Source organism: Tetrao urogallus (assembly GCF_951394365.1).
Source record: "Tetrao urogallus genome assembly, chromosome: 1".
Lineage (NCBI taxonomy): Eukaryota > Metazoa > Chordata > Aves > Galliformes > Phasianidae > Tetrao > Tetrao urogallus.
In genome coordinates, this window is record NC_136813.1 from 89,722,685 (window position 1) to 89,832,767 (window position 110,083).

Genomic DNA, 110,083 nt, shown 5'->3' on the forward strand with positions numbered 1-110,083 from the left:
GAGGAACTATAGGACACTAGTGTATATTCATTTGGTTGAATTCAGTAGCTATATAATATACTTCTGTGTTTTCTTGTACACCTGATGCTTCAATTACTGAAATCTTAACTCTGAAATATGATGGTTGCAAAATTATCTTAAATAAGGGTCTTTTAAATGTTTACACTTTAAAAAAAGAAAAAAATGTATATATTAGGGTAAGAAGTTTTTGCTAATGGAGTTTCTGTTAAACCTTTCTTCTAGACTGATCCCTCCATCCTTGGTGGAATGATCGTCAATATTGGGGAGAAATACGTGGATATGTCGACAAGGTCAAAGATCCAGAAACTGACCAAAATAATGAAAGAGACTGTCTAGTAAGCTGTTCTCTTTGTTCACAGTGAAACCTGTCACATGGAAACAATAAAATCATTCTTCTTGAATAGCTGTTTTAGAGTATTGATTCTAATGTACAGCTGTGGGAGAAAGATGATGAGGCCTCCAAAAGCTTGCTAGTGAGAGGTTAAGGTGTTTGTATCTTAAAACTACTTATAAAAACGTTCAGCACAGAACACTGATTCACAGCTACCTCGTGTTACATTGGTGTTCTGATGACAAGGCTGTGTGTGCCTACTTCTGTTTAATGGGATATTGAGGATATTGACCTCAGGGCAGCTGGCCAGATGCAGTAATTATTAGCCAAAAGGAGGGGGCAGATCAGAGAGGGACCTTCTAGTCCTATTATCAAAAATACCAATCTGAACATTCATCTAATGTTTTTGAGACCATATCGCTCTTCTTCAGTGCTTCTCAAGAACATCACAATAGGCTGTTAAAATAAAAAAAGAAAAACAACAGTGTTTATTCTTGCATAATTTCACTTGCACAAATACAGTCTCGTCTGTCTAACAATTTGCACAGACTGAAGTCTGATCTGCACCTTCCACCTCAGTGAATGCAGTCTGGGACGCGGCGTAATTCCTCAAACAGGTGAATGCATCATTTTGAAGACTTTTGTTTCATTTGACACTGTCCATAAACAGAATTATTTAATCAAGTGCAGCAGAGGAAGTAACACATTCAGAGCAACCAAAGTACAGTTGAAATTGTCTTACGAGAAACAGTGGCATCCAATTTGTTGTTAGTTATTTGTTATATCAATTAGAAATGTTATATCTGTTAGAAATGCTTTCAAATAAGCCCATTTCACAGTATGGATGTGTTCCTGTAGGATAGTTAGATGCAATGTAAATGAACAATACAAGTGAATTACATCTTCTCCGAAAAAAGGAACCGTTTCTCCTACCTGTCCAGCTCTTAAGACCTACATATAATAGTTATTTTCTAATGCCTTTGTAATTTTTAAGATCTTACAAATACTACATATAGTACAACACTTCCTTTCTTAAGAAGAAAAGGAAACTAATTGATACCATTCGTTTGGCAACAACAAGTGCACTAAAAAGTCACACCACCATCATGGGGTGGGGATTCCCCAGTTCTAAGTATTAACACTGAAGAAATACTACGGCTATCTTTTCTGAATGATGTATCAACACTGAATAAAAAGTACTCCATGAATAAGTCTGTAAAGGCTGTTGGAATCTAAACTATTTTGGCAAAGTGAGGACTGGAATAAGGTATTCTGCAAAAGCTGGGGGTTAGCCTGGTGAAAAGCTTTAAGCCTTTACGAATCGTCACCCAAATAGGAATTGCTTCAACCCAACTCGGGCACTTCGCACTGCCAAAAGCAGTGCACTCTCACTCGTCTTTCCATATGCTCCTCACAGAGTGACTTGCTCTTGAGATACGGTGTGATCAGCATTCTGACTGGTGCCAGGAGAGCTCCATGATCCTGTGCCCAACCTTCTCCCTTACTCCTGACAAGTACAGGTTCCACCACCAGTCCCATCCCTGTGGAGTAGGCACCAAAACAGGGAGGGATTTCACTTCTAGTCCATCACACGATGGACAATCCATCCCACGCTTCCTAAGGGGAGAGGAGCCTGCTGCTCACCAAGCTCTGGTTTCGTCTCTGCCAGTTTTTCCCCTATTTTCCTGCAGCCCAGCCTTCCCCTGTCAGCTGTGCTCACCACGACAGGCGGGAGAGCCTGACAGAAGGGCTCTGAGGAAGCAAAACGCCTTGACTGACACGTCAGGTTGGGATCACAGATCCAGTGCTAAATCTGGGGTTAGCAACACTTTGCAGCTTTATAAGAAGTGCAAGGATTCACTTACAGTCGCAGCAAAACCTTTTTCTGACAGCTATGTCATGCAACTAGGCTAGTTTAACATGTTCTTTATTCATTTAAGTTCGGTCCTAAATATATCTGCCTATGTACAGAAAAATAATTTCCCAAGAATGACCTTTATTTTAAAATACGTAAGACAACAAACAGAACCGTGTGCCTATAAACGTTTTCGTTAGATTGACTCCGTATTTGACAACAACAAAGTAGCTATGCTCTTATATATACAAATAATCACATGTATATATATATATATATCTATCTATAGATACATCGATATGGATGTAGGACAGGAGTGTTTGGTCTGAACAAATGTGGGGTACGTGTGGAATGTACGTACAGAGCAAACGGCTCGAAGTGAAGGTGAGTTCACCTGTTTCCCCACTGTTCTGCTTTTCAAGGGTTTTGATGCTCCATTGGAATAGTGAAGCACCACAGTGCAAAAGGAGCAGTATGAAAGCAGACCCCGCTGTTGCGGTGAAAGTCTGGACTTGTCACATCTTCATCTGGAAAATGTATTTAATAATATTACAAAAACGTTGTTATCCACAATGTTCTTCCCCCCCAAACCCAACTCACGTGTAACAAAAAGTGTTTTTTTCTGAAGGGTAAAAATATTCTAGAATGAACATTTAAAAATTTCTGTCATAAAAACTCATGTTGAGAAGATATATAATAATTAGGTGCATCTAGAAAAAGTTCTGCAATGTATGGGTCATATTCCTTAGGGTCAGCCCAGTGACGTGCTCTGTCCCTTGAGGTGCCCACGTCAGACCATCAACTGCACACAGCCTCTCAGGACCTTACAGACCACCTCCCTACAGCACTGATCTTGGGGAAATAGCATTTCCAAAGCTAAGATCAGCTTTATGGTTTTTATTTTACAGTGCTTCCAAATCATTATAACCTGCAGGTATATGAATTATGATTAGCCTGGTAAATACCATAGTGGAGAATCTGGTGGCTATAACCCAATCACCATGCACTTTCAGAAAGACAGGGAAGAAAACAGATCTGCAAAGAACATGAACTCCTTTATCTTAGCCTTGACTTGTTGTTTGACAATCTCTTCAGCTACTGCAATCTACCAGTCCTTATACAATTTGAATCAACTTTGTCATGTAGGCTCCTTGAACTCATCCCTGCATCTCCAGCATACCACATGAGCATCCAGCCAGCTTCTAGTATCCTTTGTTCTAGCTGAGACACAAAGGTAATTAACAGCAGTGGATCAGAACCTATGGGTCAGAAAGTGGAGTTCACAGTGCAACCCTGCTGGGAAAGTGTGAGGTGCAGCCCTGGCAGAGGAGAGCTTAACATACCCCAGGCTTAGAACCACAATATCATTAAGGTTGGAAAAGGCTTCCCAAATCCCCCAGTCCAACCACCAGCCCACCCCCCCCACGCCCACTGCCCACGTCCCTCAGTGCCACATCCACACGGCTCCTGAACACCTCCAGGGACGGTGACTGCACCACCTCCCTGGGCAGCCTGTGCCACTGCAGCACTGCTCTTGCTCAGAAGACATTTCTCCTAATACCCAACCTGAACCTCCCCTGGCACAACTTATCATTTCACTGTTACCTGGAAGAAGAGGCCTTGCCACTCCCACAACTCCACAACACATGAAGTCCTGGATGGACAAGGGAATTTACAAGGACTGATTGCAAGTTAGAAATCCAAGAGCTGAACCCCAGCCCTTCATCATCATCTCACACATGCATGACGTTCATTGGCATTAACAGGAACTAAACTTTCCCATGCATTGAGGGCAAGTTGGAAATGACAAGCGATGGTGGTTGGGAAGGTGCTCAGTTGTGTTACCACATAAAAAGATGCAATCTAACGTATCGATGATGGGGTCACAGTCCAAGAGGAGCCCCCACAGCTACCTGGCAACCACTTCCAACAGCAATTGAATCTCAGAGGAAAACGCAGCAACTTGAGGCTTCTTCTGGAAACCCGGACTGGATCTCTGCATCACGTCCATGGTATTTTTTTCCTATTTGTCTCCTTATTTTTTGCTGAAATTCATGCTGTGGAAATGATGCCATAAAAAGATGATCCGACTTTCTAAACACTGAAAGGAATTCACTGTATGTCCAGCTAGTGAGTAAAATTAGGACAGCAATAAAAGGTTAGACATGACATTAAATGACATTTAATGTTACCCATTAATAGATTTTATCACTTTTTTTTAATTCTACCACAACAACGTGTATTTTCATATACGTTATATTTAATAAAATGTATTGATATGGAATTAGGAAAACATGGGTTTAGTACTATTTACATATTTTAATCGAAACAATTTTCTTAACAACATTGAAAAATAGAAACTTAAAGTTCTCTTAATCATGTTTTCTGCCAGTTAGTGGTAACCAAATGCATGCCCAGGAAGTTGCACTCCCTCTAAAATGTGATCAGTTGAAAGTTTCTAACTAAAGTGTGTATCTCTGCTTTTCTGTTTCAAAAAATACATAAGTATGTCTGTCATTTCTGATACAAAATTCTACACTATCTTCAATAAATAAATAATAAAGCGATTCTGAAAAGTATGAAATGTAAACTTTGTCGTCCCTCCAACATACACTTTTTCCCATTGCTTGAAACATTACAGTGGTCTCGCAGGAAATTATAATACACAGACACTTCCCAGCACAGTTTACACTTATTACCATACTGTTTCTACCTATCCGTTATGAATATATCCTAATTTCCTAATGGAAATCAATAAGAATTGTAGTGCTAGAGAACACCATCTATACAGGGAAGGTGGAAACCAGTACTGAAAGGACATGCAAAGAACATCAAAACCTAACAACAGGCTCCACGAGAACATTCACATGCTAATGGAACAGGCTGACACCTCCCATTCAGAATTAAAGTCATTACAAAAATACCAGTGTATGCATGATAGGTAATGAACGAAATGATTCCAGGCAGAACAAAGATGAATTTTACTCTTAGGGGTCTGTCACATCCGGTCTTAGCAAAGCACTCAGTCGTGTACTTAAGGGAAATGCAACCTATGTGTGCACTTAGGGACAGATGGCTTGCCAAACGTGGGAAGTTTGCTGGACGTTGGCCTGTATGTGTGCTATGTGTTGAGTTAAACACATACATAACGTTTTGTGTTCCCCAAGATGAAAAAGACATTACCCTCGGGTTACCCACTCCATACAATCACAAACACTTCATTCTGTTCACGTCTACCATCTTTGCCACCAACTTTGTGACCAGCCCGGTTTGCAGCAAACACTGCTGTGAGTGACAATGTGCTACTGCCCTGAATTCAGCAACACGATGTCGAATGCAGTCAGGCACAGTACAGTTTAATAACTGGTCACCACTGATTGCTTTGCAAACTAGACTCTGCGGGGTAGAAATGAGCTTCCTGAGCTAGAGCCATCACTGTTTTCCTTCCTCACTGCAGGTGACGGAACATCCATCTGCATTCACACAACTGAGCAGCAGTAGTAAAACAGTATCGAAGTGGTACAGCACAACATTCAGCAGGGCTCTATATTCCGTCCTTCACTCACTGTTCAAACACTTCTTCCAAAGGTACTGAGTGGGTGGACTCTTCTAGAGTGTAACTCATCTCTGTGCACAAGGTCTGCACGTAATTTATTCTGGGGGCAATGTGAGTCATGAAGTGGTATGTTAATAGAATCTTCTCTGTTTATAGATATAGACTATTTATTTTCTAAATATTTTCAGTATAGCCATGAAGATCTCCAGAGATCTTCTTACTGCATAACTGCTTGTTCCATTCACAAAACATTTACACGCCACTTTGCTGAGCAATAGGCACAGAATTCCTTATGGGGGAAAACCCTGCAGAAAGCCACCAAACATACCAACATTGCCTTCTTCATGTAAATTAACGAGTAGAGTAACTGGAGCAAGCACGGGGACCTATGTGGTGTGCCAGCCTTTCAGGCTGCAGCACAACGAACAGCCAGGTTACTTCATAAACCCAGGAAACTAACATCAGGTTCCACATAGAGAAATTGAGGGAGACTTCCTCACTAAACTGGGACTCGTTTTTCAGTGAGAATTATCAAGGCACAAAGATGCTCCTGTTTGCTTTGATAACCCTCTTGTGTGTGAAGGGCAAGCAGTAGTTTCGTATCAAACCAGTAAGGGTTTTGTGACAGCTTCTGCAGATACCTATATTGCAGTGAACTCAGACCAAAAAAAAAACCAAAACGTTGGTCCCTTTCCTTCTAAGGCTCATCAAACAATTGCAGGTCCAGTCGGACGACTATCTCTCCTGTTGGGACTTCATGGAGAAGGAGACACTTTGTAACTGGTCCCTTTGAACCCTGATCCTTCTTAATGTCTGCCACACGGATCTCTGTTCTGCCCAAAAAGTCTGAAATGCAAAAAGACAGCACGCTTAGAAATGAACCGTTTTCTGTTGCAATAAAATGCTAAATTGCAGTAGGAGCTAAGTTTCCATTTACACACAATAAAAGGAGAAAAAAAACCCTTGGTCCAATTTTATTTTTGCAGTTGAAGGACAAATGCTGCCTGTCTGCACAGAAGAGACTTTCTTCTGGACCAGTGGCAGCATTTAAAAATAAATGATGCCAAAGGCAGGAAAAAAATCCACAATGCACTTCACAGATGCTCTGCTTAAGTAGCTTACTTATTTTATGATGTGTTAGAAAAAAAGCCAAAGGCCAGTGCCCAGCCTGAACTGGACGAGTAGCTCTCAGGAGATGATAGAGCAAGGGATGGATCACAACAGCGACAAGGTCACTGGGGCAAATGGTACTGGCCACACGAATGACAGTCCTGCCCAAATATTCCTGGGAGACTATTACTCTAAAAGACATAATTCAGTGCTCAGTATGTCTACTGCAAGTTATGAAATTAAAATGGCTTGGGAATCTTGAGTTCATTTCTGCTACTGCCTGTTACAGGAACCTGACGACATTTCTTTTCTTCCTCCATTAATTTGTCCATTTGCAAAACGCATCCAGAGTTTCATGTAAAGACTTAGCAGAATTACAAACTGCACTTCGGTTACTGTCAAACCACACAAGAAAGGAAACCCAAAAACTCAGAGAGAGCGCAATTCTTTTTGAGCCAACACAAGCATGGGAGTGAGTGCGTCGGGTCTCAAACACGCACAGGGGTTCAGTATTTACCTCAGCGGGAGTGCACCTCTTCAAAACGGCAGGTCTGAAACTACCCTTGGAAGGGTGGCTGCCCCTTACTTACCATCTGGGGAGAACTGGTCCCTCTCAAACACCGTGATGCAGAGTACGTCCTGCTCAAGGTCTTTGATAAAGAACTGGCAGTTGGAGTTCCACTTCGGATTGAGGGTGTCCTGCATGGTCTTGGTGATGTGGCACTGAGAGCCCATCGTCACCTCACAGTATGGATTACTCTTTCCTGGGAATTAGGAAACAAACAGAAAAATGTAATCATGCTTTCAAGTGTGTGTCTGAATACCCTCTTCAACTGGCAGCCAACAGACCAGGTAAAGACAGTGGCCTTGCTGTCCTTTCAATAAGTATGGACACTATTCTGCAAGGTGCTGAGCACTTTCCACTCTTCATTAAGGAATTTGTGGCTTATGATCTCTTATGAAATAGTTTGTGTGGTAAAAGCCATTTGTATGAGCCAAATGATAAAAGTGCAAGACAACTGCATGACTGCTACTGAAAAGCACAGAACCACCTTTGTGCTTTTTAAGTTCATTGAAACAGCTTTGTTAAACAAAAATATACTGACAGAACATCTAAGATGGTCAAATAGGAATGTCTCCTTCATACAGCATATCAAGAAATCACAAGGCACTTACCATGGGATCTGCAAGGTTTTAGTTCAATGCCTTCAACAATATTCACCATCAACCTCCCAATACCCGTTGCTCTTTGTGAGCGAACTGTGGTGAAACAGAAGAGGAGAGACAGAAGTCTTTAATATATTTCCTGGCCCAGGGACTTCCCCACGAAGGATGAGAACCCCTGCACCCCATGCTGTACCTAAGTAGGCCTTTTCCCTCTTCTTCTTTTCAGTCTCTATGTAAAGTTCCGAAGCAGCTTTAATTTTCTGAACCCATGCAGTCCTTCAGAGGGAAAGGAGAAAAAGGTTGCAAAATATAATTTCCATTTTTACTCCCTGCTGTACTGCAAATAACAGTAAAGCTGGCCCTCCTTCCCAACCTCTTCCAGCCTAAGGCCCTCACCCCACCACAGGCTCTGCTACACTGAAGCTGTCTGCTTGGAAGAGATCTTGCTGGAATTCATAGTGCCTGTAGAAACGTAATCATTCCAGCCTAGCAGGTCCCATCACACAACGGAAGCTCAAGAGAACTATGAGCAGGCAGGGAGCAAAGATGTTTTATAACTTTTTATGCATTGGAATTTTTCCAGATAACGCATTCTCAAGCTGGCATAATAGTATCTATGCAATGTGTTTGGGGGATTTTTTGCTGATTTTTCAGCTTCCATTTTTTAATAAAAGTTATTTTTCAAGAACTTACAAATCTGCAGACCAATCTTTTCAATATAAGTTCGTGCAATCCCATCTTTGTAAGCTTGCCAGAGACACAAATCACTAGCTGAAGTTGTCACTCTTCTGACTTACTCATTATAAATGGAACCAGATTAAAACTGAGTTTTGTTGGCAGGTTTTTGCTTCAGGTTTTAATCTGACTTGTTCCTGAATCCCATTCAACATACAGACATGCAGATGCTTGCACTGGCATAGAAAACTGATGGACATTAACAGAACAAGATGGGCCTGAATCTTTTAGCTTCTTCACGCTACCACAAAATGGAATCATCAGCCCTCCTAGTGATCTCACCATTGGTATTACTGAAATTCAGGAAGCATTATTCTTTCTCCATTCTTTACAAGTACTGATTATCACCTTATTCTCAAGCACAAGGATATGTAATATTAACTGCTTGGACGCTGCTATGCATGTGTACATCAAATACATTTGCACCAGACCTTTAAAACTCAGTACTAACATGGCCTGTGCAGGTACTTACCTTTCATTAATGCTTTCAGCCCGGAGTGTATAGACTCTGTCAATGTGGGAGATATGGAAAATGGGCTCATCTCCAGAAGGGTCTGTGGGTAATTTTACTAGTACTTCATTTAGAAAAATGGGCTGGAAAACATTAGGCAAAGCAAGCGTTCTATTGCACAGTATCTAAACAGAGGCATGCAAGATAGAGCAATTCAGAACAGATTTCATTTGTGCCCACTATTGCTTCTCCCCTTCAGCTGGCCTCCCATCTGTCCTAAAATATGTCATTTTTGAAAATGTTCTTATTATTAAGGTGTGTTCACAGTCTGGAACATTTCTCCTCAACTGAGAAAACAGCTTTATGAAGTTTAGCAATCTCTCCTTTCTCACAGGGAACAGCAAATACTGCTCTCTGCATCGCTCCTTGTTACGTGACCTCTGTTGAAGAGGTTGTTTTGGCCAAATTTCAAAAGCATCTTCCCTTACCTAGCAGACTACCAGCTTGCTCAACATTGGTCCCTGGAATCCCCAACATATGCCAAAGCTTTCAACATTCTTGTATATAAAATCCCACACGTACAGTATGTGGGTGCTGCCTCCTGAACTTCTGTTAGTATGTAACTATCCAAGCCACCATTTAAGAGTGGTACTTACAGTTTTGTACATTTTGTACTGCAGGTTAGACTTGGGGCTGAAGACCTTGTCTGTGCCAGAAGAGCCAAGAGGTTTTATGATCTGAGTCAAGAGGAGGAAATCGTTGAACAGAAAGCCATACAGTTCCTTGTTACTCTTGGCTTTATAGAGCTTCCCACTGTGCAGAAACTTGCGTGGTCCCAAGCAGTTTGTAACAGAATTAAATACGAGTTGCTGCGAAAAGTAGAAGAAGAAGAACAACGCACTGTATAAAGTAAAACAATCGAGGTTCCCCTGAAAGAGATCAAATACAGTTTTGAGTCCTGACATTACTTTTACTTTGTGTCACAGGGATGATGAGCAATGTCTCTGCCTTGCGCATGACAAGCAGTGCAAGTCATAAAAATGCTTTGTGAAATTTAAGGCAACCTATCAGTTGCACAAGGCATGATCTGGGCAGTCAGAGAAAAGCCAGAAGCGTTTTTGCCTCCTTTTGAGTTTCTCTACCACACACATGCACCTCTGTGAGCAGAGCCGAGTTGACGATGACTTGTCCTGGATTAGCAGTAGTTACACAAATGACCTCTCCAAATCATGAGCTTCCTTAATAAGAACAGCATTCATGAATTGTGCCTGAATTTCACTCACTAAAACATAACAAAAGACTTCCAGATAACCTGTCTTTGTGTCCCTGTAATAGCTGGGCTTAGAGGACAGCTGCTGACCAGTGGCTGGAACCAGAAAGATGCAAGACTCATCTGGAGGTTACAAGATCTGTAGAGGCTTACTAGCCCTTTCATTTTTAAGTTCATTTCCATTGGTCAGGATGGTGTGGGCTCTGCCATCCTTGCTAGCCAGGCAGGTAGATCTGGAGTAGCTCCTTCTACAGGTTAGAAACATCTCAGCCAGAAAACTACTGGGGGAAGGCCTGGTCACTGCTTGCCACAGATTTTAAGGTGTTACTGGCATTAACTTGTCCGCAAGCAGTCAGTTGGCCATTCAGGTAATATTACCGATGTTCCAAGGTTAGACATCATGTACAAAAGACAAAAGCAGCCATCTCCATTCAAGCACTAGTTTTAAGATAGCCAAACGCAACTCTGGCCCTTCTGAACTTGTCAGAATTGTCTTTCCCCCAAAATAGATTTTTAAGATGAAATGCAACATTGTCCAGTTTATAAACCAAACAGTGCTTATTATTTGTTTATCTTGAACTGAAAACTCAGTACACATTTTAAAAACCCAGTTGTGATCTGTCTGCCACTAGTATCTTCACCATTATAGAGAGGTCATCAATGTATTCTCTGCCCACCACAAATATTCTATTTTCAGCAGAGAGGCTTAACATGTTATCTTGAAATATAACATGCATTAGTAGGCAGTGATTCTCTCTGTCAAGTCTTGAGAGGGACTTGATCTGTATTCTCACATTTTCAGAATGTAAACAAAGTTTTGTTACAAAAAAACAGATACTGTGATGACTTTTAAAGCACTCCAAGATGGTCAGATATTGCTTCAGGATGAGATACAGTACAGTAATTCTTGCAAAGAGCCACGAAACTGAAGAGTTGTGGTTGAAAACTGCAGCACTTAATCTGGCACTAGTCCAGAGGCAGGAAACAAAAGCAACATTTATCATGTAGAAGACAATAATACAAGCAGCAAAAAGGATTACGTGCATAAATGAAAGGGAGCCAAAGAAAGATAAAAACGAATGATTTAAGATTATATGACATGATTACAACATCTTCCCTTGATGCAGAGCCAAAAGTGAGCCATGGTTTCTTCCCAAACAGTGAAGTGTGCCCATTACTCTAGACAGCATGTTGTTTACCTCAGAGAGGCCTTCGCACTGAACATGAGCCTGGATCCACTCCAGCCTATCTGAATTTTCTTTCTCTCGCACTCCTTCATTTACTTGAGAACATAATTCTTCCGCTTTTTCAAGAGCATGCTTCAAGTGACTGTGGTCAGGATGGTTTTCAGGAGTGTTTTCTATTATCTACAGGCAAATAAAATACGTTAGCTTTTTCTATTATGTGCATTTAAAATATATTCATCTTGAGAATCCTTAATTTCTGTTTTATTTCTTTATTTTCATCAGAGCTGGTCAGAAGCTTCCACATTTCTCTTCCTGCTTGACAAATGTGAAAAATAAGAGACAAACTCACAGTCGGTATGTGAACAGCTGTCTGCAGAGCCATTACATCAGAGCACTACTCACTCTTCTGACATAAGCATGCACATTCCAGCCATAAACAGAAACATAGCTGATTATGGATTCTCGTAAATGACAATATCCAATTTGTAACTGGATTCATTCCTACGAAAGTCTGGGGTCAATTTCAACAGTACTATTCAAGATGGTAAGTGTTAGGCAACAAATGAAAGTTAGGAAAGTGTTGTAAGTTATCCAGTAATGTAAGCTGCAATGATTTGGCATTCAGGATTGTATACTGAATGCCATTTTTGAGACCATAAGGAAGGAATGATACCAAGGCAAAAAGGCAAAGATGAGCATAAGATGAACCCAATACTTCCATTTTCTGAATTTCAAACTTTTCATTCAGCTTTTATTGCCTTCTGGTTCTCTGTGCAAGTAAGTTTCACCCCTATTTCTAGTGGAAATCCAAAGACATTTTGTTGAAGGCAAATGAATTACTGCATTTGCTCTAGTGTGGTAAAATGTAAAAAGGCAGCCCATTTTCCCTAGCTTATCAGACATCTAATAGTGACAGTGTAGGGAAACTATCCTTTAATTAAGCTACAAGCAAAGCAGCATCAAAAACATCATCTTTGCAAAAGAACATACATTTTTAATTATTAGTGGGTATCTTGTTACCCGTTGCATAGGCTTTAGTAGAAAACTTGATAGTGGCATTCCTTTACAGCGAGGATCCATTGCTAACCTCTGAAACATTAGAGAGGTAAAATGGTGTTAGTCAATTTGCTTAAAATCCAGCAAAATAAGGAAAAGGTAAGGCAACAAATGAACATAAGGCCTCAACTAAATTCATTAGGTCACAAACAAGATCAATGCATTAGAATTTCTTGTACAATGCATTCTTCACCTAACTTGTCAGCACAAACAAAAAGCATCTTCTCACCATTATTTGTCCAGCTCTCAGCATGTTACTGCATAACCAATGCTAAAGTAATTATTTTACAGCCATACAGCTCACTGAAAAAAGGTATGCCTTTAACAAAAAAAGTATTTCTTCAGTGAGTGCTTAAGTCTCTTCATTCTTAAGACCCTTCATTCTAATTCGTCACACAGCACTATTTCAGACAGTGTTTTGGAAATTTGCAATGCAATTTATGGTGTACAAAATACATAGTGAATGCTCTTCTCTTACTTTCACAAACTCCTTGAATTCGGGAACTTCATCTGTTTTCTGCTGAATGAGTGCTGCCCCATTGAGCTGGCAGCTACAGAACCGAATGTATGGCTGCATGTGTGGCAGCTGAGCTGTCAGGATGTCACCAATCATTTTCACTGGCATCTTCTCTCCAGACATCTTCTTACGCACACGCAAGGCCCTAAACACAAACAGGTCATGAGTGTTGGATAAGTCAGCAGACCTCTAAATAATGATTCGTGATCTATGAAATAAGTAGGTTGATTGTTATTCATTACTGAAATGAACAGACCTCTGAATAATAAACAGATCAGCCACAGGACTTATTGCACGTTATTAGAACATAATACTCAAGACTGCACCCTCAGCCAACTGAAGTTTTCCCTCTTGTGATCACCAATTTATTATTTGACATTAACTTAATGCAATGCCAGATCAGATACAACGTAGGAAGGAATATCATTACTCTTACTATTAGAAAATATATAGATATGCTCTTGAACAAGGGATAAAAACCCTACCACCACCTTGGGCCCAAAGCTATTTCTAGCTTTTACCCTGGTTTCCTAAGGAAGGGCATTTTATTGTCATCTGCTGTTTTATTACCAATATGTGTCATGTTATCAATATATATGTCTCTGCCCTATCACTGTCATAACTTGTTATTTTGTGAGCCATTTTCAAGCACATTGCAAAAGCAAAGATATCTCAAAAAATTCCTACACTTTCAATGAGAATTAGCAAATCAGTAGAGAAAAATAAAGGAGTTTTATTAGTACTCTTGCTTTTTAAGATGCAGGTGTAAATTGTTACTCATTTTGTTGGGCAATGGCCAAAAGAAGCAATCTGTTCGTACATGCCTTCAAGGAAGTTCTGATTTATCTTATAGTTCTCAGGATTGCATAGCTTGACCTCTTTTTCAAAAAAAAGTGGCTTTCCCTCCTGCTGAAATAACAAGGATGGGTGAGAAAAATGAGAGAAGGAGTGGAGGTTCATGGTGGAGTTTCATGGTAAAGATTTGGGGTTGCAGTAGTTGGAGACTTTGATAGGAAGGGTGCAGGGTACACTGGGCACAAATCCATAGCAAACCAGACTTTCTTGGGCCCCGCTTCTCACAAAACAGCTCATTCAGGTGTTAAAAAGTTTACAATAACTAAAGGAATATGCTGGGCAACTCAGAAAAACGGTGGCAGTGAATGTTGGTTGCAGTTTGCTTCCCATTCACAGATAATGGGACTGGAAGTCGGTAAGGGGCTGTGACAGAGAAAGAGGAAGCAGAAGTATGGAGTGTAGGCAGCCCTGAGAGGCACTATTCTTCAGGAGAAGCTGACCTTGCCTTCTGCTGTGCAGGTACCCTAAGAGCAAATTAAGTGCAAATCCTCACTCAGCAAAGAACTGATGCATTTTTCTCAACAGCAATAAAAAATTATAGCAAACAATAATATCTTGTTTTTTCCAACGTGGAAAAATGCCTGGCTCCTTTGGCGACTATTTTCATAAGTGGCAAATATTTGCATGCAGCTGAAAGAAGAGGCCCATGATTTCCATGATTTTGTAATTGATAAGTACAGAGAAAAAAAAAAAAAAAAAAAAAAAAAAAAGCAAAAAGAACTTACTTCAGTAGTTTTATATTGCACATAATCAGCTCCTTCCAATTAACAAAAATCATAGCAACTTCCTTTTCTGTTAGCAGCTCAGATTCCATTAGTGGTTTCTGGAAGATCTACAGATTTAGAAAATTAAGCAATTTAGAAAGTATATGTTAAGTATAATCAAAGTTGCTAAGACTGATGATGCTTACTTCCTTAGTCTGGAAGTGAGACAACTTTACATCAGAGTAGCTCAGCAGAACAGACCTCAAGCACGCCCTGTGCCCATTATCAGATCTACCTGATTATACCTTTCTGAGTAGCTTATCTCTTTGAAACATAATAACCTGAGTTGGTCTTGGTGGTTGTTCACTATGGCCTGGATAGTCTGTTTTAACCTTGGGAATTTTAGTGACAGGTCTCCTGTGAAATATCCCAGGGTTACTTTGATAAACAACTGAAAATACGTTTTACTTTGGACTCCTTTATGGAAGCTCTGACTTATCTCATATTGTCTCAGGCTTGCGTAACTTGACCTCCTTTTCAAAACAAAGGCTTTCCCTCGCTGTCAAAAGAATTGCCCACATCACTTGCCCGTATGAATCTCCCCAGATAAAAGATGCTATATACACTGTAACATTTAAAGAGAAACAGGCTAAGTGATAACTGAGTGCCGCTGTGCATATGGAAATTGGTACATGATGCGCTTCAGGCTTTACGAACCTACATATGAGAAGTAAACATTCAAAATTAGGAATGAAAAGAGTTGACTGAAATGACAATTGAAACATTGAAGCATTTCAGTAAGGGTAACACAAGGGCTCGCCATCAGTTAATTACACCCACACCCAGACATTCATATATGTTCACATATGAAAATTTAACACTGATCATTCCTAGGAAATGCAACACAGCAGTGATACCAAATGAGTTTGTAGGGTGAAATTATTGATCCAATTCACTTCAGAAAACATGAGTGAATAAAACCTGCTCCTAAAAGTGCCGTGCCTCCTTACCTCTGTGACCAACTGCAAATCATTTACATAGTTCTCTTCTGTGACAATGAGCTCATGGATGTATCCCTGCCTTTTTCTTTCAGTAGGTGTCAACATATCCAGAAGATGCAAGTCTGCACACCCTGGAAAACACAACAGAATCCTGGATTTTACTTACAGTGGCTTTTAAATTGATCCAGATCTGTAGTAGTTTGAATAATGCCCAATGAACAGTAACTACTGCCTGTTCATTTAATCATAATTCACACTTAATGACACAGTGCTTACAATCTTTCGTCTTTTAGTGAATAAAAACATTGTCATTAACTTTTTTTTTAAAGATTCAAGGTCATTTTTAAGAGATAGCCAGTTAACAAGGCAAGTGAATGGAGGTCTCATTAAAATGAAAGCATGCAGTCCAGAAACAACTAAAGAAGACCTCCCTGTGGCATGAACAGGATTTCCAAATGTTTATTCTCTGGTGGCAAAACTTAAAAGTTCTCCTCACCACTACCTGCCCATTTCCAACCTCACTCCGAAGTTCAGTTTCCCTTAGTTGTGTCATTCATCTGGAACCACACTGTAAAATAAATCCCCAAATGGATCACTGTTAATAAAAAGGGGACAAAGACTTCACCTGGAATTAATGCCAAAGAACACATATATTTATCCTAAAAGGGAGCAGAATTAAGGAAGAGAACGATAGTGACATTAATGCTCTGATGAGCTCTTTAGATTTCCAGCTCTCAGCTCTGCATTCAAGTTTGATCTTAATCACTGAAGTCAAAGTAGGCATCCTCATCAAAGCAGGGTTTATTTACTTCTTCATGCTTCAGTTAAAAATTGCTGGAGAACTTTTGAAGGACTTGAGCCAAAACTCATGAAGGTCAGTGGAGTTACCTCACAGACCTTACTAGTTTACAGACTGAGCCAAAGGGTTGATTGATTGTCGTTTTGTACCTTAACAAGCAGGAGGAAATCTTATAACTAAGAACATACGTTCCATCAAGTTTGTCCTTCTGTTTTTCCAAACCACCTTCTGTGTAAATTCTAGAATTTTTATACTATAGGCACAATTCAATTTTCATGTTCTATTTTCTATTCTGCATTACAACAGAATACTTAATTACTTTTTTTTTTCCCATAGATCTTGGTAAGTTTCAGCACAGCTCAATTAAATTCTTCTGAAATTGCCAAGGAAAACATTTTCTCCCTGTTTCACTTCTAATAGCTTTTATAACTGTTCTGCATAAAATACAATGTATTTCAGAAGTTGTTTTGAAATAGGTTTAAAATATTTTGCTTTAAATAAATACTATGCTTTGACACAATCAAAATTCTTCATTTTAATTCTTTCTCCCACCTCTCAACAAAGCATTGGCAAATTCAGTACATTCCTCATTGAAACAGATTTTCCACATGGAGAAAAATCTGAATGAAAAACATTCAATGAGACCTTTACTTCATGGGATTTTAAATGGCCAAAGCTTTTTTTTTTTAACTGTTCACCAGCATCAGTCGTGACTCCAACACAACGTGATCCAACAGGTGTGGTTTTAGATCAGATGTTCTCAAATGTTCTCGCACAGTGAACCACTGCTGCTTCTAATCATATCACACCCCAGCCAACCCCTTCAGTTCTTTGATATAAAATTAATACTTAGATAGTATCTACTGCATCTTCAGCTTCCCAAATGTAATTCAGGACCTGATTCTACACTACACAACTAGCAAGGTCCACCACGTATCACCATTAGTTTTTTCATGAATGCCTTGGGACAGGTTGCTTGAACTAATCTGTGCTCCACAAAAGATAAAAGATAGATTTGTTTAAAAAAAATAAACGTTGATGGAGATATTCTCTATAAATAAGAAGCTGAATACATATCAGACTGTAAGCATAGCACACTGACAATGCTTCTTCGAAATGCTGTGTATTGCAGTCCCTTCAAAGATACAATTCAAACTTTGCCTGAAATTAAAAAGTTGGCTTGGAGAAGTGTCAATTAACAACTTCAAGTCGAAATAATCAAAATTCTCACTATTTTTCCAAAGTCAAAAGTTTCAATTCTGTTTAATAAGTGATTGCTTTCAAAGCATTTTCTCAGTTATCATGTAAATCACAGTTCTAATTAACAGAATCAGTTCTCCCCATGCACTGTCAGCTTCATTAAAAGTGAACAAAACGTTTAATGATTTTTCTCCAGAGGCTGAGGAATTTTAGTGTTCAACGATGCCAATGACCTTGGCTTGAAGTGCTGTTTCCAACCACCACCAGCCTTTAGAAGAAAGTATTTAACATTTTGAACTGTTACATTTCAGTGGCCAGCTTGACAGATAGCCAGCTGGGACTTAAATGGGTTACTCTGAATGTCAGTGAAGGGTTCAACCTTGAATGCTAAATATTTGGGGAAACTGCCTACTGCATTATTGCAGAAAATGCAGGAGAGACTTTTCTCATAAAGGATTTTCTTCATTAGGTGCACAAGTATTAAGAATTGTCTCATCTTTGTATCATAACTATCAAGCAAGAACTCTGTTCTTTTCCAAGCTGGAATGTCAAGGTCATACGGCTCTGGCTGGTTATTCATGGAAGCCAAAGTACAGTGTAGAGTACTTTTATGTACATCCAAATTCCATGTGCAGCTGAAATAACACCACCATTCATGAATTCATCCCACTAAAAGGGCCAAGTGCCAAAGTGCCCCTGATATTAGGCATTTCCCCTGACAAATGGGAAAGTTCTGCTATTGGTGAAGTCCCGGACCTTACCTCAGTGTAGAACCAGTTAATTTTTCTAGCTTAAAGCTCACAAGTAGTCACCATTCGAGTACTTAAAACTAGGCACTGTATTCTACCTTTTAGGATATCAGATACCATTCTTTTCTATTTTCCCACCCACTCTGGCGTTTGATATCATCTGAAAGATTGCAGAAGCTGAATTTGAATCTTTAACTACCAAAAAAATCTAGTAAATGCAGAAAATAATGGAGAAATTAGGGTAGTTAATCCAGCATGTTCACAGTGCAGTGAATACGTAACCTTCTATCCTTTAGCTGTGTAACAGAAGTGAAGCCCAGCAGTGTCAGAAATCTGGTATCCTATCACCTCATGACCTGTGGAACTGAGAGTTCTAGAAATTTAATGAAAATAATTTAAAATAACAGTCTAAAAAGTAAATGTGCTTTTTCTTTTCCTTGCAAGGGCAAAGCTCTGAAAATATGAGTTTTCTAAGCTAATTGCTAAGCTTGAAAGCAGTTTGTCATGGATTGCGTCTTTTCAGGAAGAAGAATCCATTGTGGAACTCACTGCTCTAAGCACATAGGCATAACTTCTAATTTCTTCAAATTCAGGGAGATTTTCTGAACTCTGTGACTGCCAGTTTTCACCATAACTTCATACTGGCCCAATGTGCAACAGCAAGGTCAGAGTAGACAGGAGTCCACTCTGTTGTCACAGAACGGTGAAGTTGGACTAGAAGGGAACTTAAAGATCATCCAGTTCCAACTCCCCTGCAGTGGGCAAGGTTGCTATTACAGTGAACCAGAAGCACTACAAAATTACACCACAGTTTTCCTCCAGAACCTTAAATGAGGAGAAACAGTACTCCTGACACCACAATAGCATTCCTTCCATCAAAAGACAGCATTTGAACATTCATTCTTCTTATCAACTGGCTTCAGATGCAAACACCAAAACTGCACAACCCAGCTTCACATTGTCTTCAGCAAAAATAAACATAATATATAGGTACTGCACTTGGGGTCAGAATTGGGGTATCTTGTATTCTCAGAGTTCAAATATTTTATTAGTTTTCCACGTTCTCGTGCTGACCTCCACCCATTACCTTTCCTTGCTCCAGGTCTTCGCCTCCAAAAAAAAAAAAAAAAGTAACGTAAGGGAATCGAACCAGATGGACTTTAACAGAATTAATCCAACACACAAAAAAAAAAGCAGCTGAGAAATGCACTTGGCAGAGATTAATATGACGGGGGAAAAAAATCCACGAAATCAGATTTCAGCAAGCCAGCCCAGGGAGCAGAAAACTGCTATCTGTCATACTGATGTGAGCCCAGTGCAGAGCAGTGTTTCAGTAGCGATGGCACCAGCTCACAGCTCTATGGGCATCAGTGGAGCTGGCAACATGAGCTCAGCACTCAGTGGGTACAAATGGGCACCATGATGGGCCAAATGCAAGTCAAGATCAGAGGAGAGCAGAAGCACTGAGCTTTCTTCTTGCTGTTGGGTAAAGCTGCTGCTGAGGGGGCACTCAAAGAGGTGGGCTACACACCAAGTAAAAGGAGAGGCTTATGCTGGAACGTGGAGCCAAGTTCTGTGATCATGGAGCAATGTAATGCTATGGGGACTCCAGCCCCTTCTAAAAGTTGTATATTCACTTGCTGTAAAATTACCTCAGGTATAAGAATCTTTCCATTTAAACACACTAGCAGATACATTGTCCATGAAATACTTAATTGAAATAAAAAGAACACAGAATAACTCTTCTGTGAATACGGATTTCTTTTTTTCTCAAGATAAACAGAACAACTCTGAAGGAAAAGAACCACCAGAAGTTAAAGCACTGTCTAAATGCAATCTCATCTACATCCCTCAAATGATGGCTCCTTATTCCTGATTTCCTGCTGAAATGGGAAAAGGTACTTCACAAATGAAAGCTGATTTAAAAAATGCATTCAACTGATTAGACAGCCACAAGGCTGCTCTTTATGCTGACTTAAAATGTAAATCAAAATGAAAATCATCTGAATGATTTCTTATCTTAGTCTATGTAGATCGTGGAAATCTTATTTCAGCCTTGACCAAGATTAGTGTTTGTCGGCTTTCCAGCCACAAATTCCAAAACTGAAGAGACAAGAGCATGGACACATCTCCATCACAGGAGACAAGTGTATTTTGGGAGGTAATTGTGTGGTTGTTGTAGGAGACTAAAGAGCTTCTCAGATGTATCACTAAGGACAGGAGAGTCAAAACTGGATTGAGACACAACCCTGAAAAAGTATTATTTTTGATGGATTAGTTCAATTTTCTTTATTAAGGAATTACTTTCAGACTCCCTTTCTCATAAATATTAATAAAAACCCAGACAGGTAAGAGAATAAGTGCAACATCATTTTTATAGAATCATATCATTGAATCGTCATAGAATGGCCTGGGTTGACAAGGACCACAATGATCATCCAGTTTCAACCCCCCTGCTGTGTGCAGGGTCACCAACCAGCAGACCAGGCTGCCCAGAGCCACATCCAGCCTGGCCTTGAATGCCTCCAGGGATGGGGCATCCACAGCCTCCTTGGGCAACCTGTTCCAGTGCCTCACCACCCTCTGTGTGAAAAACTTCCTCCTAATATCTAACCTGAATCTCCCTTGTCTCAGTTTAAAACCTTTCCCCCTTGTCCTATCACGATCCACCCTTGTAAACAGCCATTCCCCCTCCTGTTTATACGCTCCCTTCAAGTATTGGAAGGCCACAACGAGGACTCCCTGGAGCCTTCTCTTATCCAAGCTAAACAAGCCCAGTTCCCTCAACCTTTCTTCATAGAAGAGGTGCTCCAGCCCTGTGATCATCTTAGTGGCTCTCCTCTGGACTCCAAGAGTTCCGCGTCTTTCTTGTACTGGGGACCCCAGTTTTCCCTGCTACCTAGTGGAAATAACTGATTATGGGTAAGTTCCATGCTGATCTGTGGTAGTATGCACAATGATTTTTAATAATTTTCAACAATTGAGTAAATAGACATCATAGATCTTTCAACGATGAATTTCATTACAGTCTGAATATCTTTGTCCAAGACATTTTAAATGTGTTTTGAGGTTTTTGTGAGTTAACTGTTCTCAAGAATAGACTGATTTATAAGATGTTGCTCAGTTGAGTAATACACAGTGCTCTTCTGTATGAGAAATCCTGGCACAACATACATCAGTGTGTGTATCTACAGAGGGACAACTTCAGTCTGTTCTATTCAATTCAGTGGAAAATTGTCCCCAGGAACTTTTAGGGTACTGTGATTCTGAGTATCTTTCATGAGACATCACTCTGTGTTTTTAGAAGCATGTTAGAAAACATAGAACCTGCAGATATTGTAATAGTTTTATTTTTTTTCTCCCTTAATGTAATAATAATAATTAAAAAAAGCAGCATATGAATCTCCTATATTCAAAGTATTGCCAATATTTCAATATGTAGAGAAAGTGTGTTTCTGACCTGAAGTCATAAAAACCATAGCATACCTTAGGACAAAAGATTTTAGTCAAGTTATGAATCTTTCAACACAACAGCTCATTATGGGAACACAGAGATACCCTTTCATTAAAATAACATTTTAATGCATGAAATATTGAAATAATGGAGAAGAATCTGCTACATAGTTCTCAGCAAGCAAAACAATAGTAACTGAAAAATACAAGTATTAAGTTATGTTCAATTTCTGTCAGATAGGAGGCAGCACTGTGTTCAGCAAATGGCTATGTTGAAGAAGAAAACCATTTTTTTATGGCAGAGTGATAAAGGAAAAAACGTGCATGTTAGAAACTATCCTAAAAACAGAGAAAATCTGTGCAATTGTGCATGTTTTAAGACTAGAGCTTCTGGCATACAACGCAGAGCCTAGGTCAATGTAAACCCATTGTAAAATAAAAAAGTATACTTAATATATCTACTAGCATAGTGTCAAAAAGTACCTACTGTTCTGTAACACATAGAAGGCAGTGAATAGAGAAAGAAAGGTGCAGAAGTTTGCAGCTGATCACAATGAGTAGTTATCATCAAATAATATTCAAAGTAACAACACAGGTGTCATTCAGAAATTAAACAGGGCTTCAGGCTACTCTGGTGGCAAATTCATTACATGCACTAATGCCACTTGGTGAATTCTGCGTGTACACAGCAACAAGACAACAAACACATTTTAGTCTAGCTTTTATATGAAGAATTTAATTATCTATACATGTGACTAATTTTAAAGGCTGTATTACAGTTGTTAAAGCTGCAGGTTTTTATATATTTATATATTTTACATTCATATTGATGAAATACTGAAGTGCAATTGTATACGGAGCTTCACTTGTTCTTTGCACCGCATGGTGGGTCAGAAGGAGGGAGATGGGATAGGATCAGAAATTCTACAACACTGCCAGCATGAAATATAGAAATAAATGAAGTACATAAAACAGAAGATAACTAAATGGTAAAGTAGTTAGTACAAATGCTATATTGTGCTTGAGGCATTGGGTAGAGGGGGTTTCTGCACTGACAGCACCAAGCATTTCATCAAGAGCTTGTTACTAATGCTGGAAAGGCAAACATGGCTTAGCTACAGCACATCTACTACATATATTTGACTGTAAGCTCCATTTAATATTAATTTGTATAAATTCCACAGTCTAGTTTAAAAAAAATGTAAACATTGGAAATTAATTGCAGGGAGATATTTCTATACATTCTTTCTTGTCAGGAAAATTACTTGTTCAAAAAGTGTTGTTCCATAGTCACGAGAAAGTAAAAATGAAAAATAAAACTCCATGAACTTCATGTAACCAAGATGGAAAAAAACCAAAGAAGTTAATGCTCAAACATCACATGAATGTAGCGTTCTGTTGATTTTTGACACGAAAATGCAAAAACTGAAACATCTGAGACAAACACAAACCAGGATGTTTTCTAATTGTATGCAGCTACAAATAGTGTGCAAAATAAAATTAACATAACTGGGATAACAACATTATGCAAGGTTAATATCTCTTGCATTGGAAGGAAGTTAATCTCTTCTCTCCACAATGTATTACACTCAACAAGGAACACCTGATACACACAGTACAAGAACTACAACAAAATACCTTATCTGCAATTGGGCATACTTAAAGTTCCTTAAACTGATTTAACTCCTTCTGGTTTTTTTGCAATAATTAAAAAAAAAAAAAGACATTGACAACACTGGACAAGCAAACAATAAAAAAGAAAGATACATAAAATCTCAAATTTATGGACATTTGGAACAAATTTAACAGCACATGCAGCATTCCTTGATAGTGGGTCTTTTTGCACAAACAAGATTAAAATGAAGAAATTTAATTTATACTTTTCCTTTAAAAGGCTAAAATATATATTTAAAAATAATTTTAAAACTGCAAAAGCACCTGTGCAAAGGTGGAAAAATTAGTTTGGTAACTATGAAAGCCACAAAAGGACCCACTATCCTCTGATTTTTTTGTGTTTTTTTTTTTTGTTTGTTTCATTTAATTTTGCGTCTATATCTGCAGGTAATTAACTCAAACATTGTGATTACATGCAACTAATGTAAAATGAGGTAAACTGCTCTGCAGTGTGTTCTTCTACTCAGAAGGCAGTAGATGATCATGCTGGAAGTCACATGATCAAGGCTGCATCTCCCATCATCCCTCTGGGCAGTGATATGGGATAGTGGGTCTCTTTGAGGACTTTCAAGCCTGAGTGGGGGATGGACAACATATGATTCCTAGAAAAAGGAGGAAAACAACACATAAGCAAAACAAAACAATGAGCAAATTCAAGCTAGGAAAATGAGTCAGGCATGTAAACAGCATGGTGCAAAAATGATAAAGGGTAACATGCTACAAAGGGGATGGGAACTAAAAATAAAACAAACATAAAATAAGGTTTGCATTACAGAAGGTCTTCAAAGAGACTTTGCCAAGTGCAGCAGTGGTGAAGCATTGAGTTCTGCAAACCGCAGCAGAATCACAGCAATGCTGCATGTTTCGTCTTAAAGTACTACATAAATAATTACAGCATGGCAGCAGAGAGGGTCACTTACATTGCTGGCTTGGGTCCGTATCTGTTGTCAGCTTCACATAGTTGGATGGGAAGAGACCCACTTGTCCATTCACCTCCCCTTTCCACCAGTCTGGGTCTTCCTTGTTAAGGACGTTTATAATCTGGCCTTTATTGAATGCTAGCTCATCATCATTCTGTGCAGTGTAGTCATACATGCCAATTACTTGGCACACTGTAAGATAAAGGAAGAGTTCTGTAGCACTGGTAATGTTTCAACGAAGCATAAGCTACGTGTAAACACTGCAGGTATCACAATATAGTTCCATGATAGTGCACTGATCTATACAGGCACTGCTGTGCTCCTGCCCCTGTCTCCTCTGCCCCTGTATCAGAATTTATCCAAGCTCTCAACAATTTGGCTCAAGGTTAGTTAAAAAAAAAACAACAAAGACCTTCTACACAGCTTTACCCTCTTCGTCAGCTTACTGAGGATTTAGGATCACAATACGGAGGGCAGGACACAACAGTGCAAGCTGAGAACAGTGTAACCCACTGGAACTGCACTTAAGATATTTTCGATAGAAAGTGCTCAACAGTGAGAGACCGGAAAGATTTAGAATTTTAAGAAAAGGTCAAAATGTTAGCTTTCTGTTGACACTACTCTTCAGCTATATATATAGATATTTCTGCTCATAAAAGCACCAAACTTATAACGTATTTATAAAATTAGCATTCTGCATCCTCACCCTGTTCTAAATAAGTATCCTTTCCGGTAGAACCACTCAATGGACAGAAAAGTTTAGGAAACACTTTAAGTTCAATTATTTGAGAAAGGCACTCGTTTCTAATTAGCACTGACCATGCTAAACAGATCTGTAATTCAACAGAAAGGCAATGGTGACTGTACTTGTACTCTTGTACTGCCCCACAGGCATTAGGAACATAAAAACCTTGGAAAGATGAAAAAAGTAAGAAGGGTCATTTAGGGTGGCCTTTTGGCCCCACAGGACTGTTGCAAGAAGCATTTTTCCTATTTTCTTACCATAAAACTCATCAAACCTGGATGGTTCTCAGGATACAATGGTTTCTGTTCAGTTATAATAGAGCAATTTTCTTAATTCTCTAAAGCAGGAGGACTGTTTATTTAAGTTATATAATTTCCTCTATTTCTCTGCTGATTTCTCCTTGCCAAGACACAGGGCTTCTGGTATTTTGCCTGACGACACAACACTGCTGGCTAAATGAGCCTTCCTGTCATGTTGTCTCTATTCTCAATCTACAGTTTTCTTGTATTTTTGTTCTTGTACACAGCCAGCAATTTAATTAAATTTGTCAAACAGTTCCTTCCTCTTTCAGGAATTTATATTCCAGAAATTATTCAACTCCTTTTAGTTAATATTTTATGCCTGTTTGCGAACCTCATAATCAAATATATTTATCATATCAGCACATATCTCAAGATTTTGTTTAGTTACTCGCAAGAGAGAAAAAAATGATTCTAATTAAAATGTAAAAATAAATAAAAAATAAAAAGTCAAGGGACATTCACTGTTACTCATCACATCTAATACAACAACTCTCCAAAGTGCACATTTCCCTAGCATACTGGATATAAAATGCATATTATGGCATACTACCTACTACTAGGTAGGTACTTTTGGGCTAATATAAGTTAAAATGTATGAACAGCACTGATGTTCATATTTCATTTTAAGGACCTGTGAATCTGTTTTATAACATTCTTGTTAGATATTTACAGGCTATTACTAAAATTAGGAAAAATAAAAAGCTTAAACTAGATCATACTTGAGATGAATCCCATACAGATTTGTTTCCCATTCAAGAGTTTGTTTCTTCCAGGAAGTTTTCATTCTCCTGACTATTCTCCTGTACTTCAAAGAATTTCTTGGTATTTGGTGCTGGCCAGTAGTGTCATCAGAATATTTAAACAGTATCTCAAGAACTACCTATAACTTGGGGAGGTAATTTAAGAGGGTTCTGAAGATGGGACTCCTCCATTGAGCTTGAAGCATTGACCTCATCTTGATCTTGTTTACACCTGGTTACACAGCTTAGAAAGCACTTCAGTCTTATATATAAAGCTCTTTGAGTAGTCCCAAAAAGAAAGTTCTTCAATTATGTTAAGCAACTAACAGCAACAGCTCCAAAAGCCACTGCTAACTACAGAAGTAGGCTAGAGCTTTCTCTGAGCTCCAGTGCTTTTTAGCTCTTTGTTTCTTTTCTAAAAAGATTTTGCCTTTGATTAACTAGTCAATGGCAGAAGGAATCCAGGTTCTCACGGTACACTCATGACCATTACAATCTATAATGTTCTTTCTTTAAACATGCAGTATGGTTGAAATGTGTTTCTAACTATTCCTGTACTTTGAACCTCCTTGTGCCTGGCTAGATCAAGGAGCTTTAACAGCTCTTCTCATTTCTCAGAAGCAGGAAGATGTTCTGGATGCAAGTTTCGAACAGGGTAAGTATGAAGCAGTTGGAAATGAAGAAAACATCCAAAGTATAAAGCAAAAGAGTCCATGCAAAAGAATTTTTTAAAAGGTTGTTTAAAGCCATGCAGTTTGCATCACAGTATGATACACAGAGAGCCTATGCATCAAAACAAACAAAATGGCAAAAGAAAAGGAGGCTTCTGGTGGATCCACTGTCTTTAGAACCCAGACAGACTTGGCACACTCTTACACTCTTCACATTGCACCGCCTTGAGCACTATTTTATCCTTGTGGACAGTTTACTTCAAGCTTTCCATGTCTTTTGCTATAATAAGACTTCTCACTAACACACTTCCTCCATAAAGGTGCTTCTCAAACGTTAACCTCTTAACATCTTACATAACCACACACTAAGTTAGACCACATCATAATAGAAAGGCAAGATAGTCCTATTTCTTCTTCTCACTCTCCAAAATAACAGGCCTATAACAAAGCTGAATTTGATTAGAATGAATGGCATTAAGATTTCCATGTTCTATAGACAGTGAGAAATGCACTAGAAAATTTATTCTGTAAGTTTTATTAGCATGTGTCAAAAGTCCCAAACTGTCAAACTTGAAATAACAAGCAAAAAAAAACATCCCTTCACATTCAGATATTATGTCTCAGTGCTAACAGACCAGTCTGACTACAGAACACAAAATCATTTACAACTGCCTCAAATCTTTGGGTATTATGGAAGAAAATGAACTATTCTACACATTTTTGATTGTCAAGGATCTCCTTTACCTGGTACTACAAAACTACCGAACACAAAATGGTGAAGGACTAAAACAACCACAAGCACTAAACTTTCCATTCTCAGTCTTCTGCCTGGCTTTGTGTTTTGCAGTAGATTGACAGAGCTGATACAGAGCTGCCCATGTTGGAGCTATAGCAAACAGATTCTGTAAGTAAAAAGGTCTATCACTGCTGTATCCTTTCACAAACTTTAACAATAGGACAAAAAGCTCCATACTTGTGTAGTTTTCTCACACTTCATCTTAGCAAAAAAAGTCCTGAATGACAAAAGCCTCCACTGATAAGCCTATGGAACATTCTGAACCTTTAAAAACTCCCTCAATATATTTACTGTTAACAAACAGGACTTGTAACTTGAATATTTTACTCTTTAAGGTGTAATGTCACGCTACAGCTACACCTCAGGGATCACCACAATAAATGTAGAAACCAACTGTCTACCCTCCCTGTAAAAAAAATCAAAATAAATTGTTTTACCGTAGTGACTACTGTGGCATATATTTAATGCTTGTGATGAATTTTAGAAGTCTTATTGTAAATGATATGCATTACAACATCAACTCCATTAACACACTGCTTACCTGAAGGTAATGCTGTTGATTTAGGTAGCTCGGTTGGCGTAGTTTTACTGGTACCAGGGCTCAAGAGTTTTACATAATTAGCAGGAAACCATCCTATTTGTCGTTTTTTCCCTCGTGCCTAGTAAAAAAAGAAAGAAAGAAAGAAAGAAAGAAAAAGAAACAATTCTTTTAAGAGGAGTAAGCATATCAATAGAACCTTAGGCAAAGCAATTCAGCCAATACCTTAACTACTTGCAGTCCAAGCATTTCAAGTACAATTCATTTTATAAGGAAACTGTCAGCTATTTTCATCGTGATAGTTCAATGTTAGGATGCTTCCTATTATGAAGCAAGCTTTTATTACAGCTAAACACTTATTTACTACTTATTTAAGTCTACTATTAAATGTGGAGGTTGGCAGCTCAGGGTTGGAGCTTGATGGTCCTTGAGGTCCCTTCTAATCCGATCCATTCTATGACTCTGTGATTCTATGAATTTAAGTGAGTTTTCACTTAAGTTTTCCTACTTCGTGTGCTTTATGAATAAAACTACAATAACCGCTCCTTCTAAAAGATTTAATTTTTTTTTTTAAACCTTAACTCTAGAATGCCAGGCTAGCTATCACAATATTGAATAACAACATTCAAAACAACAAGCTTTTTCATTATGCCAATAACTGTTTTTAAATCGTTATCTAGACTGTAATAGTTTAAATAGAGATTAAGAATTTCAATTACCTCTTTTCTTCCAAGAAGCAGTTTCTAAACTTTGTATTAACCTCTCCTGCTCAACCAATAGGTGGAGGAGTGCAAACATATGTCACATTAACCAAGTGCTAGAAATACAGCAAAACATGACCTGAAAAAGTTCATCAAGTTTGGACTCAAACACGAAATCCCAAAGCTAGAATCCAATCAAACTATCCAAATGATCCTAATTAACAGATGTTAAGGTTTGGGAAAGCATGTTAGATGCTCTCATATTGTCAGAGAACATCAGTACAAAATGTGGTAAACACACATACTACAATGTATGTTCATGAACAGAAACAGATGACCACATACATGACCTAGAGTGGAGCTGTAAGGTTTGTAACACAGCGGCAATCAGTCTCTGTCAGAAACAGGATGTTGGGACAGAAAAGCACAGGCCTGATCAAGTGTGTCAAAGCTTATATCACTGAAGCAGGATAGCAATTTGACAGAACCTGCATCCTGTTATTTCATCAACTACATTGCGCTTTGCAAATCAAATCAGAAAAAATAATCTTTAATTTTTCTCAGCTAAGAAAGGTTATTATAAAACTTCAAATCTCAGCTTTTACATTATTAAATCTATATTAAGAATTATTTTAACTACTATTTTTTTAGTTAGATTAAGGTTGGAATTTTGAGTACAAAGAATATTACCTATGAAAGAAAATAGACACTAATTGACTTCAAAAAGTCACCAAACAAAAACTATTTTTTCACTATTTTCTTCCCTTCTTACTGAAAATGAAAGCTTTTGATCTACAGTGTTTCTAGACCATTAGTTTTAACATATTCTGCATTAAATCTAGCAATGCAATGCTTAACACATTTACCCTACTTTATTTTACCTTCAGCTAAGACAAGAACAATCAAAATACACGTCAGGTTGATAATTAACAGTAGCATATACTTATTAAAAAATCTGCATTAAGAAGAAATAAATGCATTAAGAAGTTAATACCAATGTTCTTTTCCAAATCTAGTGGTCATTTTACAATAGCTTTTTGTTGTTACTGCTTTTATTTTTTTATCAATTCTTCAAACCATTTCACCATGTTGTTCCATTAGCCTTTGGGCACATGTAATAGAGGAGGCAAGGACTAGTATTAGTATTAAAACAGGAGAACGAAAAGAACAGGAACAGGACATCGAATGAAAAAAACACTTGTAAAACTAAATGTAAGATAGTACGGTATCCAAAACTACAGATAAGAACTTACACAATAAGAAATTGAACTTAAAAAACAAAACAAAAACAAAAACAACCGAACAAAAAAAAATCCACCAAACAACTCATTCTGCTCATTAGCTGTTAAGTGATCAATTGTGACAGCTCTTGCCAAGTGAAGCTTATTTTGTGTCTTAAGATAAACTTTGAGTCTCAAGTTACAAGTGAACAACATAAAGATGAGCATGAGTGAAAACAAAAACAATCTTGGAAAATTATTTATGGACAAAGAAATGAAAAAATACCACCAGGAAAGCAAAGAAGGGAAGTAGAAACGAGGAAAAAAAAATATTTAAGTTTGAACTAGGTCAAACACTGAGCCTCCAGGAAAATGAACAGGAGAGCAGATTGCAGGCCAGGTCTGATTTGTGAGATGGGTATCTCCGCCTCACAGTGAAGAAATATGTTTTTTTCCTGCCATTCTCCAAAGTTATTTCAATTTCAACAAATTAGAATGAAAAGGCATTTTACTTGTAAAAGATTAGTTGCAGAACATTTTCAAAATAACGTATTTAGCATTGACACATTTATCATTTTGAACTATTAAAAATAAAACCACAGATTCTTTTACATGTAATTTTATTTCACAAACCAGTAACTCACTTGGAGCTCTCCTTCCCACCAGCCACCTGGGTTCTTCTTTCTGATAAGAATCAACTGACCAGGAGCAAGGGTGAGCTGTTCTGGACCCGTTGCTGTGTAAGAGGCAATAACTTGGGCAATTTCTGTTAAAGCAGGAAGAAAAAAAAGTTAATCTGGAAAAAAAAAAAGAACACATTCTATTCAAGATTGACTCTGCTATTATCATTGGTACAGTATATATTCATTTTGAATTTTTTTCCATTAAAATGTAATGCATTTACATAATTTCTTGAATACAAACTATAATTACAAAACAGATTAGAAGTTCCTCCTTAAAAAGTTCACAGCAGTACAGGAATAAGAGAACAGAGGTGCAAGAGCTGTATGGGTAGGATGCAAAAAATATCTGAAATGGAGAAGAATAATGACCATAATTAAAGCCATATGGCTCTTAAAATCAAGTTCCATAAATACTGTTTTCCAATAAACATGTTTTTGTAGCATCATTTTGGACAATGTTCCCTACAAAGAGATAGACGGTGACAACAGTTTTATGAAGATGTAGTAACAGAGGTGTAAACTAATGAAGGTCTGCAAAAAAATTCTCACCACCACACTAGACAAAAAATGGAAGTTTCTGAAATGCAACAGGCAGGGTTTATTTTGAAACCTTTCTTTTGTAGACATTAATAGAAAACTGGTGCCTTCTCTAACTTACCTCGCAGCAAAAATGTGACAGGAGAGTAATGGTAAGCACACAATTCTCTCTCAGTTACATTAGCCAAAGTGAATAGAGCAGTTCATGCCATTTTACAGTTGTGGAAATATAGATGAAAACTTAATCACCACAAAGTCTGACAGGGTTAACCCATTTCTGAACAGATGTGAACTGACAGGAACTTGTAAGTGGCTGCAGTTAGGGCTGAAATGTCTGACTGATAGCATTGAAGTCAGGTTTATCATGTCATCAAAACATGGTTAGGATGATAGAGAGAGTATATTTAATGCAATGATTATTGGAAACCTTCGGTAAAAGCGTGGACCAAACAGGTGATGAAAAAGGTCCTGGCTGAGAGTTAGAAAGATGCTTTACACACGGATCTGGAACATAAAAAATAGCATTTCAACTCTGAAAGCAGAAGATGGAAGAAAGAAATGCTAAGTAAATATGATATTTGTAGGTAGAATAGAAAGGTCTATACTGATAAAAGCCAGCAGCAGCACAGACTGTTCTGCACAAAGACAAAGCAAGCTTTTTGACAGGATACATGGCTGTAGTGCTAAAAGATCTACAAGATCTCAGGGGAATGGTAGGCTTTTCACAATTGCATCAATTCACCCACCTCAGAGCAATTCAGAAAGTAAAACGAACACTAGCAAAGAAACTAAATATGGGAATTGGTCTTTTTTTTTTTTTATTATGCAAAATCCTCTCTCTACCATAAAAAAACCATCATCTTCAATATATCATACTATGCATTCTATTGAGAGAACAAAAATCTTATAGCTTGTAACTCAGAAAAAAAAATCACTATTTTATCTACATAATGACAATCCACACAGCTCCAGATATCAGAGATCCTCTTTCACCAACTGGTAGCATATAGAATTTTTACTGTGAACTGATCTGAATTACAAATTAATATCTAGCTCTCATGTCAAAGAAAAGCAGAAAGTTGGAGGAAAACATGCAGCAAAATAAGTTTGGGGGATTTTTTTTGTGTGGTTTTTTTTGTTTTTTTTTTTTTCCTTTTCTGTTTTTTCAAGTAAAAAAGGAAAAAAGAAAAAAGAAAAAAAAAAAAAAAAAAGCTTTTATTCCAGGAAGGACTTTTAATTTTATTATATTTAAATATTGAATTACTAAGAAGAGATCCAATTCATTTACAGCTCAGGCCAGGAGAACCTGTCCTCTACCAAAAGAGATTCATTTAGAAAGAGAAAGAAATGTCTTCTCACAGATACAGTTGTCCCCATAATGCCACTTAAATTCCAAAAGACAGCATTTTCTTTTCCTTGTCAAACACAGACTATTATCAACACTCACTTGTTCATCCTGCTGCTTCTAGAATAAACTGGAATATTTCACCTCATTTATTAGCCTTTCACTTCTGTGGCAAAAACATCCATGAACCTCCTTGCTGAAAAATAGGCAGGACTGCTCTTAAACTGTTCTTAAATTCCAAAAAGTTCTAAATACACCTTTTGTCAACACAAACCCATCTCTCCTCTGCTTAATATTCAGATTTAGCACATTAGTGATTATAAGGCTGCTACTCAAGTCCTCTCATGCTTCATTCTCCCATGCATAGAAACAGGAGCTATACCTATCAGCATCTTGTCATTATTCCTACCAGGTCTCACTTTTACAGGTTTTCCAGAGTTCTTTTCTGCCTCTCTCAAACTTTTAATCTATTAACACAACTGTGTTTGGTTATTCAAAGCAAAGTTTAAAAGGGCAGAAGTAGTTTATTTCCAAACCCTTCTTTCCATAGAAAGTGGATGGATCAGTCAGATTTGCCGAGAGCAGAGGTAAAATAAGACAAATTAAGCTGGGGCTACTGCAATCTATTCTGCATCCTCTCTCTTTTCTCTTACACACTTGAGTAGTGAGCCAGTTCAGGCAGACAAAAAGCAACTTTCTCCCCACAAAACAAAATAAAACATGAATATGAGTATGTATATGGGTATGGAAATAGGCAGGACTTGGTAATCCACATCCTTGAACTACCTCACTAAGCAACTAAATAAGTTTCAGAGAAAGGGACAGAAGCATTGAACATCTCCTAATTTAGTTCAACTGGATGCAAAATCATATCTTTCATACAGAAGCAAATAAATACACTGAAGAGAAAAACAGAGATGCCTTCTGGAATGTTTACAAACGCCTGCCAGTGACAATGCGCTCTTTAAATGATCTTTGGAAAAACAGCTGTTTAAAAGGACAGCCCTTCCCCTGACCTCTAACCCAAGAACAAGAGGACTTCTTTCAAGCCAAAAAATAATCTGCAACATGATGATCTGCAACATGACCAGGCTTTTCAGGCAATAAACTACATGGCATACATACAAGGTATATGCTCTTGAAAATAGGAAGCAGACACAAGAGCTCAGAGTCAATGTATACCAGATTAGGGCAAAGCTGTGAAACCACAATGTGAAATGTGTACTTCCATTTCAGGGACACTGGAAAACTTGAGAAACTTGCGGGCTTCCACTGTTCTATTTGGTTTAGTTTACACTTGTTTTTGAGCAAGCAGATTTTTATTCCTTACCTATATATGCTACTTCAATACGGTGATGAATAGGTTATAAATTAATTTAATATAAACAGTATTCATTAATGTAAATTACTAAAGCATAACAGTGTATTTCAGAAGATATTAATGACCAAGAGCAAATGATTTATTATTATGGAAAAGATTTTGTTCCCACTGACATTTTTTCACTGACTAGATATACACAGTACTTAAGAGGAGGTGCTGTCCACTATATATGACTTACCAGGTTTCTTCCCTAAGCTTCCTGTTTTTCCAGCTGCTCCAGAAGCCTTGAAATGGAGAGGGAGATGTAAGTTTAGCAGTCATAATTATATCTTCAGTATATTAAAATGATTTACTGCACTTCACTTTAACACACCAAAAAAAGATGAGAGTAAAAAAACTCAAATGAAGTCTGTTCTTACAGGAACTCTTACTATTTGAGATGGCAATTAATATATAGAAATTAAAGAATGTGATGTACAGAAGTGGATAACTATATAAAGGTGCAGACATCTTTCCTAACTCTCCTGCCTTCCACTGACTGTAAATACCAATGTAATTACAATTTACATAGTATTTTCATTATTAACCTGCATATCTGCAAAATGTTAATGTTGCCAAGTTAAGCTAGTATGACAATAGTATTTTTCAATTCTCAAATATTTGGATTGCAAATATGCCTAAAAAGATAATCAGACATAATTATTTAAATACTGTACATATTGTGGTTCCAAATTTTCTTTTATGGAAAATTAGTTAATGTAGAAATCCTTCACTGCATCCCTAAGATGAGCTATATGAACTTTTTAGATGGTATGTGTTACATTAATAAAAGCTCCACTATCATTTCTTGTGCCTAGCTGAGAGCATAGGACACTCAATAGCGCTATCTGTCTTGACAAAGACAGCTAATTCCTTGGATCGTAGGAGGGTTCAGATGAGGTGTGAATATCCTGTTGCCCAAGCCAAGAGATTTACAAGAAAAGCTTTTGTGAACACTCATGAAAAAACTAGCAAAGCCATAGAAGTAGTTCAGTTCAGTTATGTTTAAGAAAACAGCTCTTCTGAAAAAACAAATTTAGCATAAAAATGCTTCTTAATTTACAAACTCACAGCTCTCCTGTTCAAAAATATATCTTTCCTAAAAAACACCAGTCACTTGGAAAAAGTTATCTTTACTTATTTTTTTTCAGTGCACTTTCAGACTAGTCACATACCTGCAATTAGAATATTCAAATCCAGGCGTGGTTTGGACTCTACCCTTGCATATCCCTTTCCTCAGTCATTTTGCCAATCTTTTTAATAGATACTCTTTGCAGGACAGAATCCCGTAATGCCCTAAATAATTATCTCACTTTCTTCCTAGTACATTGCCGCCTTAGCTATTAGAGTACAAATGTCTGATACAGATGACAGCAACATAGCAAATCTAAACTGTCTTTTGGTCAGAAATACTGAACATACATCATATCCTATTGCCTTCAAGTGATGCTCACAATGCTTCACCCTCTTCTCAATTTTTCCCTTAGCATCTTCCTCACATATCTGGAGCCTACATAAATGACTGGAGGGTTTTCAGAATACCAGATCCTCTAAGGAAAAGAACAACTTAATCCTCAATATTCTCCTTAACTTGATGTTTTTAGAAGCTGGGAATTTTTAATAATGAAACTAATAAAGGCAATAACTAAGAATCTAGTTGAATGACTGAGAGAACAGTGCCATTTTAAAAATGTGTATTAGTTTTGAATACCTCAATAGAATAGATTATTAGGAGAAATAACTGTCTTGAAGAGTATGTGACTGCTCTAGGACTTCAATGTTGGGGACATTTTCCAAGAAAGCTACTATGGAAGCCTGATCTTTCAGACTGAGCTAAAATACTTCATAGTGCTGTATTAGCAGAAAACTCAGTGGGGTTGGTGTGCATGTCCTATTACCTGAAACTGCCACTGGAAGGTGACAGTGAGGATAGGGAGAGGGTCGTTTTTGTTTTTGTTTTTTTTTTTTTAAATCCAAACATCTGGCACAAAAGCACGTTTCATACACCTAGCATACCACAACAGCCTTTGACATTTTGTGAATTCTAGGAAGGGTTGTGGAAAATGGATGAGGCAAGTTAAAAATAATTTGGTGTCAGTGCAACTTTCTTGTAAAAGACTGATTACAGTTACTTTCTGGAAAGCCAGCAAGTCTTCCTTTCTTTCCCTGGTTCTCTTTCTCTCCTGCCCTCCCCTTCCCCCCTTCTTCTATGACTACTGTGACCTATATTAACTTTTAAAAGTGAAATATGAAAGCATCATACAGTGATTAGATGCAAAGACTAAAGTTAGGTCTGTGAACAAGATGTTCCATGCAAAATGATGATGGGTCCATCCACAGACACGAGGAGAAAAGATTAAAAGATCTGGAACCAAATGAGAGGACTGGCACTAATACAGTAATATCAGAAATTGATACTACTTTGGTAAGTATTTTTCAGCAGAGAAATACCACTTTGCCCTCTTAACAAAGAACAAGTATTTGGACTTCCAAATAAAATTTTTTTTCAAACATCAATTAACAAGTGTCCAGGTTGTCAGATTAGGCATGTAGGGACTGATAAAGTAGGATGTGACACTATATCTTTGCTGGTAAACATAGATTATCCTGAGAGGGGAGTTTCAAAATCACCTTAACTAAACTGAGCCTGAGTTCTGTTTGAAGATTCTCTGAATCCTTGTTAAAGAAAAATAAGAAATAAACAGAAAACCCTGTTTCAAAAATTATCTAAATTAATAAACAGTGCACCTAAAGATAGACCCAACTTCTGGTCTCCCCTGGAGAAATATCTTGTACCCTTTTGTTAAGAAAAAAAAAACAGTGGAGAACAAATAACTCATTTTATCTCTTTTTTGTACATCTAAGACACTAACTGCATTTGAAGACATATTGTGCCAAATGATAACATCTTCTGAAACAAGAAGAACTTGCTCTGATAGTGTAATAAAACAAGGCAGTAGAATTACCAATTGTGTTGTACAGTAATGCCCTAAGAATTCAGACTGAATAGGTTTTGATTGCTAGATGTTTTACACAAGGTTTTATAAGTTGAGGGATCTACATTTTTGGTTTTCCAAATCCACCGTATCGATTCCATATTCCAATGCAGAGATAATTATCACACCAGTCTCAAGGAAAGGGTAAAATAAAAAAGCCGTACATACCTACCTCAATTTAACGAAAACTTTGAGAATAGACCATCAAGTTGCTTACTTGGAGAACATAAAGACATTCACTTTATTAATATGTTCAAACTTTAAGGAAGAGAAAATTCCTTAGTATGGTTGCTTGAGGTAAATGAATAGAACTACTGAATGATTAGCACTGCCTTGTTTTTCAGGCCTAAGTCAACAGAGCAGAACACAGTAAACTAATTTGTTTTTTTAGCAAAATTCTTCATGATCAGCCAGCAGCTGTCCAAGCACAGCAGCACATCCGAAAGTTAAGACAGCCACTATTGTGAAATCCTTTGCAAAAACTGGCTCTGTGACCAAGCTGAATAGCAAAACCTTGTACGTGTAATGGCAATTATCCACTTAGAACAACTACTATCTCTTGGGGGGCATGTGAATCACTTCAGGAAAATAACCATCCTGAATATAAATCTCCTTGAGCTCTGTACTCTTTCCTCTTTTTTTTTCTCATCAAGATTTTATCTGAAGATGTGGTTTTCACCAGCATAAAGAGCAGTCGGACCATTTTTAATAAACTGCACTTTGTGGTTTCAGGACCAGACAAGCTGAGATCAGACAAACATGAAACTGAGTTCTCTAATAAGCACAGTTCTCAGTATTAAATATCTGTTTCTGAGCTCTCTACAAAGACTTGCCAATATGTGCCTCTTCTCCATCAGACAGGACAAACATTTGATATGCCCAATACTTGAAAACACACAAAAGGCAACTTAACATATACATATACATTCAATATACATTCCCAGATTTTGAGACAAAAGTGTGTTAGAAATATCTCACTTGTCTTCAGGACAAACCTCTACCCCATCTTAATGAGGTGGCATCACAACTTGCTACTGTAAAACATGTTCTCTCTGAAAGAAAGTACTCCTAATCTAGTCGGGGACTTGACCCAACTTTTTGCTGCTCCACAGTCACTAGATAGATTTAAGGTCTGACCTGATGATCTTTCAAGGTCTCTACTGACCTGGGCTGTTTCATAACTCTACAGTTGATGCAATTGAAATGGCAGGAAAGAGCACAGGCATATCCAAAACTGAATGCTAAACATAAAGCACAACATTTCAATTCTAAAATGAAGATTGAACGTCTTGAACTGAGGTGCAGAGAATGGGACACAATACTTCAGAAGTGGCCTTGCCAGGGCAGAGGAGAGGGGGAGGATCACCTCCCTCGACCTGCTGGCCACACTTTTTTTAATGAACCCCAGTACACCATTGAGCTACTGGCTCATGGTCGACCTGTTGTTCATCATGACACCTACATAAATTTGTATTTATTTACTTAAAAAAAAACTATAGTTCTCAAAGACACAAACAAAAAGTCCTTCCCAAGAGATCAATACCATATACAGCTGACAATAAGCTAATTCCTACTGGTAGGTGAGAATTACCCTTCCCAAATAGACAAGGAACATAAATGAGAACACATCTTTCTTAAGAATGTCTAAAAAAAGTTTAACATAGACATGCTCTATCAGATTATTCCAGGATAAAATCAGATGAGACAGGACCTCTATTATTCAATAGAGTAGTTAGCTAATTTTTATTGCTAAATTTGTTTCCCTAAGTTGCAAGAACACTGAAACAGGGAAAGAAAAAAATATAATAAACTGAAATATTTCCCTTAATTTCTTTTTTAAAGAAAATGACAGAAGGATACAACTCAGCCATCAAAAACTTACCTGGAAAAAAAGTAATTGTAGCTATTTTTATTTGTCTCCACAAAACTGCTAAGTTAACTATCAATTTATCTAAGAGTTATTGTCATAAATGGCTCAGAATGGAACTTAATAAATTATGTTGTGAAATGTAACTATTATTTCCTTTTCCAAATTCATGTTCAGCAAATACTTCTTCTTCCCTTGCAAACCACTCACTTGCAAACATCCCTACAACACCAAAGAAAACATAACTCCCCCAGCCCAACTGTGAAACAATTTAATGTCTCTACCTCAGAATCTTTGAGTCTCACATAATTAGATGGGAAAACTCCTGTTTTATCACCCAGCGTTCCTGTCCACCAGTCACCATCTTTCTTTGTCACAAGAATCATATCACCTTGCTGAAAGGTTAGGTCTCCTTGCTCAGAACTCTCGTAAGTATACATAGCAACATATTCTGCAAGAAGGAAATAGATACACAACATGGGGAAACACTTGGTAACCTGCTCGATTATCATTTGCAAAGCCGAATAGAATATGATCTAACTAGAGGCTAGACAGAAGATAAATTGATTAATTACTTTATTCATAAAGCTTCAGTATTAATTATTATATAAAATGAAATAGATAGCAGAACTAAATACAGTCTATCAGAAGTCTGCCCTGGGGAATCTTTTTGGTAAAATAGTTTCCTAGTATAATTATTATTACATTATTATATTATACATTATTACTTTACATCAGAAAGTATTCTGAACATATTTCCCAGTGGTTTCTGATTTGTGCTGTTGACTAGCATTTTCAGATTTGAGGGCAGAAAAAAATCTCAGTACCCAAACATCTGTCTTAATCTTACATACTCTGTTTGGCTCTCATGTACAGTGAATTCTTTCATTACTTGAAGGTTTGCACAGGGAGCACACATCTCACTGCATCTTTTGAAACGGCTGGGAAATGTCAAGACAAAGCCTGAATGTTTTATTTTGTTAAAACACAGTCACCCACTTAGTATTCAAGTGCAAAAACACTAGACTGATGTTAAGTACTGCAGTGCATAACTGTACCACAGAACTACACAAAAAAAAACCCAAACACCTTTACAAAAAGGATTACAAAGAATTTTGAACAATCAATTAACATTGTAGACACAACTTGATACATTCTTACTTAACTAAGCATTAACAAACTTCACATGGGCAATAGATCACTGAAGATTATATCCTATGTTTCTGTGATCAGCTCTGGAATTAAGAACAGCTCACAGTATTTCAGGAAGATTATCATGCTTACTTGACAGAAATGTTCAAGTATTCCATTGCAACTGGCGATTGTTCCATTTGCTTGAACACTACATCTGACCAAAACCCTCAACTTGACTACTGAACTTCAGCAAGAATTCAAACCACAATAAATTTTCTTAATGAAAGCTAAGAGATAGTTTACCTAACAACTGCAGTTGAAGGAGACATACATGTGTTTGTACACAAGTACACAAAAACATTAAAATTCACAATGTATGCCATATACATGTATATTCTCCTATGTTCTCTACATCTAATAAAATATGGGTCTATCATCTTCTATTACTTCTTAAAAATGCAGCTTTTTTGAAATGTTTTTATATAAATTGTGTCCCTTTTTAATACTAATATATAACCTAAGATATCCTATAATTTACCAAAAAAGACAGCATTTCCAAATTGCTTTTAATGAAATACACACTGAGCAAGACTAGTTAGGTTTCAAAATAACTGATCATCCCTTTTTCCATTTTGGACAGATTTCTAACATTCTCTTCTTTCAATTTCTGTAGTGTTCATGTCAGTAACTTATCAAATACAACAATAACCAAAGAAACTCTTCCACTTGAAATCATATGTAGAATTGTAGCTGAAAAATGCAAGGCATTCTGAAGAGATTATGTAGATATTAATTTGTAAACTAAATTTAGATCCATTAATTTACTCTGACTGTGATTTAAGTTAACCTTACAGACATTGCACTGAAGTGGAGTAGAGTGCCCACAGTCTGTTAGCACAGCTCATATGGAGACATTAACAACTAAGAATACAAGTCTTTTAAAACCCTTCAGAGGCCTGACAATTATCTGTCTGTGCCCCATATGCTCCATTCTTAAAAATGAGGGGTAGCTTTGACCATAAGTATCACAACTTTCAAATAAAGAAACTACAATCAGTTACAGGGAGCTTTAATGGAACAGTGGAAATGAGTACCGAGTGAAATTGAGACATTCATTAATAATTGCTGCCATCATTAATTACTTATGAATTACAAATAAAAACAACATGGAAGTGTTTTACTGGCCCTCTGCAAAAACCCATTCTGAACAGTTCCATGGGGAACTGAACTGATACCAAAATATTTACATACATACTAGTATGTATAGTATGGAACACTATAAACTGTAGAAGAAATGTTCAATTATTGTTTCTACATATACAACATACCCACATTTTTACAGGCCTGATCTTAAAACAAACCTGTTTTGTTGATTCTGGGCTCATTTTTGGTAATACGCAGACTACTTACATTTAATCACATAGTAAAATAGTGTCAATGCCATCCAGTCTGGAATGCTTACCTTCACCTGACATAGTTGCTTTAGCTGCTGGTGATGCTACTCTTTTCAGACTAGCAGGACTTTCTGAAGAACCAGAATCCATGCTTTACAAGAGAATAACAGTTATTTAAGAAATTAAATCTCTTCAGAAGATGCTTAATGTATGACAAAAATAAAATATGCACATGTACCTCTAAGCAATTCCCTAAATTTTCTAATAGACAGTAAACTTGCAAATTACATATTTCAAGTACGATGGCTACTTGTAGTTATAATTAAGTAAATGCATGGAATACACAGTTTGCTGCCCCTCCTTCTCCCTCAGAAGAAAAAAAATCTAAAAACATTGTAATTAGTATTAGTGATGTTAATGCTGACTTCACCTTTCACAGAACTAGATTCTGATTGTTTCATCTTCTGAGAATAATGATAAGTGATTAAGCTTTGATGTACTGTATTTTATTCTGGGAAAAAATAAGCTGAGACTTATATAGCTATAATTCATGTCAAAATAGTAACTTCTTAGTTGCAAGTCACATATAATTAAGACTGTAGATTAAACTTTAGGTCTATTGGTGGTGGCGCATAGTGCAAGGAGAACTGAGGTCAGCTTACATATTCCTCACCTGAATTTTCAGCAATGGGAGTAAAAACCTAACAGAGAAGAGTTGCATAAAAATATTTATACAGAGTTGAGTCTAAACTTTAAAACTCAAGTGAGCAACTCTTCATATATATTTAATCAATATAGTATGGAAGTAAAGTATGGTATAAGCAAATACAATACCTTGTTGACTTCCTAATGGGGCCTGAAATAAGCTTCACATATGACTTAGGAAACCACCCCTTTTGTCCTTGAACTTCTCCAAACCACCACATATCTTGCTGCTCTAAAACTGTGATGACATCATTTTTGTTGAAATTAAGGTGGTTATCTTTTTTTGCTCTCCAAGGATACAAAGCCTGTGCTTGAAGTCCCTCCACTTTTTCACCCTAATGCAATTTAGAGAAAAAGAGAGAGAATTCAGTCTTGCAATACTTTCCACAAAGAAAACTCCTTATGGAGTTACATTCTTATACTATTTATATAGCCACAATATACTGTGACTTCTCCTCATCTGTATAAAGCAAAACATGTCAGTCAAAATTACAAAGTAATACAAGAAACGCCCACAGACCTCCTACATTTCTATCTGTTAATGTGTAATCACTGTAATGCAGGACTATTTGGAAGTTTGCTTCTTTGCAATTTCTACAATTAAGATATAGATACAATAAACCCTTGACAAAGTTATTTTGAAAGGTTTAAAGCAAACTTTACAGAAAATTATGTTCTGCTGCTAGTAATATATTGTATATACTACCTTTAAGTTTTGTTCAAAGACACTAAGGTATTTTGCATTTATCAGAACAACACATTAGCTTACAAGAACAATGTGTCCAGTTGAGGAAAGTGCAGTCTCTTACAGATGGACTGAATTCATCTACTGTGAAGCTTAGTCTCATCTACACCACTTAACCATATAACCCACTCTGGAATGAAGATTGTTGTCATGTGATTTAATAAAGCCCAAAGGAAGTGATTCAAAAATAGCACCCAGCCAAAACTTTAAGAAGACTGGACCACTGTAGCTTAAAAAAGCCAGCAAAGAACAGCAGAACAGCAGCTTGTTTGTGTTAGATTCTGCTACTGACTTTGTTAATGGGTGTACACTAATGCTTTAGCACTCCAAACTGTCCTAGTTCATGCATCTCAGGAAGGGGTTTCAATTGTAAACGTTGGCTCTTTGCTATCCAGAAGTTCATGCTGGCTCAGAACAGTTCCAGTGAACACAGCTGCTCACCTGACCCAAAACAGGAGAGGGAGATGATCCTGTAACAGTGGCAGGGGTGAAGGCTGATCGCTGCCGCAGCTGCCCTGCACTGGGAACTGTCAACGATGGCTGAGCTGCCCAGGCATCCCAGTTGTCTGTCTCTGGTTTCTCATTAGTGTTTGCCGGCCATCTGAAAATAAGTGAATTACATTATTCCTACTGTATTCTAAGGAATAAAAATGCTCACATGCAAAGAAAAAAATTCTACATTCTAGGTCTATTTCTTGTAATTCAATACTCCATGAGCTATTAGCAGTGAAATTAACTCTGCAGTGAAAGTTAGGCAATCAAAGAGAGGGTTACAATAAATACATTTCCAGAAGGCAGCCTCTAAGAACAGTTAATTGCTCATCGTTGCTCATTTATGGCCAACCATTTCTGTAATTTAGTTTCACTGTTCAGGTGTGCCCCCATACAATGAAAATGTTAAGTACTGCAGTCTGTATTATGCACAGTCACTGACCTCTCACATGCCTCTGTGTTATGTCTCATACTACTTCAAATCCTTACTTTTTTTCTTTTGCTTAAAATTATTTCCTACTGACTTTTCAACTCTTTAAAAGAGTTTCGCACTATCTCTTATCCTTTAAAATGTCCAACAAATCTCATGATCCCTACCTTTGCCTCAAAGTACCTACTTAAATGATCAAAATTTAGTGAACTCGAGGAGCATGATAAAATAACCCAACTTAAATCTTCTCTGCCTGTTTTCTTTGCCTGCTTCATGTGCTCTTAGCTGAGTAATCAGTTGTACGTCTGGACTGTAATCGTGCCAAGCGCACAACCAACAAAACTTTTCTCATGTCAGGGACAGCATTACTAATTTTTATGAAAAGCATGAAAGTGTGTATTATCTACCTAGATATGATAGGAGAATAATTCCAGTTTTACAAGGCTGCAATTGTAACTATTTACTACAGAAAAATATTTTACTTCAAACAAAATCTTTATCTTTTGCAATCTGTGTACTTTGTGTCAACTTCTTGTCATAGTCTAATCAATTAGAAAGTACTCCAATGGTACTTTGAGGCGATAATCACTACCCAAACATACGTTGAACTGAAGTCTGCCCAGTTGTTGGCAGTTGTCGTGCACTCTGTAGATGCAGCAGTTCCTAGTGATGTAGTTGTTTCATGCACAGAAACTTTAGGTGCAGGAGCTGCCTCAACTGGTTTTATAGACGCTGGAACTTCACTTTCAGGTATTTTTTCTGCGTAGTTTGCCGGGAACCATCCAGTTTTTCCCTTCAATTCTCCACCAAGCCACCCTGGTTCTCCAGTCTGACTTTCATCCACCTGCGGATACATTACATTAGAAAGCTAAGAAACATAATATACAAATGGTATACTAAAAAAAAAAAAAAAGAATTCATCTCATCCACAGTAATTAACTTTATCTACTTACAGAGAAATGAAAACTTTATTACAAGTACAAGCTCCACCTAGGTAGAACTTTGTTATTATTATTTAATTTACCACTGGGAGAATTATGCCGCCAGCTATTCTTTCAATAACCTTTAATAGCTAAGAGAAGATTTTGCAATGTAATGTGCTTTGCAATGTTTTTTTTTTTTTTCCAAACCAGAATCAAAAGGTTTTCTGGGTGATAAGGTAAAAAAAATTAAATAAATAAATAAATAAAAATTTTCATTTCAGCCCTAATGCATAAGCCAAGCATAGTTTTTGAAACAGATGCTTGAAAGTCTGTCACAGCACACCAGTTTTGGAGATATTAGTTCTGGAGAACTAATGAGTTTGGGGGGTTGGACTCGATGATCTCTGGAGGTTCCTTCCAATCACTACAATTCTGTGATTCTGAGAAGACCATTTTGTGTTGCTATTTCTGTTTTAAAACATTTTAAAGTTTTTTCTAAATTTCCTTTTGCAGAAAATACAACAGAAACACAGCATATTAAAATCAACATCCACCAAACAAATTCAAAACAACAGTGACATATTTTCTAACATACTTATATGAAATAATTCCATGGTGATAAAGAATCAAGAATTGCAGAAGAAAAATAATCCACCATTACTATCCCTCCTCATAACTCATTAATTGATGTGGTAGCTAAACACTGACACAATATCTGGAGGCTGCAGACACTTTTTTTTTTTTTAAAAAAGGGCAGTAATTGCATTAGGTAATAATTACAGCAAATCTGGTGATCTAGCTATCCAACCTGCCTTTGATACTACAACAGAATTTCAGTTTCAAGGGGCTTAAGCAAATGTTTAAGTTTCAAGGGGTTTAAGCAAACATACAAACAAGGTTTGCTCCTGTAGCATGTCAATAACATACATCTATCTGCTGCAGATTCCCAAGCAATGATCAAGTTGGCAGTAAAACCAGGCCAGTAATGAAAAGTCACATGATCAGCTCTACACAGGAGCTGGTTTTTTGCAAGAATTTAATCTGCTTAGGCCAGTAGCATACAGTATTTTAAAATACATAAAAGTTTCTAATGAGAGCGTAAGTCATGCGTTTACTGTTGCAGTTATTAATATAGCAACTAGTGAAAGATGCTTAAATCCCTAATTCAAAATCACCTCACCCTCCTTCCTAAGCATTCATTATCAACACGAGGCATTTGTTGTTAACAGTATGCTACATGAGCTACAGAATTAGAAATTCTTTTCAGTCAAAGGAGACTTCAAAATATGGTGACAAAGGATGACATCCTACAACGGCATGTGGTAGTATCTCAGAACTGGCTGCTTCAACAATTGGAAATGCACCAATCTATACATTCTGTTTGTGTGGAGAAAAAACAACAACAACAAAAATCCACAGTGGTAAAAAATTATTTGTGGCAATGGTGTAAATGAGTCACTCGAGACCAAGAGAGGGAACATTGTTTTGCATAGAAATGACTCCAACTGAAGCAGCAAAACCTCCGATTGTTCCTGGATCACTCCTTGGAGCTAGACAGATTGCTTTGCTTTATACCCTCTGCTGCCTCTTTCACTGCCTTATTACTGTAATTTGTAACCCACACTCCTCTTCTGGTGCAAAACAATCCATTATTTCTGCTTTTTGTTGCATGTATCTTCTGTCTCAGTCCCTATTAACTCAAAGTAAAACCAGAAATGAATGAAGTACATGCTTGACCAGTTCAATGTGGTTTTACTGCAGTGCAGGGCGAAATTTCCACTGCAGAGCTGAATAGGATTTGTTAGCGCAGCAATATGAGTGATGGAAGGTCACAGCAGAGGTGAATCTTGGGACAGCAAGGGAGAGATGGACTATCAGCACCCACTGCAGAGTTGAATAATCTAAGCAGTAATAACAAGGACACAGTTCCTACATTCAGTTCCTCAGGTTGTATCTAGAATCACTAATACACAAAAGAATCAGTACTGAAAGACCAAAAATGTGTCATCATGGTCTTCAGAAAGTAGCATCTTTGAGACAAATCACAGTAAACACAAAAAAACACTGTGATTTTTCAGCAGATGAAAAAAAATCACCAAAGCAATTTTTAAAGCAACTGATTTAATGTCTTCTTAGAAGGCAGCTTTATGTTATTATTAAGAAATTCTTAAAACAGCTTATTAGGATACTCAAAAGTATTATTCAATCAAATTAAGTTTTCAGTACATATTCATAGAAAGACACTTTGAAAAGCAATTTTTATTTTATAGTTCTTTGAAAATGATTTCTCAGTTATTCATATAAAATATAACTTGGATCTACTTTTGTTACACAATACTAGAACTTTAAATAAATTCCTTTGTATGTTTTTTTCAAATTAATTTGTTCTGATTACCTTCTGTTTTTATACTCACCATCCCAAATCCCTACAAGAAACTCTATTCCAGATTATTTTTTGCAAAATACAACTAGAATATAAATGTACATCTGAACAACAAATAGAAGTGTGTGCGTACTTTTAATTTACTCAATCATACTTCAGAGACACAGCTTACATGTTCCCATTCCCAATGGCTGAACACAAGTGACAGAAGTAAGAGCAATACAACAACAAGCGGCAGAAGCATTGGGAACAGCTAATTTCTTTCCTAACAAAAGGACTGGCTTGCAGTGGCCTAATCCACTTTGAACTGGCTTGTGTATCACTAGCAGTCCATGCACACAGAAAGAGAAGTTCTGTTTTACAACAGTGATTCACACTACATATGAAGTCAAACCCTTAGTCTCAAAAAGCTATTTAATGAAAGCTAAGCAAAGTACCACTGTTCATTTTGCTCAACAATCTACCCATTAAATCATCATTTTAACTTTACTTCATTTGTAAGCTTTTGATCTATATATTCTGAGAATACTGAAATTCTTATTATAAATCTGAATTTAAGCTCTGCCTGCCAGAGGCCATATGTTGACTACGCCTACACAAGATCTAACACAACAAGGCTGCCTATGTATCCATTACAAAGAACAGTCATTCTAAGTTTCACAATCAACAACTAAAAAAACCGACAACAAACTAGCATTATGAAATTGTTCTAGTCCTCCCATTTGAGCTTCTTCTTCTTTGAGCTTTCTATTTAACATACATTCTGCTATCCAAGTCACTGCAGTTCAGTTAGTCAATAATTCAACTGTATTTCACTGAATTAAGTTTATTTAAACAGGCCGAATTATATCAAAGAGAATCAGTAAGAACAGAATCCATTCATTTGCTCCAAGATGGAACCCAACAGAAGCAAATGCCAGCAGAATCTGTTTTTGTCAGAAAGCCCTCCAAAGGAGAATAATTCCATACATTGTATACATAATAGTAAGCACATAATAAGGTCTTGAACAGACAGAGCCCTGAACCAAGCATGGCTTTCTCAGCACAGGATATACTTGTTTCCAGAAAAAAAAAAAAAGCTTGTTTAAGTTATAATTAGGGTTATAAATCAATCTATATAGTGAAAGAAATAACAATGTTAAAGTGAAAGGAATTAAACATACATAAAAAGGTAAGAAGCTGAGAAAATAGAAATTCAAATTAAAATACAAATATCCTTTACTGAAAAAATAGATATAAAAAAAATACAGCCCAAGCCTCACAAATTCTCTAAATCATTTCACAAGATGTATCAGTCCTACAATTGACTAACACACATACTCAAAAGCAAAGCAGAAGAAAGCTCTTCTTGTCTTTACTTTTGCAAATACCTTCAGACTGAACTCTCCTCCTTCTCCTCATTTTCACCATGACAGACCCCAACATTCACACACAGTGTAAAAGTGTATTACGCTATTGTATGAAGCTATTTACAAGCTGTACACCTATTAAAGCCCCAAGTCATTCTGACATAATGAATTCTGCAGTCCCCTATAATCATTTTAATCTTTACTCATAGCAGTGACAGTTTGCATGATATCTCCTGTATATAATATATAGGCACAGCACATGGCTTCATAAGCTTGCACAGACAATGCCATTTATAGCACTAAAATGAGGAAATGCTAAATTTGCCTATGTTAGAACACGGTTACTCTACACTGTGTTTAGAGTAACTGTGTCTAAACTCTAAACTCATAATGTTTGTTTTGTTAAACACGGTAAACTCCTAACTGCACAGGTCAACATAACTACAGAGTTGCATTTATGTCATAAATGAGAAATCAGATGCACTTTCACATGTAAGCTTGTAAATTACTATTTTCCAATAAACATAACTGACTGGAACCTTGTGGAACCACATGACATGACAAACACTGAAGACAGAGTCTAGGAATCCAAATGCCCGTTATCAAAAGTAAGTTCCAGTTCACCGCACTTAAATTACTTTTGACAATGTGGGCTGATTTGTTATTTTACTCCTACATAAATTAAAAAAAAACAAATAAACTACATGATAACAGAATCTTGATTTATGAACATGAATAAATTGCGTAGACTTCCTAACAGCCATATAGCACACTTACCCATTCCCTTTTAACCTCCATCAGGAAAGCAATGATTTAAAGCAAGGCAGAATTATAACACATTTCACAAAAGTGTCTTACATTAATTTTCTAAGAGTAGCCCATTTAAGCAATTACTGCAGAGCAGGAGATAAATCCCACAGGAATCAATCATCAGGTTTAATTATTGTTAAATGGATGTTAAGTAAAGAAAACTGAGAGGTAGAGAATATTTTCTGGAGTAAGTTAAAGTCCAAAACAAGATACAAGAAGACTCAAATTACCCCTAAGTTCTTATTTTGGCAAAATGGTATTTCCCTGTGATTCTACCTTGTGGTGATTACTCTTCCTCAAGAAACAAACAAACAAACAACATTATATGCCTAGGCAATAATCTACTTTCCAATAAAGTAAGATAGAACATTTTCTAGAGCCTAAATACACGCATGTATCCACATCCTCTCTAATTTAACAACACACTCACCTATACTATTTATTGATAAAGAGCAATAAAAACTGCAGTATTATTCAGAATGGGATTGGTCCTCTTTACAAGTCATTCAGTACTGCTACTAATCTAGAATACACGTTTATTTTCCAAAAGCAGATTCCCATGTCACAAATATTTCACTGTGGCACAACAAAAGGCTGAGAGATGAGGGCTCATCTCTGTAGAATAGATGCATTTCCTTTAAAGTTACCATTACAATTTAGGACAGACTACAAGGTGTAATTTTTTTCCAAAATTCATTATTACTGTGCTAAAAACAATAGCTCCTAAAACAGTTTTTTTGGGGTGAAACACTATAATGAATATACCCTCCCACAGTGAGAAAGATACCATCTGATATCCACGCCAGGCATTTTTATTATGAGCAGACATATGCATGCAAAGGTCATACTAGCAATTTATTATTATTAATATAATTTCCATTACTGTAGTCATTAACATCAGAACTGAAATTTTAAAATATAATTATGCATACAAGCAGAAACCAGCTTCCAAGAATTTGAATATTAATATGACAGTTATAGGCTTATAGGTAGATTATATTCCAGTAACTCTACTACTCTTAAAAAATGAATGGAAATGCTTCTGTGTCAACATGCCTGCAAGTAAATTTTTACATTTTCAGGTTTCCATTTTTTTAAAAAGTGATATTTTATCTACTTCATATCCTCTTGAGAATAAATGTAAAACTGCCTCATGAAAAAAAGAGAGTAAATCATACAGTTTTAAAATTACAACTAAATTAGGTCATTAAGTCAGAAATAATGACCAAAAGAGCTGTAGAAAAATTCCAGTATTGTTAGAGAAGTATCGCTACAATACAAAGACTACATCAGCACTGCTGGGATCATGACAGAAGTGTAGTCATCTTGCAGCTAAGTGTAATTGTTTCACTTTGTGCTACCCTGGACATCACATTCTCTTAATAAAAAAAAATTATTCCTTTTTTTATTTATTTATTTTTTTTACCCCCGCTCTTGTATTACTCATCTAAGAAAATAAATTTCTTATTAGAAACATTCTTTATCTATCAAAATCAGTTTTTTATTTAACCCATAGCAACCATACTCTCATTTGAAAATAACAGGAATTGTATTTCCTGGGTACCCTGGAGAACAAGAAACTTTTCACCATGTACAGGAACCTTTTCAACACCTCTGCATCTCAGACACACACAGCTCAGCACACTAAAACTAGCACAATCTACACATAAATTATCTTTCAGTTTTACAATACAATGAACTTTAAGAAGCTATCCATAATTAAGAAATTATTGTGTCACATCCTGTTTATTTTGGTATTCACTAAAATATTGTTCTCAAATTAAAAAAAAATAAAAAAATAAAAAAATCTGGCCATATTAATTTCTCTCACACAAGTACAAAACCTGAACTATTTTTTCAAGCAATTATATCACAGTCTGTTGTCTGTTCTTACCATGACTATGTCGCCAGGTTGAATAGTGATTTCATCATGGCTTCTTGATTCAAAAGGATACAGTGCTCTATAATACACTATTTTTACATCCTCCTGAGCAGAAATTGTTAGTGGAGCTTTTCCTGAGCAAATAAAAAAACACAGATACAAACAAAAAAACACATCATTTTTCCATACTTGAAAAATATGATAAAATTGAATAAATAAAAAACCCAATACCTTATATATTGTACATTAACCTCTTCTTATACAAGAGGAAATAAGAAAATTAATGATTTCAAATGTAACTCATACTGTTCTCTCTTCTTAACATCATGTAAAAAATTACTATATTTTAACTTTTTTGATATGCAACTATTTTTACAGAAAGAACTGTGTACTTATTGTGCAACACACGTGACTTATCAAATGCTTCACTGATTATGTTTAAGTCTGATCACTAACCTATAGGTTCAATTCAAACAGTAATGTTCTTGCATGCAACAGTGGTATCCCAAATACTTCTAGAGCCTGCTTATGTAGCAGCCTCAATTGCAGCCTGAATATAGTCTCAAAAAAGATGTCTCAAAATGTTCTAATACACACGGATTAGCTGAAAAGAGGTCACTTACAGATTGGTGCTTTAAAAATCACATGCTGTATTACAGATGCATTATTAGTGAAAAGAAGACTAGAGAAAAAACAGATAAGCTACATTTCTCCTGTATAATGCAGTTCCTATTTTGCCCTGTACAAATAATACCTAGCAAATAGATATAATTGATAAAAGCTAGATTACAGCTAAAAGATAGAAAGCAATTTCCCTTTTATGCAGTCCTCTGATCAATTATTTAAACAAATATTACAATCCCAATTAATTCTCATGCATAATTATCAAAGCTACTCAAGAGTGTACCACAATTCCAAACATGGGCAAAAAATTAGGTTATAATACTGAAAAAAGCTCTCAGCTGAAAGTGGTCAAGTGCATAGTAGAAGAGATTCTATCATAGACTTCAGGCCATTTGTTCAGTAAGCAACATGCATAGTAAGGAGGAAAAAAAGTAACTGCATGACACTATAAAAAATTCACATCAATACAAGAGTTGTAATGAGAAGTGTTGTAGTAATTTTTGGTACCTTATAGCAGGATTTTACACAAACATACAGCTTAGATTCTCCCTTTGATTTGGACTGTGAGTCTCATCAACTACATTTTATTCTGTCTGCTTAACATCTTACTTTTAAAAATACTGAAGCCTAAAAGTGAACAAGTTTTTGGAATCTAAAGCTCAAATCGTACATTATTTACTTCAACAAAATGAGCAATCCAATCCTGAAACGTAGTACTTTCCTGTATTACATGAGAAGACAAACCAAAAATAATTTTTAAGTGAGGTATGTGCAACAGTATTTTTTGAATTTTTCGTCTACCTGCATTTGACCATGGAGCCTGGACAGCTGGCTTAACTGGTTCTTGATGTGGTTGGAAAAGCTTACTCGGTTTCTCTTGGATTTCCTGTTTCCCCTTATCCTCACTTTCCTTCTTCTTAATTATTTCTTCCCTTTTTTGCTTGTCATCTTCTTGATTTTTTTTTTGCCATTGAGGTTCTTCTTCTTGTTGCACTCGATCCAGCCGTTGTTTATCCCGATCCTGGATTCTCCTGTTGGATAAGTAAAAAATCTTTCTTGAGTTAGTCAAACAAAATATCAGAGATTTTCCTTATACATAATTGACAATAAAAAGTGTAATCCTTACGGCTTTTCTGTATCCTGTCAGATCTGGTAATTTTATTTTGGTAAATTAGCAAGCACCCCAACACATTTTCTAACAGTGACTCTTAAAAGGTAAAGAAGAATGTATGAATTCTTAAAGAAAGAGCTGTGACTCTCAGACAAGTGAGAGAATTTTCTTTTTAAACTACTAGTAGCTGCAGGGCTCTATTACTTCAAGTTGCTTTGTCTTTTTATTTAAAAACCAATTTCAATGACTTTTCATTTTAACTCACATGTAAAGTCTATTCCTCCAGAAGATAATTCCACAGAACTCTAACAGAGTTACAGAGCAACCTCAGCATTCAGTAAGAAATGAAAAACCTGTTGTGTTTTGGAGCTGGAAGAAGGTAAAGGGAGGAAGTGAAAAAAACATCTAACATATCTGCTTTTTCCTCAGAACTGTATATTATTCCCACAGTCATACAATTCTGCACGGAAGTAGACTTACTAAAGCAAATTACCTTTAGGAGTTCTTCAAAAAGGTCTCTATGGTCCCCAATAGCTTAAAAAAACACTAAACTGCTAAAAATGGAATCAAGCAGCTACAAATGAATGATGTCAGAATAAAAGTAGTCATTAAATTATATGACATTCACTTTACATAAATATTATACAAATACATTCGAAAACTTCTTCAAGTGTGTAGCAAGAAAATATTAGCTATGTCCTTACATGTAGAAGTACCTTTAAGCAATGCTGCTGAAATCTGTAAGTATGTGACAGTTAAAAGTACAGATTTAGATCACCTCCACAACATGCTTTTCATTTGAGGATAAATAAAAAGATTCTCCTGATTTCAAAACAAATCATCTGCACTGAACTGAAACCTGATCTACGTCTTGGATATTTTTGCCATTTAGTGATATATTATTTGAGATCAGACTACGCTCTGGGAAACATGAAGTTTGTTTGACTTTGTTGCAAAATGCTTTGCACTCCAACACCTCTGCAGTAAGGGCATAAACTTGAGCACTTTGCTACCTTTGAGCTTCTCTTTGCTTTTCCAGTTCTGTCTTCCTTTCTTGTTCTTTCTGTTTCAGCCTCTCAGCTTCCAAGTTCTTTTGTTTCTGAAGTTGCTGTTTGTTATGTATTTCTCTCAGCTCCTAGACAAAAAAAGCAAAGAACGTGTAAACATATGCTATATTAATCATAATTAATGGCCTCATATATTTTCATTGTGAGGTAACAAAAATCACAAATGTTGGATATCTCTTCAAACTTCTAGTAATGCCAAATGCATTGGTAGATATTTAAGGTACATTTCAAAGGACCATAAACCATTTAATATTTTCCTAGTTTTTACCCATACTAGATGAGATGAAGATTAAGAAACAAGTCAGACTTTACTAAAATGTGGCTTTAAGATTTTGACAAAAGTTTGACAACGTTTCATCTAGATACACTAACTATGTAGAAACAGGAAATTCTTTCTAAACTCGTATCTTAGTAATTTTCTGTTTCTATTGAAATATACGACTGACAGTAAGCAGGTTTGTTTAGTTCTTGTGTCCTACAAAGCTTTATCTTCACTTACTCAGGCATTAAAATAGTTTATCTTGAAAGTAGTGTGATTTTTTTTTTCAGAAATTCACAGATGAAGACTTCAAGTGATTCAAATAAAGGGCCAAGATGATAACTGAGTTAATCTCACAAAATGATTTATAACTTCCTAGTTATAAAAGTTGAAAGTTAATATTCATTAATTTTCAGACTGAATTTACGTTGTGTCTAAAAATTTGTGAAAAATAGTGAAATTAAACCATGCATTAGTGCTTAAAGACTGCACTATGCAACATCAAATTTTAAGATCAAGCCAAAAAACTACATTATTAAGAGAAGTAATACATGACCTTTGCAAGGTATTAAAACATTTCTGACATATGGATATAAGTTTTTAAAAAGTCAAGTTGAGCTTCGTGTTCTAGCTTTCAGTCCCATTTTCTTAATGATCCTCAATTTTAAATTCAATGAAAACTGAGTTCAGCATAATTAGAGAGATAATCAGTTCCTATACAAGTTTTAAATAAAACTCTGCTAGGGCCATGAAACTTACTGAAATACAGAGATAATTTGGGCAATACTATATTTTATGACCATCATTATTTTCCATAGTGACATGCAAGCTTAGCCAAAAGTTAGGATCTAGAATAGATATTGCAGAGTATAAAGTAAACTACTCTTGTGAAATCACCAGAATTATTCAGGCAGGATAATGCCTTTGGGAAAAATTTTAAACCCTGAATACCTACAGTTATAAACACTCACACATTGCCTTATTTTGGAAGGAGGAAAAGCAATTCTAAAACAGAAAAGTGTTAGCAATATTCAGCATAATGGGCTGAATGAGCATCATATTTGGCCCATATGGAACAATGAGAAAATAAAGCTATCAGCATATTGCAGCAAACGCACAATTGGACAACTGCTCCTGCAGCTAGATGTGGTCTGCACCAGACCTTTCTGCAGTGCTAACCACAGCAAGAGATCATTTCCAATAACTGATGTATTATATCAGCTTCCTTCATGCTGCTACACTTCCACTGAGGTACAAAGGATTTGACTCCTGTTTCCAGTTAACTTTTCTGAAGGAATCACAGACACTGTCTTCATTATATGATCACCTGAACCCATATTTGCATTTTAAAAGTATGTAGGTACAAGTGCAAAGGACAAAACATACAGCCAATAAAGCACTGGCGGTAAACAGCATCAATCTTTAAGGTCATAGATAAAAAATGGCACAGTTTCACAGAATCACAGAATGGTTCGGGCTGGAAGTGGCCACAAAGCCCACACAGCCCCAACCCCTGCCATGGGCAGGGCTGCCCCCACCAGCTCAGGCTGCCCAGGGCCCCATCCAACCTGGCCTTGAGCACCTCCACAGCTTCTCTGGGCAGCTGTGCCAGGACCTCCTGAGAAGAGGTTTTCTCAGGAGATTACTGGCAGGTCTTTCTTTCCATCTGGGACTGATATGCTGCCACCATCTGCTTGCTCTGCCTGCCCCTTGTAGGAGTTGCTGGCTGGAGATGATATGGGAAAGCACAGATTGGGCAGGGAGAAAGAGGCATCACTCATATGATTTTAGTCGGCCATGTGAAAAACTGCTTTCAACAGTATTCGGTAGATTACAAAAGTCTTCACATGTGCAAAATGAAGTATTTACAAAGCTCATGAAGTTAAAAATGCCATTGCTCAGAAGTATAGAGTATCTTGAGTAGTACTCATGATTTTCAACTAGCTGCCACTCTTTTCTGGGTAAAAATACTGCTATCCAAAGCACAGGTTTCTGTCTCCTAAGTTTAAATCTTTATTAAATTGTAGCATAATCTTTAGTTCAGAAATCCTTTGTTATTCTATTTGTTGTTGTTTTCCTTCACATTCATTTCCTCTGCTGTCCCTGAACTATGCATGCCAAGAAGCTCAAGTTTCTGAGTCCTAGTCAATGAGACAAAAAAAACCCTGCTATTGCTATTGAACAGAAAGAACTGAGGTAGCCACGTACAGTTCTAACATGGTAACACTGAAGATAACCTGTTCCTTGCAAAAACTATTTAGGTGATAGCATTTTCTAGTTTTTTCTTCCCTTTGCATCTTTTCCTCAATGTCTGTTGTTCTAGCAATTAAATAGGAATAATCACTAAGCAAGGAAAGAAGAACCAAAATTCTTGAAGAGTATTCTTGAGGACTATCATAGTTAAAACAAAACAAAAAAATCACAAAGACTTTAAATGTAACAATCCAGATGCAAATACATGAGCTTAGTTTACTTAACAAGAAATTTGTATATTAAAAAGAATAATTCAGTTCACCTACACTCACAGAATCAGGAGGAATCTATCTCTAATTCAGAAATAGGTATTTTGCTCCGTTCAGAAAAACATCCCTGATTCTCAATTACATAAAAGTCAGAGTTTACAATACATCTGTACACCAAACACTACTTACTTCTACTAGATGTCTAACTGCAAGGTTTGCCGAAACTGTATTTTAACTACAATTTAGACACATAAGTTTATCACACTACTGAACATACAATATATGCCACTCTTACTGCCAAACAGAAAACTTTGGAAGTTCCAGCTATGAGCCATCTCTCCATGTCTGTCCGAAGCAAGTCATTTATCATATGTAGTACAAAAAGCAGCATCATTAAGTCTTGTTCAAATAATTAAATTATTTTCTTTGCTTATTTTGTCATTTTATGTATGTGCTCAACTGAGGATCTCAAGATAAAGTTTATAAAGATATCCACAGAAATTTTATCATATTATTCCTTCCCAGCTAAAGCAATATGCTAGTTCAGTATTTTGTGAAGAGATTCTTCTGTGAGGCATATCTGTCTGTAACGGGTGAGAAAATCCAACCTAACTTTTACAGCTGGCACTGAATAGAATATTTTGAAGTAAAAAACATAGTAAATAACCCTCTTTGCACCAGCTAGGAAGAAATAAAGATTTTCTTGGTGTCTCATGCCACTGGTAGATGCTCTATTGCTTTGCCAAGTATTAGTGGGTGGCTGAGGGAAGAAATAATCAGCATCTACCACAGATAGATCTACCACATCTACTGCTATAGGACATCAACTGAACAGAATTATAGTAACACTTCAACAGTCAACAGAATGAAACATTTACTGAATATTCAGCACAGTCCTACACTCACCTTTTACAAACACAAGCAACTTAAAATCTGTACAAATTGTATATTGTAACTCTGAGGACATAACGATGCTCTCTTTGTTTCTGGTGTGCAGGACAACAAACATCGTAAAAGCAGAGAGAAAAATTACCTTTCACAAACAGACTAACAAGTATAAAAATAACTTTGAGACTCACGTCATACTGAATATGGATTAAAATATGAATTTCATACAGCAGAGTAATATTAACTATATACAGACAAGTCATATTGCTATGAAAACCTTAACTTTAAAAATGTAATTGTTTAAGCCCAAATTTTGCCTTTTTGACAGCTTAGAACACTCTTCAAGGATTACAATACAAGATTTCCATCTAATCTTCTGAGACAAACAGGAGCATTTGTTGAACCCTACAGTTCTGTACTCACTGAGGCTTCCCCACGGAAATGCTCCTCTACCCTATTCCCCAGCTCCCAAAGCGCCTTGACAGAGTTCTTCCTTTCACCCCATTTCAGAGCTATGGCGGATTTGAGAAAGTATTGTCATCTCTCTCGTACCTGGAATCCCAAATTACAGTGTTGTGTAGGAATAATTTACTTAATATAAAAGCTTTTTCTTTTTAAAAATTCTGAACACTGTGACCACAAGAGGCAACTAACTTCAAATCTTAAGGTATCAGATATGCAAAAGGCAAAAGTAACTAACTAGTACTTTGTGCAGGTTGCAAATCAAGGCACACTTCTCATTTAGGCACTAAGGATCAGACAGATAAAATTACAAACTCTTCTCTTCAGTTATGCTTTACTGTTAGCACTTATTATTAAATACTAACTTATTTAAACACTGCACACTCATCTGTTTATGGAAAAGTGAAGCACATAACTGGAGGAGGTTCATCACTCAGATTGAGAAAGTTGTGTACTGCCTGAGTATGGCATGGAGACCTTTAGAAAGGAGTCTAAGTAGTTGACGCAGCCCAGGAGAACTGCCAGGCACTGCAGCATTGCATCTTCCATTGCCATTGACTGGAAGAAAGAAATGCTCAAATGTAAACAGGCATTCGTATGCAAGACTTGTCCAGTGCACACTGACTAGACAGGGACTGACAACAACTGGAACATGACACAAAATGTAAAACATTCTTAAGAGCTTAAATCTAGTTGTTCACCACTTTTTGCAGGCACTGAGAATAGCTTCTCAGCAAGACTAACATATTTCAGAAACACCATTTTCTCTTGTGGAATGACTCAGATAAGCTCTAAAATATATGATTCTTCAGTGCTGTATGAAATAGCTACTTGGTCTTTGGAGACAAAAACCATATTAACAACTATTTTAATTGCTTTATTTGGCTGTGTAGTGACTGGTCATTGTGAGATTTAGAAGTGAATTTAGTTCATTTTACTAGTATCTGTATCAAATTTAATTATTACAGTTCTAGGCTAAGATTTTTCAAGAGGATCAGAGAGTTAGACTGTTACAATTTAATTAACGATACAAAGATGCGGCCTAATTTTCAACCTTGTTACAAACTCCGTCACTCATTTTTGTAGACAAGTACAATCAAGACTTCTGCAGCAAAATTTCACAAATCTCATTTCAAAAGATATTTCATCAATTTCAAACTAAAGTACTCATTTCTTTGCCAAACAAGTGCATTTGGTGGCTTTAGGCTAAAGCCACAGTGGCACAGTGGCAGTCAGGTAATTCTATCAGTTTGCTCAAACTGAGTAGGTGATGCTACAAATATCCAGTAAAGATCCATGGATCTATCTCCTTTGAAGCATTAATGATAATTTATACTCCAGAAAAATTTTGAGTAGAAACAAACCCTAAGGAAATTTCGAACAATTGAGATGTTAACTTGAAACAGAAGTAACTGAAGTACTCGAGCTCCAAGGCATTAATAAGAAATTTAAATAAATTGTTTTGGAGGATTGAATAGTTTCACTGGAAACAGAACTGGTCATTTATCATCAGAAGTCATTTATCTCCTTAGTTTGTCATTTATGCTATTAAGACATTAAGCAAATATAAGGTGATTTAACATCAATATTGAGTATTCACATAAAACTGAAACATGGAAGCAAATGCAGTGCAATCCACTGCATATGATAGGTGTTGAAATGTTGACCTGTAGCCAAAAATATTAGAGCATCAAGTAAACCTTATAGTCTCATCAAAGAAAAGGTACACTAGACACTAGTTAAATTGTTCACTTTATGTTGTGCTGTCTCAGCATATTTATCTATCAGCTCTCAGTAGATCAAGTGTAGCTTGTTTCAAGAGAATGAATTTGAAATGCATTGCAGAACGTAAATATATGTTCACATAGGAAATAATACAACAGTTATTCATAAACAAAACATGAGAAATAGATCTCAATAACGATGATAAAAGTTAATGATTTTATGTTGTTGTCAACTTACTGTCTCTTAAGCATTTAATCAGAACTAGTAAGTTAGTTTTGGCATACAGTTTGTACTCAGAGAGCAATAGCTTATATATTTCCAATGTTGGCTCTGTATTTTATTAACTTAAGCATTTTGACTAAGTACTCTCTCTCCTAGTAGGAAAGTGCAAAACACTTCAGGATAGTATATACTTGAAGAGTATCCCACGTATGCTTCTCTTTTAAGAGAATTCACAAAATGTATCATATCATTATGTTTCTAGCCCAGAATTTAGTTGTAGTATATAGTTAAGCACCAGTGCCTCTCCATCATTTGATAGAAAACAGATTTACGAGACAGTGTCAATTAGAGTGATGTTCCAACAGCTACCCATCAAACGTGCATCTCTCAGTACATTAGAGCACAACAGAAGAGTAGATCATCATAGAAAAAAAACTATTATTTTTAAACATACAAGATAATTTAGGAAAATCCTTGGTTAAAAACTGTGTTTTAAATTCATTTATTTCATAACAATACATTTCCAATAAATACATTCTATTTTTACATAGTTTTCTTTGGTTTTTAAGTTAAATAAACTTTTATTTAGAGCTCATATGGTTGAATTTTTTGATACATTATTTGAAAATGTTTTACATTTTAACATAAACACTATACAGCTGACTGATAATTATATAAATTGTATAATATTTTAGCACCAAATGAACATGTAATGTTTACGCACAATATCACTAAGTAAATAAGCAAGTCATTCCACTTTTAGTTGTGGAAATTACTACTAAAAATTGGAAAAAAAAGATTATCTTTCCAATGGTAGCATCTTAAGGTCGTCATCAGTTTCTGATTGTTTATGTTAAAAATATCAGATAATTATTCAGGTTCCTAGACTAATGTGCAGCATTTTTACTTAAGACATAGCTATGATCTGGTTTGATTAAAGAGCAGAACTTCTACTTCACATAAACTGTAACCAAACTAAGAGTTTCAGGAACTCTTTTCACTAGCTTTGTGTACAGACTCACATACAAAATATTCTGAGAGCTCCCTCAATAAGAGTAAATGGCCCTTAAAATAGTGCTGCATACACAGGGTCCTCTAAGCAGTTTCTCTGTCAATGGGATTCAGAAGGAGGAAAGGTTTTGATTGGATGTCTGGGGGAAGCTCTTTACAGAGTGGTGAGATGGTGGCACAGGCTGCCCAGAGAGGCTGTGGATGCTCCATCCCTGGAAGTGTTCAAGACCAGGTTGGATGGGGCCCTAGGCAGCCTGATCTAGTACCAGATCTGCAGGTTGGTGGCCCTGCCTGTCGCAGGGGGTTGGAGCTTGATGATCCTTGGGGTCCCTTCCAACCCAAGCCATTCTATGATTCTATGATCACCATCCTGCGCTGAGCCCAGGAAATGGCATGTATTTGCATGCAGATGTTTAAATCTAGTAATAAAGATATTCAGGTCTCCAAAAATGCATCTTACACATTCAACAGAACTACAAAAGGGAGAAGATACAACTCTCTCTGAACTAAGTTCCCACTTTTCAGTTTCATTAGTAAAACTGCCCCACAGCCACATTTTGACTTCTTAAATTCACCTCCAAGCAAGAGTAGGAATCTGCAGCAAGGCAAAAATAGTAAAATTCAGCATTGCAAAGTGGTCATCCTATTAAGCACTGTGTCTGCGCATAATGAAATCAAGAACACAATGTCCTCAGTAAAAGAAAGGCTGCTGAGGTTTTCCCAAAATCTTTCCACATCATTAATTTTCAGCATTTAAAGTTATAATGTTAAATACTACGATTTGAACACAGAAGTCAATTCTCCCAGTAAGCTGTGAAATAGCTTACAATTACACATTGTGCCAAGATAGATGGCAAACACTCTGATAAATCAATGTCTTCGTTAAATGTCAATTTTCATTTTCTAATTCTTAGCCTGTTAGTTATTGAGTCCTTTCGTATTTACCAAATTAAATGTAGATGCTTGGAGTTTTTTAGTGCCATGGAACTAAGATTATTCGCATATACCCCCTTTCCACCCATTTATTCACTCTTCGGGTCACCTATTATCAAACCAAGTGCTGATGCTAATTTTAGAATGAGTATCCTTTGGTCACATTTATCTTCTATGTGGTTCAAAATGTACCAATTAAAAAAAAAAAAATCAGCTAGAAAGCACAACATGATAAAATGTGTCCATAGAGTATACAAAGAAAATGCTAGTAAGGTAAACTGTTCTGTTTTCTTTTAAAGTGAACTGAATATTTAGTTCCGTTTTATGTATGTTATATCTTCTCAGAGATTCTTCACTTTCTACCTCCCTGCCTTGAAACAGGTAGTGTTATCATCTACAGCTTTTCATTTTTCCTACAGTGAGTAATTTTAAGATTTAAAAAAGCTCTCTGTTGCATAACTTCCAACTCACCTTCCTTCTTAAAATGTATTATAGTCATAATTGATCTAATTTCAAAAGAACTACAGAAATATTAATGTATTGATCATTGTGCTTTTCCTTCTAAATATTAGTAGCACAACTTGATTTTGTCTTGCAGGAAATTGAGAATTTTTCTTGTCAGCTTTCAGTGGAAGCCAACAGATAAAAAATAAAAATAAAGATAAAAAATAGCAAATAAAGTACTTATGCATTGGAATATTTTGCTAGGGAAAAAAAACAATAAACAGTATTTTTATTTAATTTAATAGTATATAGTAAAATAGTAAATAGTAAAATAGTTTTTATTTTATTTAAGTGATTCTAACTAGAGACTGATTTATAACTTCCCTCTGAATAACTCTTCCTCTACTGACTTTTGCAACTTCTGTAATTTTCTTGTGCAGAAATAAACAAAATCACACAGTTTCAACAAAAGACTAATCAATAAAGTATGAAACCACAAACAACAGACAACTACATTCATGAACAAGTATGCTCTGACAAACAGTAGATAAGTAACTCTATGTGTTAGTTGGAAAACAAGCAACTTCAACAAAGATTTGAAATTGAAGCACTGATTCCAGCAGATTTGATGACCCACTGCAGTCATGTAGTTCTTCCAATGCATAGGGGTAGAAAATAGTGATTTAATACTTATAGTTGCAGCTCTGGAATCAGACTTCAAGTTTATTCTTAGGTATATTATGCAGATTAAGTTTATTCAAATTCTTACTTTGAATGTTAAGTAGTATTTTCTTCAAAAACAAAAATGTTAGATTTCACAATGTTGCTGACACTGACATTCTAAATCAATCATTTTAGTTCAATATACTTCTCCATGATAAATTACTAAATTTATTGACTGAACATTTAGGAGAGAGATTAAAAGTTTCAGATTACCTTCAGCTGATTATTGAAAATATCAATTTCCTGAAGTTTAGATCTGGTTTCTTTTTCTACTTCATCTAGCTGGTCTCGAAGCTGTTGACGGGCTAGTTCCTTGGCTTCTAAGGCTCTTTTGATAGTAAGAAGAGAATCTCCTGTTTTTAAATATATTACGAAATAAATATTTTCATACATCGAGAATTTCATGGCACAGCACACAACATTTTTCAAATTGTATCTTGCAACATAGAAAATCTTACAGAGTATGCTGTGTAATGCAATGCAATGGCTTTTAAAAACAGATTTAGACTTACAAAAAAAATGCACTTACTATGCAAACTGTTCTGTTGAACCTGCTTCAGTTGGTCATTGAGCAATTGCTTTTCTGGAATCAACTTTCCAAGCATCTGCTGAGATTCCTGAAAAGACGACAAGGGAAGAGAATACAAGACGATAAAAATGCAGAGTGGTAAGTGATGGATGATGACACGGTCATAAGAGCTTTCATTTTAATTTCTTCTGAAATCACCTTTTACTTTCCCACACAGTTAATCATGTATTATTGCTATTACAGAAACGCCATCTGTATGGTACCTCCACTCAGAAATGGTTCTCTGTCTATTTGTCCTGGTTTTTTTTGAATATGAAAAAGTAAGAATATCAAATTTAAGTTTTTTACCTAAGGACTGATTTCTCATTGAATATGTAAGTTGGATTAGAAGTAATTGAAACTGAGGACAGAGAGATATAGTCATCTTTTCTTGTATCTAAATATGTTAGAAAAATGCTTCTTAACAGTTTACTTCTCATTTTAATAAAAAAACATTAACTACAATAATAAGTAGGACAAAATATTATCAGTTTATACAAAGAAAATAAAGGCTTTCACCTTACATTATGGACAAAGATATGCAACACAAACTGTTAGATGAGAATAGAGATCTCTAATGTTCTATATTTAGTACTCGTGAAAGAGGATTAAGGCCTCTAAATTTCAACATACATTTGTACGATTTTGTACCAAAATTATAGGAGACTGAGAAATTCATCCTTTTGTGGATTATATATAGTCTTTGCTCTTTTTGGAGGATCAAGCCTTGACCTCCAGCTTCAAGTTATCACAGCAAATTATAGAAGCATGATGTAAAACAGCTTATTGTACAAAGCTGTTCAATTGTCAGTGTCTCATCTCTCACACAAACTACGTAGTTCATTTCAGCAGCTACCTTGAATTGCAGGCATTTGAAGAACATCTGACAATTTCAATTTGTCACAAAGGACTGTGAATGAAATAATACAACCCTAACAACAAATGTCACATAGCAACTCATGAAAAGTTTCTACTTCTCACCACAAGAACACAAGCTTGAACACAGTGGCACGACTTTATAGTTGTCCCACCTAACTCATGGCAGTCTTGAAGACCCTAGTATTTGGCTCAGATCTTATGATTATGCAACAACCACAGACACCTGTAATCTCCTTACGTTCAGAAGACACACTCAGCACAGCAGTCGAGGTCTCCATAAATTCATAAGGTCTAAAAATTAAGATAAGCTACGCATTTGACTATCAGGAGTCACACGTCTCACAATTTAGCTCTATTGTCTGTAGCACTTTTCAGCTCTTCAAGGATATAATGAAGGCCAGATAGTTCTATCATGGGCCTGTCTTCTTTATTTAGAAACAAAAAAGGAACAGCAATATATAATGCAGCATTTTCCAACTCATCTGCCTGAGGAGGTCTGCCTTGTTCCCAATAAATCACCACTGACATGTTTTAAAACTACATGCAAAATACCGTTCTCTGCATTTATGCTTCACCCTTCCACCAAACTCCCTTCCCACTGAAATATCTGCAAGCTCCATGTCACAGTTTGAGATGAAAAATTTTAAAAGAAATATAGTCTTGCACACAGCTATACCAGAAATTGAGTTTTCAAATAGTATTACTGAAGAAAGATGGCCTCTAATCAACTATATGTACTGAGGGATTAACTTCAATAGAAAAAAGGAAAGGAAACTGGTCCTCTAGATACAAAGATATCAAAATTCTATCATTCCAATCAAGGAATCATTTAGTTAAGAAAAATAGCAGAACAAATCTCAAACCGATCCAGGATTTACAGAGAAATTACATTCTACAAGTGCAGAAAGTAATATAGGACAATATTTCAGAGCAGAATGTAAACTTAATGTGTTTGCTTTTAATGGGCAGACTACTACTGAAATCCAGGCCAGTAATTTGAATACCCAGAATAATTTTGAGTGTATCTAAGAAAAGAGAATGTCAAGGGACCACGAGGATCAAGTTGTTTCCTGCTATCACAGACAACAGTGCAACAGTGATCTAGTCCAAGAATGTCTTCTGTATCCATTAGTTCTACTGAGGAAACAGATGGAAGAAATTAATGGCATCACTAACACTGTAGTTTCATGCAACAAGAAATTTCTATATAGCAGCAGAAGTTAAAAAAAAAAAAAAAAAAAAAAAAGCTATCAAAAACAAGTCATTTTACATCCAATGAGGGAAAATTTTCTTTTCTGACTCTATGCTCTGAGTAAGAGGGTAAATGAGAAACTGAGATACCACAATACACTGTAAGTCTCTGTCACATACTCTGCACCCAATGGTTCAAAGAAAAGTCATATTACTTGGGAACCAAACTGTTCATCAAGGAGGCAAAAAAACTCTCTGCAAAAAACTAGCGGAAGCCCTGCAGACAGTATGCATCTGGTTTAAACACCCCTGCAAATATAACTCTACCAGATACCAGAGATTCACGTAACTAGTACAGATTTTCATCATGCTGTATTAACTGTTACAAAATTTCTTCCAAAAATTTTAATCAAATCCATCTTTAAACTAATTAATAGGTTAAAGAATAATTACTTCTTTTAATTATCTCACTTTTCATGCCAACTGTCACATGTATTAAATTATAATGCTTCCAAGTGAAGATATAATATTTTACAAAAAGAATTCACAATATTAACTTTTAATCTACTGGAGCCTTTATAAAAGTCACATACTGCTCTTCTCTTTCCTCTATAAATTAGACAGTAAAATGTAAAGGATATTGGAGAAACTCATCTATTTCAGGAAAAATCTTTCCATTCTTCTAGGTTCTCCCCAGATAGAATTGACCTTTTCTGCTAACTAGTAGCATTTCTTTCTGAAATCATAATCGTGATTAACCCCTCAAGCAAAACTAACTGAAATACTAGTGGTAGAAAACAATGAGCTGCTAAGAAAAGAGTTCCACAAAGCTGTAGCTATTGTTATCAACGTAAAACAAACAAACAAAGAAAAAAGCCCTCAAACTCAATCCCAAAAATCCAACAAAACAACCACCAAGAGAGTCAAATGTAATTTTCCTTACAGAAGTGCTGTCACAGTCACTGTGAATGAAGCAATTTAAAAAGTGCATAGTTAGAAGTGCCCTACCCCTTATTGAGTACAAACCATCTAACAGCAATGAGAGAAAGCTAAAAGCCGCTACAAAGATAGTGATTCTAAAACAACAGGTAAATTTCAGAGTGGTGTCAAAATGCTCAAAAAAAAAAAAGCAATCTGCTTTTTTATCATTGTGATCTGTTCATAAGAAGAATAAATTAAATATTAGGAAAGTGAAGAATCCTTCTGATGTCCTTCACTTTTTCTTTCATATAGATGAAGCTAAAATTGATGCATAAAAGCAGTAGAGAAGGAAAGCACACCTACAACCAGCCAAGAAAACTAAAAATAAACACCACTGAAGATTCTACAGAGAATACTGCCCTTTTATTAATCTAGTATTACTCAATAAGTTACTTACCTACATCTACTTGCAGATGGTCTATCCTCTCATTACTTGTTTCCTAACAGTGTTCAATTTCATATATTTTTTTCTTTCATTTGTACCTTCTATTAATTACACTCAGCTGTGGAAGCTCATTCCAAGTTCTCGATAACCAACGTTGTATTTTCTCATGATTTTTTTTAGGAAGCCTGTTACAATGGGACCCTATAACAACTGTAGCACATTGGTCTTTTCTATTAAACAAATGACAACTTTTTGTCATATTGTTTTCTCCTTGTTATATAATGACAAAAGCTAAGAGATCCCTTACCCTTTCTGAATACAGAGGCTAACTGTTGAAAAATAACCAACAAGTTAACAGAAACTACATATGAAAGTAGGAAGTCAAATATATTCAAACTGTTGAAGTAGCATTCACCTAGGTTCAGAAGACAACTGCTAGGTACTTGTTTACCTTCTTCTATGATGAGTTATTGTATCTCAGATCATTTCTGTAGAAATTTTTTTGGAATCTAAGTGGTAGGGAAATTCAAGTGGTGGTTTCTTTCACATAGAAATTGGCTGTGCACATAAGATCTTAAGTCTTTAACTTATCCAGGTAAGTGGGTGCTTTTTCATGAATTGATTTATCAAGCACAGCCAGCTTTTTGCTTCTCTGAGCCAGTACTGCTAAAAGTGATATAATTTCCTACACTTCATCAAACGCTGTTTGACTTCATTTTCGCTTGCAATACAGGAACATTTCGTTAAAGGGAGGCATGTGATTTCAAGCTAACTATGGTAGTTCTTAAATGTCACAAGCTTCCTGTTGTAGCATTTCTTGTTTGTATCAAGTGGACACAAATACTGTAAGAAAACGATCCCTCAACAACACTTTATAACAAGCTGCTGCCAAAAGAAAGACATCTTTCCGTTGGCAGGTGTAATGATGCACACAAAACCTAACAGAAATGAGAGATGTTTTAAAAAGTAAGAAGAAATTCCAAAAAATACTCATGCTCATAACAAAACAAAACAAAAAAACAGAAAGTCTTATCTTCATATCTGACAGAATTTTAAACAGAAAAGCAGGAAAGAAGAATGCAAGGACTTGACCAAGAAATGACTGGCTTAACTGGCAAATGAAGTTTTGATACTTTTTAAAAAAAATTTTATAATAACAAAAGTATCATCAAGTCACTTTAAAAGGTCATCCCTTTTGGCACAGAAGCAGAAGTCACTACAATAAGAGTACATCACAAGATTCGATTCGTCTCATCCCCAAATCCATTTATTTACTATTCCATACGAAAGGACTCCATGAGGACAAAGCAGTAATCACAGATATACCTTCAAGTGTAGGAAGCAATTCCTAAATGTCTAGAGAACAATACAGAAACTTTAAAAATAACCATCTATAATAATTGCTCATATACAAAAAACAATACATCATATTTTGTGCCAAGTTTTGTTTTGTTGATGTAGTTAATGAGGGCAAAGTGCAAGACTAAGAACAAAATTAGAAAAATTTCCTTACCTGTAGCTGCTGCTGCAGATGGGTGATTTCTGCAATTCTCAGTTCTCTAGATTTATTTGTACTTTCAATTTCTTGTCTTTGGGTAGACAGCCGACATCTTATATCCTGAAGCTTTCCTTCCAACTGATTTTTTTTATCATTCTTTAGATAAAAAGAAAAAGACCTCTTTGTTTTACCAGAATGCTTCTCATGGAAATCAGGATCTAAAAAGCACTTCTATTCCACACTTGATGTTGAAATTATAGAAAATAAATAGAACTATAACACAGACATTAACATGTTTGTGCATTTATTTTGCAACACCACTTACTAGAGCTTCCAGCTCAAATTCTAAAGTTTTCTTCTTGGCCTTCAGAACAACTATGTCCTCTTGTTCTCTGTTTCTTTGATTTAGCAGTTCTTGCCGACGATTACGTTCCCATTCAAGTTGCCTCTGCCTCTCAAGTTCCCGTTTTGCAGCCTTCAGCATTTAATCAAACCAAAAAGATACAAAAAATCTATTTTGAGAAAATATTCTAATCACTGATATTCATATTCTAATGAGTGATTAAGACGTTAATATAAACATACTGCTAAGTTATGGAATAACTATGTATCTCTATTTAAGCATATAAATTGCTCAATCATTTAAGCGCTCGCTTGAAACTACTGGTGCTTCACTTGTACAGATATATGATACAAGATACGTGAATTAACAGAATATCATTCAAGACCTGGTTTTCTGATTTAATAAGTTGTTTCACATTAAGATTTCAAAAACTCTTCAAAATAGCATCAAATCTCTCTCTAACATAAGGCATTCTCCGTCTTTCCAAAGAACAGACAAATGCTACTGCACCGCACTGATTGGCAATGTGAGAATGTAACAGATTTGTTAAATTAACCAGTATGTGCTTTTTTTAAAAAATAGCCTCAACACAGGAAAATCATGGATGTCACCAATGCCAATTCAAACATCTCTTTACATTAAAGAGGACTAGCATTATTTTTAAAGAAATCAGAAACTAGGCACACACTGTCCTAAATCTAAAGATCTCATCTTCACTTCATGTGAAAAATTAAGAAAGAAATCGCCAAACTCTTTTCTTCCCTTCAAAAACCCCAAAATATAAGTTAATTGTTTAAATGTTTGCTTACTAAAAATAAAGATGGTAAAATATTTAGTGTACACATTCTATTCTGTTCTAAACAAATACACATCTCAGTACATAGCCACCTTCCTTTTATCCAGTTACCTCTCTTCTTTCTATTTCTTTCCTCCTCTCCTCTTCTCTCTGCCGTTCCAATTCCCGTTGTTTTTCCAGCTGTTTCTCTAGCTCCAGTTGTCTTTTCCGCTCTTGCTCTTGTCGCTCACGTTCCTTCCGTTCTTGCTCTGCCCGCTCCAGCTGTGCTAGACGCTCTTGCTCTTTCCGTTGCTGTTCCAGGAGAGCCTGCCTCCGTTTTTCAAGTTCTAGATTGCCACGTTCAAAGTTCTCACGTTTTTTATCTTCAAATGTAACTTTAATTTGTGGAAACATGGGGTAAAGGAGAATTAAACTTTTTTTTTGGTCTTGAAAAAAAATCCAACGTATGCTGAATACGTTGCAAAAGCAAAAGCAAAATAATCTTCCAACAATACTAGAAACAGCATTCAACTACTGATAGTACAGCTCTATAGACAATCCTAGGTTTTATCATTACCTTTTATATCGTAGTTCCCTTTAAACCCACAACCTGAGGTAATTAGAGTGAATTTTAGCCCCCGTTATTCAGTGCAGACATATGATCTGAAGTTCTTCTATACACTGACAATAGTAACAGCACAAGAATGAACCAGCCCTTCTTTTACTACAAGAAAGGCAAAGAACTCAGACAAAGATGTTAATTAAAAGCTATTATGCAAATGATCAGAATGTATTTAAACTAGATATTCTCATAGGATAACTCATTACTGTCAGGAAAAGAAATGGCTTGTTTAATTAATTTATTGTGCAGAAATCTCACAAAGACTAGAACCCTGCTCATACTCATCCTCATCATTTACTGTCCTAAAACAATGCCATCAGTTCCAGCACAAGTTCCCTCACATTTTTCTGCAATATCAGGGGTTATCCTTTCTCTATTACATGCCCTGGACCCCCTTCTCATGGTTCCTCCAAATTATTCCCTCTACATCACCTCCTGTTTCTTTTCTTACCCTCTATGTCCCATTCCCATACTTTGTACTCTATATTTCTCTTCCCTTATGCTCAATTATTGACATGCAAGCCGAATCAAGAGATAGTTCATGTTCACTCCAAAGTGTGAACGTGCCAACTGCTTGACATGTTGGCCCAACATCTGCTCAACCAGTTGAATTCTTGTCTTTTCTTAAGTTTGAGCCTCTTTCCTATTACCTATAACCAATTTTCACAGAAGAAGAAATTCAAACATTTTAATGTTTTAACTGAGAAAATTTATTTATTTCAAATTAGCCACTAGATTCAAGGGAATATTAAGATACAGACTGATAAGATACAGAATGTGATTATAAACACCATTGCTTTAGAAGGAAAGGAAAAAGGGGGAAAAAAGAAACTGTCAAAGAAATCGTTTAAAAGAAATGGGTAGAAGAGCAAAATGCTTGTCATCAGCATAGGCACTGTTTAAGAAAAAAGCTCAAAGAAAACATATACCAACAGGATGAAACACCAAGCTCTAAGAGGACTGCCCTCTTACAGTCTACAGATTAGTATGGTTACTCAACAAAATCGAGACAACAAAGTATCAAAACAGAAGAACAAATAAAATGAAATCAATAGCTATTGGTTTATGTTACAGTGCTGAAGGGATAGCTTCTAAAAGTTTATAAAACTAGTAATAAAAACTCCTCCAGAAGTCTCAATAAAAAAAACAACCCCAACCAGTTAGACTTAGTAAAACCAATTAAGAAGCAAGAAATCATTCACTATGTGAGTGATCTTTGCAGCAGAAAATCTATACATCAAATATAGCGAAAGATTTATGCACTCTACGTAGTTCTCGAACTGCAAATAAATGGCTTTAGAACAAAAATAAACTCCAAAATATTAACAGGTCACCAAGCCCAGAGAATGTTAATTCATAGTTCAAAGACTAAACAAAATTCAGGAACTACTAAAGGTGGCCTTGCTTGAACAGGGTCTTGGACCAGATGACCTACAGAGGTCCCTTCCAACCTCACCCATTCTGTGACTGAGTGATACTAGATGTGCTATGCAAGCCTTCCTTTAATCAACATCAGTGCAGTAAGACTAGATGATGAAAAACAGAACACCAGTCTTCAAGAAAAGACAGTATAATGACCAGTCAGTTTAATCTCAAGCAGGGCAAAGTAGCAGAGGCTAAGTAAGCATGACTAAAAAAGATAACCACATGGAAGAATCAGTGCAGGGAAGAGCTACCTCTCAAGTCTAATAGAGAGCTGTGTTTAGAACAAAACAGAAAAGCATTATCTTGGCACTGTATAAATCCACCATGTTGCTACATATTCAACTGTTTGAGATTCTGGTCATCTTAGAATTGAATAGAGCAAAAAGTGTAAAAAGAACAAGAGGGGATGACCAGAAGTATAAAAAAGTCTCTTTCCATTTAGCATCATTGAGACTTTATGCTTCTCTCTTTTATTTTTTAAACAGAGCTGCTAAAGCTTATATAAAGGAAGCACTTTGTTACACAGACAGAAGTGAAAGCCTCTCTCTATATACATCAAATTATACTGCATATAAGACAGAAAACTGAGGTAGTAAAGTTTTAATCGCAGTCCTATAAAAGGGCTGCAAAAGTGCTTCCCCTATTGAAAGTACCTAAGGTAAACAGCCTGAAAGCTGTTCCTATCTCCACTGTTAGGAACAAATGATTCAGGAATTAGCTGGACCAAGAAATATTGTGTTGGTTATGCCTCTGACAAACTGATATGAAAAGAAAATATTTCTTAAAACATGATTATAAGTTCAGAGCTTATAACCTGATGTTCTCTAATAACAGCACACAACACATCTCTATTTATGCTTGCTCACCTGGTAATTTCTTTTCCAGTTGCTGCTGTTCTTCTTCTAATGCTGGTTCTTCTGGTAACCTTTGGTCTACAGATACAGAACTTACAGCAGATACGCCACTACCAGAGCGTACTCTTCTGTCAATAAAAGGATAATTCCAAGTTGCTTAAAAGAACCTACACCTATCAAATTTACTGATTATTTAATGATGGAATCATAAATTAAATGCAATGATGTAATGGTTAGTGACATTTAATTCTCATTGCCTGAAGTATTTTACTCTGCATTTGTCATTATGATAACAGTACTGTTCAGAGTACCAACAGCACACGCTGGTGATCTAAGCATCAAGTAGCCTACAGATGCATTTAACTCTCTCTAAGATCTTTTAATTATGACCAGTCTGAAGCTGGGGAAATAGTGAATTTAACTATAATGAAAGTTGCAAAGACAGAAAAAGCTTACTATAGTCAAACTGAAAGCAAGACACCACACAGAACAAACAAAAAATTATCATCTTCAAGACTATACTTTAAGAGCATGAAGCTGTGACTGCATGTAAACATTTCCTTCCATTTCTGCAACTTGTCTTCCCACCTGTTTCTCCACCAAAAAAAAATTGAAATAGAGAAAGAGAAGTACTGATTCAGCATTACAATTCACAAATAAAACTTTAAAAAATAATAATAATAAAAAAGAATTTGCTACAGTGAAAATTTAGGGCATATTTTAACTTCTAAAACATTCTAACACATACAGAAGTATAAGGTTTAACTAAAAACCTTTAAGTCCATGTTGCCAGGCTGAGTCAGCAAAACACTGACAAAAACTGTACTCTCACAAGGATATTTTTGTGACAGGGCTTTTTTCCACTATTCAGCACTTCCAATAAACACAAAATTAAAAAAAAAAAAAAAAAGGTAGACAAGCATTTCCCAATGAGAAGGCATTGTCTGCCATCTATGCAGCACAAAACCAAGAAGGGCTATTTTCCAATATCTTGCTTTTCACGCTCACAGGACAGCTTTCCCACATGAAACAAAAATTGGTGAACAAGATTCCAGAATTATAACTAGTTACCTAAATGAAGGTGGAATATACTCTGGAGGCAGTACAGGTGGCAGTGGCTGACCAGACATAGCTACATCAATTAAGTGCATAGCCAGAATAAACTCTTCAGCCGTAAGCTTTCCATCTTGATCAATATCTGAAAGATTCCTTTTTAAAGGAAAGATACAGTGTAAGTAAATTATTAAAGATACAAAATCACTGTTAAAAAGTACAACTTTGAATATTCAGTTCCAAATTAATTCATTTTTTTCCATTATTTTTTCACACTATTTTGTTGTGTTTTTTTTTTAAACAAATGAAAAGTGAAATCCAAATGCATCACAATTTTCCACGTTTCTCTTGTATATTTTCCCTGGAACTATCCATACAGTCATGACTTCCACTTTATTTGAATGCTGCCAGTACTATAAGCTAAGTAGGTAATGTTAATCAATGGGGTATTCGTGGACACCTTGTGAATATCCACTGTACAATATAATTAAAAAAATGAATGGTTCAGACGTTTGATAGAATTTTTGGTTTGTTTTTGGTCTGTTTTACATCTTCCATGAAGACTCTCACCTTGCATATCTGAGAGCATATCTGCATTAAAATCAAAACCATTAACACTGTAACCTCGAAAAGCACAAAAACATTTTATCATTACGCACACGCAAGAAAAAATGGATGGCCTAAATCCAGTGCTTCAACAGATTCATGAAATCTCCAACACCACCTTCATATGAAGATTTTTGACAAAATTTAAGAGTCTAAACATCAGCTTCTTTTTTATGCCTGTGACTCTAACCAGAACTGGAAAATCCCCCATGATGCTGTGAAAAATCTAAGGTGAGCAATTGATATATTTTTTTAATGTCTTAAGGTACAGGACTTTGGTCATGGAATTCAAATTTGGAAAGTTATCATAGCCTCCTCTGATCTATGCTTATTAGTGGTAATCAGACTAGGGCACAAGAGAACAGAATGAAAATTTAGCATGTAAGGATATAAATTTGACAGACTAATAGTTTGAGTCCACATCCTTGTCCCCCCCAAAACTGAAACAGCAGCTTCAGAACAGCTGCATTCTGCACATCAGTACTTTACCTTGTGTGCCTATGAGACAGCAAATCAACTCCCAAAACAAATTGAAGCCAACCTCAATACAGACTGAAAACTCTTGCCCCAGGGAGCAGTAACAGTGGTTTCGGTGACAGAATAAATTCAGGAAAGACAGCAATACATAGGCCAGAAAAAGCTGTAAAGTCTATTCCTTATCTCAATAGAGCAGGCAATTTTGAATGTCAAAAATTACTGCTACAATATGTTTAGAACTTCTGGATTCCCCATGCAACCAACTCAAGCACTGGCAACAAGTACAGAACCTCCTGGCTAACCAGGACGATTGGGTTGCTATTTTTTCCTCATAGTAGCCTTGTTAGGAAACAAAGAAGAGGGTGCTTTTTAAAGATATAACGAAAACATCAGTGCTTAGAAAATAAAGCTACAGTACTGTGACATTACATTACAGTTACAACAGAGTTGACATCCTCACACAACAGAAGTCAGATGGATTATTTTGTTGACGGTGTTTTTTGAGGAAAGACTGACAATTAAAGAGATCAACTAGAAACAACTTGTAGAGGGAAACTGGAAGTTAAAATCAGTATGAAAGTTATTTGAGAAATCACCACAGATAACCATAAATCAAGTGCTACTAATTAATAAAGTAGAAACATTACACATTACATAGAGCAGACTTCCAAAGTGCGAAGGCAAAAAGAGACTAATCCATGTGATAGTAAAACCACAACAAATTTGGCAAATGAGAACTTGAAAGGAAAAGAGAATCCAAAACAAACCCTCCTAAAATCCACAATGATAAGTAATCCCACATCTTTGCAAATAAGGCCCTAGAAACTCACATAAAAGGCAGAGAAGCCTCCAAAAAAGTATGGTTCTAGGTTAAGCTTTCTTTTGTACTAGCTGTGCAAACCTGTAACTTTCAGTGATGCTGTACCACATATGGCTGAGGATGTATAAGACAGGAATCTAAGCATTTGGTCTACCTGGAGTCCCCATAACTGAAATCCAACATACAAAGCATCTGTGTGAATAGTGCAAAATACACTCTTTTTTGGTTAGGAGGAATAATCTAACATAGGCAAAGCAGCGCAGGTTTTGTTTTATAAAGTTACAAACTAAAAAGAGAAGAATATAATGATAGAGAGAGTTTGAAAATGGGGGAAAACAATACAGGAGAGGACAGAGGTTTAAGTACAATTTGCAGTTTGGTAGAAATTGTTAGATTTATCTTTACCATATCGTAGCCAGCTGAGCCTGGGGTAAACTTGACTGCATAAGAATAGTTCTTGCTTGCGGACCTAACAAATTAACACAAGGGTTAATAAACAAATAAGCAATTTTCTCCTTTTCTTGTTTTACCAAGAAGTTAATGCACAAGCAGAAGTTAGATTTGAACAGGTAATACCAAAGTGATGTTACCAGAATGAACAGGCTTACACATACTACTATTCCCACGTCCCTCAAGAAGAAAGTATTTAAAAATGCATAACGCTTCCTTCATAACACTCAGTCAGACAAAAAAAAAAAAACAAGAAAAACCAACAACAACAACCAAACACCTCTTTGCCACAAAAGATGTTCACAGAACTAGTAAATCTAAGTCAGTGCATCGCTCAATTTTACTTCTGAAACTGGGTAGGAACCCCTACCAGCAGATACATCAAACACTGGAAATGGCTGCACAAAGTTTGCACAGAAGTTTGCACAAAGCCCACTATATCTTTATTTCCCAGTGCCAACTTATTTTTACAGAAAATTCAGGAAAGAAAGTAAAAAAAGGATCCCAACTATAATGAGCACTTGCTCCCAAGCACCGTTGAGCAGCTGGAAAATTTTAGCTGAAAAATATTGATGGTAATAACATAGAGATGAAAGTTTCTTTACTATCTGAACAGCATTTAGCATGCTGTTACAATTGTCTCCAAAAAAGGAGACAACATTAACTGTTTCAATACCTGTTAAGTGTCCACTCATTGTTTTATCGTGGCTATTGAACAACTGTCTGTATTTCAGTCTTGATGACTGAGGTACTGCCCACTCTGCCACAGGAGGCACACTAGAATGAGAAAATGGATAGGGAAGAGAGGAAAAATATTTTATTACATTTAATTGCATGAAGTGACAAATACAAGAGGATGAAGTGCTGCGAAGAGGTCAAGTTTCATGCCTGTATTGCTTGTTTTCACAAACATCCCTTTCTATTCCTGAAACTACAAAAGTTTTGACTTCTTGTTTGAAAACACTGTCATGACTCAGTGTCTTAGATGTTTTTTAGAAAAGATAAATGACAGGCCTAAGATCTTTACTTTTTTCTTTACTAGAAGAGAAGTTCAGTGACCTCAACAGTTTAGAGCAGCTAAAAAATTTAACTGAAACGTATGATAAGAAATGCTTTACCACAGTCAGTGGAAGTAATATCTCATTTTACCCTGTCTTTAACTACTTGTCTTAGCCAAATAATACATAAGCTGATTAAGGAAAACAAATGTGCAATCTACTAAAAACATTAAAAAGTGTGAAAGAAATACACTTTAAAGCAATCAGAATTTTTCTTTACAGAACTCAACATACAAATGCAATACTTCTAATTCAGCTGCATAGTAGGCTGAGTGCTGTTATTTGTAGCTATAATTTCCCATGCTTTAAGGCTGACAAGTCTTCCTACTGCAAACCAATACGTGTAGTTTTTCTGGTTTTAGGCACATTAAAACTTTTCCCTTTTTTGTTAAAGTTAAAAAAAATAATAATAAAAAAAAATAGTGGATTATATTATATGTCTGAAAGCATACCAAATTACAAAGAAAAACTGAAGCAAACCCACTGAATCCCTTTCCCCTGGTCCAATGAGTAAGACCTTTCAAAATTGAGCTGAGGATTACATGAACAAGCTACTAATTGACTTCATATCCTATTTTTACATGACAAGAGCCCAAAATGCTAATACCTCTATTTCTACTCCTCCAGAAGTTTTAATATTCTCTTTCCTGAGAGCAAAACAAGAAGAAGCTGCTTTTTTTCTTAAATAATGAAAATAAAAATTGAAACTTCATATAAAAAATGCATACATTTATCCATGTGAATTCCTCTCTCACCAGCTTTGCTAGATGTGGAGTTTCTACACACAGTAAGTCTACTTTTGTTTTATGCATGCATGTAACTCGATCTGTGATGTAATGTTACTGTACCGTTAAAAACCCAAACTTTCCTTCATGGATACTCCAATGGTAGTAAAAGAAATGCTGAAGGAAAAAAGAGTGGTCTTACATATGCCAAATCCCACGTATGCCAAGAGTTTACTGATGGTAGGCTAATAAAAGCACCATAAGAAGAATCTTGAAATTCACCATTCTCCAAATCAAAACTAAATCACAGCTAGAAAAAAGCCACCTCTTCAACTTCTAATTCCAATTTAATGGATTTAACTCTTCCAATAATGAATATTTTGGCAAAATTACCATCTTAACTCTTCTGAAGAAACTGAAGAAATTCCACATTATTAGATACATTTTCTACAGATGACAATAAAATATATTTTGCCTAACCATACTTTCTTCTAGGCCTTGAAATACATTTAAAGTTCTTCAGGTGATTTTTAACGAGGAGCTCTTGAGTACATATAACAAATAGTGAAGTTCATTTAAAATATAAGAAATATTGAATATATTTCTTCTAAAAAGCAATCCTATACTTGCTAATTTTAAAGAATTTTACTTATTTTTCCATGCTAAAATGAGGAGTGCAGTAGTGAACAGTGCAAAGTATGCTTACAGAATCAAATGCTTTTCTAAAAACTAAGTTTTCAAGAGCTTGCAAATAGTATCAACACATACTGTAACAGCTTATTACATTTTAATGGTTCAGTACTCACGCAGCATTCTTTGAAAAACCACAGCATGCTACAAAATCCTGAAGTAGTATCTCAACGGGAATCAATTTCTACAAGTATCTTTTTTCAGAGAATAGTTTTGTTAAAGAGAAACAGTTCTTTTAACTATGAGGAAAAAGACACACATCCACTCACTCTACATCAACTTACCTAGCCACGTCAAACGATTGTGCCTTTTGCAGTTTTGTGTTCAGCTGTGATCCTGGACCAGATCTACTAAAGGAAGAACTCTTTGGCAATGTGGCTGTAAAATAAGGCATCACCCCTATTTAGTACAAGCTTTTTAAAGTGTGTAATTTCAATGACATTCCTTTAGTTCCTAATGTCAAAAAAAAAAAGCATTATGGTTCTTTTGATAGTGCGACTTTAAAAATACTAAGAGAAATAAACAGTGTCTAACAGAATAGTGAAAACACATAGGTGCTTTTCTCATGTTTTCTCACATTTGTATTTTTATGTATACACTCTCGATAACAAATTATATTAGAATTAATGATAGAACTTATATGTATTTCACTACTTTAAAATACCAAGAAAGAGCAGTACTTCAACAGTTACAAATAGGGAGCAGAGGTCCGATTTCTAGTCAACAGCTTACAGGCAAACTTGATTTATCACACCATTGCTCAATGTGACTGACTGCTACAGCACTCCATGTCCCACATGCCTTGTTTTTAACTTTCATACATGTCTGCTAAACAATTACATTGGGCTAAATCAAATTACAGTCCTTAACCCAAATCATTCTTTAAAGTAAGTTAGAATGGCTAATTTCATGTATGTTTTCCCCTGGATTTAAAGAAAATGGCAAAACGATTTGTTAAAAGCAAGATTGTACACAGAGGTTCAGTATGTAGCATACCAGGATGAGCAAAAGCAGGCAGAGGCTGTATAACAGCAGGAGCTCCATTAGCCAGGGGAGGCACTGCTGCTGCAGGAACAGAAGATACTAATGGCGGAGACATTCCTACTACTGGAATAGATGCCATTGGCACTGGGGCAACAGTTGTAAGAGATGGCATGCTGGCAATGCCCCCAATACCTATGGGGGAGAAAAGGAGACATTTTTTTTCTAATTTGGAGACTCCCAACGTGGTATAAAAATTTAATGTCAGCCTGCACTCCAGGAAGTAAACACAGGATTAAACAGTGAATTGAAATGGAAACTTTCACACACTCTTACAATCCGCTGCACCATTAGCATGGCAGGGGAACATAAAACAATGTAGAGGGAACAAAATACCATTTTATAATGTAAGCATTTAAGATCACACTGAATGTAACACTGACAAAAGAAATTAATTAGCATTTGCTGAAAAAAACAACTGTTTGCCTTGAACTAAAGGAAGAGTAATACTGTCAGGTTCCAGTGAATAATGAACCCAAAGTCCACATTTAGCCACAGCAGAAAGGAACAAGCTCTGGGATAACTGCTTGCAGACTATTGTGAAGATGAAACACTGCAAAGCTAATCAGATAAAGCATAGTAATGAGGTATTTTAGGTGTAAGCACAGCTGTATGGATAACAAGGAGGTTAAGGAGGTCCAGTCATGCCAATGGGAAGAATGAGTATGCATGCAAGCAGCTGAGTTTATAGTAAATAACAAAAAAGAAAATCATGGATTTTGCTGGATTTCTTGGAGAGCTGATTTTATTACACCTTTTCTTACTTAGAGCAGCATTTGTTTTGTTCAATTTCACTTATTTCTTAGTCAGTAATCAAAACTGTAAAATTATGGAAGTGATAACTTAGCAAATAGGACTTTTCTTAATGCTAGTAATTCTCAGGCATCCTTCAACTACAGTCACAGCAATGACTGAATCACAAAGATAAAGAACCTCTAATTATGGCAAAATATCAAGGTATAAAACATGAGGTTCAGCTTCATTTAGATATTTTCAACACAGAACTGCAGAATCACTTCTGTGATTGGAAAAGACCTTCAAGACCATCAAGTCCAACCCTCAGCTGAACCTACAAAATCCCATCTCTAAACCACATCCCTTAGTGCCACATCCATAGTTTCTAGAATACAACCAGAGATGGGGACTCCTGGGCAGCCTGTTCCAGTGTTTGACCATCCTCTTTAGAAAGAAATTCTGACATCCAATCTAAGCCTCCCCTGATAAAACTTGCGATTATTTTCTCCTGTGATATCACTTGTCACCTGAGAAAAGAGATTAACATCTTCTCACTGCCACCTCCTTTCAGGTAGTTCCATTTGGAACATACAGGGAGCGGTCAAAGATCTGAAGCAAACAGGACCTCAACTTATTTTATACAGCATAGTTGGGTGTTCAAAGTTCACTGACATTTTTCTTTTAGCATGTGCATGCAAGTGAAAGCATTTGTTTTTGAGTCCAAGCATTGTTGTTTCAGACACTGCAAAATGAAAATCAAATTATAGTTAGGTTGCTACAATACAAGCTAACTAGATAGACAACAAAGAGCTTACCAAACCCTGGTGCACCAGACAGAGCAATAGGTGGCTGCTTCATGACAGGAGGCAGCGCAGATGGGAGTTGATAGCCTTGCAGTTTTAATTTGATAAGTTTCATAGCTATTGAAAACTCCAGCTGATCCATCCTTCCATCATTGTTCATGTCAGCTAAAGCCCTATAAAATACACAGTTTTCACAGTTAGATTCTTAAATTATGATCTTCGGGACTGACCTAGAATCATGCACACACAGACCTGTATATTCAAGACTAATTAAAATTCACTCAAAAATAATCATTTCTTAATGCTAGTAATTCTCAGGTATCCATCAACTACAGTCACAGCAATGACTGAATCACAAAGATAAAGAACCTCTAATTATGGCAAAATATCAAGGTAATATCATGGTAATATCAAGGTATAAAACATGAGGAACAGCTGGCACCAGTCAGCAGACAGAGGGAGCACGGCTCCTTTTCCTGGCTCAAGATCCAATGCCAATCCTTCAGGTGGAATGAGATGGCCATGCCATCCACAATCCTTCTGCCACCACTGCGGCCTCTCTGGCCCCAGGCGTGCATCCACTGTGTGCAGATACAGCGAGCAATCAGCTGGAGGAAGGTCCTAGCTCTACATACACGGGCACACACACACATTCTGTTTCTCTTCTGCCAACAGCCCCCCCCCGTGCCTCACCCCATGTACCATGGCTATGACGAATGGCAGCAGATTCAGAGGTTCAGCTATAAATCATGCACACACACAGACCTGTATACTCAAGACTAATTAAAATTCACTCAAAAATAATCATGCCAGGGTAAAAACAGTTATCAAACAAGACATTGTTTAAACCAAGAGCTTCTTGATTTCTTTCTTGGATTGATTACTGAGTAGTTTTAAAGCTACTTTTGAACTCCTGGAGGAATTACAACAAAGCAAATGGAGAGAAAGGATTAATGTAGCTGTACAAAAACTTCTCAAAATCACACAAAACTAAATGGCACTACAAACAGAACCACAGACAATCATACGACTGAGTCTGCACATTAGTACTTCAGCTAAACTTACAACAAAATGTTCTTTGAATTTGTGCATTTTACTAAGCACCATTATGTGTACAAACAGTTTTCCATATAAAAGACAGTACAAAAGATAAAACATAGAGACTAGGTCTTGTGTAGGCTTTCATTCAGCGCAGTCCGACTTAAACTGTCTTGTTTTGTGTTTTCATTCCATGGTTAAGAAAACAGAGCTCAGCATGGAATGGGAGTGAGGGGAGGGGGAGAAGAAGGAAGAATGTGAGCTCCTGCAGTTGCAAACAAAAAAAACACCAAGAAAACACAGTAAATGCATATTAATGATGTAATCAGATGTAAGCTTAAATTTTCAAATTATGCGAATTTTTTGCACTTATTTGAAGAATGAAGTACACATTTTAAGTTCACACATACATTTACAAGTCATGGATGCAAAGGACCTGGGCAGCTTAGCTTAACAAAAATTTTTATCTCTAGATCAAATCTCCATCAACAAAAGTTTTCATACATGTATGTCAAAAGTTATTAAAACAGTACTGCAATAAACTGACAGTTATTTATAATTGATATTTAAACAAGTAGGTAGTCTGGTAAACACAGTGGCATAGCATTTGAAGTAATGAAAACCCTCCCAGTCCATGTCAAAAAGAAAAGAAACCTAGGATCTCAGCAGATCAACCACACATCTTAAGTGTTTACCCTGGTTTAGAGCGCCAGTAGCACTTTGTGAAAACCAGATAAACTAATACTTTCAAGACATTTTCACCATTGTAGCAACCTTCTGACCATAGTGGAGTAAAATAAAGTTAAACTACCAAGAATCTGCCAGCATTATTTAAAGAAGAAAGTCTTAAGAGTGAACTGAAAGAGATGGTGGGACTTACAGTCACAAAGAGAAGTGTGCATTACACCACTCCCTCTAAAATACTGAATTAATACATACATTCCATTCAAGAACAAGTTTTGGCTGTGCGAATATCTAAATGTTGTCTTCTGAAGCTCTGTATCACAGTGAAGTTTAATTTACATATCAAAGCTGTCTGCTTTACAGTAACTTCAAACTTTGCTTTAATTCCACTTAGCTTTTGAAAGCCCAAATTTGTAGTCAAAATTGGTTCTGGGATCCACACAGCATAATGCAATTTGGATTCAAGTTTCACAGCTTAGTATGTGATTCATTTCACTAATATTCAGTTAAAAGTAGCTTATTGCAGTAGTCAGACTTCATGTCTAGTAGTCCAACCAGCAAAAGGAAAAGACAAAACTATCATGGCAAAACTGGACCAAGAGATGTACAGCTTTGGAATGAGTATCTGTTCCTTGCAGAGCACCATGCTCTGAAGTTTCAGCGTCTGACCACACCTCCACAAAGAGCAAATAAAATATTGGTACCACCTGAAGCAATGGGCTGGCTAAAGTAAAAGAGAAATGTAATACTTTCGTTTTCATGCAACTTGCAGAAATAAGTGAGAGAACCCTAGTGAAGGCAGAGGAAGCCTCTCTCCTAGGAGTGGCAAGGTTAGACTGCAGTAATAGTAAATAATAAATGCGACCATCACTCGGGCTTATAACGAACAGGATTTCTCAGGATATTTTAATTTGCTTCCTCACATACATTTTTCTTTTCAGACCCAAAGAAGTTCATATACATTCGTTACCACCTATGAACAGTGATGTCAGATTTCTAAAAGTCTCACTTGGGAGAAAAATATACCGCAAGTCTTACAAGCCTGAAATATTCACAGGTGAAGAAGAAAAAAGTTACGTGGAGAGTGAGAATGTCAGAAACTTAATTGCTAAATTTATTTTCTGAGGTGCTCTCTTCTGTGGGTTTTGTATTAGAAATTAAACCAACATACAGTAAACAAACAGGGTAAAATAACTTCATTAGAAAATAAAGTGTTTAAAAAAAACAATGGAAGCTAGGAGAAGACAATTAGTTTCATTTAATTGATGCTTACAAGCAGACAAAACACATTTCTGAAGGCAACTAAAGAAAACACAGAAATATCAGTAGGGAAAAGGTGCGTTTTTTTAATGAAAGTTTAGTTCAGTGATTGCTTAGTCATTTTCCTGTCGAATGCCTAGTGGAAAAGGGAGAACAAAAGCAGGTTTATATAGGTAGAAGACAGGCAGATGTTCATACAATGTCAGAGAGAGTCTGGAGAAACCTATTCTAGCAGATTTTTGACTGCACTCCAATTAGCCAGTAGTCTTCCCAAAGGAGACACCTTCCTCAACACATGGAGGAGTCAGCCAGCTCCACTAGGACCAACTAGCACTGACAACTCAAACTAATAGTTTCAACGTTCCTTACATCTCTGCATTTAAGCAAAGATTTATTTATAATTTTCTTATTTTTTCAACTTAAGTGCCTTCTACAAACATGCAAACAAATCAAAAACTGATTTATACAAGTGAAGGCCTTTCATCACTGAAGCAAAGGTATGGTGAAATACAAGGCCATGAAAATGCATAAGAGTAATAAGTTCTACTGTAGGCAACCTCGATTCTATAGACACTACCTATTGTAAGAACACGTAAGCCCTTGCATTCAACGTGAGAAAACATTAACTGACCAGTATTAAAAAACTTTAACATGCACCAGTCTTACTGCTGGTTCAGCTCACTTACTCTGCATCAATGACTTTGTTAGTTAATTGAAGACTATGAATTTCAGTGGATAAAAAAATAAAGTATATGCTACAAAATTTATACCAGTTCTTACAGCTTGTTAACAAAATCTGCTTTTTTCTGGCAAAATCTTTAGTGAATACACAGGACAAAGTTCCATTTCTAATGATTGAATCTAGTTGTCCTACCGTTAGATTACAGTGCTACTTTTGAATAAACATCACCTTCAAGGCAGCAAGTGGCTGACAGTAAACACTACCTAATTACACTGTTCTGCTTATAATGAAATTTGGAAGAATGTAATGCCCTTAAATTTGTTTCACTTAACGTCTGACCGGAAACCTGTGGAGAGCAGTAAATGGATTAAACATTGACTAAATATTGATTGCATTTCATATACATGCCTGTGATAAAAACTACAGCGGGCTTCATCACCACGCTTGATTTCAGGTGCTGATCAGATTCTTTCCCTACAGATCTCTCCCTGCTTTTTTCCCTTCTGTTCTGCAGAACGCAGAAACAACTTGATTATTTCTGCATCTATAAAAGGCAGAAACTAAGCGCGCACTCATTTTTTTTTTCTTTCAAATGTGCTTATTATTAGGCTACAAAATATCTATCTCCATGAAATTAAGTTGTGAACTTGAACTTGTGAAAGAAGCCTATGTCTGGGAAAAGTAGTGTCAACCAGTAGCTTTAGTTTGTCCCAAATAAAACAAATAACTTCAAATGGATGAAAGCAGCTGGCATTGATTATTTTCCTTCCCATTTAATTCAAGAGAGACAGGCTACACAGAAAATGCTTTTAAAGGCCACCACTCAGGAGAGCTTTAGAAGAAAGCCAGATTATAACCTACTTAAAAACAGCTATCTTTCAAGCCATTGCGCTCTTGATTCAAAGCTTACTTAGAGACTTCTTAGTACATTACCAGCTTGGCATACTACAAAGTTTATAAAGGACAGACTAGAACCATACTTGACAGACCATAATAATTCCATTAATTTGCTATACTGAGGACCCAGATTAAAATTAAAAGAAGATACACTCTTTGGAGGTGCATCTCAGAAAGCAGTTCCACCAACTGCAGAATATCCTCAAAGCAGCCCCTGAAGAAGACATTTAACTGATGCTTCAGCTAGCTGGTGTTTCTTGAAGTGTTTTTCCATGATAGAAAAATGGCAGTTTTATTTAAAATTAAAACATAAGATAGCTACTGTCATTACACTGCTCACTAAAACAAAACTCTCTCTCAAGAGATAATATGTTTGGAAATTCACAGAGGGCTTGTTTTTTCTGCAGAAAGCTGGCCAGTCACTCATTAGGCCAATCCCCTTTGCAATTCCTTTCCCAGTTGTGTTTTTCTATATAGGAACTTCCACAGCCAACAAAACAGACAAAACTTTCTATTAGCATAGGCTTATTTACACATAGATACGATTCTATTATCTGCCACACACATATCAGATAGATAAGATTCCTTTACAAAACAAATACTACGCTCTTGTCTGCATCTGTTACTGATGTAATAAGCTGTATTCAAGTAAGTACAATCATTAAAAATAAGAAAATGCTTGCAACACTCAATATGCATACAATTCCACATTTCTAGGATCAGAAAAGTAATTTGAAGATTTGTATAAGTTGCTCAAATTCAGAACAGTAGCCTTAGGATACTGCTATTAACTTCTAGATTCACAAAGCAAGTGTGCCACTTCCAAGTCTTAACTCTGGGAGTTAAAGCAAACAATGATCCACATTTTTCAGTGTGGTCTGGAACACACAGTGACATCCTTCGGCGACTGAAATGGACTTCGTGTCACTAAACAGTCTGACTGCTATTGTTTCTGTGGGACAGTATTAATACATGGGAGGTTACAAGAATTCACCGATTCATCAAAAGAGTTAAATAATTCAAGTGGTGGGAAAATAAGGATTTTCTTTTATTTTTATTTTTTCTTTTTCTCTTTTTATTTTTCTTTACTTTTTCTTTTTTTAAGGATTCTTATTTTTATAACCACTATGAAAACACTGTCTTACTTGGTTACTCTAATTCCAACTGAGAATGCATACAAGTGATCTAGATTTTCACTTGGGTAATTACTTCTCTTAATTCAGAGATAATTGAAAAAAAGAAGAGACGGTGAAAAGGACAGATATGTACATTGTTTTGTATGACTTACAAAGGCAGCATGAATAAGTTTTAGTTCAGCTTTATTTAAAAATTGTGCAAGTTCAGGTCTTGTCTCTATGACAACTACAGAACTAGTGGAATGATTCTCTCCCTCTCAAGAGACTGAAAAACTGAATAATTCAGAGAGGAAGAGATTTTTAAGTCAGACTATTTACAACTGTTTAGTTTTGTTAACACCTATTTAAAGCTCATGCCTATGGAATGATTTTGGAGAAAGGCTTTTTTGTTTAAGACAAAACTTCTTTTGCTTTTTAATTAAGAGGCAAGAGAAGTTCCACAGGGACATTTGAACTTCCACTGAGTCTCCCTGCAACTAAGGTAACCAGATCAGATTTGATATTTGTAAGACAAAAGTAATTCTAAACCAAAATAAACTATTTATTTAAAACCCATGTAAACTCAGCCCTTCTTTAAGGCATGCATATTTCCAAAGCAAATGTTTTTCTTGAATGAAAATAACATTCCTTCTCCATTCTGTGTAGGATTCTGCTTTTAGAAGCCCTTATTACAACAAAAAGTTTTTGTAAGTGCAAAATACCACTCTCTCTTTTCAACAGATAACATCAGAGAAAAAGTTAACACATTTGCCAAAAGTTGCTCTTGTAGCTTTTTCCAATCAATAAAGTTCCTGCAGTAACACAACTAATGAAAATTATAATGAACAGCCTATGTAAGTTAGCATTCCTGAATCCAGAAGGTTCATGTAATTTGGAGAGGAAATTCTCCAGCACGAAGAACTGGGAGATTGTAGAAATGTGTGTGATGCATAATACACAGCAATGCACATTTTAAGGTATTTAAGTTCACCAAGAAATAGTAAAAAAGTCAAGATTTCAAACTGTATTTCTAATTATAACAGAAATAGTCTACTGCCAATCTTAATTTAGTAACAAATTTTGTTGGTGTTACATAGGTTGTCCAGTAAAAAATACTTTTACTACTACTTACTATGCTTAATAATTCTGTTAGTGAAGTTTTAACAGAGCAGAAAGCATTTAGTGGTTTGAAATGAAGCTTCCAAATCACTAACTTCAGAAACGCCATTTTTAGGATGGCTACTTACAATAGCTGAAAAAGTAACTTAAAAACTCATGCTAAATTATACTAGAAAGCATATTTGCACTGTAGACTTCAGGAAGCACACACAACAAAACGGGTGATTTTAAATGCCAGCATATAGAATATTATTAGTGTCCAAGTCTGTACTAATTAGCTTCACACTGACAACTACAATGTTCCCCCACTGCATATACTTACCATATCTGTGCTAACACCGGCTGAGGTAACCCAGACTGAAAAAAAAAGTTTCTAGCTTGATCACCTATAAAATAAACAGGATATCATTTCAGAAAATGCTAAAAATACATATAAGAGTAAGGAGGAAATTATGAATCAAAATATCTAAATCAGAAGCAACAGTAAAGCCATAAATACTTAATGCTACGCATACACAACAGAACAAGAGATTTTAATTGGGTTTGTCACTTGAGAACCTACAAGATATTTGCAGCAAGCGTGTGCTGTTTCACTCTGCAATAGTCAGCACCTGAAGACAATTGGACATAAACATTCAGGAAAACGGGAAACTCACAGTCCCTAATCTGTGTCAGTGGCTCTCTTTGAGCAACATACTCTTTGTGAGAACAAAAAAAAAAAGTTTCTTCCCAAGAAGGTTTATACCAATACAAACTTCCTGATTTTTTGTTAGTACTGTGCCAGTCAGCTGGCACTAACTGAAGTGGTCTTCATCCTGATGTGAGTCTGATAAGCAACCTTTAACGAAAGTAATAGTGCATTTCATTTTTCCAAGTATGAATTAAAAGTAAGGACAGAAAAACAATTACAAAAAAATCGGGCACTTGGAAATGTTGTGACCTGTAAAGGAGATTTGTAAACAAACTAGAAATAGCACTAAATATCAGAAGAAGTCAATAAAACCGGTACTAACTTGCACACTGAACTGTAACAGATTTTTATATCAAGTCTGTCACATAACAGAACAGAAACAATAAAACTGGAGGTATGCACTAGTGTGATGTGTGATACTGATTTGATACTCTGGAAATTTGTTTGATGGATTAGACAGCAAAAAAAGGTAACACATTGATATGCCTCACACTTCCATTGAGTGTAAGAGTTTAGATAGGACTGAAGATATTTTAATGTAGTAAAACAAAACAAAAATAGCAGACATCACAGTGCCTTTAAAGCCCAAACAATCAGTGGGTTTTAACGAAAAATTAGTGGGAACTGTGCAGCCTTTACTTCAGTCTTGCTTGCCACAATTTATACCAACTTTCGCCATTTAGACTTTTTTAAGAGGTCATCCACACCAATTTCACTACTTTATGCACAGTTTCTGAATCAGACTTCAGTCAAATTGACAAATTTTTTGAATAGACTTCTTATTCTCTCGGTATGTTAGTGTAACAGGTTGTTCCCGGGCAGAAATTAAGACCCACGCCATCATTCAGTCATTTCCCTCCACAAAACAAGATGAGAGGAAATAGGAAAAGTGTGAAAACTTGGGAAGCTTGTTGGTCAAGATACAGATAACTGAAACATGGAAAAAAAAATACAAGCAGTACACAGGTAAAAACTCTCACCACCTCAAACAGGCAACCAGTGCCCAGCCTGTTTCTGAGCAACAGCTACTTTGGAAGACAACTGAACCCTTATAAACTATTTTTTTGTCATTTTTGTTGAGCATGCCAATACAGCATATGTTTCTGGTTGGTTTAGGACAACTGACTTGGCAGTGTCCCCTCACAACTTATTATCCACCCCCAGCCTACTTACTGCAGGGGGCAGTATGAGAAACAAAGCCTTGAGGCCATGTAAGTGCTGGTCAGCAATAGCCGAAACGAACGGTGTTATTAATGCTGCTGTAGTCACAAATGCAAAACATAGCACCATATGGGCTGCCATGAAGAAGTTTAATTCCATCTCAGCCAGACTCGGGACAGTGAGTTACTTCATTAAGGACATTAGAAACACTATAAATATTACTGTGTATTGAGGTGATTCCACATCCTGAATTATTATTACACTAGCAGCTGTCTCTACACAACAGAACTGCATTATAAAGCCAGTTACAAACAATTTTAATTGTACTTAAAAATCAAGTGGCATAAACCAGTAGTGTGTGTATATAGTAAGCCAATGGCTTACTGGGGTGCATTAAAAAGAGCGTGGCCAGCAGGTCAAAGGAGGTGATCCTCCCCCTCTACTCTGCCCTGGTAAGACCTCACCTAGAGTACTGCGTCCAGTTCTGGGCTCCCCAGTACAAAAAAGACAGGGATCTCTTGGAAAGAGTCCAGCGGAGGGCCACGAAGATGGTGAAGGGCCTGGAGCATCTCCCCTATGAGGAAAGGCTGAGTGAACTGGGTCTGTTCAGCCTTGAGAAAAGGAGACTGAGAGGGGACCTGATCCAGGTCTATAAATATCTAAGGTGTGGGGGGCAGAATGGCGAGGCCGGACTCTTTTCAGTGGTGAGTGGAAACAGGACAAGGGGAAATGGCCAGAAACTGGAGCATAGGAAGTTCCGCACAAACATGCGCAAGAACTTCTTTATAGTGAGGGTGACGGAGCACTGGAACAGGCTGCCCAGGGAGGTGGTGGAGTCTCCTTCTCTGGAGATGTTCAAGACCTGCCTGGATGCTACCTGTGCGACCTGCTGTAGGGAACCTGCTTTGGCAGGGGGGTTGGACTCGATGATCTCAGGAGGTCCCTTCCAACCCCTACAGTTCTGTGATTCTATGATTCTGTGATATAGTATAGTGTCAGAAATGGTGGAGTCAACAGTGAGACATACAAATAACAAAGTGATGCAAAGTGAACAAGAGATGTTCAATTTTCTAAATTCTTACACCCTACTTTCTCCTAGGCAGCTCTGTACATACTTAAGCTCAATTACCTAAGATGCAATTAAATGAAATTAGAAGTGAAATCTCTTCCATTACCAGTGATAAATCCAGATGTTGGTTTCAGACTGTGGAACTGTTGATCATGTTTAGCTCTCTCCTCCACAGTAATAGCCCAGATATCCAGGTTGCCTAGTTGAAAAGAGACGCAGAAATATAATTAAAAAATATCGCCTAAAAAAACCTTCCCTATTTCTGAGTATATCATCCCATATTGGACTTATGAAAGCAACAGAGAAATACGCAGAAGCTATTCCTCCAAAGTCTCTAGCTGAAAGCTCTGTGAATTCTTAAACAGCTAGTTGGTACTTGTGATCATAGTAGAACTACATGTTAACAAACTACGATGACTGCTGAGCACTGATTCACTCATGTGGCTCAGGGGAATCTTAAGTCACAACTAGGCTACCTAAAGTGCAATCAAACTTTAAAATGGGCTGTTAAAAGACAACATCAGAGGATATAACACAGAAAAGTCACAAAACTAAATATTCAGCGGGCAAGGGGCCACCTGCCTCAAAGAGCACATACCACGCAACTCGAGTTCTTCTAACTGAAAAGGTATGTCAATTCATGAGATGTGTATTATGTAGTTCTGTACTCTTGTAAGGGGAGAACTCCACACCTGTCTAGGAGAAGTGTGATGCAACAAGACAGCTAACAATTTTCAGAGGCAACAACAGCACCATTTGAGAAACGCAGTTCAGGAATACACTCATCCTTCCTCTGAAACTGAGAAGTCTGAGTAATCAGATCATGTTATGCAGCCTAGATTCTTCACACCACGCTTGTGAGTTGGAAGCATTTAGTTTGCATTGAGATTACACCTTCTACAGGACTATGCTCCAACAACGTGTTCCTTAGTTCTACTTTCATTTTTTCAGCAGTTTCTCTCCTCTTCCAGACATTTCACTAATAATGTATTGCAGACTCATCTCAACAATTTGTAGACCAGTAACACATTGTGATTTCAACATCCTGAGAAGTATTTTATGCTGGTGCAACTTCCTGTAACTCCTACTGTATACACATGCAATGATCTGAAGGCATCTAAGTTAATGGAATTACTGTTTTGTGGGAATAAAGAGGAGAGTTAACATTCACTCTGTCTCAGCACTAAACTCTCAGAGATTCAATTTCAGGCAATAGGGCCCACAAATCTCTACAGCAAGGATTTCAAACTGCTTGCAGGGTGAGGCAGAAACAAACTCTGCAGATAAGAGGAACAGGAGGATTTCCTGCCTCCTAAATGTCTTCTAATTAAAAACTACTTTCATGTGGCAAAATGTACTTCGAGAGAAAACAAAATGGACAACTGGGAGAGAAACATCCTTTTAAATGTTAAGTTTCATTAATTACATAAAAACTACATTTTTGGTAACAAATTCTCATCTCTGCTTCAGATAATCTATGAATTTCTAGAAGAAGGCAGGTTGATAATAACTCATTCAAAGAAAGGACATCCATTTATTCAGGACTACTCCAAAGAAACAGAGGCACTGTAAGCAGCTTTCAGAGCTGTGCTGCCTGTATGAATTAAATTGGATTCTCCTTTGAATATGAATGTTCCAAAAGACAACAGTTAGTTTAAGCAATAATCTCCCCCCGCAAACTTCTGGCAGGAGAAAAAAAATGGTGCCAAGGCTTTATGACCAGTATACAGCCTAGGCCAACTAACAGCAGATGAGCATCTGCCTGTAATGGAAACATGACTGCTCTTGTCTGGCATAAGATCAGAAAGCTGGATGCAGTAGGATGCACGTGCAAAGAAAATTTCTTGAATATAGTTTGAATAAAAGAAAAATACCATGGCATTTGTAATGAGTCTCTGACTTGTTCTAGCCCAATTGAGGTGTACATGACTCCAGTATCCCTCTCCCCCACTGAAAATACCACAAAAAAGCAAAAAACAGCTCCTCCTATCAATTCCCAAAAGAAATAAACCCCAAACTAAAACTCTTTTGATCTGAGATAATAAAAAAAAATATTATTAACTATCTCAAAACAAAAATTAATGCTATTTTCTCTGGATTCCCTGAAACTAAAACAGATGACTGTATTTTCTTCTTCCCGATAGAGATTTGGTCAGTATTAAAACTGTAGATCTCCTCTGGGGGATATGAACATCTAAAGAGCTGAAGCTAAGTCAAACAAGTGTAATAGTCTCTTCAGGAGGGCTATGAATGTCATCAGAGATCATCTCCATCTTTTGCTATTTGAGGAAACAATAAGATCCACGGGAGAGCATGAAGGAGAATCTTTCCCAGCACTAAGACATCATTCATGGCTTCAGATCCTGGATGCCACTGTAGAAGTTGCGGTGCACTGCAATATATTTGAATGCAAAGGAAGCAGCCACCAAACCACAAAACTGACTCATCAGAAAGTTATCCTTGAAGGCAGCAGCAAGCGCTCTAAGCTTCTCTTCTTATAAAAGGCAATCATCACATCTGCAAAAGTGATGCAGTGCGCTCTCATACATGAAATGGACATTTTCTTCTCATGAACAAACAAACTGAAGGTTGAACACACCACATTCTTCCCAGCAATTATAAAAAGCCTATTATGCACATTCACTTCATTTAAATAGTCGTCCTTAAAATGAGCAGTGTTCTAGAACGTCCGTGAGTCACTCCAATTTAAATGGTGGGTGCTGTGCTCTTTCCGTTCTCATTCCCCAAGAAAACTGGAATATTCTTCAAAAAGAAAGAAGCGAAATAAAAACGAAACCAGAACTATTTATATTTGCATGGAGGTGAATACTAGAGATTATACATTCAGAGTAAAAGCTCTCCCCACATGGAGATTGCATAAATTTCACCTGCATCTTGAACAGTGACTGCAGGTAACAGTAAATGACAGATTCTTGAATAGGGGAATAATTCCCCCACAAGAATTGAAAATTTCTTTACAACCCCATTTGTTTCATCTCATAACAATCTTAGATTGTTCATGTAATTTTTCACAGAGTATATATGATGCTGCCTGGTAGATTTGGTTTAAGTACAAATATTGTAACAGGCATCTCTCACACCATGTTTGAAATTAAAGATACTCCAGAAACTACATTAGCCACATGCTTATTTTAAGCTACTTGCTGTAGAGCAGCCAGATTGGAAAAGCTGTATGAGAAGAAATGTAAATTCCTTCCTTCCTAAAGCCACATAGTACAGTTAACAAGATCCTGGACAACATATGCAAGATCAAATGGTAATACATAAAGTTGAAAAAAGAAAGCTGGTATCCATCTGCAATGCAATAAGAACTCTCTGAAGATGGTAGATTAAAATGCTTTGAAGACAAGAGTTTCTGTAAGAATGTTTGTGTTTAAATATGGGTGCATGCAAAGCACAGCCCTAACTATAAACACAAGGAAATATGAGTCCAAACCAGTAGATTCCATTCACATCATGACTGATCTCAGAGAGTGAAAATCAGGATAAAAGGAAGCTTTTCATACATTTCTATATAATCTAGAGGTGTATCCTACAGGACTTGATCAGTGAATTTATTTGATGAAAACTTTCAGTAGCCAGTTTTGCTCACAACTGAGTTCGTCTGGCACCAAACAAGATGTAATTCCAAAGGGATGGATAATCAAGGCAGTGAATGGCAGCTTCCTATTATATATTTGTTCTGGCTGTGCAATTGCAAAGATAAATTTCTTCTGATATGTTTTATGTGCTTTTTCACAGTGGCAGAGATTGCATCCAAACAACTGTCTCTCTCTAACATACTTTGAACAATGTGCTTTTTTTTTTTTACTGAAGTCTCTTACTGAAACTTTAACACTAGACAGAAATTTAGTTCCTAGCTATTTCACATCCCAAAAACTAGACATCCATTTATATATTTATAGATATAAACACATACATGCATTTTTGTTTATTTATGTATACTTGCATCCACATAAACATATACATACATATGAGAACCATATCTGCATTTTCAGAAAAAAAGTCCACAACAGATGCATCATTCAAGTGGAATCAAACAAGTTCCAATAGTTACTAGCATTTCATTTCCAATCCAAACACAGATTTTGGGACAATGTATGAAGTGATGGCATACAAAGGCATCTGCCATACACTTTAGCAATGAAAAAATCCAAGAGTCCTAAAACAAAAATCACATCTGTTTCTCAACCACCAACAGTGCTTGTGAAGCAAGAATTTGTCATGCTTAAGTAGCATTTTAGAATTTCCTCTGGGGGGAATAAATAAATAAATAAATAAATAAAAGACAGGCCTGAGCAGGGAAACTTAGGCAGATAAAACCAGGTACCTTCAGAATGTTGATAAGCACTGCTGTTAGTGGCTGAGTCACCTGGATCTGCCCTAGTTACAAACTGAAGACTGCAATGGAACAATGTGCAAAAAGGGAAATGGTGCAGCTTTTCTGCTTGACCCTCCCAAGATGCCTTTGCAGGATTTCAAGCATGTTTTCTAATGGGTCTGCAAAAACATTACAAGGCAGGTAAGGTAAGGTATCGTTTCAGAAAGATGCAAGACCAAAAAACACTTCAATACAGAACATATTTGGAAGACAACACATTCATGAAGAATTTTTGCATATAAGAATATATCAGAATACACTATGAACAACTTACCCCCAAAAGGTGTTGGAAACTGAGCCATGGTTCTTTCACTTTTTGCTTATTAATGGATGCCTGAAAATTTTAAAAGAAAAACACAGTCACAGTTACAGCATCTTCCATTTTCAGTGTATTAACTGTACCACCACAAAATCAATTAGTACAGGACAAACCAAGGCAATGAAGAAGCAGCATAAATGCTACTTGTAAGAACAGCTACTTATGTAAGATCTAAATGTTTAATTTCTTGCACTACCCTATACATCCATGAGTGTCTTAATAGGAGAAAATAGTTATGTTTCAGTTCTGTTCAAACAATGTCTTCAAAAATGATCTTCGTTTATAAATAATCAGCGATGCAGTAAAGAACAGAATTAAGTCAGCCACAACTGACAAGATCTCAGTGACGCTGTCCAATGCTGCATTACTTCACCAAGCATAACAGCTCCGCTCCTACTAAAGAGCAAAATTGGCTCTGGTTCCAACTGTTGAAATCATACAACGTTGGCAGAGATCTCTTTTTCACTCCTGACCAAAAAATCATGTAATGCACTGCCTTGCTGAAAGTTCCTTTGTTTAAACAAAATACATTAAGAAACAAAACTAGATGGCAAGACTCCTTTACCCCTCAATCACCTCACAAATTCAATAAGATGAATACAGTGCTAAAGCTGACATCGCAAGGAAAAACACTTTAGTTGGTGGGTGATACTCTTAACACTGCTTGCTTTTCAAATAAAAGCAGCCTAGAGTCCAGAAATTTAATCTTTAATGAAAAAAAAAAAAAAAAAAAGCACAGGGAAAACATTTTTCTTTCTCCACACAAAGACTGACATGAATTGCCTGAGCCGAGGGGACAATAGCTAGCCACGGAGCCACCAAACAATGCGAAAGCAGCCTCTTGTCCTACTAGATTCCACTCATGTTTTCCAGGCAACAGGAGAAAAGCAAAGGAAGCAGAATCAGAAGGAGAATTATTTAGACTGCTTGAGCAGCAGCAGAAATTTATCAATATCACTAAGAAAAGACATTAAAGAAAAGACTTGCACCAACAATTTCCTTTTGTCTCAATTTCTTGTTTGTTCCCCTCTCCCCAACCCCTTTCACACTTCCCACATATTCCTCTAGCTTCCAACTTGGGAACCTACTATACATACACTCCACAGATGTCACTGAAGAAATTAAAAAAAAGAAAAAACCAATAAAACGACAACAACAACAAAAACCCAGCAGTTCTGTGCATCAGTCTCCCCATCGGTTGCAATTCATGAAAAAAATACTGATTTTTTCCCTCATCATTTGGCAAAGCAATCAAGCATGGTACATAACTCAGAAACCTTCCCCCAAATGCTAGACAACGTGGCCAATACTAATTTCATGCACTTCATGCACAGAAGGCATCATCTCAAAAGTTTAAAATCACACATGTACCCATATGGCATTTCCAATCTCTGAAGTGTACTCACTATCTTTATTACTACGCTTCTATTTTTCAAAACTACAAGCAAACCCTATAAGAAAAGAGTTCTCATAACTGCCACAGATGTAACATTGAACTGTACGGCACAGGCAGCTTTTACTCTCAAGTCAAAAAGAGAGCAGGAGAGACACGAGCAGAGCAGAGATTCTCTCCCTGCTTCCATTTCCCACACTATGCAGAAGGACAAGAAAGGCACTGAAGGCAGGCAGACACGGGAGGATAGGAGCAGAAAGACAAGACTTCTTTTCAGACTTGAGAAGACAACTTAGAGTTTAAAACAGAAATAAAAGATCAATATTCTCCAGTGAGAGATTAATTTGTTTGCTCTTTATTGTCAATATTACATCCATCTTCCATAACCAGAGATTTCATTTTACATTTCATTGGAGCCCCAAGGGGTACATACCCAAGGGCTCTATCTTTGCAGAAATTAAACTCTGCAACTGCAGACAGCTGATTCCAGCAGCTCAGGGTTTGTTACATATGAAAATGAAGGTTAAAAGAGATAAGAATTCACTCTAATGCTGAGTAACTTTGTAGGTTTTTTTGGTTGATTAATGTTTGGGTTGAAGAACTCTGGGACGGAGAGCAGATATTATTTATCTGAAAACCATCTGGCATATTCATTACGTTATAAACTTACCGTGTATTCAGAATTATTGTAATGGAAATACAAGCATTGACATTTCAATTTGCAACACCATTCTGAAGTAGTAACAAGTTGGTTTAAATCAGTATTCTTCACACCCCAATCTCTGCTGCGTGAGCTCTTTCCTCTGCCTTCTTTGATCCTCCCAACAAGAACACGTAGCATGGTGAAACAAAAACTATGCAGGGGCCAGAAAGATGGTAGCAAAACAGTATGGGTAAACATACCAGTTATCCTCAATAAAACTGTAGGTTCTCTCTAATGAGCTACCAGTATTCATATTTGTAGGGACTTCTAGGGAGGGAAGATTAGGGTTGGATGCCAGGGGGAAGTTCTTTACAGAGAGTGGTGAGGTGCTGGCACAGGCCGCGCAGAGAGGCTGTGGATGCCCCGTCCCTGGAGGTGTTCAAGGCCAGGTTGGATGGGGCCCTGGGCAGCCTAGGCTAGCATTAAATGTGGAGGTTGGTGGCCCTGCATGTGGCAGGGGGGGTGGAGATTCATGATCCTTGAAGTCCCTTCCAACCCTGGCCATTCTGTGAATCTGTGATTCTCATTTTGGCTTTTTTTTTTTCTTTCCAATTTTTTTTAATCCTCTAACAGATTTGATTGCAGTTGACCAAGAGTTCAGAAGTTACTCAAGCAGGAAGTAGAAGAGACCATAACGGGAACCATAACTGCATTGCTAGTAAGCACTGTCCTTAGAAAGCCAGCCTCAAACCCATAACAACATCATAAGCAAAATTCTGGAAGTAATAAAATGTTAAGAGTTCATCAAATATTTTGTTTTGCTCAGATAGTTTATGCTTCCTTTAGAAAGAGCAATAGAAAGCTCTGAGCCACTCATCTTCACCTGCCCACAAAAAGAGCTTAACATATTACCTCTCTGGCATACAGAGGTGAAAAGCCCATAAAGACTGGGAGTGCCCACTTCCAGTAAGGAAAGTGGGGGAAGAGTGCATTAATTATCAAAATAACAGGGATGATAAAATGAAATAGCAGGTTTTTTTCTAGTTAAACTTACCTATTCAAGGCCAGCCTGCTCTGGTGGTTGGTGACCCTGCACACAGCAGGGGGGTTGAAACTAGATTATTATTGTGGTCCTTTTCAAGCCAGGCCATTCTATGATTCTATAGACAATACTTGGAGACGTTCTCAGCCCAGATTATCTTCCACTGAGTCAACCCTACCGGAATAAACCCAGTCCCATCCATGATTCCCCACAGGCTTCAGAGCAAAATGAAGCTTTCTCCATACATGAGCATGGTGGTGATGTAAACTTAAGTACTTACATTTATTTCAAATTTTGAAAACAATTTTGAAGTCACTTTTGAAAAGTAACTAGGTTGAAAACAATTGACATTAACAACACTTAAATACAGAAATCAGATGTACAAAAATTCCCTCCACTATATGTTACATACAGACAACATCTCAAAACTTTGCTTTTATTTCTATTCAAAGTTGCCTGTGCTCTTAGAAGAACATTAATGTACAAAATTGGAAAAAAAAAAAATAATCTAAAAAAATTAAAAAGAGGTATAAATTTAAGTGTAATTTAACTGTTTCTGTGCGAAATTCCTGGTATGAATCATAGAATGGCCTGGGTTGGAAAGGACCACAATCAAAGGACCACAATGATCATCTACTTTCAACCCCCCTACCAAATGCAGGGTCACCAACTATTAGACCAAGCTGCCTAGAGCACATCCAGCCTGGCCGTGAATGGAAAAGTTTCACCAGAAAAAAAAAACCATGTTTTTTTTTTTTACTCTCCTCAAAATGCCATGAAACATTTCTATTCCAAAACAGTAATTCACAAGATAAGTTGGGCATACAAAACATACAGTAATCCCTGAAGCAACTTATCGGTCACCTTCCTCCTCCTACAGGAAAAAAAGAAAAAAAAAAAGTATAAAAAAAAAAAGAAAAAGAAAACCAGATAAACCATATCCTTTTCAAGAATTCCAAGTTATGGCCAAATACCCCCAAGCAGGATGTCATGTGAGAGTATCACAGACTAACAGCAGGTTTTGCTGCTTTCCCACGTTACATGATAAAGTCCTTAGACTATTAATAAAAGGACATCAATAGTTTCAGCAAAGCCTGTTTTTTTTAGATAGATGTTGGAAAATAATTTGAGGAATTCACAGGGAGTCTGACTCTTGCTCTTTGGAGATCAGATCATGAACACAGTTACCAGTTTCCGGCAACCTTTCAGAGTTTCAGCTCTTCACAAGAATCATTTACTATCCTGAAACACCCACCCAGATGTCAGAAGATGTCACGTCTACTGTTTCTTGTGTTTTTTTGCTGAGCAGCAGCAGACTAACAAGGCCGGGGACAGTTGCAGATGCTGTTCACATTACTGTGGCAATAATCAAAAGGGCTGAGAAGGTTACTTTCGTAAATATAGTATCTATCTCCTGCTAAAAAGAGTAAGCTGGCCACAAATGGATGAGAAATCACTACAAACTCAGCAGGTAGGCAAAACGTGCTGTAACAAAGGGCTCTTCTCTTTGCTCTGCTCCAAATCAGAAAATTGCTCAGGACTCTTACAAAGAACAAACTCCTTATTTCCTAAAAACAGGAAAAATTGAGACATTCATCAACCTGATGTTGACAACAGCAGTGGAAGCCCCAGAAAAATAACAAAAATGATGTTTCTGTGTACAATAAACTTGCAAGCAATTATGGCCATTGTTTATTGCTTTGCACTGTCATCCTATCTTGTTCTGTCACTCTGCTATGAGTGGTTTTGGAAGAAAGATCTCAACCTCTTCCAGGAGCTATGAGATTTTTGTCTCTTCTGGCTGCCTAAGGGATACATTGCCCCAAATACGTTTTATTTCTTCAACACATTAGGTCAAAGTTCAAGAGAAATGTTACGAAGAACATTCTTGGTCAAATCAGACCCTTAATGCTCAGAGACATCTTTATTAAAGTTCAGACAGCAGACTTCTTTGCTATCCAGACCAATAACTGGCTTGCTGTTTTCTCCAGTTTCCCTCTCGCCAAAACACTACTTGGTTTTCCAAGCTATAGTAGCTCACACTTTCAGGTGTGAGTTCATTTCTTCAATTAACCTAAAAATACTTACATTAATAATTCCTAATTTAACCAGTAAGCAATGTGTTCATGATATCCTTTTATTCAAGATTATTTTTTCAAAGCAACTTCACAGGTTCTCTGAAAACGTATTCCATTTTTCTTCCAATGAATGAGAAGCAATCAAGTAACTTCTCACTAGCGTTAGCATTATTCTTCTAAAGCAAACAAGAATGACAAACTCCATCCCAAAGCTCAGGAAGCAATGGCAGTCAATGGGAGAAAAGATTTTTGTAGCCTAGCGAGACCAACTGAGGGCCTTAAACTACGAGCAACTAGAGAAGGGGATACCATTAGGAACACTGTGCTTTGGCCAAGGGCTGGTGTGGCACTGCTTGGAGATGGCAGGGTTTAAGGGGTTGCCTCTGCTGCTGCTCCACAGGGAATCCTATGGAATCAGAGCACATCTGAAATGCTTGTATACCAACATGCACAGCATGAGGAACAAATGGGGCAAAATGGAAGCTCTGGTTCTTAGAACTACAACCTCATTGGCATCAGAGAGACTTGGTAGGATGAGTTCCGTAAGTGCTGGAAGGGAGGGACATAAGCTGCTCAGGAAGGACAGGCAGAACAGGTGCTGTATATAAGGGAAAGATGAGACAGCTTCAGTTGCCCTCATCCTTATGGGAGACTTCAATTTCCCAGACATAAACTGGGTATGAGAAAAAAGGTCAGCAGAATTGCCACCCTGGAATTTCAGAGAGCAAACTTTAAGCTTCCCAGGGAGCTAGTAAGCTGTGTCCCCCGGGAATCTGTCGAAGCAGATTTAGAGGCCCATGGGAGTTGGTTGCCTTTCAAGAAGCACCTTTTAACAGTCCAGGAGCAGACAATCCCACTGTGCCACATATCAAGCAAATGGCTTAGAATGTTAGCCTGCCTGCACAGAGCTTCTCCCGGAACTAGGGCAGAACAAGAAAATACATGAGCTCTGGAAGCACGGTCTAGCTTCAAGAGCTGCAGTTTACATCTGTAATGGGAAAATGAGAAAAGCCAAAAAGCAAATTGAGTTTGCACTGGCCTCTGTTGTGTCAGGTAACAAAAGAAGCTTTTCTAAGTATGTTAGTAGCAAGGAGTGGTCAAATGAAAACACTGCACTGATACTTACAGAAATGGTCAATTAACAAATAAGGAAGAACAAAATACAGAGGGATTTAATGCCTTTTTTTTTTGCTTCAGCTTTTAATATTAATGACAGATCTTGGGCTTTCTGGTCCTCCAAGTTGGAGAACCATGACTAGGGAAACAGCAACTTCCCATTTGTGGCCACTGAAATCGTGCTGTATGATCTGAATATTCGTAAGTCTATAAGACCTGAAAGCATTCACACCAGAGTGCTGAGGGTGAATGTTCTAGCTGGGCCTTTCTCACCAATTTACCAAAAGTCACAGGAGTCTGGGGAGGTCCTGGCTCATTTCAAGCCACCCAGCATTACACTCAGCTACCAAATAGGTATGAGAGAAAGCCCAGGAAACTACAGACATGTTAGTCTAAACTTAGCTCTTGGAAAAGTTTTGGAGCGATAAACTGGTTGAACAGCAGAGCTCACGGGGATGTCTTAAACTGAACTACATCTGGCTGGCACTGTCACCAGCATCTGTCAGGGCTTAATTCCAGGACCAGTCTTGTTTAATGCTTTTATCAATAGTCTGGATGCAGGACTGAAGTATACTCTTAGCAAGTTCACTTACAATACTAAACACTATAATACTAAATACTATAAACTAGTGGTGCTGCTGACTTCCTGGAGGGACAAGAGGGAGATTGTAAGGCTGGACACAGGTAAAGACTGGGAAAAAAAGAAAGCCAAGAGATGACCTCAGGGAGACCCCCCAGAGAGGTAGTTCAAGCCCCTTGCCTGTCAGCATTCAAAAGGAATTGGGATAATGCCCTTAACAACACACTTGAACTTTTGGTTAGCCCTTAAGTGGCCAGGCAGTTGGACTTGATTTGTAGTTCCCTTCCATCTGAACAATTATTCTATTCTAATTCAAGGTAGAAGTTAATAGTGTAACTTGGAACAGAAACCTACTTCATTCTTATCGTGAACCACAAGAACATATTTTGCACAAGGGAACTAGAAGGAGCAGATAAACTAAATGATCAAGTTGGAAATAGAAAGTTAAATAACCCAATATCTTCCAGTGTGATTACATTCAGCAACCTCCTCCAGATAAGAAATGCTGATGACTACATATTACCAGCAGTACTCAAATAGCTCCCAAGCACAGTATTTAAAATACTTCAGGACACTAAGGACTATGTAAGCAAGCAAAAGCCTCTCCCTTAAGCAGTTCCCAATTTAATCAAATGGAATTAACACTGAGAGGAAAGCAAGCAAAGGCTGCAGTGACAAGAGCATTTTGTTGTATAGTCTAGCCAGCACTATTTGAATTGCTGTTTCTAATTATATACATACATACAGTTTTTAATCCTGACAGCATTTCATCCAATAATTCCAGTCATGAGTAAACTCTGTCTGAATTACAGTATCTTTTTAAAAAGATGGCAGGCCTTCATCTAAAAAGATTGAATGTAATCTACTGTATCGCTTGACTAGTTCTAAAAATCTTCATGGAGAAATAAAATAAAAATCTTGGTTTATTTTCACTTTAGTATTTGCGCACTTCGTTCTGAACCACCAGACCTTGTAAGGTGTGAAGTTGTCTTTTGTTTGTTTGTTTGTTTAGAATGGACTTCTAAGAAGTTTCTGAAAACTTACAACTTCATTTCTCAATAGTTGTCTTATTTACACAGGTGCTTTTTACAGTAAAAACCTGCATTAACATAACTGCAGTTGAGAAGTTCTGACTCTTCCCCCTTCATCAGTGAAGTTGTTATACTGAAAATCTGAAAGACACGAATTATGGACTTAGAAATACATACTATAGCTGAAAGATAACCTTAATAATAGCCAGGCATTTACTTCAAGAAGGATTTAGTAAGAAGGACAACGAAATGCATGGCACACTGCTAGATATGAAAGTATTGTGTTCTCTTAGACTCTCAAAGTCTGTCTTATTTTACAAACATGTACTTGAGCAGTGATCTCAATTGCCAGTAAGTATTCGTTTGTAGTTATAGTGAATGCTAACAGAATCAGATAAAGAAGATTGGTTCTGCTATTTATCCTAGGCAAAACGAAACAGTGATGCTTTATTTCCGAACTGTTAATCTGGCTGTTTCCAAGGCTCAAGGATCACTAAGTAGTAGCAATGTCTTAAAAGATATACTAGGAACAAAAGAAAAAAGCGGACAAAGCCCAGAGTTCAGCCTTGGCCAAAGGAAAACAATTTCTGACAAAGTCCGTGTGTTCTTTAACACCTAAGTACATGTTTTATGTTACATATATACTGGTATATCATTCTAAGGAAAGGCTGACAGCCACATCATAGTTTTGACTTAGCCATCTTTGGCTTTTTAGCACTGCTTTTTCAGAGAGTTGAACACAGTTGTTCTGAAAGCCCAAAGCAGCGCTGGCTGACTTCTATTTCACTAGGCATTTTTCCCTTGTCAGATTTCTAACCTTTCCAATCCACATAACAAGTAACCTTGTTTCTTCCTTTACTGCCTCAGCAAAAAATAGCCCAGTTGCAGAATAGTAAGATAACGACTTTTTTTTTTTTTTTTTTGTCTTGTCCTATAGATTAACTCTTTCCTTATCCCTATACCCAAGTATCACAGCACAAATGCTTTCTGTCCTCCGGGGCCATACCCTGTATAGAGGAGTAGATTGCTATATTACTTGCAAGTCAAGGAACTCGTAAGTACACCAGAGGTTCACTGATAGAACAACAAAACTCTTCATGAACTCTCCCATGTTTTACCATGTCACCCCAGCGTCCCTGCCCTCTCACGCATCATTTTAATCTATCATTCTTACCTACTCCTCCTGCAGCTGAAGCCCCCTACCCACCCCCCCCCTTTTTTTTTTATTTTTTTATTTTTTACACCCCTGCACAAGCTCAAAAGCAACAAGGGGATGGAGATGGTAGATCTTGTAGGTCCATTCCAACCTTGTGATTCTATGCAGGAGCTGTGTTTTCTGTCATGAGGTTGAAATGCAAAAGAATTACCAAGACAGTTCAAATCTGTGCTCTCCCTTTCCAAGTAGGCCAACATAACGGCATCTAACATCACACGTGCCTAAATCAAAGGATTCATCTCTCAGCTTGATGTTCTCAGGCTCTACAGAGAAGTGGTCATGGCCCCAATCTGCCAGAGTTCAAGAATCATTTGAACAACAAAGATGTAGGGCTTGAATTTTAGGTGGTCCTGTGAGGAGCCAGGAGCTGGACTCAATGATCTTTGTGGGTTCCTTCCAACTTGGGATATTCCATGATTCTATGAATATGGACAGCAAAAGGAATAGGTCAGTCATCAAGTCTTTCCTGAACAGCAGCAGCTGTCTTCTATCACAGAGTTTCACTACACACAGAATTACCCTGATGCCATGAAGCTATGCTGTGCAAATGCCTATTCTCATCTAAACATGGTAGCTGGAGACATTGTAAGAAGTGGAAAAAGATTCAGATGTTCTCAGCTCTTTCACTTCATATTTTCCACCTTTGCCTCAAAGCAACAGTTATGCTAGAAGCAGAGTAAGAAGGAAGTAAAATCCTGGAGTCAGCATCTCTACATTGAGAGAGTACAGAAGCTGTGTGGTCCTTCCCTCTTACCTCCCCCTAGACAAAAGCCATAAGGATAAGAAGGTTTAATAGGGCAGAAGTGGATAAAGTTGGTGATATAAGGGAAACTGCAGATGGCTCCTATCTTTGAACTGCTCTAGCATAGGCCAGTTTGTTTTCCACAAGCATCTGGACTTTTGAACTCTTAGAAGAACAATGATCATCAGCTGCATAAAAAGTCATATGGCAAAAGGTATTTGCCATAGGCAAGCAGATTTTCAAATTAGTGTTTTATTAGTAGGAGTTATTCAGTTCTATTAAACTACAGAATCAATATTTAGTGAAATAGGCAACATCTCCCATCCATGGGCCTTCTGCTCTGTATTTCTTGATAGCTCTGCCTTTTTCACTCTTCCGTATGATGTTATCAGATCCAAGAACAGACATGCATTACGCCCTTTAGACAAGTATTGCTATTACCTTTTCTTTTGATCACACTTGATCCTGCTGTTCAGTCACAAGTTGACTGTAACTGTTCTTGACTAGCCTGCCTTACTAGAGCAAATAGCTTTTGCGGTACTACAGTTATGTAGTGGGGGGGGGGGAGAAAGTAAAGGGAAAAGCATAAGAAGCTGTCTGTGAGCACCACAGTCAAAAAGGGAGGAGGTGGTGCTCCAGGTGCTGAGCAGAGAGTCCCCTGCAGCCTGTGGAGACCATGATGGAATAGGTATTTCCCTGCAGCCCATGAATAGTCCACAGAAGAGCAAGATCCATGCATCTCATGGAGGACATCACTCCAGAGCAGTGGATACACCATGCAAGACTCATGGAAAGGCCATGCCAGAGCAAGGACAAAGTATCAGGGAGAAGCAGCAGCAAAGAAGAGCTGTGAGGGAGTGACCACAGACTCTAATGCAGAGGAGGCAATGCAGAGGAGGAAATAAATGGGGGGAAGGTGTTTTCATTTGTCTTTGTTTCTCACTGCCTAAGTCTATTTGAATTGATGATCATTTCCCTTCAGTCAAACCAGTAACTGCCAAGGCAAACAAACAAGCGATCTCCCTGTCTTTATCTCAAGAGCTTTTTCATCCCATTTTCTCTCCCTTTCCAGCAGAGGAGGGGAAGTGAGAGAGCAGCTGGATGTGACTCTAGCAACCAGCCAAGGCCAACTCATCACAACATGGCAACCTAGAATCATAGAATCACAAGGTTGGAAAGGACCTACAAGATCAAGATCATCTAGTCCAAGATAGCGGTCAGGCACTGGAATGGCTGCCCAGGGAGGTAGTGGACTTGCCATCCCAGGCAGTGTTCAAGAGGCGTCTGGATGAGGAGCTGCGAGATGTGGTTTAGTGCTTGTGGTAGCAATGGTAGTGGGAAAACAGTTGGACTAGATGATCTTGTAGCTCCTTTCCAACCCTGTGACTCTATGAACTTAATTTAAAGAAGCCCATATTCCATCCGCAGATGACCCTGACCCTTCAGGAAACATAACAGGCTACACAGGAAATGACACAATTATAAGAAGTATGAACAGAGAAGCTATTCTGATTCATGAAAATATTTTTATGTAAGTATATGTAAATATTGAATGAAAGTTAAGTATTGACTGACTTCCATTCATTTGGTGACCAGCAGGCTTTTAGAAACTGGACCAAAGTGCTCTGTAAACAGTAGCAAAGATAAAAAGTCATCAATGCTACATTTGAGTCAAGTAAGAGGTGACAATTTGTGTTTAAAGAAGGATTAAAGAAGAGAACATTGACGCTTCCCTACTTCAAGTCAAAAACCCACACGTACAACATCCTCTAATAAGGAGCAGCTGAGGAAGCTGGGATTGCTTAGTCTGGAGAAGAGGAGGCTCAGAGGGCCTTACTGCACTCTACAACTTCCTGAAGGGAGACTGTGATGAGGAGGGGTTTGGCCTCTTCTGCCAGGCAACAAACAGGACCCGAGGAAATGGCCACAAGTTGTACCAGAGGAGGTTTAGGTTAGACATAAGGAAGAACTTTTTCTCTCAGAGTGGTCGGGCACTGGAATGGCTGCCCAGGGAGGTGGTGGAGTCGCCGTCCCTGGCAGTGTTCAAGAGGCATCTGGATGAGGAGCTACGAGATGTGGTTTAGAGCTTGTGGTAGCAGGGATAATGGGAGGATGGTTGGTAGCAAGGGTAATGGGAGGATGGTTGGACCAGATGATTTTGTAGGCCCTTTCCAATCTTGTGATTCTATGAATTCAGTGATACTTCTCAGACTCAAATTGAAAATGACCTAGAAGCAGACACCTTCAGAAGCGCATTTGGAGAGCTATAGCTATGAAACAGTACAATATAGTCCCTTGTGAACAGAGAGAACATACTTGAGTCTGAAGCAGCTGACATATTACAAGCAAGCTACTGAAGCTTCATTCCTTTTACAGAACAGAACATTTAGTTACCACTTTACTTGTGATAAAACTTGGAACTCCCTCTCCAAGAGTAGGATCAACAGTTACTGGCTTAACAGAAAGTGAAATACTTCTTCTATAACCAACCCCATTGAAGCAAATACACATCCTAACATTTCCATCAAAAGCATCTTAAGCACAACAGGTGAAATCTGAGTCATCGTTGGGATAAAAGATTCTTCACGAATTTAGATGCAGCTTGCTAGATAGATTAATGGTAGTAATAAGGAGTTTAAAGGCAGCAGTGAAATTACAGAAACTGAAGAGAAAAAAGAAAACTTTGCATATATTTCACTAAAGCAGAAGTGCAAGTATTTATGTAACAGATTGCTTCAAATCACACACACTGTGAAGTTCAGGTTTTCCCCACTGCAAATAGAAATCTTACAAGTGGAAGTGAGTTTTACTGGAAGAACTGAGAGAGCTCAGATTCTGTGAAAAGAAGCTGAATGTCGCAATCACTATCCCAAATCAGCACTTTCTAGCTACTGAGCAGCTGATTGGGATCACTCAAACATGGGACCGTGAAATTCCAGGCTACAAACACTGCATTTCTGTCAAGAGACAGGAATTATTTCAAGTCTGTTCAAGAAGTAACCAGAATATTTTCAGGATACAAGCATTTATAGATGACAAAATGGCTCCTCTTGATAATACAGGAGCTATAGGGAGACAATCATGTGCCAGGCATTTCTCAGGCTCAATCTGGAAAGCAGGCTACTTTGTTATAGTCTTTCTGTAAATGACTGGGGAAGCACACATGGTTAATAGTTCTAAAAAGAGCAATTTCCCTGGACTGCAATGTTTTAATATCTCCTTGAAAACCACCAAACTTGCAAGTTTTAAGAATGCTAGCTATTAATCAGTGTCCAACTACACACATAAGTACAGTCCTGCTCACACATTATAGCATAATCCTTATTCATGGAAGCTGCCTGATGGAAATACTTCAAACAGACAACCTGAACTCTGTGTGTCCTCACACTTGTCCCCTCAGCAAAGGCAGATACAGAAAAATGTAAGTGAAGAGATTAGACAATCATATGAGGAGTAGGAAACGGAAGGTCAACAAACAATAACAAGAAGCCTGATAACGGCCTGACTTGTGGCCTCAATTGGCCACAAGTTGTACCAGAGGAGGTTTAGATTAGACATAATGAAAAGCTTTTTCTCTCAGAGTGGTCAGGCACTGGAATGGCTGCCCAGGGAGATGGTGGAGTCGCCGTCCCTGGCAGTGTTCAAGAGGCGTCTGGATGAGGAGCTACAAGATGTGGTTTAGAGCTTGTGGTAGCAGGGATAATGGGAGGATGGTTGGACCAGACAATCTTGTAGGTCCTTTCCAACCTGGTGATTCCATGATTCTATAAAAGCAGGAAGGGTACGACGGTACAGAAGACTTCATGGCTCTCCCACCTTGAAGTTAAAACATAATTACCCCCATTCCTACAACAAACTCCTAGACCTCTTATTGTGCATCTTACTCTATTCTTAAAAGGATTAACTTTCCCAAGTTTTATATTTCTGAAATCATTCAAATATACTCAGAAGATGATCTTATTGCCTAGCAATGACAATATAGTGATTTGAAGATAGCACTTTTTTTCAGGATCTAGTTTGCCTAGAGATTAGAAAGTAACACCACCGACAAAAAAATTCAAGTAGTCAACAGGCCTGTAAGACCTCTTCTTTTTTCCACCTTCTCTCACAATGTAAGCCTTGAAAAAGGGACACAGTTGTTGAATTGGAAAAACAACTAGTTTCCTCGCTGGTTTCAAATTGGATAGAAGATATACACTGGGAACGACCAATATACAGGTATGTCTCTAAAACCAGAAAAATATGCCTAGTCCTTAGACCTCAAGACAGCTCTTCATTTCTAATCAGATAACAATTTCAGCATAGAATATGCAACCAAAGCTCAGAAAGATTCTGAAATAAACAGAAAAAACCACGTGTATATATTTGTAATAAGATTGAAAACATTCAACTGTGTGTAACGGGATTGCTATACATACTCCGCTCCAATGGAAGTATTCCATTTTTTCTCGTTGTTCAGTTGACTGTAATCTACTAAACTAATCTAAGTAGTTTGCATAAGTCACTCTGTTTCCAGCACAGTGAGCGCTGTATCCA

General features: G+C 36.9%; 2 protein-coding genes across 4 annotated transcripts in view; one reads left to right on the forward strand and one right to left on the reverse strand.

The window, feature by feature from the left end:
- Positions 1-422, forward strand: part of ATP5PO (ATP synthase peripheral stalk subunit OSCP) — a 3,311-nt gene extending 2,889 nt beyond the window's left edge. The window contains exon 7 of the mRNA XM_079550157.1: positions 244-422. Coding sequence (XP_079406283.1) covers positions 244-357 — 114 coding nt within the window. The 3' untranslated portion in view covers positions 358-422. The remainder of the gene's footprint in view (positions 1-243) is intronic.
- A 6,038-nt stretch (positions 423-6,460) lies between these two features.
- Positions 6,461-95,689, reverse strand: ITSN1 (intersectin 1; the record flags this gene model as incomplete). 3 transcript variants are annotated; one of them, XM_079549706.1, is made up of 39 exons in its annotated part: positions 6,461-6,609; positions 7,464-7,637; positions 8,050-8,133; positions 8,234-8,316; positions 9,248-9,369; positions 9,883-10,095; positions 11,696-11,863; positions 12,674-12,772; positions 13,218-13,401; positions 14,837-14,943; positions 15,826-15,947; positions 24,612-24,803; positions 28,407-28,524; positions 30,969-31,090; positions 34,449-34,494; positions 39,397-39,563; positions 41,709-41,791; positions 42,475-42,680; positions 43,532-43,691; positions 44,615-44,856; positions 49,445-49,459; positions 51,372-51,493; positions 52,785-53,014; positions 54,108-54,229; positions 63,504-63,643; positions 63,820-63,907; positions 68,808-68,948; positions 69,118-69,267; positions 70,043-70,305; positions 72,824-72,939; positions 73,883-74,020; positions 76,173-76,236; positions 76,894-76,994; positions 78,975-79,068; positions 79,687-79,866; positions 81,282-81,442; positions 88,387-88,450; positions 91,092-91,184; positions 95,662-95,689. In XM_079549706.1, 39 exons carry the CDS (start codon positions 95,687-95,689, stop codon positions 6,461-6,463), a joined length of 5,151 nt encoding a protein of 1,716 aa, XP_079405832.1. The 3 variants fall into 3 exon arrangements, with proteins under 3 accessions (XP_079405832.1, XP_079405831.1, XP_079405830.1); XM_079549705.1 differs by lacking the exon at positions 49,445-49,459; XM_079549704.1 differs by lacking the exon at positions 49,445-49,459 and having other exon boundaries at positions 9,883-10,155.
- Positions 95,690-110,083: the final 14,394 nt, after the last annotated feature.